Source organism: Muscardinus avellanarius (genome assembly GCF_963383645.1).
Source record: "Muscardinus avellanarius genome assembly, chromosome: 20".
In the NCBI taxonomy this organism is placed as follows: Eukaryota; Metazoa; Chordata; class Mammalia; order Rodentia; family Gliridae; genus Muscardinus; species Muscardinus avellanarius.
The window spans coordinates 19,032,072-19,176,250 of NC_137806.1; the positions used below are offsets into that span (position 1 = coordinate 19,032,072).

Consider the following 144,179-nt stretch of genomic DNA (forward strand, 5'->3'; position numbering starts at 1 on the left):
GAATAAATGAGGCACTAGTTTTACAGTTTCGCTGCCCAACATTTGTTTGATCAGTTTACCGGGTCCTTGCTGCCCTGCCTCAACTTTACATGAACTGCATAATGCTGGGTTATGCAGAAAATCTCAGCATAATTCACACCCAGAGGGAGCATCCATGACAGCAAAAGTGTCACTGAAGTAACTATTAACCACAGATAACAAATGTTAGAGAACAGATCAATCTCTCAACCCACCGCAGAACTTCTTGAGAAGCTTAAAGAAGGAAAACCTTTTCTTACGTATGTCACAGACCCAGAGAGAACATGACCGCCAGGTCACCGCCAGGTCTTTTCCTATTCTTTTATTTTCTCTTTCCCAGTCCCCTTGCTCCCTCTCATGTTCTCTTTCACACACCCTGCCATGTTTTCCATTCTACCCTACTATTCTCATCTTTGAGTGATCCTCTCTCTTCTCCTTCCCCTTCTTCTCCTCCTTCTCCTTCTCCTTCTCTTTCTCCTTCTTCTTCTCTCTCTTTTATGGTACTGGGATGGAACCCAGGGGCATTCTACTTCCAAGCGACATCCTCAGCCCTATTTTTTATTCTTTATTTTGAAACAAGGTCTCACTGAGTAGCAGAGGGCCTCACTAAGTAGCTGAGGCCGACCGCAAACCGCAATCCTCCTGTCTCAGCCTCCCAGATGCTGGGATTACAAGCATGCACCACCACGCCCATCTCTTCGCATCATCTCTTCTCTTGGGAGACTATCTCGCTGCCTTCTCTTGATCAAGAAGACTGGTCTGGACTTCGTTGAATTTCTTCCCTCTTCCACTAAATTGGTTCTATAAAACCCTAGGCCCAGGAACTCAACACCGGTAAGCAACAGAATTCTCTTCTTCAAGGCAAGAGGGCAGGGAGAAGCCGTGAATTCACACATACTGTCATGCCAACATTTTACAGATGGATTTACATTTTGTTCAGTAGTTGTAGAATGATAGGTAACCCACCTATATATCTATACAGTTGGAATATCATAAAGTGTTCTTCCAAGTGCTGGCTATAGACTCCAGAGGAGCAGTTCAGGGACCACATACACACTAATATATAATGACCACAACTTTGCTGGGGTCTGGATAAGTTGGTACTAACTAAGGGGAACTAGTCTGAGGATGAGCTGTCTCATCCCTGAAGCTACCTCCATTCCTGGGGTCTTCTCTGCATGTGTGTGAGGGAGGCTGGGCATTGAACCCAAGAGCATTCTACCTCCAAGGTATACCTCCAGCCCTATTTTTAATTTTTATTTGGAAACGGGGTCTTGCTAGGTTGATGAGAGTCTCACTAGTTGCTGGCTCTGTCCTTGAATCTTCTTGTTTCAGCTTCCCAAGTACTGGGATTACAGGCGTGTGCCACCATGCCCGGCTGGGTCTCCTTTGACCTGATATCTCAGCACCACGTTTTTAGGCCTAGACGTGAGTTTATAGCCTTGGAAATATAGAAGGGTCTTGTGGCAAGAGTCAAATATCCTCTCTTATATTTCTCTATTCTTGCCCTACCTCTCAACTCTGAGTTCTGGGTGAAGTTCTAGAAGTTAAAGGTGAGGAAGCTGCAGAAGCAGAAATTCTTCTTTATGATAGGATGGTCAAAGAAAATATAGGATTTTAAGTTAATTTTTATTTCAATAAAAAAAACAAGTCATTTCTTGGTGTAAGTATATCCCGATTTGCATGGGACACACTCATACCAAAGGGAAGGAGGGGGAAAAGGGATTCGTTCTACATACAAAATTCAAATTTAACTCGGTTTTCCTCTTGTGTTCCCCCACAAGATCTGGTAACTCTAATTTATGACAATTGACAAAAGACTATCAACCAAGACTAGGTATGCATGTAAGTATGAATGTATGCATGTATGTATGAATGTATGTATGTATGTATGCATGCATGCATGTATGTATGCATGTATGTGTGAATGTGTGTGTATATATGTATGTATGAATGTGTATGTATGTATGTATGAATGTGTGTATGTATGTATTTGTTTTTATGTGAATCATACTGAAAACGGCATACATCCAGACTGTGCTTGCTGCCCTCTCCCCTTCCTCCGCTTTCCCTTCCCCCTCCCAACAATGAGTGTTCAGGTTGGCCATGCTATATTCATATTTTTACACATATTTGGGTGTAGCTCCTCCATTAATCAACCTCAGCTTTCTTCTTCTCCTACTCTTCCCTTTCAGCATTGCTGAGGTTTCCCTTCCATTGTCTGGAGTCCCTCTGGTATTCCTAATAGTCCCTAGTTTGGGCATATTAGAGGAAACATATGTACCTTCTCTTTCTGTGCTTGGCTGATCTCACTTAACATAATGTTCTCCAGGTCTTTCCATCTTCTTGCAAATGACATGATTTTGTTCTTCTTTATTGCTGAGTAGAATTCCATTTGAAACTGAGCTCATCGGTACAAGTTCTGCTGACAAGTACATTTTCACATGTGTACTTCCCATAATTTTGCAATCCATTCATCTGTTGATGAGGACCTGGGTTGGTTCCATATTTTGGCTATTATAATTGTGCTGCTATGAACATGGGTATGCATATGTTACTGTAGTTCTCTGATTTCAACCCCTTTGGAAAGATACTCAGGAGTGGTATAGCCGGATCATATGGTGAATCCATTCCAAGTTTTCTTTTTTTTTTTTACTTTTAAAAAAATTTTTTATTTTTTATAAGTTCCAAGGAATCTCCACACTGATCTCCATAGCGGCTGAACTAGTTTGCACTCCCACCAACAGTGTAAAAGAGCTCCTCTCTCCCCACATCCTTGCCAGCATTTGTTGTTATTTATTTTCTTTATGCTTGCCACTCTGGGGTTAGAAGGAATCTCAGTGTAGTTTTGATTTGCATCTCCCTAGTGGCTAATGATGTTGAACATCTTTTCATGTATCTATTGGCCATTTGTATCTCTTTTGTGAAGTGTCTATTCAATTGCCCATTTCCTGATTAGGTTATTTGTTTTGTTAGTCTTTTGAGCACTTTTTTTTTGGGGGGGGGGGTGTCTGGGGATGGAAACCAGGGGCATTCGACCTCTGAGCTACAGTCCCTGCCCTGTTTTTTATTCTTTATTTTGAAACCGGGTCTCACTGAGTTGCAGAGGGCCTCACTAAGTAGCTGAGGTTGTCCGCAAACCATGATCCTCTGGTCTCAGCCTCCCCAGTGCTGGGATTACAAGAATGTGCCACCACGCCCAGCTTTTGAGCTCTTTGTATATTCTGGATATTAGCTCTCTATCAGACTGGTGGCTGGTAAAGATCTCCCATTCTGTAGGCTTTCTCTTTATGTTCTTAATGGTTTCCTTTGATGAGAAAAAACTTTTTAGTTTGATGCCATCCCACTTGTTAATTCTTGCTTTAATTTCCTGAGCTTTGGAGGTCTTGTTGAGAAAGTTATTGCCTGGGCCTATATGTTGTAGTGTTGAGCCTATGCCCTCCTGTAATAACTTCACAGTCTCTGGTCTAACCAAGACTAGATATTAAAAGGAAAAGTTTATCTTATAAATGTGAGTTTTTAGCTGGGCGTGGTAGTACACATGTGTAATCCCAGTACTTGTGAGGCTGAGATAGGAGGATGGCAGGTTCTCAGTCAGCCTCAGCAACTTGTGAGGCCTTCCAAAACTTAATGAAACCCTGTTTCAAAATAAATAATAAAATAGGGCTGGGAGTGTATCTCGGAGGTAGAATGCCCCTGGGTTGGATACCCAGTACAGAAAAAAAAAGTGAATTCTTAGGTATATATTTATTGTCTCAAGTTACCCACAAAAAAAGGTACCTAAAACATCAGGATTAAAAAAAAAAAAAACCTCTGAAAACAGCAGGGTCAGACAGAGGCAGTCTGGAGCAGAAAGATGCTTAAGTAGCTGAAAATGTTTTATTGGTGTGCTGTAGACAGAGACCAAGTCAGCTTGTCCTTAAAGAGTGTATGAGGCTGTAGCCATGTGAAAATGTACTTGTCAGCAGAACTTGTACCGATGAGCTCAATTTCAAAGCAAAGTACTTTTAAGAATGTTAGAAAATCTGAAGGAAATCTGCATTGCCAAATTGAGAAAACATGTAGATCAGAGATATTACAATAAAATGTAATTATACTAACCAGAAACACTTAGAGAGGTAGAAGAGGAATGACACAAGTGTTGAAAAGCTCGTGATTTTTTTCATGAAAAACATTAATACTGATTGAGTAGAAAAATGAACATCTGAAGTGATAAATATAGTCTGATTTGGTCAATTCTTACTTTATCTTCACTCTTGATCATTCTCATAAAAAAAGAAACAGGAATTTCACCCAAATCCCTAGCAGAGATGGAAGCTATAGCAGTACAATTTCATATGAGTAAATCATTATTTTATGCCAATATGGAATATATTTACATTTTATTGGTTACGTCATTATAATCAGTAGAAATTAAATAAGTAAAAAATATGGGAGGTGAGGTATATAAGAGTATCTTTATAGATAATTAAAAATAGTCAAATTATGAAGCCAGAAAGATCACTCTTGGAAGGCAGGAGCCACCTTCATCTATCTGCATTTCCTCTGGGGCTTGAAACCTAGAGAACAGACTGCTTTGCCCGTAGGTATGGGGCTTACATGAGTTAATGAATATATTCTCTAAATCGCTAACATTTTAAATCACTAATTAGCATTGTATTATTGATTTCAAAAACTGAATAAGACCAAATCATATAGAGATCAACTTGCCCTGTCAGTACTTAGACAGGCTCCTTTACAATGAGACCAGGGTACAAAGTCATGGAAGAGTATAATGGACTTCAGCTTCCTGAGTTATCAGTCTGGCACCCTTGTCCAGCATTAAATTAGTCATAAGGGGGAAAAAATGAAAGGCCTGTCAGCATATTATATACACCAGAGAAAAGAACAAAATGAAATCGTATTGACAAAATATGCCTCTCTTTCCTATAGAATCGTTCATTTGGTCTTTGTCCCAAACCTTTTTTGATACGATTAACCAAAGATTAAAAGCTGAAGATATAAGCTATAAGAAATGCGATTTGGCCGGGTGTGGTGGCACACTCTTGTAATCCCCGCGCTTGGGAGGCTGAGACAGGAGGATCGTGCAGGTTCAAAGCCAGCCTCAGCTACTTAGTGAGGCTCTCAGCAACTTAGTGAGACCCAAATAAAATATAAAACAGGTTTGTGAGTATAGCCTGGAGATAGAAAGCCTCTGGGTTCCACCCCCAGTACCACCAAAAAAAAAAAAAAAATGCGACTTGATTGTTTAGTCCAGTTTTTAGATAACATGTATAATTATGCATTCCCTACAGAAATATTTTCTAGAACTTTGTTTAATCCATTTCCAGGAGACTTACGATAAGTGCTTTGAACTCTTTTTTTCTGAGGAGCTATTTCCAGTTAGGCACATCTTAAATACCTGACAGTTTTTCTGAAACTTCTCTTCCAATTTGTCTCCTTTAAATTTTGCCCCATTACTTCTAGTTAGACCCTTTTTCCCGTCACCACCTTATAGATGGTTTTCATATCCCTTTTTAGGCATAATTTAACCACGCTTCACACATTAACTGGAGTAGACAGTATATGGTATAAATTACAGAAAACAGCGATGTGTGAAGACATTCTGTGGTGAATAAATTAAAGCATTAATTTCAGGCACATCAAACTAACACTTTTTAAATCTGTGGTTCCTCTAATTTTCAGACCTGTTTCTAAAGTCTTTGGAATGGGGGAATTAAATGGAAGTGATTAGTCTCAAACTTCTACCTTTATTTTATAGTTTGGAGATCAGCCATTCCCATGAATATTTAAAAGCAGAAAGAATTTTTAAAGCAAATTTAACATGGAGGCCCTGCACAGATTTAAGAAGATGTTGGTATTCAGACAGACAGGTGAAAAAGATTTAGTTTAGCAACTCATCAGATATAATCTCCACTAGTCTGGCAGTCGAGAGCGAATAAAGATGCCAACTGGGAGACGGCTTTATCGCCCACTGTCTATGTGCAAATAGATACACGGAATCTGAATCGACTTAAGAACCTACCATGGTCCCCATTATATGAAAGGAGGATTTTCTAAGAAAGGAGAATATGACTCAAATTTAACCAAAATATGTGCAAAGGAAATCCTTCCCCAGCACAGACTCTCCTGGGATCCTGAAATTCTGATTTCCACATCTGACCCAGAACTGCAGAATAACCATGGAACTGGCACCAACACACACACACACACACACACACACACGCACGCATGCACGCACGCACACGCACACGCACGCACACACACACACGTCTTTTTAGTGAGAGTTGAGAAATAATCAAGTCTTTGTTTCTAATTTCATGTTTCTTCGTAATATTTATCACTGATCCTAAATTTTCACTTGTTTTATTCATTTCTTAGCTCCTCAGCCCCACACCTAGAATTAAAGATACAGAAGAACAGAATTTGTTTTAATTTGTCTCATTTGCTCCTGTGTCCTCAGAGCCTACACTAGTAAGTAGTCAATACACAGTGGTGAAAAGGGTCAATTCATTGATTTGGCACTGATTTCTCTATTTAAAGAATTAAACAGACAAATGTTGTGTAGATGTATCTGCTAAAAAAGAGCGAGACAGAAAAATCATACTAGGTTACTATGGAAAGAAGTTCTTTAAACTCCTAAAGGTAGGGTTTGAGACGATGTTAACTGTTAAAATATAACTAAGAGGAATCTCAAATTGACACTTTTTTTTTTTTTTTTTTTTTGCGGGTCTGGGGATGGAACCCAGGGGCATTTGACCTCTGAGCTACACCCCCTGCCCTATTTTTTATTCTTTATTTTGAAACTGGGTCTCACTGAGTTGCAGAGGGCCTCACTAAGTAGCTGAGGCTGTCCGCGAACCGCGATCCTCCAGGTCTCAGCCTCCTGATGCTGGGATTACAAGCGTGCGCCACCACGCCCGGCTCTTGATACTATTTTTAAAGGTATTAAATACGAGGTTCGCCGGGCGTGGTGGCGCACGCTTGTAATCCCCGTACTTGGGAGGCGGAGACAGGAGGATCGCGCTGGTTCGGAGCCAGCTTCCCTGGCTTAAGAGACCCTGTTTCCAAATAAAAATATAAAAAATAGGTCTGGGAGTGTAGCCCGGAGGTAGAAGGGCTTCCAGGAACCCCAGTACCACCAATAAACAAACAAACAAATAAATAAATAAATAAATAAATAAATAAATACGAGGTTCCACGAAGGTTCTGCCTCACTGATCTTTCTGTATTAAGTTCCTAACCTGGGCCAAGGATGAGGTTAAAACAGCCCATTGGAGGGACTGACATAAACCAGCTAGCCACTTTGCTAGAGCATTCATTCATTTATTCCTCACAATAATTCTATGTGGGAAGTATGATTATTATGCTTGGTTTCTGGGCAATGAAAATAAGACATTAGACAACAAAATAGAGCAACATAATATAATGGACAGTTATCAGTCTTTTAGCTTCAAATTTCCCCTTTTTTGCCCTGGAGCTGCAGAATGCTTGGCGTTGTCAACAGAGGGCGCTAGAGGGATGCTGCAGGGCCCGGCCTCAGGAAGACCTTTCTTTCCTCAACCGGTGCTGCTCCTTCAGTGTTCTAAGGAATGTGGGAGCCCAGTGGTCTGCTTAGCAGGGTGCCAATCCAACCCTCACCTTCTAGAAAGTCTTTTCCCACCAGCAGGCCATGTGTTCCTGTGGTGGCCACGTTTCCTCCAAGAGGACTGAATCTCAGCCTTGGGGTGAGGGTGGGGACCCACCTCTTCCGTTCCTTTACTGTTCACTCTCCTTCTGCCAAAGTTGTGTGTGTGTTACTAGGGATTGAGCCCAGGGGTGTTCTACCACTGAGCTACAATCCCAGCTCTATTTACATATTTATTCATGAATTATATTGAAACAGGGTCTCACTAAAGCTGGCTTAACACCTGCAATCCTCCCATTTTAGTCTCCCAAATGCTAAGATTACCACTGCAGTCAGCAGTGGCTGCACTTTTAACTTGATACTTCTGTGCCCTTAGACATCTCTTTTACCCCTTTTGGTAGTTAATGTTTTTTTTTTTTTTTTTTTTTTTTTTTTTGGTGGTACTGGAGTTTCTGGAAGCCCTTCTACCTCCGGGCTAAACTCCAAGACCTATTTTTACATATTTATTTGGAAACAGGGTCTCCTAAGCCAGCGCGCGCAGCTGGCTTCGAACCTGCGTGATCCTCCTGTCTCTGCCTCCCAAGCGCAGGGATTACAAGCGTGCGCCACCACGCCCGGCGAGTTAACAATGTTTTACATGAAATTTTCCCTGGATAAAATACTGGTAGGGTACTATATTATGCAGACTCTGAATTGCCTGAGATTATACAACTAGGAGGTGATAGAGCTGGGTTTCTAACCCTGGATGTCTGATAGCAAAGTATACCCTCCAGATTACATTGATGCACTGCATCTGAGGTTAATATTCCCTACAGTTTGAATACCTCTAATGATGCAGAAAATCTGTATTTATCTAGGACGTTCATTCAATGGCAAAAAAAAGAGAGTTACAGTTCCAGGGTAAAGTACTTGATTTCATCTTCTCCAGTATGGAATAGGCTGATACTATCAAATCCTAAATTATCATTTCTAAAATCACTTTCAAGTGCAGGGTTTCATCTCAGACAACTTTGTCGAGTTGGTTAAGCATATGTAATTATTCCTATAAGAAAATGATGGCCCACAGACATTAAAATTTCCATAAGTAGTTGTATTCAAGTCTCCTAAATCCTAGACAGAACTCTGTCCATACATTACTGTCTGGCCTTGAGGTTAAGTTGCTCCAGAGTGAATTTGATTAGAAGGATGAAAACGTGATCCATAGAAGATCTTCACACCCTAATCCTTGGAAACAGTGAACATTGCCTTATTCAGGAAAAAAAAAAAAGATTTTAGCAGGTGTGATTAAATTAAGTACTGTGTGATTGGGAGGTTAGTCAAGTAGGCCTTAAATTTCATCAGAAGGGTCCTTAAAAGAGATAGAGAAACATCCAGAGAAGGTGGCATAAATACAGAGGCAGAGGCAATGGTGCAGCCCCAGTCCAAGGAAAGCCAGAAGTTCTGGAACTGGAAAAGGCAAGGAACAGATTTTCTGGATGGAGTGCAACCTTGTAGAAACCTTGACTTTAGCCCAGTGTTAGTGATTTCAGACCTTGGGGAACAAAATTTTTAAGCCACCAACTTTGTGGTAATTTGTTATAGCAACTTCAGGAAACTAATACATGGATAAATTCAAATTTAAAAGAAAAATTTATCTGGGCATGGTGTTGCCTGCTTATAATCCCAGTACTTGAGAAGCTGGGAGATTGTAGGTTCAAGGCCAGCCTCGGCAATTCAGCAAGACCCTTAGCAACTTAACAAGATCCTGTTTCAAAATAAAAAATAGGGGAGACTTCTGGGAAGATGGCAACAGAGAAAAGTGGGGTTTACAAGCCCCACTAACAACCAATCTCTATTACCACAAAATCAGTGCCTTTCGTAGTCAGAAAACACCATCAGCAGAGAAACAAAAAAATGCAAATACAAGGGACAGAGAAAAAAGAGGGCTGGAAAAATGAGACACCAGAAAGAAAACAGATGGCAGTGCTGCGACTGGAGCTGCAGTGTGGAGCCGTGAAGACGCCATCTTCCCTCCAAGCACCAGGCTCCAGAGAGGAGGGGGACTCAGAACGGAGCTCAGAACCAGAGAGGAGATACGCCGGCCTCAAGGCCAAGGACACGGCAGCAGCGCTTTACTGCCAGCGGCAGCAGCAAGTTCACCAGACGGCACCAGACCAATGCACTCAACAGCCCACCAGGCTCCAGAGAGGAATGGCGGACAGAGAGCCAAGGTGAGTGGCTGTGGATCAGCCGGGCGGAATTCGGCAGATTTTTCGGCACAGGGAACATCTAAAGCTCCCAGGGGCCGGGCTCTGCACACTCTGCCGGGACTCAGAGCGGAGCTCAAAAACAGAGAAGAAATATGCCAGCCTCATGGCCGAGGGCATGACAGTGGTGCCATATTGCCACCGGCGGCAGCAGCAGCGAATTCACCGAGTCCACAACAGCTCCATCAGCGCACTCAACAACAGTGAGTCAAATTGCGGCCCCTAGTGGAGAAATCCCAGTACTGCTCTCACAGGGACTTGACCCAGTGGGGGAGTGGCAGTGGCAGAGATATCACACCATAGTCTCAACTCCCCGCAGGAGAATGCCTAACCTGGCACCCCCCCCATGGTCTAAAGTAGCCTCAATTGACTCCCTGGATCTGAGGCTTTGCGATACAACCCAGTAAAGGAGTAGTGGTGACTGAGATACCACAGACTCGAGATCCAGAGCACCTTAAGTGAAGCCGTAGTGACCCAGGGAAGAACCCAGAGAAGGCACAAACTTCCGAAATCATGGGAAAGAGGAATAACACTGGAGCAATGAATGCCCACAACCCCACAACATCAGAACCCAATAAAACAGAAAATCAGAGATTTCTAGAAGATCAAATCAGGAAAATAACTGTAGAAATAATAGAGGTGTTTTGAAAAGAACTCAGAGAGAGCCAAAAAGAGATAAAGGATGCAATTAATGAAGTAAAGGCCTCGATTCAAAGTACAAACAACCGATTAGACCACATGGAGAATAGAATCTCGCTCTTAGAAGATGATCACTCCAAAAATGAACGCATAGTTTCTAATTTAGAAAAAAAAATCCGACAGCAGGAATCTGACATTGAAGAAATATGGGCCCATTTTAAGAGAGCTAACCTAAGAATAATTGGAATAGAGGAGGGAAAAGAAGGTGAAACCAAAGGGATCAACAATCTCTTCAAAGAAGTAATAGCAGAAAATTTTCCAAACATAGAGCAAGAGGTCGATACACAGGTCCAGGAAACTTATAGAATTCCCTTTAGACAGGATCGGAGAAGAGGATCCCCACGCCACATAATTGTCAAAATGACCAATGTGCAAGCCAAGCAGAGAATCTTAAAGGCAACAAAAACAAAGGGCCAAGTGACATTCAGAGGCAAACCAATTGGAATCACTCCAGACTTCCCAAACCAAGTCATGAGAGCCAGAAGGGCTTGGAGTAACATATTCCAAACTCTGAAAGAAAACAACTTCCAGCCAAAATTTCCTACCCAGCAAAACTTTCTATCAAATTAGATGGGGAAATAAGAAGCTTCCATGACAAACAGAAACTGAAGGAATTTATGTCTTCAAAACCAGCGCTAGAGAAAATACTCAAAGAGATTAACTACAAAGAAGAAATAGGTAATACACACCAGAACCAGAGAAACAAGATTTTCCATCCAATAGACAACTAAGATTGTTTATCTGTGGAGATTCATTATTTATGTTAGTCTTTTTATCTATCTCTAAATTGTATTGTTTGCTTTTATTGTTGCTAATTTTTAGGATTTCTAGTTGGAATATGAATATACCTTGAGATATAGCATTTGGAAATATTTTATCCCATTCTATCAGTAACTTTTAACTCTGTTTACATTGTCTTTGGATATACTATTTTTTTTTGGAGTTTATATACCCTTCTGTTGCCTGTGCCATTGAAATCATATCCAAGAAATCACTGCTGATTTTAATATTGTGATGTTTTATGACCCAGATTTTCTTCTAAAAGTTTATAGTCTTAAGATTTATATTTAGGTCTTCTATCTATTTTGAGTTAATATTTGTATATAGTGTTAGGTAAGGGTCCAATTTTTTTCACATAATTATTAGCTTTCAATAATATTTAGTTAAAAGATGATTATCTCCTCCACCAAAATAAACTTTGTCAAAAATAACTTGACAATATATGGAAGAATTTATCTCTAGGCTTTTATTTAACTCCAATGTTTTATATATCTGCCTTTAAAACAGTACTACACTGTTTCAATTATTATAGCTTTATAAGGTTTGAAATCAGAAAATATATATCTTCTAGCTTTGTTCTTTTTCAAGATCGTTTTGGGTATCTAGAGTCCATATTCCATATTAGGATAGATTTTTTCTGAAAAATAAATAAATAAATGTATGATAGTTTCACCTTAAAAAAAGAAAAAAATATTCTCTGGTAAGAAAGAAAGCAAAAAGGAATATTGAAATGTTATTTTTAAGTCATCAAAAGCTTGGTATCAGACAAATGAAACGGTTATGTGAGATTATCATTGTTAATTTTGGATAAATTGCTATAATACTAGATGTCAACCACTAAGCCAAGCATGGGAAGGAGGGAGGTGGGGATCAGGTAGGGGCTAACTGGGCGATGTGTGCATGTATATCTACAAAAGTTTTTTTTTTATCCCATTATGATGTATGAATACAGTGCACCAATAAAAAAAAACAAAAAATAAATAAAATAAAAAAATTAGGGCTGGGCGTGGTGGTACGCACTTCTAATACCAGCATTCAGGAGGCGGAGACCAGAGGATTGCAGTTAGCAGACAGCCTCAGCTGCTTAGGGAGGCTCTTCACAACTCAGTAAGACCCTGTTTCAAAAATAAAAAGACTAAAAACTAGGGCTAGGGGTGTAGCTTGGAGGTATAATGGCCCTGGATTCCACCCCCCCCCCATACAGCAAAAAATAAAATAAATAAAAAATAGGGCTGGGAGGTAGAAGTAGCTCAGAGGTAACATGTCCCTGGATTCAATCCTCAGTACAAAAAAAAAAAAAAAAAAAGTTATGTGGATGGAATGTTCTATTTTAATGTAACAAAAGAAGATTTATAAACTCAGCTTCATTAAAATTAAGACTGTTAAGAATGTAAGCACAAGCTGGACACAGTGGCGCATATGCGCTTGGGAGGCTGAGGTAGGAGGATCGCACAGGTTCGAAGCCAGCCTCAGCTACTTAGTGAGGCTCTTAGCAACTTAGTGTACCCTATTTCCAAATAAAGTTTAAAATAGGTCTGGGAGTATAGCCCAGAGTTAGAAGGCCCCAGGTTCCATCCCCAGTAACACACACACACACACACACACACACACACACACACGAATGAAAACACAAGCTACAGATTGAGAGAAGATTTCTTCAATATAAACGGCCTGTAAAAGACTTACATCCAGAATATAAAAAGAACTCCTTCCAACTATTAAAAGGACTAACAACCTAAAATTTTAAAGAGGCAAGACTTGAACAGGCCTGTTCAAAAGAGGGTGCCCCAATGACCAATTAGCATATGAGAATGCACGCAATATCACTGGTCAAATGGGAAGGGAAATTAAAATGAGAAAATAAAATGCCAGTTGTGCCACCACCACCACTAAATGGCTAAAATTCAAAGGACTAATAATATCAAGTGTTGGCAGGACTCTCATATACTGCTAGTTGAAGTGTTAATTAACAAGACTGCTTAGGAAAACTATTTTGACCGTAATTTACAAAATCCAAACATATGCATTACTAGAATTCAGCAATTCTACTCACATATGTATACATAAGATAAAGTATGCTGTGTGCACCAAAAGACATGAACAAAGTTGGACAAGGATATCCATGAACAGTAATGATGCATAGAACGGAAAAGCCAACTGAAGGAATTTCAAAGATACGTTAAGCAAAAGAAGCCAGACATAAAATAGTAAACAGTATATGATTCTACTTACATCAAGTTCAACAACAGATGAGCCCAAGCCATGGGGACAGAGAGAGGTCAGAGTCGTGGCTTCCTGGGGGAGGTGGGCAGGAATGTCTACTGGGAGTTGTCTCAAGGAAGCCTGCTTAGAAAAATTCTATACCTACATCTGGTGGGGGAGGGGTACGTGTATGTCTATATAAGTAACAAAATCAATTGAGGTGTCCACTTGAGATTTGTGTTACTTACGGTATATGTTAAATCAAAATACAAAGAAAGAATAGAAAAATTATTTTAGAGCCCAGCGTGGTGGTGCACACTTGTAATCTCAGTATTTGGGACGCTGAGACAGAAGGATTACAGGTTTGAGGCCAGCCTCAGCTACTTAGTGAGGCTCTCAACAGCTTAGTGAAACCCTCTTTCCAAATAAAATGTAAAAATAGGTCTGGGAGTATAGCCCGGAGGTAGAAAGCCCCTGGGTGTGGAGATGGAACCCAAGGGCATTTGACCTCCGAGCTACACCATCTGCCCTATTTTCTATTTTGAAACAGGGTCTCATTAAGTTGCAGAGGGCCTCACTAAGTAGCTGAGGCTGTCCGCGAACCACGATAATAAATAAAAAATAAATAAATTACAATCAATAAAGCAAAGAAAGCAAAAATTGTGAAAATCTGTACTAAGCCAGAAACAAGTAAGAGACAGGGGCTAAAGTAGGGTCATGTCCTTGACTGTCATAAAATTTTAAAGTTAAAGTTTATACTTATTAAATCTGATGAAGAATTCCCAGAATCTATTCAGCGACTGGATTTTCAATTCCAGAGATGTCAAAGATTTTTATAAAGCTCAGACTCAAGCTAGGTGTGGTAGCACATGCTTGTAATTCAGTACTTGGGAGGCTGAGACAGGAGGACAGCCGGTTTGCAGTTAGCCTCAGCAACTTAGTGAGACCGTTTCAAAATAAAGAATAAAACATAGGGCTGGGGGTGTTGTTTGGAGATAGAATGTCCCTGGGTTCAATCCCCAGTACTGCAAAAACAAAACAAAACAAAAAACCAACAACAAATAAATACAAATAAAAAGCTCAAACTCAGTGGTCTTATTCTGCTCATTTCCTTTATTGAGTGTTATTAATAAAAATAAATAATAATCAAGTTTTACGCCTATCTATATGCTTAGCACGGTTCAGATTATGCGGTTCCTCTAATTCTGAGCTGTCCAATGTGTTGTCAACCAACTACAGGTGGCTGTTGAGTACTTGAAATTTGGCTCGTTTGATTTGTTCTCCAAAACATAAAGTACATGCCGCATCTAGTTTTAAAACTTTGAACAAAAAGAAATATAAATTATTTCAATAATGTTCTTTTATTATATTAAAATGATATTTTACATGTACTCAGTTAAATAAGACATTAAATAATATATTTATATCTACACTTTTATGTTGCTCAAAGAAACTTTTAAAATTACATACATGGCTTTACATTATATATACTATTTATTTATTCATTTATTTATTTATTGGTGGTGGTGCTACTGAGGACTACACCCAGGGGTACTCTACTCCTGAGCAACATCCTTAGCCTTATTAGTTTATTTATTTATTTGAGACAGGTTCTTGCTAAGTTATCAAGGCTGTTCTCCAACCTGCTTCCCTCCTCCTGCCTCAGCCTCCCAGATAGCTGGGATTACAGGTGTGTACCACGATACCTGCCTTGCATTGCATTATTCTTCTATTGGTCAGCAACATTCTAAATAAAGATGGACATTTTATTTTCTTTTTTGTGTGTGTGTGGTACTGGGGTTCCTGGAAGCCCTTCTACCTCGGGGCTACACTCCCAGACCTATTTTATACTATTTATTTGGAAACAAGGTCTCTTAAGCCAGCACGGCTGGCTTCGAACCTGCGCAATCCTCCTGTCTCTGCCTCCCAGGCGCGGGGATTACAAGCGTGCGCCGCCACTCCCGGCGTAAGATGGAGATTTTCATAATGCTATTTATTTCTCTCAGGATAGTTTTCAGAAAGAGAGTTTGAAAATTATGTTATGGTTATTTAATGTCTTCCGGCCAAATTACCTGTCTTTGTCAAAAATTAAAACCTACTTTAAGTCTTTATAACCAACTGTGTTTTCGAATGGTCATATAATAAGATGTTTAGCCTGAATGATGTCATGGAAAGTCTGACCAGTTTTCCCTGAGCTCTAGTAACATGTAAACCTGTGGTTCCAAAGCTCGAGGGAGTGTTGAAATATGGAGACAAAGAAATGACCTTAGCAGTCCTCCTCCAGAATTTTTCAGTATACCCCAACACAAACACTATATTCAAACAAAAATAATGCTACGGACCGAACTGTGCACCTTAAAATCCCCATGTCGAAGCCCTAACCCTTAATTTGACAGTACTTGGAAATGGGGCCTTTAATCTGAGATAATTAAGGTTAAAAGAGGTCATAAGAGGAGGGCCCTAGTCCAACAGGACTGCAGCCTCGAGAGCAGGGGATCTCGCTTCCTGTCTGCCAGGTGAGGACACACAGAAGGCGGCCACCTGCAAACTAGGAAAAGAGCCCTCACCAGAAACAGACCCTGCTGGACCCTAATCTCAGACTTCCAGCTTCTAAGATGATGAGAAAACAAATTTCTGTTGCTTACTCTACATCTATGGTATTTTGCTAAGGCAGCCCAAGAAGACTAGTACAGATACCTACCACCTAAAGTAGTCTCATTTTAATATTATAATTAATATCAATGCTAATAATGGATATATATTATATATAATGGATATATATAATGGAGATATATAATGGAGATATATAATGGAGATATATAAGGGAGATATATAATGGAGATATATAATGGAGATATATAATGGAGATATATAAGGGAGATATATAATGGAGAATATATATATATATATTGCTAGATAAACTCATGGTGGTTTGCACATAGTGGGGAGTGGTAAATATTTGTTGATTTTTCTCTAAGAACTAATAGGACGGGCTGGCATGTGTTCCCTGGAGATCACCTTACTCAGAGGCTATCTTTGGACACCTAGGTAAAATGTTTCAAGGAAAAGTAACTATTATTTTTTAAGTATTATCTTTAAAGATTTTCTTGTTAGCTACATCAAACATATTCTCTTCAGTAAGTGGAATCCTAGTAAACTGGAAGCGCTAAGTATCTTCTCTAGGGATCTGCTTCTTGGGAATGATACTTCCAGTGATTCTGTTGCAGTTTAACACAGTAAAATCTCATCTGAAGCTTCAAGGTGAGCCAACCCAGTGTCCCTCAAGCAGTCTAGTACTCCAGGTTCAAAGGCTACGGGAAGAACATCACAGAAGGAAAATAGGTCCGAACCTGGGGAACAGAATAGTAAGCTTTTGCTTCTTTAAAAACATCCCAGCTGGGCATGGCGGCACATGCTCGTTTGGGAGGCTGAGACAGGCAGATCCTAGGTTCAAAGCCAGTCTCAGCAACCTTGGCCCTCAGCAATTTAGCAAGACCTCCTTTAAAAAAAAAAAAATAGGGTGGGGTGTACCTCAGAGGTGGAATGCCCCTGGGTTCAGTCCCGGCGCCCTCCTACACACCTCCACACGCACCCCAAACATCTTTAGGTTGTTACGCTTGGCTTTAAAGAAGAGGAAGCAGATGAGAACCATGGTCACTCCAACCCTTGATTATCACTTTAATTACTGCTATCACCTCTTAGAGGTCCAAAGGTCTAAAGAACTTCAAGAAACCCATGCAAATTTCTTTAGTCCCATACAAGTTTTTTGGGGAAAGGATCCTGAGCTTCTTACCTAAGCTCAAAGAAAACAGCGATCAAAAGGAGGAAAGGGTCTCCTGTTTAAAGATCTGCTGTCTGAACTGCCCTGGCTCTCACCTCCGGGCCAGGTGCAGCAGCCTGGCCATCTGTCGCAGCACCCAGGACCTCGGAGGTGCCCACCCTGCCGCAGCCCTGGGTTCGCCGCCCCTCGCCCTTTCTCTGGTCTTCTTTCTCGGTGTGCGTCCATTTAGTTTATTCCAACTCCCCCTTCCTTGGGATTTGCCTTCTCCGTTTGTCCCTGTCAAATAAGAGTGGCTGTCTCACTTGAGTGGGACCCGGGGTGGCACCCAACACACTTCTCAACACACCCTTCCCCTCTGCTCTTGGGGCCAGTGGCAGAGCGCCGCGGCGTGTGCGGGTGGGTGGGGAGGCGCCCACCTCTTCCTTTGTATTTTGGTCTAGAAATGATCCGGTGGGCGGCAGTACTTTCAAGCGTGTCAGATCACGTCCCCACACCGCCATTCCCAGGGGGTGCAACATTCTTTTCGATTCCCGCTCAAAAGATCCTGTGTGCGAGCCATGGTGCCTGGAGTGTGGTCTCTTCCCTCCCCAGAAAATACTACATTAAAAAAAAAAAAAAAAAAAGTAAAAGAGCTTTCTGCTTCTGTCAATGATCCCGACCTTATCTGTTAACATCCAGCGGCAGGGCGCCCTGCACCTGCCAGACCCAGCGAGCCGGAGCCGTGCAGCCCGTGCAGCCCGCGCCCTCCGCGCCCTCCGCAGCCCCGCGTCTATGGGCCGGCTTGCCTTCGGGTCCGGAGCCCAAGCCCCCGCGGCCGCGTCTCCGTGGCCCCGCTCGTCCTCGCCCGCACCTCGGCCGGGCTCTCGGGGCCGGGCGGCGGAGCGCGATGGGGGGAGTGGGCGCCCCCGTGCCTAGAACTCGCGGCGGCGGCGGGCAGGGGCTGCGCCGCGGCCTCCGCGCCTCCTGGGGCGCCGCGCCAGCCCGGCCGCTCCGCCAGCAGGTGGCCCCGGGGCCGCGGCGCCGGCCCCTCCCCCGGGGGCGGTCGGCCGGCCGGCTCGGCGGCTGCGCCCGCGGCCAAGTCGGGCGGCGGCGGCGGCGGCGGGAGCGCGGCCCGGGCCCGGACCCGCGCGGGCGGCGCCGCGGGCAAGTTGGCCCCGCGCGCTCGGCCTCCGCCGCCGCCATCCCCGCGCCATGGAGTTCTCGGAGCGGAGGAGGAGCAGGAAATCGCAGAGCTTCAAACTGGTGAGCCGAGGTAAGCGGCCCGCCGGCCGGCCGACCGCCAAAGTTGCGCGCGAGCGAGGGAGGCCGCGCCGTCCCGCGGAGCCCCCGGCCCTCCCCGCCCGGCCCGGGCCCCCCGCCCGGGGACGGGGCGCGGGAGCGCCCGGGAGCACCCGGGAGCACGGCGGCCGCCGGGAGGAGGCGTCCGAGCCCGCGGCAGGTTGTTGACATCCAGCCCCAAAGATCTCCAGCGGGCCGGCTGGGGGTGGGAAGGTGCGGACGCTGGACCACAGGCCGGTCGGCTAAGTATCGCTGCAAAATAAACCCCAGCCAGCTCCTCCTAACAGGTGTACCCCGCTCCCCGGGCTTCCCTGTGGTCAGGGGAGGGGAAAGTTCAGTGCTGGGGCTGGTCTGTGCTCGGTTACTAGTTAAGAGTGTGTCTTCCTGATTTGACTCTTTTTTTAAATTTTTTTTTTTTAATGATGAGAACTAAAGAACAGTTTGAGAATGTGTGTGTCAAAATGCCTTGTGTCACCTTAAATCGGAGGCAGGTGGCTTGCTTCTTTATTATTATTATTTTTAAATGTCCCAAGCCCTGTATTGAGTTTAGACTGCTGCCTGGATATCTTTTAAGTTTCAAACCAAGCCACAGACTGGCCTGGCCACTTTTCCTGGCTTATTTTATTTAACATTTGGCCTCGGTGGGCAGAATCACATGACTGCTTCAGCGACCTGCCCAAGTCACATATAAACGAACGGAAATTGGAGGGCAATCACAAGTAATCGAGTTTTTCAAATAAAGCCAAGCTCGCTGAGATGTGGCCTCAGTAAAGCCCACTTTTGGTTAGTCTGAAAATGGCTTAATTATAGACGTTCTGAAGACCTCTGAAGACCTCCTCTTCTCCGTTTCCCCTAATTTGGTTTGGATACTCTTTAATGAAAGAGGCCTGGAATAGTTTATGCAAAATATTTTCTTGCGTTGTAATTTTTTTTTTTTTTTTTTTTTTTTTTTTTTTTTTTTTTTTTTACTACGGGGAGTGTTAATTACTCAGTTATTTGTACTTTAAAGTCTCTCTGGGTGCCCTGTTGGTGCCTTCTGATTCATTCAGGAATGCAGGCAGCGTTCTTATTTATGACCTCAGGGAACTACTACTTTATCTTAAAAGTGAGAGTCCTTTTGCCCACATTGTCCTGCAGTACTTAAAACAAAAAACATAGCATAGTTATTAAAAATGAATCTCTATTAACATACATAGATGATTCTACCTTTAAAGCTCAGTAGTCTTTATAGAGAAGCTTGCAAAATACTATATTTTAAGCATTTCCTGATATAGCAAGTTTTTCCTTTTTTAAATTATAAGTCTGAGTCTTCTCTGCAGGTGTGTTGTTTTAGGAAATAAACTATTGCATATTAAATAAAAGAGTAGCTGAATGCAAAAGATTTCACTTGCATGAAAGATGAAAATTTTTGTTCCTTTCAAATTGTACTATATTTTAAATAAGTTAGTATTGTTCATGTAGGCGTACCTTTAAGCAGCTTAAATGCTGACACTTTTCTGGAGAAACTGAGCATGCCAGGTAACTAAAGCATAGTATTGAAATGCTTATAAAAATGGGTTGTGGCCAGGCGTGGTGACACACGCTTGTAATCCCAGCATTCAGGAGGCTGAGACCAGAGGATCGCAGTTTGCGGACAGCCTTAGCTACTTAGCAAGGGCATTCACAACTCAGTAAGACCCTGTTTCAAAAATAAAAAAGACTAAAAAATGGAGCTGGGCGTGTAGCTTGGAGGTACAGTGCCCTTGAGTACCATCCCCAGTACTGCAAAAAAAAAAAAAAAAAAAAAAAAAAAAAAAAGGTTGGGAAACCCTCCCTAGCTTTGCTTTGGCAAAGGGGTTTCTCAAAGAAAAGAAGTCTAATAATTGGCATCTGTGAGTAAAATTTACCATGAAAACCGTATGACCAAAAGTCAAAGTTGTCTGTTAAGTTTGTGTACTTCAAAGTAAGCAAAGTTTTAGAGATTGTTGTGGACTCAAAAGTGTGATTAACTGAATTCTCAAATAATACACATATAAATTATACTATAGAGAACGCGAGCTTATGCTTTCCTGCTTATTCCTGTCTTGAGGTCATAAGAATTGTAATTTTTCATTGTTTTTCTCCTGCCAGATTACCACCACGAGGGGTGTAAGATCTCAGAACTCAGCAGCGATGTCAATGGGGAGGCCGTAGAGACACAGCCCATTTTTTTAGGTAGGTTCTCCATGTCGATTAATTTCTCAGTAAAACATTGTGGCCGTCTGCGATGGGGTGGGCGGACTAGAGCAAGAACGGGAAATGTCTGCCATGGCTTAATGTATGACATTCTTTTGAAGACCTTTTATTTTACAGATCGCCAATATAGCCCTTATTAACATTGCTAAAAGTTGTAATTTCAGACATAAATGTTTATTAGTGTCTACACACAGCGCTAATTATCACCCACTCCCAGAGCCAGATGCTGACCGTGCAGTCTTGACGCTCCCTGCTCACCCCATTTACATTGCATATTTGCTGGCATGCTTCACTGGCAATAGTTTGTGTAATTGGGGTATTACATCTTTGACATCTGGATAACAGAAATTCAATTTCCAGGAAGCTGCTATTTGTTTGGTTTTGCTTCTGCCTTGGGTGGGATAGAGGATTAATGTGCTGTCTTTTTATAATGTTCCTTCACCTCTGTGGCCTGGTTGCTAATCCTGCCATGACAAAATTAAATTAAATCTACGGTCAAAAAGCGTAAGGAAAATAAAAGTGTGATTGTCTGCCTAACCACCCCTCGACGGTGCCAGTCATCACTGAACAACTCCTCCTTTTCTCGCCTGTGTCCCTTTTCACCCTCGGTGCTGGTCAGAGAGAATAGCTCTGCCTTTCTCCTGCCATCCTTGTTTCTGGCTCTCCTGAGGGACCAGCAGAGCAAACACAGAATCTCCCAGACCTTTCAACAGGTGTCGTCGCTCTCACAGGAGTAGGTAGCCAAAGAATCGCCAGACTGCGCACTTAGAGTTTTGCTGTACACAGAGGACTTTGATGTGTGGTTCTGTTACTTGCAGACTGTGAGCCCAAAGCAACACCATTTAGGATTTTGCCCCTAAAAGTCAAGTGCCCGTAAAGTCCACATAGAGAATAATTGATGGCATTTGGCTTCAACCTTGACTGTCCGGGGCACTCTGCAACCCCAGGTAGTAGGGTGAGAGCCGGGCGCTACACAGACAAGAAGCAAAAGATGAGAGTAAGTCAGGGTCAGAGCAATGGAAGGCAAGGCGGGGATCAGAATTGCCCCTGGCTGGAGACCTCAGCCAGCAGGAGTGCTCCTCACATCCAATCCAGATTTCTGTTGTGCTTTTGAGGGAGATAAAGGATGGGCTGCAGAGGGCTGGGAGGAAGCCACTTAGATACTTAAAGATCTGAAATAGGAGGGCACGTCTGCATTTCTTACACGTACCATCATTGAAGGCACATGGATTTTTCCATGAGGGAGAGAATATTACCGAGGCCATTACTACTCCCAGCATTTGTTGACTGTTAAGAGAACTGAAAACCAAAAGGCTAATAATTAAGTGAAATGCTGAGGCCCAGAAAGAGAAAATTCTTGGATTGTATTCTTTTTGGTTCCCTAACCCCGGTCAGTTAAATTCTGCTTTTAAGTACCGCTTGGTGCACACACCTGTAATCTCAGTGCTTGAGAGTCTGAGACAGGAGGATCACAGGTTCAAAGCCAGCCTCAACAACCTAGCAAGGCTCTCAGCAATTTAGTGAGACCCTATTTCCAAATAAAAAAATAAGAGTTGTAGTGTAGCTCAAAGGTAGAATGCCCCTGGGTTTAATCCTTAGGACCACCAGAAGAAGAAGGAAAGAACCATTCAAGTTAGCCATTTGAAATAAAATATTTGCCTTCTAGTAGAAAATTTACATTTGTCATATAGCTGGAACTTCAGGTCCTTGACTTAGTTCATCTCAAGCCAAGTGTTCTGCCACGCCCTCCCTACTATGTGCTTGGGATGTAGTTAGGGTGCTGAGTGGAAGTGAACCGTGAGCATGAAAGAGAGGAGGCTGCGCTGGAGCTCAGGACCTAGTAAAACGTAAATTCGAAGCGGCCGGACACTGCTGCTTTCCTTGTTCTTAGTCTGAGTCGAGGGAGTACAAAAATACTGATGAAAGACCAGGCTTGGGACCCACTTTCAAAGTGGTCGGTCAGGAAGCCCTTCGGCATCAAGAGAGAAAAGATTCAGCAGCCTGGGAAAAATTTCTCAATTTTTGCTTTTTCCGGGAAAATCAGATATGATTCTTAAAGAAATGTTTTTTGTGATCTTCAAGTCAGTTCTTAAAAATAGCAGAAATAATTAGTAAACGTGATTTCTAGAGCAACTGAAAGTAGATACTGATAACATCCGAGTTTCAGGATTTTGTGTTGACAGTGTTATAGGTTGTCGTTAGTCTTCTTGAAACAGATTTAAATCAGGCTTGTTCTGTAAATTGTTACTTTACTCATGATATTATTTACAGCGTGCAAAGCCTGTGACATTTAGGAGAGCTTGGAACCAAAATACCAGAAGAACGGTTTCCCTTTTACACAATACTAGCACATGGCCCCCATGATGAGACACAGGATTTTCTGCACTCAGATGTGTGTGTGATCTTTGACACTCTCATCTATAGGATTGAAGCTCATATCCCAGGGGGAAAGAGCATGCTCCCGAATTTGGTGGAGGTTCTCACATCAAATCTATTTCTCTGGCATATTTTTAGGCTGTTAACTAATGTAGCACTTCCAACATGGACAGTGGCTTAAGAGTGTGAATGGCTTATCTCAGTGCTTCGGGAATTACTCACATTTTTAATTTGATAAAAGGGTCAGAAGAGGTAACTGTACCCTGTGGACATTGACTTTCTCAAGCTGGTTGATTAGAACAACAGTAAAGATCTAAGTACTTTTCAGAGGAAAACAGTTCATGTGATCGATTCCACAAGTGTTTTTGTGAGAAAATACCGTGAACTCAGTACTTTTCTAGAATGGGAGTGGGTCAAAAATAAAACAGGGACCCTGCTCTCAAGGACTAAAATTTGGGAGTGGGGGAACAGGACAGATTCAGGAAGGAGTTAAGGACCGGTGTACCACAATCACCACCGTTCCTGTGTGAGCCATGTGCAGGGTGCCGACTGGGGTATTTGACCTGAATTATCTCATTTTTTCCTCATGGCAAATCTTTGAGTTGTTATCATGCTGGTTTTATAGATAAGGCTTAGAAATGTTAAGTCACCTGCCAAAGGCCTCTCATCAGAATGTGCTAGCCAAGCTCGGTGGGGCACACCTGTAATCCCAGTACTTGGGAGGCTGAGTCAGGAAGATCACAGGTTCCGCGCCAGCCTCAGCAACTTAGTGAGGCTCTCAGCAACTTAGATCCTGTTTCCAAATGAAAAATGAAATAGGGCTGGGGGTGTAACTTGGAGGTATCATGTCCCTGGGTTCAATACACACACACACACACACACACACACACACACACACACACACACAATGTGCCAATATACCATAGGGTCACAACCCCTCTGTCCCACCTCTCTGTGTGAACAGTAATTCATCAGTAGTGAGCAAACGTGAAGTCTCAAGGGTGTGGCCGAGAGCTCTGCAAAGAGCAGACAGGCTACGGGGAGAGATTTGCATCACAGAGGATTCCTGGTGGGGAGAGTGGTGTGAGCCAAGGCAGAGCGATAAACATCAGTATAATTAGGCCTTGAGCGCTTTACTTTATAGTTTAGAAAGTGCTTTCACACCTGTTATCTCTTAGGGGTTTTACGTTCTACCTGTGAGGTAGTCGGGAGGCTGTTATTATTCCCATCATAAGGGGAACCATAGCTCAGAGCCGAGTGACTTGTTCACAGGTAGCAGAACTTGGAGTAAACCCAGGTCTCCCATCCAGACTTCCCCTCCCATGTCGAGACAGGCAAATTCAAGGATCCTTGAGGACACATTGGTTGGTAGGAGGGCACTTGTTAAAAGTCTTTTAATGAGACAATTAATTTACTATTTATAATAATAACAAACATCAAATGAAGTCTGTTTTTGTACATTGGATTTTAGATCAGATTTACTTTAATAGTATATATAAATTTGAAGTGACTATTTTTTTCAGTGTTTAAGTCTCATTTATTTATTAATTCAACGAATATTTATTGAGCTTCAGTTCCGTACATGCCAAGCCTGGGCTGGATGTTCTTTTTAATATTCATCTCAGTTATGCAACTTTCCGTAGATGAGGCACATGGTGTGGTATGCAGGCCAACTGAGCAGGGTTGAGATCTCTGGATTTTTAAATCTCTTCTTAGTGGCTTTCTTGATGACAGCTTCCCCCACTAAAATCCCCAGAATCTCCCCAAGGAGGACACACTTGGAAAATCCCTAGACACCTTTACAAATAACCACAAGGTAAAGTTCTTCCACGGAGAACTGGGAAGGCCGTGTTTGGGCCAGGGACACTCTTCACCCAAGCTGGTGGTCTGGATCAAAGGACTGGAGCTGGCTGGCCTCTCCTCCCAAGAGGCATTCCGCCTGCTTGTGGCAGGGTTCCAGGAACAGGGACACAACCTTGGATAACAGGAACGATAAAGAGAAGGGAAAAGGAAGAACCCCTAACATCCCATCATTTGTAAACACACCTCGCCTCTGTTCCTCTTCCTAGAAGCTCCACCCTTGGCCCCACGGCCCCACTGCCCTGTCCTCTTGCTGCCCTGTCCTCTTGCTGCCCGGTTCTCTTCATTTTTGGTGGTGGAGTGAAGGGGAAAAGGAAACTAGGAGTGTCCCTTGGGGTTAGGAATGTGGCCAGTGCAGGTGTCATTTATCATGTGCTCGCCGCACGTCAGGCACTGTGCTAAGAGCGTTGAAAGATACTGTCATTCCCATTTTATGGATGAAGAATCTGAGAAGTTCAGAAGTCACTCGGTGGCAGAGCCAGGGTGTGAGCGAGCATCCGTCTCTTCCAAAACCAGGACTGTGACCACATGACAGGCTAAGTTCAGTGCGCTCCCACGGGGAGCCCGCATAAACCAGATGCCCGGGAAGCATTTATCTTGCTTCAGGACAGGCTGAGGAGACCCCTGTGCCTTAACACACCCCACATTCTGCCACAGGCTTCTGTAGCTTGTTGGGGTACCCTCAGTCACTGCTCTTGGTGGTCTCCAAGCTTGCATATAGACCCAAAAATGTCTTATTACACTCTATGTTCAAAAGTGGTTTAAAGAAAAAACCCAAAACCAAGGCAACAAACCAAAGCTTAGAAAACATCTACAGAGCCGGGCGTGGTGGCGCACGCTTGTAATCCCCGCGCTTGGGAGGCAGAGACAGGAGGATCGCACTGGTTTGAAGCCAGCCGCGCTGGCTTAAGAGACCCTGTTTCCACATAAAAAAGTTAAAAAATAGGTCTGAGAGTGTAGCCCGTGGGATTGTATCCCGGAGGTAGAAGGGATTCCAGGAACCCCAGTACCACCAAAAATAAAAAATAAAAATAAGCCAGGTGTGGTGGCGCACGCTTGTAATCCCCGTGCTTGGGAGACTGAGACAGGAGGATCATATGGGTTCGAAGCCAGTCTCAGCAACTTAGTGAGACCCTGTTTCCAAATAGGAGTATAGCCAGAGGTAGAAAGCCTCTGGGTTCCACCCCCAGTACCACCAAAAAAAAAAAATTTTTTTTTTTTTTGCCACATCAGAGCTGCCTCCAAGCCTTAACTTCTCTCCCATCTGCCCCGTTGGGCTGATCTTAGTCCTTTCCCTCTGGCTGCACTAGATTTTAACTTCCTTCTCCAGGGACTCAAGAATCAGGTGTGCCTCCCTTCACTGAGGGTTCAATAGCTGCAGTCTGATTCTGCCATAGACCCCCTGCCTCTGGATCCCATATCAGCTCCTCCTCTCCACTCGCCTGCCTCCCGGAAATCAGGGCTTACCCAGGTGAGAGGGGCACCTCAGGGGCGTAGAAAGCTGTGGGCAGAAGCTTCGGCCTGGGAAAGCCCAGGACCCAGCGGGGACAAAAGAGAGCGAGGCTTGCTCAGCATCGCCTATGGGCCGGGCACTTCCCACACTCAGCACACTTAACCCTAGCGTGATTAAATCATAATAGAAGGTATTGTTATTTTCATTTTTAAGATGAGAAAAACGGGAGCCAGGTCCAGTGGCGCACACTTGTACTCCCAGCACTTGGGAGGCTGAGGCAGAGGATTTCAAGTTCAAGGCCAGCGTGTAGTATAGTAACTTAGCCATACCCCATTTAAAAAAAAAAAAAAAAGGCAGAATAAGACTGGGGATAAAGCTCAGAGGTAGAATGCCTCTGCTGTAATCCCCAATACCACAAAAAGGAAAAATAATAGATGAGAAAAATGTGCCTGCAGAAACATTCATTTGCCTGAAGTCATAGAGCCAGTCAGTAGTCAAGGGCCTGGACCTGGGCACCGACCGGCTGCTCCTTCCTCTTGGCCATGCTGCCCTGGAGGAAGCGTGGCCCCGTTCGCCCCCTTTTTCCATTTGCTGTTTCTAGCTTACCTTTCCATTTTTCTCTCTCTCTTCATCTTCACTTAGAAAATGTGCTAGACAGGAGAGGAGGGTCACAGGTTCAAGGCCAGGCTCAGCAACTTAGTGAGGCTCTTAGCAACCTAGGGAGATGAGATCCTATTTCCAAATAAAAAATAGAATGGAAGTAGAATGCCCCTGGTTCAATCTCCAGCGCCCCCTCCACACACACACACAGCAAGTGCCGTGTCAAACTCATCTCCCCTCCAAAAGCACCCTCCATGCCAGCCTCTGCCTGTTCACCAGGGCTGCATCTTATGTGGTCTCCATTCTCTTTCCATTTCCATTTCTTCTTCCATTTCTAGACTCCTAGTAAAGTCCTGTCTCCCCTCACAGTGTTTAAGGTTCAGTTCCAATATTACTGCGTCTTTTAAGTCTTTTCAGTTTATATCATGGTGGAAAAAAGTCAGATTTAAAGTCGGAAAACCCTGGTTTGGCCTCAGGTTAACAATTAATAACACATTGGACAAAATTGGGAAGTCCTCTATGGTAAAACACTGCTTTAAACTGGAAAACACTGTACTTTTATTTTCATTATCCCTTCTTTCTTTTCTTTCCAAATTAGAAACGATCTTTTCTTTTGTACACTTCAGTGCTGACTAATAAGATCACCTTTTTCTTCTGGTACTTACCATGTCCTGCCTCATCTTTTTCTGCCTGGCTTTATTGTGTTCCAGGTCACCCTGCAAATCTTCCCCATTTTAACAATTGCCACGTCGAATCGTGTTTGTTTATTTGCACTGTCTCTCCTAATCTCTCCTAAGTAGATCGTCAGATCCTAGAGGGCAAGTGTGGCCTGGATTCTTTTCTGGGTCCTCAGGAACACCTAGACACAGCGCTCTGTTTATCATACTACTCAACTGATAAATACGCAAACATTTTTTATTTGAATACAAAAATATATCAGACACTCTGATATCAGACCCCAAAGATTCATACTAAAATGTACTACTCGGTTGAAACGTAGAGCCATTCAGTGAGTCCAACAAGAATATGTCTCCTTGAATTTGAAGAAGCTTTTATAATATACTAAGCCAGCATAGAAATCTGAAACTTCGAATGTCGGTTTGTGAAATACCTCTTGAAATATTTTACAAATCTAGAAAAGATTTTTAAAAAGGAGAGAAACTCACATATGAAAGCCAATGTGTTGAAAACCAAAATTCATGCATGCCTTGCTCCTTCTGTGCGCTGCACTGCAGAGGTGCCTAAGATAGTACTGACCCCCCAAAAGTGGACATTGGTTGTCTAGTTCTCAGAGTGCCCATGAAGCAAGTGTTTCAACCTTAATTTAAGAAAATAAAGCCATGCAGTAAACAGTACTAATGGACCTTCATGGCTGTCACATGTCTTAGGGACTGGGGCCCCTGCATACAGCTGCTCAAGTTGTACCTACCCACGCTTGCCCAGCGAAGGGTGAGTGGGCTGACATGCAGCCCCGCCCTCTCACGAGGGCCCTCGCAGGGGCAGCATCTTTCCTCAAGGAAGAATTGCCTTGTTCTGTTTTTCAGGAGGTCTCGATATGGTTCAGCAACTGCCCTGTGAGTAAAAAGTGCAATATATTTTGATATTTTACTTTTTCTACACTTATCGTGACTAAGTCATTTAAAAAGAAATCATCCACCAAGGGCAGGATCTAAGGAGATGTATTGACTGTTTAGCCTTTCTGGTTCCCATGGGAATATGATTTTCTTTGGAAGAAAATAATATGGCCGTCTATAAGAGAAAATAAAGATTTTTTAGAACAGTGTGTTTTGCATCTCGAAGTTAAAAATAGACCTAGGACATTGACACAGGAAGTCTGTTATTCTTATAAGAAACAGAGTATTGGAGGGAAAAACCTGAGAATGTATACGTCTTCAGCAGCAGGGGAGCTAGCTTGAGTCAACAGAGGCAGGAAAATACAGTGGTTGATCCAGGAGATGCCATTAGGGTCCTTCCCCTGTTGCACACAACTTGGGTTGCTCCTCTGCCTGGAATTCTTCCTCATTTAAAGCTTTCAGTTTAAGATCCGGACTTAGTGTGACAGCGAAGGCCCTGCAAGAACTGCCACCTGCTCTCCTTGCAGCCTCTCCTGAGACTTCCCTTCCCCCTCCTGTGCCCAGCCTCGCCAGCTCCTGCAGCACTCCTACAGTGGCTTCACCTCCTCACGGTGTGGGCGTGCCCGTTCTGACTGTAGTTACTCACATACTACCTCCCCCTACCTAGAGATCCGCCCTGGCCCCCGTCTTGTCTCTGCCTGGTCTTTCTCCTTAGGTGCCAAGCCGAGGGGCTTTCTCGGGGTGGTTTTCGCAGACTTCCTGCCCTTCCCTTCTGCATGCAGCGGGCTGTGATGTCCCTATCAAGGCAAAGGCATCCTTAGTTTACTTACACATCTCTCCCACTGGATTGTGAACCCGCTGAGGGTCATCTCTGTGTCCCCGGTGCCCTGCGTGTGCCAGTCACATAGCACACTGGTAAATGCTCAGGGCATTCAGATGAGGAGACTCATCTGAAAATTAATAATACAGAGAGTTCAGCCAATATGGAACTTTATCATTCAGCCTTTACCTCTAAGTGCCCATCCAACTCAGATGGTAGAATTTTGTACATCCTACCTGCACTCCACCTATCAGGAGTAAAATATATCAGTCTTAATAATGGAGTGTTCATTTTTTGCTGTACATGTTTTCTCTTTTATTAGGTCAGTAAGAGCCTTTAATGTCCACCTCTGAAATAGGTTGCACCACTACCGCCCTCGGTGTGCAGCCTCCACCTCCCTGCCTCCCAGGCTCATATCGTGCCGTGGGAAGGGCCCGGGACGCGGCAGTGCTGTGGCCCCGGCATATCCACTGCTGGCCCTTAGCCTCGGTCACCTCTGCCGCACCGTCCGCCTGGCCCTCCTTTGTTTATCCCTCCAGCCCTAGCTTGACTTCCCTCGGGGCAAGGCTTCTGAGTTTAAATGTTTAAATGTAAACATTTCTAGTGTATAATACTTGGCATAGTGTAGGCTCTTAATAACTGCTTTTGAATAAATGAGTAAGCACCATGTTAAAATATAATTTACACCAGCTATTAATCTGAATGTGACAGTGCCTTGAGTTGAGACACTTTTCATGTGCAGGACTGTCCCGTGACATAGTGCATAAGGTCTTCACCCTACCCTCAAAATGATGTGGATTATTATTATTATTATTAGTAGTAGTAGTAGTAGTACTAGGGGTGGAACCCAGAGGCTTTCTTCCTCCAGGCTATGCTCCCAGACCTTTTTTTTTTTAATATTTTATTTGGAAACAGGGTCTCACTAAGTTGCTGAAAGCCTCACTAAGTAGCTGAGGCTAGCTTCGAACCTGTGCGATCCTCCTCTCTCAGCCTCCCAAGCGCGGGGATTACAAGCGTGCGCCACCATACCTGGCTTAAAATGATGTGGTTTAAATATACGTAAATGTCACTAGCATCCTACCTAGACGTTATGACAGTCAAAACTGCCCCCTACATATGTGAGCCACAGTACAGTCCTTAGCAGGCCATGATCGTGAGATCAGTCATCTTAGGGGAGTTAGCTTTGAACTGAGAAAGCTACAGTTGCCTGGCATTTACCCGTGGGGACATATTGTAGGAGGTGTCATTAGGCGATTTTGTCATTGTGTGAGCCTCATAGAGTATACTTACAAACTAACTGCGTGGACATTGCTGTTCAATACTGCCTTGCGGGACCATCCTCACATATCAGTCCACCACTGCTAACAAATGTCTCGCCGTAGCACATGACTGTTGTCATCAGCTCAACACCCTTCTCGTGTTTGTGGGCTCACCACCTCCTAGTCTGTCTCACATATAAGAGGCTGTGATGAGGAGTGTGTCGCAGCCATGCCTAGGAGAGACCAAGGACTCATTCCATTGAGGTCAGGTTACTGTGCTTCCTGTCAGTACAATGGACAGCTTACTGCATGTGTACTTGATAATATATTTTAAAATCATTACAAAAGTTAGACACGTTCTCTTTTTGTATTCTAGACAATCAGTATCCTTATAAATAAGAACCCATAAAATTGTTCTCTTAGTATTAATTTTTTTTTCTAACCAGGTACAAATATACTGTGTTATTTGAGTTCCAAGGGTTTTGCAATGTTTTTTACTTGGAAATCAAATTTTATATCTGAAAGGTTAATGGAGAAAACTAATTATGCTATCTGCTAACCAAATGTGTGATGAGACATTTGTCTCTGTAATTAACAGCAAGGAACTTTTATAGTTTCATAAAATCAAATGCTACATAGAGTATTCTGTGAGCATTTGTTTGGATGAGGTGTCCAAAACAGAGATGTTTATGGATGATATAAAGTTGAACTGAAATGTAATGCAGGTGTCTGCTCATCTTACAGCATTTCTCATTGTTGAAATGGAAGCCAGAAGATTAATAACTTTACTTTGTCATGATAAAATAAGTAATGTGTTCTTGGAACAGTGGTACGGTACATAAGTTACTCAGTAATTCCAAGAATTTATTCTGTTCCAGGAATAATATCCTTAACAATTTATTTTTACAGAAAAAGTTGATGCAACATAATAGACTATGAAGTTGCTTGTATGGTTAATGGAATTATATCTCAAATATGACTTTACACCTGCATATAATGTGGAAAGAACCCCCCAAAAACGCAAGGTTAAGGTACAACTTAAAGTAAGGAGTCAGGACATGCAGAAGTTAAAGGCTCTTCTGTTAACATTAACTCATCCTTCTTGCACATATATAATTTTTTCGATTACTAGCAAGACTTTAACGGGTACCTTAATATGCATTTTATGAAATATGGCTGGAGAGTCCCCGCTGCAGGAGCGTTAGCTCTAGCGTTTCTCCACGGGTTCAGTGTTCCTTCTTTGAGCTCTCCTTTGGCAAGCCTGCCTGCCGCTGGAGCACAGTGATGTGCGGCTTAGTCCAGCCTGGCTTCCCTGATTCGCTTTGGCCACTCTGGGGAGGCAGATTCATTTCCTCATTTGTCACCTAGGAGAAATTATTCGTCATCTATCATCTTTGATGAACTAAAAAGATGCAGACGAGAGAGCTTCCTTGACAAAAGCTTTCATAAGACCCTACTGAATAGAGGCACCAAGCGTTCTCTGCTTGTCCTCCCCGCGCCCCCACACACATACGCACTCTATGGAAAAAGGAGAAGTTCCTTCAAAGATGCCACAGATTGGACTTGACTTCTTGTACTCCAGTACTGAGTGGGCTTTTATTTTCAGCTTTCCTCAATGCGCCTTTCTCATCGTATGTTATTAGAATTTATTTATTCTTGTATTTATTTTGTGTATCTCTATTGAATAGCCACTAGAACCAGGCTAGGAGGCTTTAAAACATACGAGGTTGTTGTAAGGGAAAGTGAGGATTCCATGGAAGCACAGAACACGGAGGCCGGAGGCCGCACCAGGTCTGGGAGATTAAGGCTATTCAGGCAAGTATGGGGGTGGGGCAGAGGCTCCAGGGGTAGCGCGTGTGGCGACCAGGACATGAGGGCACTTCTGAACGACTGGAAGGCCTTCATTACATCTAAAGCAGAGGGCCCTCTGGCCTTATGTGACAGTCACTAATTACATTCTGATTGAATGGTTCTGAAGGGAGGCCTGGACACTGATATTTTTTAAAAGTTGCCCTGGTGATTCTAATGTGCAGCCAGCCCTGAAAACCACTCCATAGAGTAAGGGGGGGATGTGGTCAGAACCGGGGCTGGAGAAGGGCTGGAGCAGTGAACCCTGGGCGCGGCCATCTGTCCTAAGGGGTCCGCATGCCGCAGAGGTACGTGCTGTCGTGGCCCCTGCAGTTGTGGAAGCTCGCCCTGGCGTCAGGTGGAACATCTTGGAGGGGAGCAGTGCAGAAGGCTTTGGCAGTAGCACCATCAAGTGGTAATGAGAATGGGGTGGTGGTTGAGAGAAGTGGGAGGTTCTAAAGTAATTTAAATGTGAGAGGAACAGGACTTAATGATTAGTTGGCTATAGGAGGAAGGAGAAGAGGAATAACTCAGAAGTTTGTACAGCTGTTAGTACCAGTTACTAAGGCTTGGAGTTGGGTTAGTCATACCAAAATACATTTTTAGACATGACTTTAAGGTTAAATTTCGAGATACCCAAGCGAGGCCATTTGATAGATAATTGGATAAGGTTCTAGAGTGGGGTCTGGGACAGAATCTTGCTTACGAATTCTCAGTTGAGCTAGGAGAGGGGATAAGTAGATTCAGGAAGAATGTGGCGTCAAGAAAGTGCTCAGGCCAGTGTCCTAAAAAATTAGGACATTAAAGGCAGTGCTTTGTACACCAGTGGTTGTCACTGGTGATGTGTAAATGGGCCGTGACATTAATTTAGTTGATTGTCGCCAACACTAACTATAATAAAAAACTGCAATAATAATAAAGAAATAGAATAGGAAACATCAGGATGTACTGAATGCAAGGCAGATAAGTTAGTGAAGGTTCAGTTCGTTTGTGTGCACGGTATCCACATATCTGTGTGTGTTTTTTCTTGTAAACTATGGCAAGAAAAGTTTGGAAGCCACTGATTTAAGCTACTGTTGCCTTAGCCCTAGGAGTTTCTCACTAGTCTCACTCAAGGAAGGCTGCCACCCCCCAGGTACCTTTGGACCCAAAGTTATTCCAGTTCCTTAAGATCCTTGGAAGAAAAAAGTGTTGGCAAATGCGACCCATTTTTAAATCACATGAATATTATTTACACTGAAGATGAAACTGTACAACACATGTGTATTTATTTAGCTTTCAATACTTAAAAATTTTAAATGGCTGAAGAAATTTAATACAGCCCGTGCTTAATCATGTTCATAGTTAGCTGATCTGGGATGAAGATAGGTAAATTAGCATCTCTGGAAGGAGGAGGAGAGCTTTGCAATTCTTTATCAGGGCTGTGTTAGAAGTTTTCTGTACAGCAGATCAGAGGATCAGCATTTCAAATCACATTAAAAAGGGTGTCTCTTTCCAAACAGTAAATTATGAATATTTTATCTCTTATTGAATGAAGGCGAGATGTGGGTTATATTACTATAGGAATTTAGAAGCAACTCTTAATCTGCGATCTTTTGCCATGTATGTTGCCAGCCTTTGAAGACTTTTGCTATCTATTTCATAGAATCATGAACACAAATAAATTTATATTCCAGTTTTCTCAAGTTTTTAATCTTTGGTTTTCATAGAACTAAGAGAATTTATATGAACCACATTTCCAATATCAAAGGAAATTTTTTGAGCCTTATTTTTCTTAGTTTGGAGCAATGCAGCTGATCCAGAACCCTAAGGGTGGGTTGGTCTACCCTTAAGGTCCATTTATGCTCCAAGCAGTTCGGAGGGCACCCATTTCATGTCATGGTGGCCCCATGGACACCACACAACTTGATTGCCTCATGGATGGCACACTCCTGCTCTCAGCTAGGTCCTTGAGCAGGCTGATATAGTAGGAAGGCACTTGAATCCAGGAGCCTGATGCATCTAGGTCAGGCCTTTAACATACAATCTCTTTTCTTCTAGGTAAATGTATACATCAATGCTGGAAACTCTCAGATTGTTCTCAGTATTAAATGCAGGTAGAGTATATGCCAGAGTCTCTGAAACATAGTAAGTTTCAGAAATATTTTTTAGAAAAATAAGGCTCAAAAATTTCCTTTGAAATTGGAAATGTGGTTTATATATTGTTAAACTATACCCACTTTAGCCGGGTGTGGTGGCACATGCTTGTAATCCCAGCACTTAGGAGGCTGAGACAGGAGGATCGCACAGGTTCAAAGCCAGCCTCAGCACTTAGTGAGGCTCTCAGCAACTTAGTGAGACACTGTTTCCAAATAAAAAATAAAATAGGTCTGGGAGTATATCCCGGAGGTAGAAAAGCCCCTGGGTTCTACCCCCAGTACAAAAAAAAAGACATTAAAAACAACTATAAACAGTTAACACTCTTTCCCCTGAATATATCCAAAGTATTATTATTATTATTGTTATTTTTGAGGGTCTGGGGATGAACCCAGCGGCATTTGACCTCCAAGCTACACGCCCTGCCCAATTTTTTATTCTTTATTTTGAAACAGGGTCTCACTGAGTTGCAGAGGGCCTCACTAAGTAGCTGAGGCTGTCCGCGAACCGCCATCCCTTGGTCTCAGCCTCCCCAATGCTGAGATTACAAGTGTGTGCCACCACGCCCGGCTATCCAAATTATTTTTTAAATGCACAGCTTACAATGACTTTTAAGAGAATAAGGTCTTGGGTGTGTATTCCACGGGTGGCAAAATACACCATACCCCAGGACCATCTCTTCTTAGCTTTCTCTGCTGCTCTCTCTGGCCACTAGTTAGCCATACCTGCCCAACTTTATCAAGATGTTTTTATGTCCAAATCTATCATTATCAGTTGTCTTATGCTGTAAATAATTTTCTGTCTGGGTATGGTGATATGCACCTGTAACCTCAGGTACTCAGAAGGCTGAGGCAGGAGAATCACAAGTCCAAGGCCAGTCTGAACAGCTTATCAAGACCCTGCCTTTAAATTAAGTAAAACTGGGGATGCAGTCCATCCCTGGGTTCCCAGAATGCAAACAAAAATAATATTTTTTCTAAATTTTTTTCTTTAAAAAACTAGTACATGTTATTTCAAAACCATTTTCAAAGTCAAAATCTGTAAAGTTGAAAATCTGTAAAAGTTGTAAAGTAAGAGACCCCATCCCATCCCACTCTCCATTTCTAGTGTAAGATGTGTGTGTCTATGTGCGTGACAAGGTGAGACAATGGAGTTGCACTATATGATGTACATAAACAGGTCAAAGACTATGGTTAGATAAAGAAAATAGTTTTCTTTATTTTCAATATAAAGAATATATTTATATAAAGAAAAAAAGTTGCAAGCCAGGCGCGGTGGCACACGCTTGTAATCCCAGGACTTGGGAGGCTGAGACAGGCGGATCACAGATTCGAAGCTGGCCCTGACCACTTGGCAAGGCTCTCAAGGTGAGATCGTGTTCCCAAATAAGACATAAAATTAGGCTGGAGGTGTAACTGACGGTGGAATGCCTCTGGATTTGATCCCCAGTACCAAAAAAAAAAAAAGTTGCAGCTTTTTTGCTTAACCAAATCTCTACTTATTTTACTCATATGAAGTACAAAGTTTGATCCAGACTGACTCAGGCCCAAGTTATTCAGCAGTGAATAAGATAATTATGATTTTGACTTTCCTAGATTGTATACCTCAGTGTGCGCATATTCTCGAATGACTATTTAAGACTGTGTTTCACTCTATAGATATGTGATGACATATCCTAATTTCATTCTACTGATAGACCGTCATTCATTTATCTAATGCTCTAATGGCAAATGTTTGGATGGTTTTCAATATTTCCCTAGCAAAATAGTGTCTGCCATGAATATCCTTTTTTTTTTTTTTTTTTGGTGGTGTTGGTGGTACTAAGGATTGAACCCAATCTACCTCTACCTCTAGGCACTCTACCTCTAAGCCAGAGGTATTTTTATTTTTATTTTTCATTTTGAAACTGAGTCTCACTAAGTTATGGTGTAAGTCATGGTGTGCCTTACTAAGTAGCTGAGGCCTGTGATCCCCTGACTCAGCCTCCCAAGTACTGGGATTACAAGTGTGTGCCACCTTGCCAGACACCGCCTATTTCTATAGGATAAATCCCTGTAAGTTGAATCACCAAACCCCACTCAAAAAGATTTTGCCAAATTACAAGCCTTCCAACAGTATATGACAGTGACTATAACCTTAAACCTTCATCAGAAATTTACCTTATGCATCTATACTGTTTGCCAAATGAAAGGACAAAGAATTTATTAATTTTCATTTCACTAAGAAGTAGGGAGATAGCGCCGGGCGTGGTGGCTCATGCTTGTAATCCCTGTGCTTGGGAGGCAGAGACAGGAGGATCGCTCAGGTTCGAAGCCAGCCTCACTGGCTTAAGAGACCCTGTTTCCAAATAAAATATAAAATAGGTCTGGTAGTGTAGCCTGGAGGCAGAAGGGTTCCAGCCCCAGCCCCAGTACTACCAAAAAAAAAAAAAATTAGGAAGATAAAATACTTATTGATCATTTCTTTTGATCATTTATTTTGCAGGTGAATTCCATGTTTGTACTTTGCTTAGTTTTCTCTCATTAGTATTTATCTTTATATATTTTTTCGTATGTGTTGTGTGGTACTGGAGATTGAACCCAGGGCCATTCTATGTTGGAGCTATACCCCTGCCCTATTTTATTTTTATTTGAAACAAGGTCACACTAAGTTGTTGAGAATCTCACCACTTGCTGAGTTTGTCCTCCAATCTCCGATCCTCCTGTTTCAGCCTCCCAAGTACTGGGATAATGGGTGTGCACCACAGTTCCTGGCTTTCATCTTTATATATTTACAAGACCTCTAACATGTGTTTGGGATTTTGACTCTGATTTGATTATTTTTTAACTTTTTACTGGTGCACTGTAGTCATACATCTTAATGGGATACAAGATGGTGGAGACATCCATGCACACATCACCCCGTTAGCGCTTACCCAACTCCGCCCCATTCCCTCCCTGATTTGATTATTCTTGAACATTCCTTGAAGTGATAGTTTCAGACCTCCCACTGAGCGGAGGACAGAGTCTTCATCAGAGGAGGACCGAGCAGCCATGCTGTATTTATCATAAAACAAAACTTCACTTTTCACTATATAAAAATATCTGGGGGAGACAGATGGGCAAACTCTTTGAGTTGTTTGGCGAGTTCTAATTGTGTCCCAGCACTCTCTGATGAAGGGCCTTTGTTGCTTTCCTGTCACTTTCAGAAGCCAGAGCATCAGGGTTCTGTTTTTGACCTTCACCGTTCATTGCGCTAACGCCATCTAAGTCAGCCTCCTCGCATTGCCCACTCGGTTTTTCTCTGCCCTTGAGCCCCATTCACTGCTGTTCCGCTTTTCTTCTCCCTAGTGTGTCCATTGAGACGCTAGCACCTTTTATTGGTCACGTCAGGTCTAACATCATGACACTGGCTAAAATCCTCCCAGCTTAAAACAATTTCTTTGTCTCTTAATTCTTGAAACAGTTGTCCCTTGCGTGATCTCCAAGGCGTTTATTATATATTGCCATGGTTGTGTCTGCTCAGCCTTGGACGCTGTGCACGTATTCCTAGGAAGTGCAGCTGGTGATAGTGGAAACCCTTTCTCACAAGCACCGGCCCTCACCCCGTGGTGGCCATCAACCCTCCCACCAGCCCTGTGCTTTTTCAGCCGCCAGTGTTAATTGTGGGGACCCAGGTGTGTTTCAGGGCCTGTAGGAAGCTGCTCATCTTGGTGGGTAGATACTTGTTTTAAAATTAAACAGAGTCTAGTATAATATTTTAAAGAAAAAACATAAGGACATGGAAGACAATCACTTGCTCCTTGTTGTCTTCCTAGGACTTTGCCTCAAAGATTCTCATAGATCTTTGTCCTCTTTTGTCCTGTGTTCTTTGAGGAAAACGTTTAAGAAGCAACATGAGAGCCCATGTGAGCGGCTGTTCCTTGCTTCCCTGCCAGGTATTCTTTTGTTCCTCCCAAACCTTGATGCCAGTCGCATTCCTTTTCTCTCTTTCTACTCTGAAGGCCTGTTTTCCAGGTGACACCCTTGGTCTTCTCTTGGTATCTGCCTTGGCTTCCTGTTACTTAGTCCTAACCAAAGAGAGTCCCAGCCTCTTGCCCTGGCTGCAAGTGATGCCCGCCAGCTAAGGCTGCCCAAGCGTCGGAGTGAGGCACGGAGTGCGTTCTTAGAGTCATCTGTTACTATCTTGTCTCCCATGCTAGACAAACTCTTGATGGAAGAGACTGTATCTAGACAAACTCTTGAATGGAAGAGACTATCTTATATTTCTTTTTGGGTCACATAGAATCTTATATTTAGTAGTAGTATAATAAGTATTCGTTGAATGGGTGAATAAACCTCCTGATATTATCTAAGTAGATTTGAGAGGAGCTTAATTGTTCTCTAATGTAGATGCCATTGTATACATTAGGCTGCTTAGTTATTTCTCGTCTCTAATTTTTAGTTTAGTGATGTCCCCAATTGCTGTCTAGTTACTCCTGGTCATAGCGTTCATTTCAACCAATTACATGATTCTCTGTCCACTTTTTTTTTTTTTTTGCCTCTTATTTTTCAGTGGAATTCAGACTATGTTTTGTGGAGCCTTGGAGTTCCTGAATGTACTCCAAGGACTGTCTCAGGAATCCTGGTTCCGGCACACCCTCTCCAACAGAATTTTGCTCTTCTTTATTTACTGGGCTTTCGTTTAAGATTGCATTTGAAAAAAGGGCCCCTTGGGAAGCCTTTGCTCTGTTTCATAGACTACTGCTCTTCAGACTGTGATTGCTGGGTTAGAATTGCAGTCTTGCACATCCCCCGTGAACACGGCCGTGGCTGCCAAGGGCTGCCAGGTGGGACCTCAGTGACCTCTGCATGGGTCTGGAGCGAGATATCAGCCTCAGGTCCTCCCACAGCACAGAGCCTGCTTCTAAGTCCTCTTCCTCTAACTCGCTGGTTGAGAGTGTGGTGGAGAAAGCTGTGCTGTAGGCATGAAGGGCCCTGGCTCCTCCTGCCCCTTCCTCATTGCCAGCGTTCGACAAGCTGTTTCTCTGTCTTTCCTATAGCATTGCCCCATGCCAACTGCTGTTGATTTTGGAGAGGAAATATTGTAGACCATATAGTATAATCCTAGCCGCCTTATTATTCCCTACTTATAAACTCACCTTGGTTTCTGTTTAGTTAAGCATGCCATTCCCTAAAAAATGCAGTTTTCAAAACATTCTTTAAAAATATATATATGCACAGTATTGTGCAACCACCATCACTCTCACATTCCAGAACCTTCTAATCATCCCCAACAGAGAAGCAGTCTTACTGTTACCTCTCCTGCAGACGCCTCTGTGTTCTGATGCTAGCATTTCTAAACTGAAAGGGCCAGTTCTAAAGGTCATCTGTTGCCTGCCTTCCAGCTAGAAGCTACATTTTCTATCTGTTTTTCCTTGTTGATAAAGAACAATGTTCTACTCATAAAACCTCATAGTATATTTGAAGACAATTAAATCGCCCAATAGCCATTTATTTCTTAACAGAACAACTCTAGCTATTTAACTTTTTCTTGGTTCATTTAATAGTTTTTGTTGGCTTTTTCATTTTCTCTTCAAGTTTCTTCATGGCCTCTTTAAAATAGGACAAAACTAGACACGATAGCGTAATAACAATCTGACCAGGAGTGAGTGCCATGGAAGGATTGTACCTCCCTTCTCCAGTTCCTTTGGTCCATTCTGCTACGGTAAGTCTTAGCATGGTGCCTGCTTGGTGCTTTGCCATCGGTCCAGGAGAGTAAGGAGCAGTATTTGTTACTTGACCAGGAGTTCTGGAGGGCTAGGTTTCACGCACCTTGACAGCTTGGAAGCAAATGAGGTCCTATCGCTTTTAAAATATAAGTGCACATTTGAGTTCTCTGCATGCTAGTCTCTTCCTCTAAGGTGTTTTCCAGTTGCTGAAATTGGTAGTAATCCACAGATGCTTACTCAGCCCAGAAGGGCCAGCTAACAGAGGGAGCAGCGCAGGCGTGCTGCTTGATGGTCAGCTTTGTGCAGCCCACAGCTGCAACTCCAAGTGCCGGCTTAGTATCTAAATTTTCTTTATCAGAATGATGCTCAGTATATGGGATGGTATCAAGTTAAAAACCTTCTGCACAAATGGGAGAGAATCTTTGCCAGCTACTCCTCTGATAGAGGACTAAGATATCTAAAACAAAGAACTCAACCACATATATTTTTACATGGCTATAATACCAGTGTTTGGGAGGCTGAGATGGGAGATCACAGGTCTGAAGACAGCCTCAGCAATTTGGCAAGGTTCTTGGCAACTTAAGACTCTGTTACCAAATAAAACATAAAAAGGGCTGGGAATATAACTCAGGGGTAGAATACCTCCAGGGTTCACCCGTTAATGTGTGTGCATACATGCACACAAACACACAATAAATAAAGTACTCAAAAAACAACATGAAAAAATTGGCTTGGCGTGATAGTACACACTTTTAATCCCGGTACATGGGAGGCTAAGATAGGTGGATCGTAGGTTCACGGCCAGCCTCACCGACTTGTGAGGCCCTCAGCAACTTAGTGAGACCCTGTTTCAAAATAAAAGAGCTGCGGGTATAGCTCAGAGGTAGAATGCCACTGGGTTCCATCCCCAGTTTCACACACACACACACACACACACACACACACACACACACACACACACAATCAGCAGGTAAACAATTGAACTTAATAGACACTTCCCAAAAGAAAAAATATAATTAATCAATAAATATATAAAAAAATGCCCAGGCATGGTGGTGCACACTTGTAATCCCCGCACTTGGGAGGTGGAGACAGGAGGATCGCGCAGGTTCGAAGCCAGCCGCGCTGGCTTAAGAGACCCTGTTTCTAAATAAAAATATAAAAATAGGTCCTGGAGTGTAACCTGGAGGTAGAAGGGTTTCCAGGAACCCCAGTACCACAAATATATATATACACACATACATATTTCAACATCACTAGCAATTGGGAAAATACACTAAAAACTACAGTAAGATTCCATCTAACTCCAGTCAGAATGTCAGTCTTCAGGAATATAAATAATTTATGATAGCTGGGCGTGGTGGCGCACGCCTGTAATCCCAGCATCGGGAGGCTGAGACAGGAGGATCATGGTTTGCGGACAACCTCAGCTACTTAGTGAGGCCCTCTGCAACTCAGTGAGACCCAGTTTCAAAATAAAGAATAAAAAAAAATAGGGCAGGGGGTGTATCTCGGAGGTCAAATGCCCTTGGGTTCCATCCCCAGACCCGCAAAATAAATAAATAAAATAAATAAATAAATAAATAAATAAATAATTTCTGATGTGGGGCCTGCTCCTCTAATCCTGATTCTCGAGAGGCCCAATACAGGGGGATCGCAATTCAAGGATAGCCTCAGCAAGTAGTGAAACTCTCATCAAACTAGCGAGACCCTGTTTTAAAATAAAAAGGGGCCGGGCCTGGTGGCGCACGCTTGTAATCCCCACACTTGGGAGGTGGAGACAGGAGGATCACGCAGGTTCGTAGCCAGCCTCGCTGGCTTAGGAGACCCTGTTTCCAAATTTAAAAAATATATAAAAATAGGTCTGGGAGTGTAGCCCGGAGGTAGAAGGGTTTCCAGGAACCCCAGTACCACCAAAAATAAATAAATAGATAAATAAATAAATATAAATAGATAAAAATAAAATAAAAAGGGCTAGGGGTATACCTCAGAAGTAGAATGCTCCTGGGTTCAATTCCCAGCACCCCCCTGTGCAAAAACAACATAAACCCTACAAAAAAAATAACAAATGCTGGTTAGGATGTGGGAAAATAGGGACCCTGATACAGTTTGGGATTTCTAAATTAGTGCAACCACTATGGATATCAGTGTAGATGTTCCTCTCAAAACTAGAAATGAAACTACCATACGACCCAGCTATACCACTCCTCAGTATCTTTCCAAAAGAATGAATGTCTGAATACTATATTGATACATGTCTATCCATGTTTATAATATATAATAGTACAGTTCACAATAGCCAAATTATGGAACCAGCCTAGATGTCGGTCAACAGATGAATGGATAAAGAAACTTAAAGAAACTGTGGTATATGCACACAATGAAATTTTACTCACCCATAAAGAACAAAATTATGCTTTTTGTAGGAAAATGGATAGAGCTAGAGAATATTATACCAAGTAGAATCAGCAAGTTTCAGGAAATCAAGCACTATGTGTTTTCTTTCATATGTAGAAGCTAGAAAGAAAATAGAAAGTACAACGGACTTTAAATAATGCAGAGAAGCTGGACGTGGTGGTGCTTGGGAGGCTGAGACAGGAGGCTGGCAGGTTCACTGCCAGCCTCAGCTATACTAAGCGAGGCCCTCTGTAATGTAGTGAGACCTTGTTTTTTTTTAATTTATTTTTTATTTTTATTTTTTGGTGGGTCTGCGGATGGAACCCAGGGGCCTACACCCCCTGCCCTATTTTTTATTCTTTATTTTGAAACAGGGTCTCACTAAGTTGCAGAGGGCCTCACTAAGTAGCTGAGACTGTCCGCAAACCGCCATCCCTTGATCTCAGCCTCCCCAATGCTGAGATTACAAGCGTGCGCCACCACGCCCAGCTGTGAGACCTTGTTTTAAAATAAAGAATAAAAAATAGGGCTCAAGGAGTAGCTTAGAGGTCGAATACCCTGGGATCAATCCCCAGGATCACAAGAATAAAGAAAGAGGGAGGGAGAGAGAACACGCAGGTGTGAGACAGACAGACACCCACACACCTGCAGCACAGAGAAAGGTGATTGGGGGAGGGAGTCAGAAGGGAAGGAAGAACGAAGAAGGAAGTGGTTCACACAATACTGTTCAGTAACATGTGGGAAGGGAGGGTGGGGTTGGGGGTAGATAGATAGAGGAAAATAAGCCAAGAGCTGTGTGCGTGTATGTGTTCATCATGTTGAATCTCATTATGATGTATACTTGCAAAGTACTAATAAAACACTTTATAAAAAAAGTATTCATGGGGCTGAGGTAGCTCAGTGGCAGAGTATGTGCTCGGCTTGTGCTAAGGCTCTGGATTCAATTTCCAGAGCCACAAAAAATCCCCCCAAACCAAAAATAAATGAGGCTCATATCCCCACATCTCCGCAACCTTCTTGTTCTAATTTTCTGACTGCTGTTAGTTCCTTTTGGACGCCTGGGCTGGAAGCCTTGGAGTTACCTTTCATTGATTGCTCTTCCTCACCACCAGCCTTCTAGCTGATCGCCATGTCTGTTTGATTGAACTCCTTCAGTGTCTTCTTTCCATCTTCTCTCTCTATTCCCTCCTCCCAGACCTGGTGAAGACCCTCCTTCCCACGTAGCCTTTAGCAATGATATTCTACTGGATTTCTCTCCCCACACTGCTTTTACCATAATGATTCCAGAATTGTTTCTCTAAAGGATATATCTGATTATTTCCTATCCTTATAGTAGAAAATGTAATGAATTTAAGTTGCCAGTTATAATAGCCCATTGTCTCCAGTATAAAATTTTCCCTTAACCTGACACATAGGGGTGATGACCTCACTGTTCCTTTCTGCTTTATCAGCTGCCCTGTCTCCTATGAATCTCAAACTCCCGGCATACACAGCTGCTGCTCAGAATGAAGGACAGAGGTGGCACAGCTGTGTGAGCTTCTTCCTGAGGCTGGAAGAGTGATGTTTGGGGATCCAGAAGAAAGCCAAGTTCACCCTTCCCAGCCCCTGGGAACGGGGAAATGAATAACTCATGCAGACAGGCTAAAGAGAAAGCAGGAGCCTCTGGAAGGAATCATGTTTTCAAGCTAGGAAAGAAGCAGAGGGTGTCGTCTGCCGATGGCAGGGCAGCCTGCTAGCTAAAGCATGTGGCTAAAGGAGATAGGGGTCAATAGTCTGGGGAGAACAGGGGCCGTTTTTCAGAGCAACAAATCAATAGGAAGGGATTTAGGTAAAAGATATTGAGAGATTTGGAAGGGAGTACCTTTCAATTTGTGCCTGATGATCTTTGTATCTCTGGGACCCGGGAGGTGCTCGATAAACGTTTGTTGAATAATTTATTTCTGGTGCCATTTTACTGTTTCCTATTAATATATTGTTTGTTCACTACCTTAGTGCTGCATTGAATGCTACTGGACTTCATTCTGGTTTTGATAAGCCATTCCTCTCAATTACTTAAAAATGTTTATGGAATGCCTGCTGTACATCACCACCAGGTCATGTGTAGGGCAGAGACATGGTGACCATGCCTCATGTGTCTTCAAAACATGAAGGCACAGACAGACAGACAGACAGACAGGCATGGTGTTTGTGTTCAGCCACTCTCTGTGCTAGTGTCAGTTTCTTTCATCACCCCAGGCTATGAATAACCACGTTCTGTGTAGCGTATCTTTCTCTCCTGGCCAAGTCGAGGGAGGCTCTGTCTGAGGACTTCTGTGTTGCTGCCCTATTTATCTCATAGTACAAGGCTATCATATAAATACTTTATGGAAAGGAAATTGATCTTGAATTTTGTGAAGAGTAGAAGTTGGCCTCTAGTCTTTTCTAGGCCTTGTCTAGGAGTATAGTTACTAAATTCCTAAAAGGAATTCAGTGAAGGTGATCTTACCAATAAGGTAGCCATATGACAGAGTAAGAATCAGATCTATTAGAATAAAGTTTCTGTTTGTTTTTTCTAAACAGATTTAGCTTCGTGGAGTTGAATGTAAGTGAATATGTAGATAAGCTTGGGAAAGAATCCGGAAAAGTATAGAGGTTTCTTATGGTTGCTCTAGACAGCTCTTGAGTGTCCTTTCCAGATACCTATATTTAGAGAAGACACCGACTGATTGAGATTAAAAAGCCAAATAAAAGTCAACTAGTGCTTCTCATCTTCGTCTCTTATATACTTTCTGCCATTTTTTAATTGCTTGAGCTCTTGTGATAGAATAAGCCCTTTTTTCTGAGAATATACGTTAACAGCTTGGAAATTATGAAACACCTGTAGTCGTGCTAGTTTACTTTTGTGCACCTCTCGGGTTATATGTAGCGTGGATCTGGTTCAGCCTTTGCCCTTGTGATCCAGGAAAGAAGTCCAAGAAGCCTGAGTGACTCACCTCTTAGCCAGTAGCAAGTCTGTACATTGAGAATTGGGTCCAGGTCTCAGCATACAGGGCCAGCCTTACCACAGTGCCAGATACCATTGGTTTTCTGAGCTTCTGAGGCTCAGCTTGTCTATCTGCTTTCAGCACCCACTGCCCCCATCACTCTGTTAAGGACCTAACATGTCAAGTTAAGGAAAGTTTTTATGCTGATGACAGTGAGCTTTAAATATGTAGGGTCACTCAGCTTTTTTGTGATTCTTAGGTCGCTTTTCTGACCGTCTGCCCCCTATGACCCAAATGTGCCAGGACATTTATTCTTCTTTCTTGTCACTTTTGCTTAGGGGCCTAAACCATAAGAGCACCTCCACCAGGTGACAGCGTCACGGCCTCAGCCCCCACCTCCTGCATCTTTATATAAAGGAAGTGTGATTCAGTTGGCCCTAGAGACCATTCCCAAATGCCCAGTTGTCCTCTTGGGAAGGCTAGCGGGTCTCTTCTAAGAAACTTTCCAACTTTCCCATCCAACACTTTTTCAGTCTTCCCAAAGACTCTCGACTTTCCTCCAGAAGAGACCTCTGCAGTTATTGCAGTCTTCTGTTTTCTGCCCTTTCAGTGTCCTGCAGGAAGGCAGACCTTGAGCTCTTTCCTCGTGAACTCAGTCAGATGTGCTCCTGGCCTTCTGCCACCTTCTCTCAGCCCTGCTCCTCCGCCAGTGCCCCCACCACAAGGCCTGAGTTTTTGTTTGCTTGTTTTGCCCTTAGAAGACAGGTTTCTGAACCTTGTGGGGGCAGCCTGCCGTCAGAATCGTCCCGTGTGCAGGTCACCCTCTCCTCGTCTCTACCCACAGCTTCGGATCCTGGCTGTCACTGTGAAAATAAGAGGTTATGCAAAACTCAAGTTATTAATTTCAATCTTGTAATCTTCTTGGGCTTAAGTTCTAGAACCTGAAACTAAAGTCATGACAAAGTAGATTTTCCCTTAGAAGGTTTCACCATCCTTAAGACTTTTTTTTCTCTTTTACAATGATAGCACTTTATCATAGAATTCTTTCGTCTCTTCTCCTGTGGTGGATAGGACAGCGTGGCGATGTGAGCTGGCTCCGACAGACCCCAGCCTGGGTGGCTCGCCAGGCCTCTCCCTTCAGCCTGTGCAGAGCTTGACACGCTCGCTCATGACCAGCTCAATCAGGAGGGTTGCCCAAGTTATGCTTTGAACTAGCTGGGAAAGTCGATGTCTGGAAGCTGAAATTCACACCCCTGCTTGTTGACTCTTCCACATCTCCTCTGGGAGCTTGCCCAGATGCGTCCTGCTCTGCAGACCTTGTGAGGACGGTGTAAATTTTGCTGACTCTATTATTTAAATCGTGCTTTGTCATTCATTCTCATAATATCTAGAATATGATTTGCTGTTTCTATATTGTAATTTTCATTCGTGTTTGAAGTAGATATAGTTTTATTACAAATGAAAATATTTCTCCTTTCAAGCAGATGTTAACAATATTGGAATCTTGTATTTTTTCTTTATTGATCAGTATTCAATATTAAAGACAGAATTAGTACTTTTATTGACATTTTCAAAAACTTAAGGGGCTGAGGATGCGGCTCAGTGGTACGATGTATGCCTCGTATAAGCTAGGCCCTGGGTTTGATCCCCAGCACCCTATTTCAAAATAGTGTACAAGATTTTCTTATATGGTATTTGATAGTATAACACATATTTTAATAAATATCTAACTAGATAATACAAAATACCTGTTATCATGCAATTACTGCGTAAGTGCTTAAAAACATTATATTTATAAACAAAGTTGTTTTTTCTAATACTTTCTTTTGACCTTTTCTTTTCCTCATAGTTTAAATTTCAAGCATTTATTAGAATGCGTGAATATGTATACATATCTTGGCACAAGATTTTAATTTTGGAGCTAGAGGAAAAATACATATACGTCTCTTAATCTCTGTGAGGATGCTTGTTTTTGTACAGTTTAAGAAGATAGTAGGCTGGGTGTGGTCTTGCATGCCTGTAATACCAGTACTTGGGAGGCCGAGACAGAAGGATTACAGATTCGAAGATTAGAAGACAGACTCAGCAATGTAGTGAGCCGCTCAGCAACCTAGTGAGACCCTGTTTCAAAGCAAAAACTAAAAAGGACTGGGAGTATCTCAGAGATAGAACAACCCTGGGTTCAAACCCCAGTACCACACGTACAGAGAAAAAAGATAGTATAGAGCTAGGGATGTAGCCCAGTGAGAGAGCACTTGCCTAGCATGCTGGCTTCATCCCTAGGAACACACACGCATGCGCAAACACACACACACTATGTTTGAAATAAATCCTGTAGTTAATGCTATCCCCTGGTATTATTATTGGAAAAAAATTTATATTTATATAATTTCATAGTCCTCTTTAGATAATATTTATATTTTCAATCCAGTATAAAGATACCTTAGTTTAAAAACATATCCCAATAGCTGCGCATGGTGGCACACGTTTGTAATCCCAGTGCTTGGGAGGCTGAGATAGGAGGATCGCACAGGTTCAAAGCCAGCCTTAGCTCAGCTATTTAGTGAGGCTCTCAGCAACTTAGTGAGACCCTGGTCCAATAAAGTATAAAATAGGTCTGGGAGTATAGCCCAGAGGTAGAAAAGCCCCTGGGTTCCACCCCCAGTAACACACACACACACACACACACAATATCCTAAGGGGGGAAAAATCTTTATAAAGAAGTCAATGTAAAAAAAAAGACATGGAGATTATTGATTAGACAACACTGTGAGTTACTTAATTGTACTGAACTTTATACTTAAAAATGAGTAAGATGATAAATTCCATGTTATGTGTGTTTCACCATAATTCAAAAAGAAGCCAAACCAGATGCGGTGACACGTGCCTTTAATCCCAGGATTTAGGAAGCTGAGACTGGGGGATTGCAGGTGTGAGGCCAGTGTGTGGTATCTTGTCAAGACCCTGTTTCAAAATAAAAAATAAAAAGGGCCGCAGGTATGGTTCAGAGGAAGAATACATACCCCTGGGTTCAATCCCTAATTCCAGATAAAGAAAATGAGGAAGGAAAGTAGTGAGGGGGAGAAGGAGGAGGAGAAGCCAACGCAGGTGAAGGGAGGTTTACAAACCTTCCATTGCCTTGTGTGTGAGGTTACGCAGTTGGCACTGCAGGGCTGGGGCCGGCGGTCCAGGGGTGGATTTTGCTGTAGTGGAGGCAGAGCAGGGAGGCTGCACGCTGCCCTCTGGTGCTCATGCAGCCAGTTTCCTGGCGTGGACAGGACCCTGGGATGTCCAGGCTGATGTGAGGTGAGGCAGGGCATAGGTCAGGGCCTCCTCGCTCGCCATGCCGACAGGCACTACATCTCTGTGCCGGTCATCGCCTCTGGAGGTGAAGGGGTGTTTCCACCAACAGCACATCATCCCAGGAGATGTTTGTCAGCAACGCTCCTGAGACGCCACACGGCCGTTCTCAGGAAGCTCTACAGCCCGACGAGTAGCCCTCGCCTGCCCACTGAGCCTCACACCCCGAGCAGAGCGGCTGGTCGCCGGCCTCCCTCGCTTTCCATCAGCCGGATGGCTGTGGCGAGCGCAGGACTCTCACCTTCTCAGGCCCTCCTCGCTCTTCCGCTTCAGCTAGTTTCCTTAGGACACCCTCACGCAGAAAACACTTCCAAAGAGGGATTTGAAAATTTGTCCCCAATGACTCACACTAAGGAAACCTCCCTTATCATAAGAAAGCTTGATCAGAAAGATATTATACTATGTTCAGTTTTCCTGCCTTTAATTTTTCGACTTAAGTTTATGGAATCAGTCGTCTTTCCCCCTTTCCAAAGAAGGCTTGTTCTATTTATTGGGTTTTTGATTGGGAGTTTTATTTATTTATTTTTGGCAGTGGACTGTTTCTTTCTTCGGTTAATTTACAGTGCTAACTTGGCCCTGTTTCCATTAGGAGATGAAAGCATGGAAATTAAAAAACAAATTACAGGGATGAGAAGATTACTGAATGACAGCACGGGCAGGATCTATCAGCGTGTTGGCAAAGAAGGAGAAAAACTGAAAGAAGAGCCCCAGGATTCGGATTTGGTCTGGCCTCAGCGTTTGAACTCCTCTGCTGAGGCCCCACAGAGCCTGCACCCTTCCTCACGTGGTGCGTGGGGTGAGCTCCCACCCCACAGCGGGCAGCTCTCAGGACACCATGGCACACGTTCCAGAACCTTCCCGAGTCAGCCCCACGCCTCTGGGAGTTCCAACGGTAGGATTGTCATCAGTTGTTCAGAATGCACTCGTGGGGGGTTGTCCTGGTTTTATTTTTACACCTTCAATTTGTTTTTTGAGATTAGTTTATTAAACCCTCCCTTAATCACCTACCTTCACTGAGATTTCTTTCTTTTTTTTTTTTATTTGGTGGTACTGGGGTTCCTGGAAGCCCTTCTACCTCCGGGCTATACTCCCAGACCTATTTTTACATTTTTATTTGGAAACAGGGTCTCCTAAGCCAGCGCGGCTGGCTTCGAACCTGCGCGATCCTCCTGTCTCCGCCTCCCAAGCGCGGGGATTACAAGTGTGCGCCACCACGCCCGGCCACTGAGTTATTTTTAAAGACAAGGAAGGCATAAAAGAAAAAGTTGAGGTGTGTTAAAAAAGAAAAACAGAACTAAAAATTAAGAATGATGAGAGTTTTCCTAGTAGAGGTTTCAGCCCTTTAAGAAGTTAAAGCTAAGCCCGGTCGGTGGCACATGCCTATAATCCCAGTACTTGGAGGCTGAGACAGGAGGATTGCTGGTTCAAGGACAGCCTCAGCAGTGTAGCAAAACTCAGCAACATAGTGACACCCTGTTTCAAAAAACGAAAATTAGTCAGGGCTGGGAGTATAGCTCAGAAGTAGAAAGCCTCTGGGTTAAATCTCTAGTACCATTTAAAAAATTACACAGTAACACATGCTTGTAATCCCAGTACTTGGGACCTGAGACGGGAAATCACAGGTTGGTGGCCAAATTCAGCGACTTATAAGGCCCTACACAACTTAATGAGACTGTTCAAAATAAAAAATAAAATAGGCTGAAAGTGAGCCAAGCGTGGTGGCACACACTTGTAATCCCCGCGCTTGGGAGGCTGAGACAGGAGAATCGCATGGGTTCGAAGCCAGCCTCAGCTACTTAGTGAGGCTCTCAGCAACCTAGTGAGACCCAGTTTCCAAATAAAATATAAAAAAGATCTGGGAGTATAGCTCAGAGGTAGAAAGCCTCTGGGTTCCACCCCCAGTACCACAAAAAAAAAAAAAAAAAAAAAAAATAGGCTGAAAGTGTAGCTCCGAGGTGGAATCCACAGGACAAAAAAATAAAAAAGTTAAAGCTGTCATCTGGCGATGCACAGATGTTACTGTCCAAAAGGACTGAGTATAGGGCAGAAGCAACACCTCTGTAGCACTGAAAGAAGCCTCCTGGCCCCGTGGCGTGTTATTAATACGCCTCTCCTACTGCGTCATGAGAAAGGAGGCGAGAGAAGCCGATTGCTTCCTCTGGCGTGACTCCTGCCTTAGCCCCACTCTAGTGCTGAGCCAGAGGACCTGCATTTCATACTTTGCTCATTAGCACTGAAGAGCATTCCTTGAAAATAAAATTTCCTTAAAATCCCTAATTGTCAAGAAAGCATGACAGTTTTTTCAAAGCTTAAAGAAAAAAAATTGATGCTTTTCTTGGTTGCGTGAATTTCCTGTCTAGTGACATGGAATGTTGTTTGTTTATAAATTATGCATAGATGTGTAGATCTATAGTTTTCACAAAGAAAACTAAAAAACTTCTAAGAAGGCATTTTCTCTCCTTAAAAAGTTAAGGACTTTTATTCCATTTATTTTCATTTTTTTGACATTCTTCAAGGAAAAAAGGAACTGTTTTGGGTTTTTTTTTTAACACTATTTTGAGTAACCAGTTCTGGGACATGAAAAGCCATCCAGAGACACCAGTGAGGAGGCCAGGGCCCCCAGAGATGTCGGGTACCTTCTCCTTTCAATATTACAGTCCAGGATCGAGTTCACACGCTGGCATGCTTCCAGGTTAGAGGGAGATGGCTCTTTAAGGACTCCGCCATAAAAATGAAAAGTCAGTTCTCTTTAAAATTAGAAAATGATTTATAACAAGCTAAGAAGGCTTGGTTTTGTCCTTTAAAAGTGATAAAGATAGTACTTAGAATACTGCCTAGAAATATTCTATAAAGCCCTCCTAACCACGTATGAAGTTGGTGACCCTACACTGATAATTTTTGGGTAGCAAGTGCTCTGCTTCCAATTCACAACAAGGATGGTGGATTTACTTTGGAAAATGTTATTAATATTAATAAATGTTAAAACAAATTCTTTCATATTAGTTTGAAAGTAGATCTTTTTGTGTTACTACTGGTTGCATTACACAATAAAAAATGCATTTTACGATCAACCCTTGAATAACAAGATTTGAACTGCGCACGTCCAGTTACAGGAGGATTTTTTTCTTTTTTCTTTTTTTGAAATTTACCATAATTTAGAAAACTCATAGATGAACATCATGGCCTTAATATTTTTTGTATAAAAAGAAGACTTAGGTCATGAATGCATCAAATGTCTTTTGATTATGGTCTATTTTATAATTTGGTAACAAAATATATACAAACATAAAAATTAAAAATTTTCAACATACACACCCACACAAACACTTGTAGACTGTACATGGCCCCATTTTCAGTTGAAATAAATTTAAACAAACATAAAGATGCAGCATTAAATCATAACTACATAAAATTAACTACAGTACATTTTGTACTACTAGAATAATTTTAAAATACTTTTCTTTTGCCACTGTGGGTAGTCCAAAGTTATAGCCAAAAGTTATACATGGGTTTTTAACTACATAGAGGTCAGAGCCCACAAGCCCTACATTGCTCAAGGGTCACCCACCTGTAGCTAACTACCTTGGTGTTTCATTGGAATTATTTGAAGTTATAAAATTCTAGTTTGCTACAATTTTTAATGTAAATAATTGAACTATTCTAAACATTATCTTCAAGTGTTTCGTTGTTTTGCTATGGTGAACTTTTCTATAGTACCCACAAGTAATGCATATTATAAGATTTAAATTACACCTAATATATAATAAACTATATAATTGAAACAAACCTTTAGGACTTAACCTTGCCCACATATCAGAAAATGTTAAGCATTAGCTACCTCTTAAACCATTCAGTGTTATGGTTGTGTGTTGACACTGCAAGGCACCCAGCTGTCAGAGCACTTTTCCAAATGTGCCACTTTGAGCATACTAGGAAGATATTTGTTTACATATCAGAGAAACAGAATAGGATGGTTTTAATAAAGAAATGATGTTTAAATTTAAATGAAATTAAATTTTCATTTCTATTAAATTTAAATTTAATAGAAATGAAAAGATGCTTAAATTTAAACAGTGTAAAGATATGGGGCTGAGGATATAGGTCAGTGGTAGGACATTTCCCCAGAGCAAGTGGTCGACCTGAGTTCTATCCTAGTACTACAAACATGTGAAAAGAGAAAAATGGGGTGAGGGGAATATAAGAAGTGGGGATAGATAAAAGATGTCAGAGGCTGGAGAAGGACCAACGTATCAGTGCCCTCTTACCAATCAAAAGGTGTTTTTCAAGCTGGGTGTGGTGGCTCGTGCTTTTAATCCTAGTTGGTAGGCTGAGAGAGGAAAGTAGCAAGTTCGAGGACAGCCTCAGCAAGCAGTGAGGTTCTCATCAACCTAGGGATGCCCTGTCTCAAAATAAAAATAAAACAGGACTTAGGGATGTAGCTTGGAGGTAGAATGAATGCCCAAGTTCAGTCTCCAGTAAAACACACACACACACACACACACACACACACACACACACACACACGTTCTTCCTCTCTTACCCTTCTCCCCTGCTTTGGCTCACCCTCAGCATAGAAGATTCTAGAACTTTTCATGTGTCCACAGTTCTTTATTTCTCAAATAACATGCTTACTACTAAAACTACTTTTAGTAGACTCAATTCTTAATATTAACGTCAATATCATACATAGCTACCAAACATTTTTCAAGGATGTTCTCAGAACTAGAACTCTGTGTGTGTGTGTGTGTGTGTGTGTGTGTGTGTGTGTGTGTGTGTGTGTGCGCGCGCGCGCAGACTAGCCCGAGTGTGTTTATACAGACTTGTTAGGGTATGGTTATTTGAGATGGGCCGGTCTGACAACAGGGAGCCTGCTGTGGCAGCGCATCCATTGTGTGCGTGCCGTCGTGCCGTCGGGCCGGCCCTGCCACCTGCAACACAGCACGCACCTTGCAGTAGAGAGGCCTGGATAATTGGATAAAGCCAGACCTCAAAATTTAGGTTGTGAAAATTGCCAGGTAGTTTTGTCAGGCACCGTTTCATAACAATTGCAAACACTTCAAAATCCTGTCGAGATGCCTTCTTCCCCTCCCCTCTCTTACACTTTTCGTTGCCGCTGTTGTTGAAGTACGCCATTCTTTTCTTTCATGCCCAGGAGAACTTCCAGTGCTGAATCCGTCTGTTGGACCCAACTGCTGCACTTGTAACTGCCAGTCAACGTTGCAGGCCATTCTCCAAGAACTCAAGACCATGAGGAAATTAATGCAAATTCAAGCAGGTACAAAGATCAGGCCTCTGAACGTGTCCATTCATCGCTGATGCAGATCCGCCATCTTCAGCTGGGATGTCCATTGTGCCTTTCTTACAGAGCCCTCCCCACCTTGCAGTCTTGCTGTGCCTTCTCGAGTATTCATTTTCTCTGCCTTCTCTCTAACCCTGTACTTTTTTTCTTTAGCAAATCAAACAAAACTTGTATTGCTCCCAACACTCCCTACATACTTACGTACATGTGATCAGTATGCTTCATCCCACGACCCGGCACTTCACGAATGTCAGTTAATTACATTTTAGAACATCCTGTGCAAGAGAGCCCTTTAGGAAGCGCGGGCTGCGCTGCTGAAGACGCTCAAGGAGGTGAGCGGGCGGGAAGGCTGAGCCTCGGGCTCAGCCGGCCACATTCATCCCTTCACACCCCCAGCCCCTTTCCTGCGCCTGCCGCTGGCGAGGTGGAGAACAGAGGCCAGCCGGGGGTGTATGCCCAGTTCCTCCCCTTTTGCTGTGTGACTTCTGAGCCTCTCGGCACTCCTCTGTAACTGGAGTATTTCCAACTCACAGGGTTGTTTTCACACGTGAATGAGACAGCCAGTGTCACTGAACTCTGTAAAGCATAACTCAGGCACAAGCTATCTTGTTAGTGTTTTTCAAAAGACCACACAGCATTTTGTAGAAGTCTGGACGTGAAGGTCTTGGTTTAGCAGATGATTTTCTAATCTCTGAAAGGTTTGGGAAGGGAGGAAATGAGAGGTGGGTTGAATAAAGCCTGCAGAGAGGTATCTCAAGGGAAGGTTGCAGCCCATGTCTGCTGACAGCCTAGAAGTTTATTTGAGTGGTTTAAGAGGAGATGCTACCCTGCAGGGGAGAGTGGTGGTGGCCATTGCTAGGGGGCTTTCCAAGGGGAGTTATTTGGGTTGGGTAGGCACAGTCAGGTTAAGCAGGACAATGGGGATTGTTCTGTAAGCAGAGGGATGTGATAAGCAGGGGACTCGGGCAGCCGAGGCGAGGCAATGGGCACATTTCAGTAAGCAGGGGCAAGGTGTACGGAGTAAGACTTGGGAATTTCTGGTCAGCAAAGAGACCTGCAAGGTGACACATCTTTCCAAGACAGAGCCACTCTTCTTCTAGAGTCTAGCATTCTGTAATTATGAATAAAAGCAGAATATGTGTCACAGGTACAAGAAATAAGTCATTTTCCTACGCTTTCCCTTTCACCAGTGGAGACCAGCGCTTGGGGTTGGCTGCACAGCCGTGATTGGTGCCCTCTCTTCCATCACATGGCTCTCGGGAGGGTCACCACACTGAAACGGCGCCACTGAGTGAATTCCAGTAAAACCTAGATTCAGTGATGTGAGTTGGGTATAAAAAGCTCAATTCTTAGACATAGCAGTCCCCCAAGCCCACATTCAAGTAAGGTGAGCTAAAGGCTGCCTGCAAAACAATATCTTTTTAAGCACTGAATTTGATCTTATCCCAAGGCAAAAATAAGCGTTTTGCTGAGGTCAGCAAGCATTTGACTCACCTTGTTCGACCACAATGATCTCTGTTCTTCTTAGCCTGGCAAAGGTTAACATTTCCTAGAGAAGGGCTCAGGAAGAAAGGTTACCTCATTCCTTGCAGATTCTTTTCTCAGAGGGAGAATTTGTTAGCACTTAAGAAAACATGCATGTGAAATTGTAATGATTTGGTTTGTCACTTAAGCTCCTTACTACTGAAATGGCAAACTACAAATTGCAGCCGTCTGAATCCTCGACCGAAGCCTTTTAGAATCTATTAAGTAAATGCCGCTCTGTCGCCATGAGCCTTTGCGGGCTAGGGAGGTAAATGGCTCCAAAGCTGCGGGTAGCGTGAGGGTAAACTGAACACATTGGTCCTCTTTAATTTTCTTAAACTCAAAACTTTGGGGTTGCATAGGTAGATTTATTTAAGGTTTATTGCCCACAAGAATAATATTTTGAAGGTTTCACCTTGATTTTAGGGAAAAGACAGGGATGAGATTAAGCATCTGGATACCAGAAGTATTGCTTTGACCATGTGCAAAGGCAGTAGAAAATTCAAATAGCTCCTGTGTTTTTTAAACACAAAAAAATTTTTTTTCACTTTTTTGTGGCACTAGAGATTGCACTAGGGTGTTCTATCTTTAAGGTTAACCCCCAGACCTATTTTTTTTTATGTTACTGGGGGTGGAACCTAGGGGCTTTCTACTTCTTGACTATTTTATTTGGAAATAGGGCCTCACTAAGTAGCTGAGGCTGGCTTTGAACCTGTGCCATTCTCCTGTGTGCGCCACCACACCCGGCCAGACCTATTTTATTTTATTTTTTACTTTGAAACAGGACCTCAGAAAGTGGCTGAGGCTGGCCTTGAACCTGCATTCTTCCTGTCTCAGCCTCTCAAGTACTGGGATTACAGGCATGTGCCACCAAGCTTCTTTTTTTTTTTTTCACTTAATTTGAAGGGCTCCGAGAGGGTGTGGTCTGCGTGGTCTTGATTATTGCTTTGGGGTCCATTTGACCCTGGGGACTGGCCAGACTTAGCTGGAGCAAAAATGCAGATATGAAGAGGAGTCCTCACTTCTGTCTGGATGGTAGAATCACAGGAGGAGCTTTAAAACAATCTGACAGCGCACACCTGTCATCCTAGTACTTAGGAGCTTGAGGCAGGAGCATCTCAGATTCCTGGCCAGCCCCAGCAACTCAGTACGACCCTGTTTCAAAATTAAAACAAAAACAAAATAGGGCTAGGGGTGTAGCTCAGAGATCAGATGTCCCTGGGCTCAATCCCAGTAACACACACACACACATACACACACACACACACACACACACACACACACACACACACACGCCTGGGCCCCACCCCTGGACAGTCCCATTCACCTGATCTGGGTGGGGCTGGAATTTTTCTGTTTTTGTTTTAACTCCAGAGCCACTGTAATGTGCAACTAAAATCAGAAACCTCGGAGACTAATTACTGCACAAGTGGTTAAACTTTACTGTATTAGGTAGTTTGTTTCTATTACTTACAAATGGCCTTTCAGCCTGAAGATGAAAATATAGGATCAAGTGTAAATATTCTTCATTTTCAGACTGATAGGAAATAAGAGGAAGTGATCCGTATTCAAATGCTTTCAAAGGCCGCTAGTTTTCACTTGACTTATATTTATGGGTTCTTGCTGTAAAAAAGCAGCCATATCCTGTGGTCATATTCAGAAAACCGTATTAATACATGAAGTTCTAATGCAGATTCAAGCCATAGTTTCCTATTTCGTGTTCCATCAGAGGTTTTTGTTTTGTTTTTTGTTTTTTACCTGTGTGTAGTATTGGGTCAGAGCTATATCCCCAACTCTACTTTGAAACAGGATCTCTAAGTTGTTGAGGATGGCCTTGAACCTGTGATCCTTCTGTCTCAGCCCTCCCAAGTACTGGGATTATATTCACCACCACACTCAGCTCAGAGTATTTTTAAGGTTAACAAACATTACTTCTAAGAGTGCACCTGGGGAAACCGTCTTGGATTCTCTAAGTTCATGTTCAGTATGAACGCTTGGCCTTTATACTCTGCTTTTCATCTCTGGAAGTGTTTCTAGATTTTATTGTTTTGCTTGACTTGTGTAGAACTGTGTTATTTTTCTTATCAGCTGCTGAGGTCTAGAGAAGGGGCCTGGGCTGCAATTATGTAAAGTACTGGAAATAGTTGATATGCACAGAACATTTGATCAAAAGGGAACTACCAGGCCTGATGGAGTGACTGACGGACTTTCCCCACAGGCTTAGTGGTCCATGTTACAGAATCCTTCCCAGCGGTTTCCTTTGATCAGTCTTGCCCCAGTGATCACCAGTGTTTCCCCTTTGTCCACTTGTTGCCTGTGTGTAGAGTGTTAGCAACTGATCAACTTAAGTCCAAATGACAGTGCAGATACTCCTGAAATGGGCTTACCAAAAAGCATGGATATCCACATCTGAATTCAAATTCTGAAGTTCTCATTTATTTTTAAAATGTCACATGATTTATGACGTCACACTCAGTTGTTTTCTCATAGCTCTCGGTCCTTTCCTTCCATGGAAGCTGCGGTAGCTGCATGCTGTCATGACCCGCTGTGTTTGATTCACGGGTTTCTTCTGGGCGCTTCTCTGCCCTTGGGCTTAGAGTGCCCAGAGCCTGCATTCGGTTACCTTGGGGTCCAGAGTGAGCTTTATTTTCATGTGTATCAGCCTTAAGGGAGCCTCCTTTCAGTATCAGCTTGTAAATCAGAGACAGACCAAGGTAACTTGTCCTGTTAGACACCAGTGCCTGTACCATATTTGTGTTTATTGTTCACAGTTGGAACTCAAAACAGACAACAACCCCCAATTTCCCTTATATGCTCCCAGCGAACTGCTGTCTCACGCAAGAGAAATAAAAAGAAAAAAGTGCCCCCAAAGACTATCGAACCTGTTGCTGTGAAGCAGAAGCCCGGCGTGTTAGAAACGGAGAAGAAGCCAGCAGCAGGGGCCTCGGAGCAGCCTGGTGTCCGAGCCACGCAGCACAGCTCCGCCAAGGAGAGCCACGGCCTGGGATTTGGCATTGTTCTCGAATGCCCCTCCTCAGATGTAAGTTGATGTTTTCTGGCTGCTTGTAACTCACAGCCGTCGGGATTTCATAGCACTAATACTTTCTCCTCTTGGCTTCCACATTGGTCATTTTGACAACTATGTGCCGTGGGGATCCTCTTCTCCGGTCCTGTCTATAGGGAGTTTTATACGTTTCCTGGACCTGTGTATCAACCTCTTGCTCTATGTTTGGAAAATTTTCTGCTATTACTTCCTTGAAGAGATTGTTGATCCCTTTGGTTTCACCTTCTTTTCCCACCTCTATTCCAATTATTCTTAGGTTAGCTCTCTTAAAATGGGCCCATATTTGTTTAAGTGTCAGATTCCTGCTGTCTGATTTTTTTTCTAAGTTATGAGTTATGCGTTCATTTTTGGAGTGATCATCTTCTAAACTAGTTCTGCCCAAGACAGTCAGAGAGACTTGGAGAACACAGGTGAGAAAGAGGAAAGGAAGACTGGTGATCATTTCCTTGCCCCCAATTTTCTTTTCTGAAAAACATATGCCTTATGTATTTGAACAGATTTCCATCCTTCTCTGAAAGGAAAAGGTGGTGGCGTAAATAATCTGCTCACCGATTTCTTTAACATTTTTAATTTTGAAGTGGCAGTTTTCAATTTCCTCAGTGTAGAAAACTAAAAGAACATAATTAAATCCATTGTAGATGGGCACAAATGAACAGAAGCATACAGATAAGGTCGTACCTTTCTGGAAACACAAACTAATAATAAAAAAGGAGCAGTAGTGCTAATTCTATTTTATAGATGCAAGCTACACCGCTAATTAGGTGGCAGTGCCAGGCCATTTACTTGCTCTAATGATAGGTTAGCGCTCTGCAAAGGTTCGCTATTTTAATATCATAGCTAGAATGCTATCGCAGTGCAGGACGTTGGATTACATCTGAGATATCCATCTGACTTGCTGTTTTACATTCATAGGACCATAAACGAATTTCTAGCATAATGTACTGTATTTGCAATTGCATACTCTATTTAAAATATCTTTATCTAAGTACATTTATGTTGTGAACCCGAACTTGTCGGCAGAGTTCTTAAAATAAACAAGAATGAGTGATCTATTATTATCAGATTGCATAGGATGAGGACTTTGCTGAGAACTCCCACAGGCCTATATAAGGTGAGAGGTTAGTCCTACCTTTTACAGTGTAAAAGGAAGAAACAAGTTGCTATTTTTTTTTTAAAAAAAGTATTCTCTTTAACATTGTAGGAAGACTGTATGCTACTATATCTGTCTATACTGGGTCCTTAATAAAGGAAAGTAACAAAAATAATAATCTTTTGGCATTCTTTTTTTGTCCTAGGGGTGGAATCCAGGGGCATTCCACTTCCAAGCTACACCCCCAGTCCTATTTTTTTTTTATTCTTTATTTTGAAACAAGGTCTCGCTAAGTTACAGAGGACCTCACTAAGTAGCTGAGGCTGTCCATGAACTACAATCCCCCTGTCTCAGCCTCTCAAGTACTGGGATTACAAGTGTGTGCTACCATGCCCAACTTCTTTTGGCTTTTTTGTTTTCTTTTATTTATTTATTTATTTATTTACTTATTTATTTTTTGTGGGGGTCTAGGGATGGAACCCAGGGGCATTCTAGCTCCGAGCTCCACCCCTAGCCCTATTATTTTTTTTAATTTTTCATTTTGAAACAGGGTGTCACTGAGTTGTGGAGTTCCTCACTCAGTAGCTGAGGCTGTCCGCAAACCATGATCCTCCGGTCTCAGCCTCCCAAATGCCGGGATTACAAGCGTGCGCCACCACGCCCAGCTTTGGCTTTTTGAAAGTAGAAAATCATTTGATCTTTTCTATAGTCCTTGATGTTAAAGGGGTATTTATGTTTTTAGGAAATCTATAAGTACATGTTATAATTGTTAAGATGTTCTTCTTAACTAAAAAAATAATTATTTTATTTCTTCTGGAGATTTAACCCAGCTATACTACCATCTACTAGTTTTTGTTTTGTTTTTGAAACAGGATCTCACTAAGTTGCTGAGGCTGGCCTCGATCTTACAATCTTCCTGTCTTAAACTCCCGAGTACTAGGATTATAGGCATATATCACATGCCAGGTTCTAATTTTTAGAAATCATTAGTGATGGTAATGTTCTGCCCTCACCCAATCTGCTCATCTGATGCTGTAACTAAGGCTCTGGTTCAAATCCAGGTAGATTGTGTATTTGGAAATAGACGTAAATTATTCCACAAAGTAGATGTATTCTTAAGCAGTTTTCATTATACTTTAATGTTTCTCTTAAAATTTCTAAGCATGCTTTCTCTGATAGTCATTGAGGTATTGGGAGAAATAACTTAAGGTGCATAAATTACTTTCCACACGAGTTGGTCTAATGCATAAATTCCCAAATGTGCAATACTCGCCCGCCCTCTGGGGCGCTGGGCTGATCTAGGGGCAGCAGTACCCTTGGGTGCACTGAATACAGTAAGGGCAGTGGAAGTGCCGGGGTGGGGGGCTGAGTAGTTATTTTTCTGAAAGGCGGGGAAGCCAATAACTTTGGGAACTTAAATAATCTTAATAATTGACATTTCTCCTTTTGTTATTTTTAAGCTCTAAATGTACATTAGAGATAAATTGAAGTAGATCCGATATAGGCCTTATGTACATTCATCAACTACTATAGAATTTTTTGTTATCTTTGCCAGTCATATTATAATTTCTTTTAAATATTAAATAAAATAAGTGACCTCTTATTTATGACTACTTTTGCTAATAAGGACTATTAAACGTGAGTCAGCATGTTTGGACTTGTCCATGAAAACTCAGGTGCTTATTACCTTTGAAGAGTAACATGCTTCTAGAGAAAAGCATAATATCTGTATGGCTTTTACTGTGTCCAGCCGAGACACCACTTGATTCGTCTAACAGAAACCAAAGCCACCCCTAGAGAACGTGGCCGCGAAGCCCAGCCTTGGGTGCGGAAGTGCTGTCTGCGGACAGTGCTCAGGGTATTAACGAGCTGGCCTGCTCAGTTCCTGCATCTGGGAGGGCGGGGGCTGACTCAAAGGGGTGAAGGGACTGTTGATGGGAAGGCCCCAAACTCAGATGCCTTTCTAGTCTTTTATTATTCCTTAACCCTGAGCTTTTAAAATTTGGCAGGACATAATTTCTGTGATTTTATAGGAATTATTCTATTAAAAAGGTCAAAGGAATTATGAGCAGATGGGCAGCGTGTATTTGAAGATGGGCTCTGAGAAGTGTGTGGGGTTGGGAGGATTAGGTCCCAAGTGGTAGGACTAGCCAAGATGGTGGCACACGCCTGTAAGCCTTATACTTGGGAGGCTGAGACAGGAGGATCACAAGTTCATAGCCAGGCTTAGCAACTTAGGCTTTCTGGAACTTGGTGAGACCCTGTTTCAAAATGAAAAATAAAGCAAGGTTGGGGGTATAGCTCAGAGGAAGAATACCTCTGGTGTTCAAACCCCAGCACCACAAAACAAACCCAAAGTAGTAGGACTGGGTGAGGGGGTCCTTGTTGCTAGAACAGCTGTCCTACTGGCCTTGATAGAGGAGGGCGGACGGGGTGAAAGCCCTGACTCGCATCGCATGCTGAAACCTTCCGCCTCTTCTGGGTACTAGAGAGCCACCACAAGTTTCAGTAGAGGAATAATCATACCAGTGATACCAGTGTTTAAGAAAGGTAACCAGAGGGCATTGTGGATGGTAGGTGGAGAGAGGAGACAGTGGAGTCACAGAAGATCTCCCAGTCAGAGAGGCTCGGGGCTGGGCTGGGCTGGCTCAGAGCAGCAGGCCTGAGACACACACTGAGAGCCTTGCAGGAGGGATGTGGAAGCAGAGTGGAAAGAAAGATTTCTGTCTTGGAAACTGTTGGTTATGACCTAGCACTGACAATTTGAACTGAGATAGGGAGGGCGAGAGCAGAACTTAGCTTTCCATTCTGGATGGGAAGGACAAAGAGTTTAGTGTCCTCAGAATGTGACATAGACACTTAGAACACAGGAGAAAGGTTATTTCTAGGAACAGTGACAAAGGGACATCTCACCCATCCTTAAATGCTGTGTGTGTGTGTGTGTGTGTGTGTGTGTGTGTGTGTGTGTGAATGTGTGTTACTGGGGGTGGAACCCAGGGGCTTTTCTACCTCGGGGCTATACTCCCAGACCTATTTTAAATTTTATTTGGAAACAGGGTCTCACTAAGTTGCTGAGAGCCTCACTAAGTAGCTGAGGCTGGCTTCGAACCTGTGTGATCCTCCTGTCTCAGCCTCCCAAGCGTGGGTATTATAAGCGTGCACCACCACGCCTGGCTCCTTTACTGCTTCTTACAATGTAAAAAACTTACTAGTAATTTTAAAAAATTTTATAATGCATTAAATTGCTTTGTTTCCACTGTGACTTATGGTGTCACACAGATACAAATGTGTATATCCATAGCCCAGACAAAAATGCAAGGGCCTCTGTGGGGCTGCAGATGATTGCAGGTAGTCCACGTCTGATGCCTGACAATACTCAACCACATTCATGGAGACTCCCACTAAGCTCTAAGCACAGCCAGCGGAGAGGTCAGCACCTTGGTGTGGTGAGCATTCAGTGATGCGGAGTCTATGGGGAAGTCCTGTTGTAAATGTACTCAATAAATGTTATTAATCTGGGAATGAGAAAATGACTGCATTCGTAACCAGGAAGAGCAGGACCTCCTTGCCTGGAAGGTCAAAGACAGACTCAGGGTGGACATCTTCTTGGAGGAGCAATTTTAGTGGGAATTTTAGGACAGAAGAAGCTAGGTCGCAGTGTTAAAAATTGTACGTGTTATCCACGTGGCTCAAATATCTCTAACATAAATCAAGCCCTAGTCTTCAGAGTCATTAATTTCTTTCCTCCGAAGGAATACGTCTTTAAAAGGCTTTGGAATCTCATTATGCAAGTGCATGAAGAAACTTTCAAGGGACCAAATTGTATTGTCTTTTCAAAAATTACTTAGTCCCACCAAAATTTTATCAAATAAAAATCCCTAAAGAATCAATTCTTTATGATGGCTTATGATGTTTATCCTGTTCAACGTTAACTACATACTAGCTTATATAGACTGTACTTACTTTCACTGAGCACTTTTGGCTGAACTTTTTTTACTTAACGTGGAGCTCACAGCCATACACTATTAGTCTTGATGTCACACAGCCAGCAAGCTGCTGTTCCACTGGCAGTGGGGCTCTCAGCTCAGCCACCTCCCCAGGCTGGACCTGTCCTGAGCTGCTTAACCGTAGCAGCCAGGCCAGCCAGAGCCGCTGACCTTCCGGTCTCGTTGGCCATGTTCATAGCATTTAAAAATGGCAACAGTAAGAGTACCTGGGGCAAACAGTTTTAGGTTTTCTCAAACAAAAGCAGATTATATTTATGAGCAAAATAAAATCAGTTATGGGTTTTGGGTATTTCTTTTTTTTTTAATGGTACTAGGGATTAAACCCAGGGAATTCTACCTCCAAACTACACCCCCATCCCTATTTTATTGTTTATTTTGAAATAGGGTCTTGCTAAGTTGCTGAGGCTGGCTGAAAACCTGCCATCCTCCTTTGTCAGCCTCCCAAGTACTACAGGTATGAACCACTGTACCTGGCTTTTGGTGTGTTTTTAGTTTCCTATTTATTTGCTGAAGTTCATTTTCCAAGAAATACATCTAATATATTGCTAAATAAATAGTAATTGAACATAAAGGGTCATTGTATTATGGTAATATTATGACTAGAAAGACTAAATTTACATCCTTTAAACATTTTTATCAATTCTGTGTGTGTGTGTGTGTGTGTGTGTGTGTGTGTGTGTGTGTGGCACTGGGGATGGCACTCAGGGGCAATCTACCTCTGAGCTATGCCCCCAGCCCTATTTTCTATTCTTTATTTTGAAGAGTTGCAAAGGACCTCACTAAATAGCAGCTGAGGCTGTCCACAAACCACGATCCTCCTGTCTCAGCCTCTCAAATGCTGGAATTACAAGCATGTGCCACCATGCCTGGCCTTTTTTTATCTATTGTTATACATTTTTTAATAAAAAAAATCAGTTAGCCTTATTTAGCAGAAGCCACCACTTCCTCTCGTTTTCTTCAGGTTTCAGTCCTAGGTCAGTCAGACATCGCTAGCTGGCTGGCTGGCCTCTCTGACCCCCACACCTCATGTCTCGTGAGGACAGCCTTGTGCCTGTAAATGTGGGTCTTGTACAACATAGAACTTGAAGACTTTGTGCATCATTTATTAATTTGCTATTGAAAATCTAGGTCTGATGCCCAATATGAATATTGATGTACCTTTTTTTTTTTTTTTTTTTTTTTGGTGGTACTGGGGTTCCTGGAAGCCCTCCTTCCTCCGGGCTACACTCCCAGACCTATTTTATATTTTTGAAACAGGGTCTCTTACGCCAGCACGGCTGGCTTCGAACCTGCGCGATCCTCCTGTCTCCGCCTCCCAAGCGCGGGGATTACAAGCGTGCGCCACCACGCCCGGCTTTTGATGTACCTTTTTATTACTCTTTTAACCAATGATTACATGTCGCTTTTTGTGTGTTTTACTGTAATTTGGTATTGGTACCGCCCTATATAAAATAGCTATATCGGAAATGATCCCGTGTGATTAATTTGTATGATCTCCTTAAAATTGTGTTACTTACTTTTTTATTCTTCAGATTGTACATGATATGCTCATGGGAACTTGTGGCTGGGGAATCTTTGTGTGTGTGTGTGTGTGTGTGTGTGTGTGTGTGTGTGTGTGTACATGCATGCACACGTGTGTGCTAGCAGGGATTGAATCCAGGGACATTCTACCTCTGAGCCACACCCCCAGCCCTTTTTTTTTTTTAAACGGGGTCTCACTAGGTTGACAAGTTTCACTACTTTTTGACATTGTTCCTGAAGCTGTGCTTTTCCTGGCTCAGTCTCCCAAGGTCCATGACTGCAGCTGTGCATCCCCACACCCAGCAGGAGGAATCTTTTTATCCACCTGGTTGGGAAATCCCTCTCCCAAACTGGATCTTAATCCCAACTGTTTCTAAGCAAAGGGAGACTGCAACTGAAATGCAAAGAAACAAAAGTTAATGTGGGCCGGCCTGAATCCAGTGACACTTTAAAGAACTGGCAGGCCTCTCTGCAGGCTTGACTTCCAGAGTTTGACCCCACATAAGACATAATTCCCCTGGATAAGGAAGTCAAGCGTGTGTGCATTGCCATGCTAAGTGGCCGAGTCCCTAAAATGGCCAGACATACATGAAAATCCATATTTCTAGTGGAAATTCAGGCTCTGAACCCATGAAATGATGACTGTAAGTATTGTAAATTGTGCCCCATAACTTGGGTCTCATCATTGGGACTGTATTGTTCCAGTAATCAAAAGAAACCACAAATTAGCGTATTAGCTGTCTGTCTTGGTTTGGGTATCAAATAATGAATCTATCAAGGGAAGTGTAGTTTTTAAAATGATACTCATGAACAGCATTTGTTTATATCATAACTGTCATTAGCAAGTAGCCGGATCTCATTTATATTGTGGCCAGTAAACAAAAAGATGGAGTTATAATAAGGAACTTTAACCTGTTTTTAAACATATTGCAGAGTTTTGGATCGTTATAGGGTGCTGCACTATGGTTATAACCATGAAATGGAGGAGACAAAGCAAGGGCGTGGTGGCACACATCCGTAATCCCAGTACTTGGTAGCCTGAGACAAGAGAACCACAAGTTCAAAGCCAGCCTCGGCAACTTAGGGAGGCTCTCAGCAACTTAGCGAGACCCTGTTTCCAAATAAAAAATGAAATAGAGCCGGGCGTGGTGGCGAATGCCTGTAATCCCAGCATTCGGGAGACTGAGACCGGGGTTTTGTGGTTCACAGACAGCCTCAGCTACTTTGTGAGGCCCTCTGCAATTCAGTGAGACCCGGTTTCAAAATAAAGAGTATAAAATAGGGCAGGGAGTGTAGCTCGGAGGTCAAATGCCCCTGAGTTCCATCCCCAAAACCCGCAAAAAAAAGAAGAAAAAAGAAGAAATAAGTCTGGAGGTGTATCTTAGAGGTAGAATGTCCCTGCATCCCATCCCCAGCAGCACACACACACACAAAAGGAAACAAAGAGTTTCATAATAAAAATTGAGACTAATTAACATAATATTTTCTTCATGTTTCAGAAAATAGAGATCCCCCTTTTTTATTTAAGGAATGGGTGCTTTGCGGCACCTGGTAGACCTGCTAGTGTTCAGTCACTGCTGCTAAAAGTTCAGAGCGTAGCCACCTCTGCTCCCATTGCTGCTGCTGCTGCCAGCTCCCGCCGCAGCTAGCCATCCTATTTACTCCTTAGTGCGGTGCTCGTAGGTGTGTGAGTTCATGTCCCTTTGTCTGGAGAGGACACATCAAAATAACATTATTGGTCTGGCAGTAGAAACTAGAAGAGAAAGCAATAACAGCTTCTGCCCTGGGTAGCGCCTCAGAAATCATAGTGAGATGACGATGCTATGTAGAAACCTCTCGATACTTAGATTTAGGAGTCACAGCAGATACCGTGAACAACAGATATACCACTGGCTCCCAGATCTTACCTTCAAGGCCCTGTTAAGATGCCATCCCATTCCCTTCTGAGCCCTGGAGCCCCCAGCAGCCAAATCCTGCCTAATGCTGCCAACAGTCCTTGCTGTGTACCTCTGGCTTGGACTGTTCCTCGCTTTCTACTTTGTGTGATACTTATGCATACGTCCCAGCTACAGAGCCAGCCTTGAAATCCCTACCCACAGAGGATGTGCAGCATAGATATTGAATCGGGCATGGCAGCCTTCTTCAAATAGTCTCCTCTTGGAGGCAGCGCATGAACCCATTTTAAGAAGATTTGGACCAAGCCACAGCATGACAGACTTGCGAGTCTGCTTCCTTTCTGTGGGGACAAAACGGCTAAAACCTTTGCAATCTTAATATTTCCACAGTGAATCATTTGACAGATGTTTCTGAGTTCCTGTGTGTGCCAGCCCTGTTCTAGGAATTACATATTCAGCCTCCAGCTCCTGTCAAGCTCCTCGGCAGACCTTTGACCAGCAAACAGCAAGATGCAAAAGTCAGGGGAAAACCCCGACAGCACTGTTTTGACAGTGATATTTACCAAGCATTTAGAAACCAAACGTTGAATGGCAAAGTGAGGCAGAGGAAGGAGATGACGTTGTAGGTAATCCAGACAAAATTTCATTCTGAAGAGACAGGGCCTCCGTGCCTTCCTGAATCTTCTGAATGACCTAGGCCATGCCCAAGCACCCTTCACTTGGACTGCACTGTGCTGGGCATTTGAAAGCAGTAGGACTAACAAAAATAATAATTCCTGCCAGGCATGGTGGCAAACCCTTGTAATCCCAGTACTTGGGAGGCTGAGACAGGAGGGTTATGGGTCTGCAGCCAGTCTTAGCTACTTAGTGGGGCCTTCTGTAACTTCATGAGACCCTATTTCAAAATAAAGAATAAAAATTAGGGCTGGAAGTGTAGCTCAGGTAGGATGCCTGGTTCAATTACCAGTACTAGAAAAAAATAATAATAATTCCTATGGCCCAGAAGAGAAACTAATCCTGAATCTTCACGTTTCTAATGTGATTTAGAAATTCTGAAGTTATGCCATTTTTGCAAATCAACAAATACAAGATCTAAGAATGAGCTTTGAAAGTATATGCACTCTAAAGTACATTATGATGTAGAACTACAGTGTGCACCAATAAAAATATATTTTTATTTTTTTTTATGCGTGTGTGGGTCTGGGGATGGAACCCAGGGGCATTCAACCTCCGAGCTGCACCCCCTGCCCTGTTTTTTATTCTTCATTTTGAAGCAGGGTCTCATTGAGTTGTGGAGGTCCTCACTAAGTAGCTGAGGCTGTCCACAAACACTGATCCTCTGGTCTCAGCCTCCCAAATGCTGGGATTACAAGCATGTGCCACTATATCCAGCTTAAATATATATATATATATTTTTTTTGGGGGGGGGTCTGGGGCTGGAACCCAGAGGTATTTGACCTCCAAGCTACATCCCCTGCCCTATTTTTCATTCTTTATTTTGAAACAGGGTCTCACTAAGTTGCAGAGTGCCTCACTGATAGAGGCTGTCCATGAACTGCGATCCTCCAGTCTCAGCCTCCCAAATGCTGGAATTACAAGAATGCGCCACCACGCCCAGCTAAAAGTATATTTTTAAAAAGAAAATATATAAATAAGGCATTCTTCTTTTTCCTAATAAAAATTACCAATTACATTTCTCATTTTTTTTTATTTTATGCTTTGTGTGCGGTACTGTGGATTGAACCCTGAGGCATTCTACCCCTGAGCTACATTCCCAGCCCATTTTATTCTTGTTTTGAAACAAGATCTCTTTAGGTTGGTGAGAGTCTCGCTACTTGCTGAAGCTGGCCTCTAACCTGCTATGTTCCTGCCAGCCCCCCAAGTACTGGGATCACAGGCATGCACCACCACACCTGACCCAAGTTATTACTTGAAAGCTGCCAGTAGTCTCGATTTAAAAGCTGTTCAGTAGTTCAGATTATGGCTAATGAAATCTTACGTATTCAGTAAGAACTTCCTGTGTGCCTGCTCCATGCTGGGCCCTGGGAATACAAAGTACGGTGCAATCTATACAGTCAGATGCTGTGCCAAATGCTGGTAACAAAGAGTGCATGTCTGCCTCCAAGGACAGGGAAGAGTTAGAAAAGGCTGTGGAAGAGAGTGATGTGAGCTGGCTCACAAGATGAAGAGGTGAGTTGTCAAACATGCATGGCAGGCCGATGGATGCGTTGTATGTCTAGGTCCATCATTGTACAAGAGGGTCCAAGTTGAAAGGCCTTCTGATCCTGTATCCCTGTCAGGACGCAGTGTACACTGATAGTACCTTGATTTTTCAGGGTGATCTGGGTCATAGCGTTAGCTTTTCTTCCCAGTAATAGGGGTGGGAGTGGATTTAAACTGCTTGGAAACTGATTCATTATTTTTATTTGTTTTGTGTATCAGTTCACATAAATTTCATTGGGTAAAAAATTAGTTCCACAGCTAACAGTCAACGGCGTAGTAGAAAGAGCAGTGGACTTGTAGGGTAGCACCATATTTGTGACCACAGGTGAAAGAAATTAAATTGTTTAATATGTGAGAAAGTGATCTGTAAACTGTAATACACTGAGCACATTTGAATTATTCTCAAATCGCTTTTGCCATGACCTCTTTGCACCTTAGTTCCTTTGTTTACAAATTGGGGGTGTTTCATATAAAAGGCTCAGCTCTTAGCTCCAGAAGTATATGATCTTGTGATTATCCAGCCATCTCTAACTGTTGATATGAACAGGAATGCTTTTTTAGTGTACTCCTCTCCATTGCTTTCGACAATGGAAATAGACATTTTGATATTGGAATTAGAGCATCTAATTTGTTAACTGTAACTGGTCATTGGTTCTATAAATTGCAAATCCTGGCACACAAAGCTAAGACTGTATCAGACGCATGATGTGGACAGTTGAGTATCTCCTGGTATTCTTTCTTACACTTACGCCCGAGGTCATTTGCTTGAAACCTAGCTTCTAACGAAATATTCTCTTCTTTTGGTAGCCAGAAGTACAACTTGCTGAAGGCTTTGATGTGTTTATGCCTAAATCTCAGCTGGACTCTATACTGTCAAACTACACTCGCTCAGGAAGCCTTCTGTTTAGGAAACTGGTGTGTGCGTTTTTTGATGACAAGACATTGGCTAACTCCTTACCCAATGGGAAGAGGAAACGAGGACTCAATGACAACCGGAAAGGACTAGACCAAAATATTGTGGGAGCAATAAAAGGTTGGTCTGCGTCATTTCACTTTATAGGCTCTTTGTTGAACTTTGCCATAAAAATGTAGCTGAAACATAATAAACTAACCAAAGGCTGATTTAATTTGCCATTGGCAAAGCTCTTGGCTAAGAGCTCCGTAACTCCCATCTCAAATACCACTAGAATATGGTATTTCAAGTTAATGTTGATTTATTAAAATAGTAATTTAAGAGCCAGTTGGATCTGCTGCCGAATCAGAAGGTTTTTTATTTGGCTTTTAAAATGAAAGTATTTTTCTTTACAGTAATTTCTAAGAACTTTATCAAAGTATGATTTAAACTTAAATTTTTAGGTATAAATTAGAATAAAGCTATGCTAAAAAAAATAAATAAAGGACAACAGTTCTCTCTGAGGTTCAGAGCTGAATTACCAAGTCATTGTTTCTAAAGCCATTTTAAATCTGCGTGACCCTACTGTGGAGCCACAGGCTGGGCGTCCCCACACACTCCTGGGCAGCTCTGCTCCCTCTTATCTTGTGATGCGCGTCTTGCCATCCACGTGGAGAGAGCACCTGGGCCTCTGCCTTTACCTCCTCTGAGCACGTGTCTGCACTTCATGGCACTACGACCACCACGCAGCCGCACAAAGGTGTGCGTGCCTTCGTTTCTGTCTAGTTCCGTGTCCTAGACCTAGTTCTTCAACGTGCAGTGTCCTTCCTTATTCAGGACTCTAATCAATGTAGCTTTAGGAGATAGGAGTATTTAAATGTTATTACCAAAAGAAGTGTAAACAAAGTCTCAAATCCAAACACAACTGCCACGAAAATGAAATTTGAAATTAGACCATAGTTAAAACTAGAATGGGGGAAGCTTGGCGGGTTCCGTGTGCTTGAACGTCCCAGTCACTCTGAACTACATTGTGATGTGAGACTGCAATGTACCAATAAAAGCATATAAAACTTCTGTGGGTTATAGACACATGCCTATAATCCCAGTACTTGGGAGGCTGAGACAGGAGGATCACAGATTCAAGACTAGCCTTAAGAACTTAGACTTTTAGCACCCTGGCGAGTATAGTGCAGAGTTAGAATGCCTCTAGGTTTCATCCTTACTATCAACAAAAAGCATATTAAAAAAAAAAAAACTACGCCGGGCGTGGTGGCGCAAGCTTGTAATCCCCGCGCTTGGGAGGCTGAGACAGGAGGATTGCACAGGTTCCAAGCCAGCCTCAGCTACTTAGTGAGGCTCTCAGCAACTTAGTGAGACCCTGTTTCCAAATAAAGTATAAAAAAATAGGTCTGGGAGTATAGCCCGGAGGTAGAAAGCCCCTGGGTTCCACCTCAGTACCACCAAAAAAAAAAAAAAAAAAACCTAGGATAACTGCTAAGGGTATTCTTCAGCTGCTCAGTGGGACACTCTTGGGCCTGTGGGACTGACTCAGAGAGTCTTTGTCCCCTCCTCTTCCCCATTATACTGCAAAATGAGTAAATGAATTTAATAGTGCTTAAAGGATACTTGGAAACTCACAATTAACTTTACAAAATAATTTGATTCTTAAATGGAGTTAGCAAGTACCAGACACCCTTTGTTCGTGGCAAGAAGGACATAAGCCTTCATTAACAGGAAATTTCTCATGCTCCATCAGAATTTCTTCACTTAAAGTGACAGTTGAATTAAATTAAATAAGAAAAGCTACAGAGATATCACAATCTTTGCCATTTATGAAAAGAATGATTCAGCCTGTAGTGGCACGAAAAACAAGATTACAGAATCTGAAAAACACTCAGTGACGTAACTAGGACCTGCTGAAATGAAGAAGAGGCCTTTTCCATCTAAACAGGCTGGGCCTTCTCAGAACAGGAAGGTCAAGGCTGCTGAGGCTTTTCTGAAATACAGACAGGAATTGTTTTAGTTTTCTTTTCTTTCTCTTTTTTTTTCAGGACAGTATATTAACATTTATGAAAGTGCTTGGAAATTAAGGAACTATAAATGACCACATTCTATTTTAATGACATAGAAGAGCTAGCTTAATAAATGGTAGTAAAGCCAGGTGTGGCAGCACATATCTGTAATCCCAGGACTTGGGGGGCTGAGTCAGGAGGATCCCAGGTTGAAGACAAGCCTCCACAATTTAGCAAGACTCGCAGCAACTTAGCAAAACCCTATTTCAAAACAAAGAAAGAAAAAGGACTTGGGGTATAGCTCAGAAGTAGAATGCCCTTGGGTTCCATCCCTAGCATCAAAGTAATGATAATAGTAATAATAACAATAGCAACAATAATAGGTGGTAGTAAGATAGATCATTACAAGTAGACTGGTAGAGGCTTATTTTACCATTTTCATCTAGATTGGACATCATACAAGCTTGAAAAAGTGCATTACAAACAGAAATAGAGGGTGTGTCTTAATTTCTCCACAGCCCTACTCTAGCTCAAAATAAAAATAGGTATGAGTCCCCTACTCCTAATACATCATAAAGCAGTTGATTCAAATCGAAGAACTCAAAATTTCCATATGCTGTTTTTATTGTTGAATTAAACCTATCATTAAAATTCATATAATAACTTGGAAACAGACAGAAATCCACCCATAAGCCATCAATGCCCTAAATCAACAGTTATTTATATCTACTTGTCCCCTTGCTGTGTTATTTATAGACCATATATATATATATTTTTTTCAGTACTGGGGATTAAACCCAGGGACATTCTATCTCTGAGCTACACTGCCATCCCTATTTTTAACTCTTTATTTTGAAACAGGGTTTCACTAAGTTTTGGAGGGACTCACTAAGTAGCTGAGGCTGGCTGCAAACCCACAATCCTCCTGCCTCAGCCTTCTAAGTACCGGGATTACTGATACCGCCACGCTTGGCTCATAGACATATATTTTGATTTTGATTTCTTTCCCTAATTACAAAAATAACACATTGTTGTAAAAATCCAAGTCATAAAAAAGTATAGAAAACTAGAAGGTCTCCATAGTACCACACTTGAAAGGCCATCGGGTACCTTCCTACAGCCTTTATTCAAAACGGAAGCGTGGTATCGAGTGTGTCTGCCGTGAGCAGACCTCCAGGAGGACTCGGTTGTCAGGAGTCTACTCCCTGGGAATTTCACGGGCGAGGGAACACTGACTCGGATCACAGAAGAGGGCTGCAGGTGACAGCACGCCCAGGCAGCTTTTGTCACGCCTTAGCACTTGTTCTTCCGGTCTCCTCATCGGGCCCTGAAGTGCTTTCCTCTCCCTTCTCCTCTCTCCCCTACGAAGGTATCCAAGCGTCTAAATCTCACTGGGTTTGAGGTTCACTTTTCTTTCTGTGTACACAGTGAATATGCATGCCTCTTGTCTAATCTGCCTGTTGTCAGTTTATTTCATAGACTTGGTTATTGAACTCTTATGGGGAAGAGGGAAAGTGTTCCCTCCCCTACACACCTACCAAGGGCTAGGTTTTTATAAATACCTGCTGGTGAGTGAGTAGAGGTAGGTTTTCATTTTTCATCCTGACTTTGGCCTGACTTCATTGATATAATGGATCTAGTGCTAAGTATCTTTCCTCGTGTCTTCTCATAACTAATTTGTAGTCTGGGGATGGAACCCAGGGGCATTCTACCTCCAAGCTATATCCTCAGCCCTATTTTTTTATTTTTTTATTTTGAAACAGGATCTCAGTAAGTTGCAGAGGACCTCACTAAGTTGCTGAGGCTGGCCTCCAACCTGTGATCCTTCTGTCTCCGCCTCCCAAGTACTGGGATTACAGGCATGTGCCACTACACCTAGCTCTCACAACTAATGTGTAATGATAAACATTAAGACATTGTTGTGAATTTCTGTCGCTTAAGAAGTTGCCAATGCAAGTAAAAAGTAGAAACCAAAATTGAGTATAAATTTGAACACAATTCCCCCCAACCTTTTTCCTTTGCCATTTTTCCTCTAGCGAAAGGTTTATTAACACGTATACTGAAATGTAAAATAATTTGGGGGAGTAGCTATTAATTGAAGATCTTGTAGAATAACTATACTCAGTTTTTCTTGTTATCAGTGGAGATAGAGAAATTTATTTTCCTAACTCAAGTTTTTTTTTTTTTAATCTGAGTAATCTGGAAAAGAGATAAGTGGTTTCTTTCAACATAATAGGGTCAAGGCTATTCATGTTGTTATTTCTACCTACCACATACTTGCAAAAAACTCTGTAAGTGACAAATCTTCATCCTTTCTTACTCTATCCTTTATGAGATAGTACACTAAAAGACAATTTGAAAAGTCCCTTAAACTAGGAAGAAAAGACTGGTTAATTTTATAAAATCTCACACATAAAAATAACAGTTGGGGCTTGATTTTTTTTAATTTTGGGGGGGTTGCTGGGGATTGAAACCAGGGACATCCTGCCTCTGAGCTACACACTCAGCCCCATTTTCCTTTTTATTTGGGAACAGGGTCTTGCTAAGTTGATGTGAGCCTCACTGAGTTGCTGAGGCTGGCTTTGAACCTGCGGTACCCCTGTCTCAGTCTCATAAGTGCTGGGATTACAGACATGTGCCACCAGACCCAGTTTGATTTGACTTCACACACAGATGATTAGATTAATTAAAACAAGAGTGGGAGCCAGGCATGATAGCACTTGCCTGAATTCCAGTACTTGGGAGGCTGAGACAGGAGGAAGGCAGGTTCAAGAACAGCCTCAGCAAATTGTCAAGGCTCTCAGCAACTTAGCAAGCCTCTGTTTAAAAATTTTTAAATAGGACTGGAAGTGTAGCTCAAAGGTAGAATACCCCTGGGTTCAACCCCCAGCATCACCAAAAGAAAGGAGAAGGAGGAAGAGGAGGAGGAGGAGGAGGAGGAAGAAGAAGAGGAAGAGGAGGAGGAGGAGGATCAATGAAAATCTATAAAATGCTTATAAGTAGGAATAGAAATATACTGAAAATAAAAATGTATTGGGGTATTATTAGCAAAGCTTGTTGTAGTGATAACATTCCCATGACAGTATCTTGAAAGTAAAACATAAGCCTCTTTGTAGAGATCATACTTTTCCCCATAATCTCATTGGCTGTAGAGTGAATAACACTTAATGGTAATTCATTAAAAATTCACTGATAAGTAGGAGCCAAAAGTATTACTGATGAAAGGATTCTTAATTAGAACCACTCACCTGAACACTTCGAGTTTAGCTATGGGAAGAAGCAACCTCAGGTTGCTAAGTGAAGTCTCGAGTTTAGCGCTTAGTATTCTGGATCTGATCCCAAATTTGTAGCCAGCTCCCACAGTGGAGGGTGGTACCCAGCATGTTCCCTTCCCATCATGCTCTGCCTGCCAAGGCTATACTTGGTCCTCCATCTAGCTTTGCTATGACATCCTCCGTGGACCATGCAGTTTGATTTAGAGATACCTTGATGTGAAATAGCCAGTGATTCCCTGAATGGCCTTCAAAATATAGTTGCAGTAAGCCAGACGTGGCGGTGCACACTGGTAATCCCGGTACTCGGGAGGCTGATACAGGAGCATGATGTTCGAGGACAGCCTCAGCTACTTAGTGAGGCCCTCACAACTTAGTGAGACTCTGTCACCAAATAAAGAATTAAAAAACAGAGTTAGGGGTATAGCTTGGAAGTAGAATGCCCCCTGGGTTCCATCCCCAGTACTGAATATATATATGTGTGCCTCCACTTATGATTGTGTGTGTGACTATATGTGTGTGTGTATACATATGTATGTTGCAGTAAAGCAACATTTAAAACCCCATTTATGATGTGTGGGGGTACTGGGGGTTGAACCCAGGGGTGTTCTACCTCTGAGCTATTTTTCTCTTGAAATTGGGTCTCACTAAGTCATTGAGAGCCTCACTAGATTGCTGAGGCTGACCCCAACATGCAATCCTCCAATCTCAGCCTCCACTTATGAGTGTGTGTGTGTGTGTGTGTGTGTGTGTGTGTGTGTGTGTGTGATGTTAGGGATTAAACCTAGGGCATTCTACCTCCAAGCTACATCTCCATACCTTCTCTATTTTACTTTTGGAAACAGGGTCTCACTGAGTTGCTAAGGCTGGTATCAAACCTGTTATCCTCCTGTTTCAGCCTGTTGAGTACTGAGATTGCAGGTGTGCACCAGCACGCCCACCTTCCATTTATGATTTTTTAATCCAGTCTCATAGTGCCTTCTTAAGAAAGTTTTGCCATCAGACTGGACTGGAATCTTGTATTCAAAGGAAATTAATTCCATATTCACATCAGGTAGATTGTGACTCTCCTGAGAGCTCAGCACCCATGATCTGCCTGTTCAGCCTCCAGGGATCAGAACTTCACTGGAAGCCAACACCCCTGGCTGTTAGGACTCCCAAAAGTCAAAATCGAGTGCCGGCTTACATTCAGTGTCCCTTCTCAGATGCTCTTCAGAATGACGACCAAAGCCTCTTTTTATTCTGATGACCCTAAACACATGATTTGTCATTTTATAGTGCTTCTGTTTTTTATTATACATCATCATTCATTCTCTTGGAATTTAACCAAGAGATTAAATTTGAATTAATTTGGGGGTAAGGTTTATATCTGATTTATTATTTCTTTCTTGATATTAACATATCTGTAGTCTCAGAATTCCCTTTAAGAACAAGTCTGAAGCATCAGCTTTGATTTGCAGACCTCTGCAGTACTGATGATTTTCTTTCCATCTGCAGGAAGTGGTGTGTCTATGAGAAATGAAATAAACTTACTTAACTCAGCTTGTAAGTGGTGAAAAACCAGGACTTAACCCTAGTCCTCTCTGGTTCAAAGCCATTTTCTAGCGTGCTTTATAGTTTTTTATTTTTTTATTTTTTTTCAGGTCTGGGGATGGAACCCAGGGGCATTCGACCTTTGAGCTACAGCCCCTGCCCTATTTTTTATTCTTTGTTTTGAAACCAGGTCTCACTGAGTTGCAGAGGGCCTCACTAAGTAGCGAGGCTGTCCGCAAACCGTGATCCTCTGGTCTCAGCCTCCCGAATGCTGGGATTACAAGCGTGCCCACCACGCCCGGCTATCATGCTTTATTTCTAAATGAAGTATTCAAAAACAAAAGTGCCCACCTTTAAATTTTTACGTTAAAATTTAGTATTTTGCGGTACTGGGAATGGAACCTCTGAGTTACACCCCCAGCCCTATTTTTTTTAATCCTTTTTATGTTTGAAACAGGGTCTCACTGAGTTGCAAAGGGCCTCACTAAGTAGTAGCCGAAGCTGTCCGCGGACCGGGATCTTCCCATCTCTGCCTCCCAAATGCTGGGATTACAAGTGTGCACCGCGCCTGGCAAAATTGAGCGCTTTAGATTCTTTATCAGTTCTATTAGAAAGATGGCCATACTAATGGCAACACTAACCAGTCAGTGGTTGTTTATACAAAGCATGTTCACAATGAAGTTTTGGTTAAATATTGTTACACTTCCATTTATTCACTGGCTTCCAGGGAAGGTCTTTTCTTGAAGATAGTGGGAATTGGTCCCATAATGCTAGGGAAGAAAACAGAAGTTCGATCCTTCCTCTAGCGAGAGAAACATTTCTAAGACTCTTCTTCCACGTAGGACTTCAGTAGAATTGGCCTGGAAGCTAACTGTCTTCCGAAGTTGTGTATAAATTAAGTTCTTGCTTAGGTATCTGGCGGTTGGAGCCAAATGAATACTTTGCTTCCGGAATCCTTTTGAAGATGAATCGCCTCCTGTCATCTGCTCATATCTTTACATATATCTGCTTAAAAGTGGATATAACCATACAGCTATGAAAATGCATCAAAGCATAGCCTGTCTTTCAGCTGGGCTTGTAACTATCACCTAGTTGTCGTTTGTATTTTCCCACTCTTTCTGGAGGCCTAGTGACAAATAGATCATGTTGTATCTCACCTATTTGCTGTGTGTATATAATCTGGTATTTTCAACCCATTTCAGAGTGGTTCTCACATGTTAGTGTGCATCAAAATGACTGGGGGCATTGGTTCAAAATTTAGGTTTCTAAGTTTCCTCAGACACTGATTGAGTAGGTATAGGATAGTCCCAGAAATCTCGATTTTGAACGGGCAAGCACAGGTGATTCCGATGCAGGTTTTTTAAGTCCCATCCTCTTGAAGCAGCAGCAGCTCCCAGCTCCTGATTCTGACGGTCACCACAGTTGTCTTCAGCATGCAAAAGCCCAGCTATAAGACTTAGTGTCCTTTAGCTGTTCCCTGAGAGAACCCAGTTTTCTGAAAGCTGTTCACTCTGGAACAGAAGAAAACATAGCATTGTCTCAGCAGCCTTTGTTTTGGTATTGACCATCCATACAAGATCTACATCAAAAATATGAAAAACTCAGAAATTGCCATTGCTAGTATTTCTGCCCTAAAGGTCTGTATGCAAATAATCATGGAACATTCATAGTCACATACGGACTGAGGATAAACCCACAGAAAGCAAAGAGCAAATGAAAACTCCCAATAAGAAAACCTCTTAGAATCCATTTAAATTGAATTGGAAGCTTTTATCAATTCTGGCTGCCTCTAACATGCTTTGTGTAGGAGCAGAAGGAGTTTGTGCCTGTCTCGTTAAAAGCACCTTTGGAAAACAAAGCTGTCGCCTTTTGGAATCGGTCAGGTCTTCTCCCTCTAGTCTTCTGTTACAATGACTGTTTCCAGGTTGCATTTCTTGCCTTCTGCCCTGGCTTATTTTCTGACCCTTCTCCACAGTCAGCTCACAGAATCTCTCAAAAACCTTTTTATACCCAGCCTTAACATTCTCCTGCCTCTTTGATGGGAATAAATCTTAAGTTTGTTATAAGTACCTCCCTCCTGTCTCCTGTTTATCATAACAACGTTGGTTTTTCATCAGCTTTGCCATGTATAACTAAGAGGGTACAAATGCCAATTAGAAATGTGGACAGGTCGCCGGGCATGGTGGCGCATACTTGTAATCCCCGCTCTTGGAGGCGGAGACAGGAGAATCACGCAGGTTCAAGCTAGCCTCACTGGCTTAAGAGACCCTGCTTCCAAATTTAAAAAAATATAAAAAATAGGTCTGGGAGTGTAGCCCGGAGGTAGGAGGGTTTCCAGAAACCCCAGTACCGCCAAAAGAAAGAAGAAAGAAAGAAAGAAAGAAAGAAAGAAAGAAAGAAAGAAAGAAAAGGAAGAGAGAAAGAAAGAGAGAAAAGAAAAAAAGAAAGAAATGTGGACAGAAAGTAGAAGCCAATGGGCCAGTTGACTGCAGCCTGAGCTACACAGGACACTGTTAAATCACAGGATTCTAGGCCTAGTCTGGCCTCTTTCTGAAGGGTCAAGTGTGGCCCTAACTATCCATACTGCAATCCCCTCGAAGGTGGCAGGGCTCTTTTAATTCCAGGGACCCCTCCCCCCTTGTCACTAAAGCATTCTTAGCAAAGGTATCACAGTTTTCCTCCCTTTAAGTTCAAAAACTCAGAGTCACCTTCCTTGCTTTCTTTTCTTCGTGACTAATCCTGCTTTATCACCCAGCCCTGTCCGTCCTTGTATCCCTCCTCTCATTCATTACTCTTTCCTCTCTCATTCATTACTCTTCAGCTTTTCTGACCTCATCCAGCTGTGCATCACTTTGTCTTTGAAGCTTTGCAAGAAAATTCAAAATACCCCTCTGTGCTTTTCCCCTACCGTCCTGGATGGCAGTAGCCAGCGAACACATCTGAAATCAAATTTTATGACATCCTTTTCTTCACTTCCCTCCTCCTTGCCTATTAAATCAAGTCCAACCTCTGGCCTTTCCCAACCTCCCCACGACTCAACCAGCCTCCCTCCCCCTCCCTCCCCTCCCCCTCCCTCTCCCCTCCTCTCCCCTCCCCCTCCCTCTCCCCTCCCTCCCCTCCCCCTCCCTCTCCCCTCCCTCCCCTCCCCCTCCTTTTCCCCCTCCCCTCCCTCTGGCTGTCCTCTCTTTCCTCTTCCTGTAGCCCAGTGCTTGCTACCAGGTAAACCTGCCCATCGTTGACACTCTTCCCCAAACATCACACACTCTTTAAGTTTGGACTGTGTGTCCCGTTGCTTTCTCCAGGGTTACAATCATCTCCTTCCACCCCTATTTTTAGACAAACCCAACCCTTTCTTCCTGACTCAGCCCAAGTGTCATCATCTCAAACATGGGACTCTCCAAATGGCCCCACCTGTGTACGAATCCCTCTTTACCTAAATCCCTTCAGTGCTTGCTACCTTTCTGTGATCCAGCAATAAAGCCTAACCCTTTGTTTTGCTATTAATGGCTTACGTGGAGGATGACCATGTCATCTATTGCCCAAACTGGGACACTTTTGAGAATAAAAATGGTGCTGTTGACAATTTCATGTGCAAAACAGGTGTTTTAAATGTTACTGGTCCTTAGCAAGTCAGGATCTATCGTCCTCCCGTTTATGTCTGAGCATCTTGACTTCCCAGTAAGACTACAAGTTTCTATGAGCAGAGCACATGTTTTGTATTTACTTTGAAAATTCCTTGGCACATGAAACAGTGCCACTGACATAACCAATGATCAGTAAATACAGGAAGGAAGGAAAGAGGGAGGGGGAGTGAGGGAGGAAAAGAAGCAAGTAATCCATTTGTCTTCCCAGGAAAAGGTGGGTTCTTAAGAATAAAAACACAGCCGGGCGTGGTGGCGCACGCTTGTAATCCCAGCATTTGGGAGGCTGAGAGGAGGATCGCGGTTCGCGGACAGCCTCAGCTACTTAGTGAGGCTCTCTGCAACTCAGTGAGACCCGGTTTCAAAATAAAGAATAAAAAATAGGGCAGAGGGTGTAGCTCAGAGGTCAAGTGCCTCTGGGTTCCATCCCCAGACCCACACACACACACAAAAAAGAATATAAACACAATGCCACCATATGGGTTGCATATAGGGCATGAATAACAGGATAACTATATGACTTCCCCATGATAGGTTGGAAAAGAGTCAGCTGAAATTTAAGAAGGCAGAATATAAAAGTCTAAAAATTAGAAGTAACAATAGGTCAAATGTATACTGTGATCAAGGATGGCATAAAACATGTTGATCAAAGTCATCAGCGTGATCCAGATATGGAGTCAAATTTGTATTCAGTGAGAACATGAATGATTATCGGTATCATAGGACAAGCTCCACAATGTGTAGCGTGGAAGGGTAGTCTGTCATGCTTTCCTTCATACCTGAGTACTCATCTTCAAAAGGTAAAATATAATAAACTTAACGTGGGGTTTGGGCTTAAATAAACTCATCCATGGAATCCTAGACAAGTTTACTGTGTCGTTTCCTGGCAAGCACATCTAGGAAGCAGGGTGAGAGAGGGCATCCGAGCCCTGAGGAGAGCCGCAGAACCCAAGCCGAAACTCCAGAGCATGTGCTCTTTGAGGAATAGCTTCAATGCTGGGTTGGTTCACCTGGTAGGGAGCACTGGGCAATGTTGCAAGGAGAGAGATTGATTAAGCTATGCGGAGGCCGGGAAAGGCCAGCGACTGGGCTTTATTTTTATTTTTAGACTTTTCTTGGTGCGTTACAGTCTCTCATAACGTGGTTCATAGTGACGGTGGCGTACAGCACACAGCAGCGGGTGGGCTTTGCCCCAGCTCCCTCCTCGCTCCTCCTCCCCCGCACTGTATTGAGATCTGCATTGGTATTCCCAGGTGATGATGTCACGGGAAGTGTTCCCTTCATTGGTCCTCCCTCTCTCCTGCCCCAGGACTTAATTTTATAATAAAGCCCATCCAAAGGCTTCTTGATCCATTGGTCTACACGCGTGTTTTAGCATTCATCAGCCTAGCACAGTGGTACCTCAGGGAGGGAGAATCAAATAAAACTGATAATTGCCAGCCTCAAAATATGAACCTAAAATTTTTGTAAAACTGATCTCATTTAGAAGAGGGTTGTCACAGCCTGGCGTGGTGGCGCACGTTTGTAATCCCAGTACTTGAGAGGCTGAGGCAGGAGGATCACAGGCTCAGGGCCAACCTCAACTACTTAGTGAGGCCCTCTGCAACTCAGTGAGACCCTTTTTCAAAATAAAAAATAGGGTTGGGAGCTGGGCGTGGTGGTGCACGCTTGTAATCCCAGCATTTGAGAGGCTGAGACCGGAGGATCACAGACAGCCTCAGCTACTTAGTGAGGCCCTCTGCAACTCAATGAGACCTGGTTTCAAATAAAAAGAATAAAAAAATGGGCAGGGGGAGTAGCTCGGAGGTCAACTGCTTCTGGGTTCCATCCCCAAACCTGCAAAAAAAAAAAAAAAAAATAGCGTTGGGGATGTAGCTTGGCAGTAGAATGCCCCTGGGTTCCATCTCCAAGTACCGAAAAAAAAAAAAAAAAAAAAAAAAAAAAAAAAGAGTTGTCACCATGGGGAAAAGATCAAGAATAAGAGCTTACCTCTGAGACATCAGCCACGCCTTGAGGTCCCCAGCGTCCCCACCCTCCTGTCTGCATGCAACAGACACAGGAAAGGGTGCGGGCCTGGGGCTCACCCAGGTGTGGGCAGATGTGGGCAGGACCTTCCCAGCACATGGCTCTCAGCCACTCCCGTCTTGGCACCTCTGGTTTAGGTGCCCCAGGGGTGGATGGTACTTGAACGTCCTTACTGCATCCTTACTTCTTCTGCCTACTGTAGACATTTCTTCCAGACTTACTCATGAAATCCTTTAAGAGTCCATATGCCCAGATGAGTGCGTGCACTACACCTATAATCCCAGGATGTGGGAGGCTGAGACAGGAGAATCACAGGTCAGAGGCCCTCATCAACTTATCAAGACCCTGTTCCCAAATTTAAAAAAAAAAAAAAAAAAAAAAGGAGGGGAAATACAATCCCAAGCACAAAAAGAAAAAAAAAAGAAAAGTCCACGGTAGTGCACACGCCGCTTGATGGCCACTTGCCGAGCTCCTTAATGAGTCTCTATCTTTCAATTTTCATTTTGCTTGAGCCTCAGCTTCCTGTTCTATAAAATAAATGCGCTAATGCTAAATATTTCTAAGGTACCTTCCAAGTCGAATTTCTATAAGTTTATGATTCTGAAACATTCTCTTTGCTTAAAAATGGATTAAACAGTAAATGCCACTACATCAAAGCTTGTTATCGCCCAGATATACTTAGCAGGTATAATTTATTCTCTTGAATTATACCAGACACATAAACAAAGGTGCACTGTAGCACAGCTTGCCAAGAGAAAGTGTTGACCATGTTTCCAAATAGTCGTGTTATAAATGAGCTCCACTATGAGCTTTCGTAAATGGATATAAATTAAAACTACCTTTGTTTAGTTTGAGAAGCCACTGTAGGCATTTTTTTGGCACCTCCTTCTAGGCAGAGGTACCATCGTAGCAAGATGGGGTGCGGGAGACAAGAGGTGGCTTCAAGTCCCTCATCACTATGATTAAATGAGATGGCTCGATCCTCACAGTCCCAGCAGGTTGGGGATAATGAAAGAAGCATTATGGGTGCACATCTGCTCCTCTCTGGCATTTAAGCGCTTTTTTTTTTTTTTTTTTTTTTTTTTTGGTACTGAGCATCGAACCCAGGGGCATTCTATCTCTGAACAAAATCCCCAGACCTTTTTATTTTTTATCTGTAACAGAGTCTCACTAGTTGCTGAGAATCTTGCTAAGTAGCTGAGGCTGGCCTCAAGCCTTTAAACTTCCTGGCTCAGCCTCCCAAGTACTGGGGTTACACGCATGCATCACCATGCCGAGCCAGCTTTTTTTTTTTTTTTTAAACAGTACTGGGAATTGAACCCAGGGGCAATCTACCTCTGAGCTATACCCGCAAGCCCTATTTTTTTAATTCTTTTATTTTTGAAACAGGGTTTCACTAAGTTGCAGAGGACCTCACTAAGTAGCTGAGGCTGGCCTCAAACCTACAATTCTCTCTGTCCCGGCCTCCCAAGCACTAGGATTACAAGCCTGCACCTCCACACCTGGCTCCACCAGCTAGTTCTTTTTTTTTTTTTTTTTTTTTTTTTGGTGGTACTGGGGTTCCTGGAAGCCCTTCTACCTCCGGGCTACACTCCCAGACCTATTTTTACATTTTTATTTGGAAACAGGGTCTCCTAAGCCAGCGCGCGTGGCTGGCTTCGAACCTGCGCGATCCTCCTGTCTCCGCCTCCCAAGCGCGGGGATTACAAGCGTGCGCCACCACGCCCGGCCACCAGCTAGTTCTTGAAACACTACCTTCTCCAAAAAAGATTGTGGCTTGACTAATTTCTAAGGTTTCTAGTTCAGAGCTTCTATGGTTTAGAAATGTTTAACCCAAAATTTCAGTAGTAAATCTATAGTATTAAGTAAATATGGCTGGGAATCAAATATATGGATTTTATTATGATCACAAATTGCAATAACAGTCCCAAGCAATAACCATCAGCACTAAATGTCAGGTGGTCATTGCAGTCAGCTTTCACCATACTTGCTTGCTGCGTCTGTACCAGCGGGCTGCCTGGCAGGCCCTCCCCGGCTCAGGTGACTTAATAGGTTATTCATCTTGTCCTGTTTTGCTTTTTCTTTTCTTTTATTTTCTTTACTGGGGGTGGAACTCAGGATCTACTACCTCTGAGTTACTCCTTCAGCCCCTTTTTAATTTTTTTTTTGAAACAGGATCTTGTTAAGTTGCTGGGGCTGGCCTGGAGCCTGCAATTCTCCTGTTAACAGCCTCCCAAGTACTAGAATTACAGCCATGCACCACTACACCCAGTTTATTCTTATTTCAGTAGTGTAACTCCATTATTGTTTGCAGTACTGTATTTCCCCAGCATAACTGGGGTCTGCCGGTATCAATGTGTCCATGGCTTAGAGTTAGAAACGCCCTGATTTGTTCAGAGACTGGTGAAGAGTGGTATTTGTCACCATCAGTCTTTACACAAAGAAGTGGAAATAAGTGTTTCCTCTTCCTCGTGAATGTATTCATTTTTTCCCTGCCTTACCTGAGATTTAAAACAGATGTTATATTTACCTCATATCCCCTCTTTATTTAGTTGTGCGTCCATGTGCGTGTGTGTGTGTGCATGTGTGTGTGTGGATAGTGCTGGGGATTGAACCCAGGGGCTCTCTACCACTGAGCTAGGCCCACACTAAGTTACTGAGTTGTGTCTTGAACCTGTGTTCCTCTGTCTCAGCCTCCCAAGTACTGGGATTACAGGCACGTACCACTGTGCCTGGTTTCATTCATGTTTTTGTTTTTGTTGTTGTTGCTGTTGTTTGTTTGTTTTGTTTTTACTCCTTACATGTGTATCCATAAATTACACTATTGTTTCATAAACTTACAAATCTACATACACAGCATTATACTGTACTTTTGCAACTAAGTTTTGTTTTATGTGTCCTAGTTTTTAGAGATTTATCCATCTCTTATTTCAACCACTAACCACTACAATGATAAAGCCCTCGGTTTACTCAGTCTTCTGTTTGGAAATGGTGATGTCGGTCCCCCCACCCCCACACACACACACCCGTGTTACCCATGGCAACGCGTGTGTGCGTGCGTGCGTGCATGAACTCTGTCTCCTGGAGTTCACGTCTCACTTTCTGCAGGGAACACACTGGGTAGTGCAATGGCCGCGTGAGTGGGTCCTGCATCTCCTGCTTCGTTGGCATTCCCAAGCGGTTCTCTAAAGTGATTGTGCCAGTTACACGTCCACCAGCACTGTGGGGGAAATCTTACTTTCCCTCGCTTTGCCAGTGTCTAGTGCTAGCAGACTTAATTCTCACCTGTCTGATTGGTTTCAGGTGGCACCTCGCTAGTAGAATCCTTGATTACTAATGAGGTGAGCAGATTTCAGTTTTGTCATTATTGAGTTACTCTCTCCTTCTGAATTTCCATCCTTTTCCTGTGTTTCCTCTAGATTGTCATTTTCTCACTGTCTTATCTGAGTTCATCTGTCAATTACATGTGTTGCAAACACTGCCTCTTATTTCCCAACATGTGAAAACTTGCATACGTTGTCTTTTAATCATACCAAAATTGAGTGTGTGTGTGTGTGTGTGTGTGTGTGTGTGTGTGTGTGTGTGTGTGTGTACTAGGGATGGAACCCAGGAGCATTCTACCTCTGAACTACATCCCTAGCCTTATTTTTTGAGACAGGGTATCACTAAATTGCAATCCTCCTGTCTCACCTCTCAAGCACTGGGATTTACAACACCTGGCTGACACTGGGTCTTTGCTCTACCTCTGAGCCAATGCCGCACGCATAGCTGTCCTAACTTAGGCATTGTGGTCGTCTGAATATCTCCAGATCGTGGACTCCTTTAATCTCTTCAGTTCTTTCTCTCTGTGTTCCGTTTTCTTCCTTAAGTGTAATACTTGGTAATTCTTTGAACAGGACTCTGTGTGGTCTTTTCATTCCGTCTTTGTTAAAATCTCATTATCTCAACATTACTGCCAAATGGTGTGGAGTTTAGCTGAGTATTTTATTCTAGATGGAGGATGATTGTTGTTGTTGTTGTTGTTGTTTCAGAGCAGTTGGAAGCTATTCCGTTGTCTTCTAGATTCAGTTGATATGTGTCTTCTCCTAGCCTGTTTTTTCTCAGATAATCTCTTTTTATTCTAGGTAGCTTTCAGGATCTTGCCAGGCTCAGTGGCGCACGCTTGTAATCCCCGTGCTTGGGAGGCTGAGACAGGAGGATCGTGCAGGTGCAAAGCCAACCTCAGCTGGCTTAAGAGGCCCTGTTTCCAAATAAAAATATAAAATAGGTCTGAGTGTGTAGCCCAGAGGTAGAAGGCCCCTGGGTTTCATCACCAGTACCACTAAAAAAGAAAAAAAAGATCTCTTTGCCAGCCAGGTATGGTAGTGTGTGCCTGTAGGACCAGGGTTTGGGAGGCTGAAACAGGTGGATCGAAGGTTTTTTGAGGACAACTAAGTGAGATTCTCTTTCAAAACAAAAAAATAAAAAGGGGCTGGGAGTGTAGCAAGGAGATAGAATGGCCCTGGATTCAATCCTCAGTACCATTTAAAAAAAGAACTCTGCCTTTGGCGTTCTCCATTTCTTTATTCTAGGTGTATATTTTTATTTATATTTTATTCTTTAGGCCTAGGTGTATATTTATGTGTTGACCTGCTCTGTCATTGAGAACCAAGGGTTCACAACTCACTAGTTCTGGAGGTTTTTCATGCACTGTGTCTTTATCTTACTTTGCCTTTATTCTTTCAGCTGCTCTCACACATCTGTGAGTATTTATTGTACCTTTTTATTCTGTCTTTCATAGGCCTAATTTTTCTATTATATTGCCCATCTCTTCATCTCTGTGTTGCAATCTGGAAAATTCTTCTGATCACTACCCTATTCTACTCAACAATCTTAATTTTATATTATATAAATACGTATTTTTTATTATTTTAAGCCATGCTTGGTGGTACTTGGAAGACTGCAACAGAAGGATTGCAAGTTTGAAGCCAGCCTCAGAAACTTAGACCCTGTTCCCAAGTAAAAAAATAGGGCTGGAGTGTAGCTCAGCTGTACGGTCCCCTGGGTTCATTCCTCAACACACACACACACACAAAAAAAAAAAAAAAGCCAAGCTGAAACAGGAGGATCCCAGGCTCATAGCCAGTCTCAGGAACTTAGGCCCTCCACGACATAGAATATCCATGGGTTCAGTCTCTAGTACACAAAAAATAATAAATGAATGAATGAATGAATGAATGAATGAATGAAATTATGAGTGCATTGCACTTGTGCGTCATAGTGAAGTTTGGTGTGTTAAACGTCTATTTGCACACGGCTCTTATGTATTTCCCTCCACATCCCACCTGCTTATATTGATTACCCTGTCCTTTAAGTTTGTAAATTTCAACTGCTCTATCTTTTGTTTCCACGAGGGCTGGTGGGTTCTTTTCATAACTGGCCTTGCTGCTCTCTTCATAAGCTAAGTCCGTCCTGGGCCATCCCAGCCCTCGCCTGAGTGAGGACCGAGTCCTGCTCTTCTTGGGCGTCACGCGTGCTGTGTTCCTTTGGGTGCTTCATTCTGGGCCTCCTGTTATCTTTTCTTCCCTCCTCTTCTCTCCTTCTCTCTCTCCATGGAAATCTGCTGTGGCCCAGGTTACGGAAGCCCCCTTAAGAATAAGTCTGAGCCAGGCACGGTGGCACACGCCTGAAATCCCAGTACCTGGGAGGCTGAGACAGAAGGATCACAGGTTTGAAGCCAGCTTCAGCAATTTAGCAAGACCCTGTTTCAAAATAAAAAACGAAGCAGGGCGAGGGTGTGGCTCAGAGGCAGAATGCTCTGGGTTCAGTCCTCAGTACCCCACACACATGCGGCTTTGCCTTTTGTCTGGACCTCCATCATCACTGGCAATGCTCCTGCCATTTCTACTTGTATGCAGATGAGAGAGCTTCAAATCCAAACCTCCACGGGGCTTAGAACTTTCTGTGGACATTCTTCTCCTGCAGAGCCTGCACAGAGCTTGCCTGTTGCCTCCTGCACTGGCGCACCGGCGGTGGATCCCTGCTCTCTTCACCGCTCGGTGCAGAGGCTCCAGTTCCATCTCCCTCACGCCAGCCAGCACCTCGTTTCCTATCCCTCATCCGTGTAGAACCAGCTCTGCAGTGAGCACGATCGCAGCACCCACCTCAGGACAGCTGCAGGTGTGCCTTGGGTCTGCACCTGCCCTCCCTGTGTCTGGAACATCCTCTACATGTGGAGACAGACAGACAGGAAGATCGCACATTCACAGACAGCCTCAGCTACTTAGTGAGGCCCTCCACAACTTAGTGAGACCCTGTTTTAAAATAAAGAATAAGGCTGGGGGTGTAGCAAGGAGGTAGAATGCCCCCAGGTTTAATCCTCAGTACCACCAAAAAAAAAAATTCCTAAGTGCCTTCCCCCAGGAGGGGTGAGGCCCTTTTGCGTGGCCATGGACATCACTAATGGGAAGTGTGCTTTCCTCTCTTCTTGAACCCTAATTTTCCTTTTTCCTCTACTTCACCACAAGCTGTTTGAGGACCAGGGGTCAGTTATTCACTAGCATCTAATGTAGTCCTGGCACATGGCGGGTACTGGATTAGTACTTCCTGAGTCCTGTTCTGCACAGGATTTAGAAAACATTCAGTCTCTAATTGGTCCTAATACTGATCCTTGCTGAAGCAGTCACCCTTCAGATCTTGGGTGACCACGTCTCATGGTGTGCGTCTGTCTTAGGTTTGTGGGTGCATCGAGGCTGGCGACAGAGCAGAGAGAAGACTTGAGGCTTGTCAGTACCTGCCAGGCGCTGAGGAGGTCGAGGGCATTACAGTGGTTGAGGGTAATTGGCGGTGCACTGAGGAGCGGGCTTTGCTCCAGCTTGATAACACGCTCTCTTCAAAACACATCTCCAGGTGTCATCCAGGTTCCCCTAGGAAAGCCTGCGTTCCGAGGCGCATGTGGACATGGGCGCCGAGTCTGCTCGGGCACGCCTGCACTGCCCGCACGGCGTCATCCTGTGAGCCATCCTGTCTCGGGGTCTCTGCTTCCCTTGGCAAATGTTTCTTCCTCTGCGTACCAGCTGGCTTCCTCCACCTACTCTCTGCTCCATCATAGCTCTGGTACAACGTGGCCACACACGTGGTGACGTTTCAGCTTCGCCTGCCCTTTCTAGCCCTCAGTCTCCCATTGCCTCGTGTTCCAAGACGAAGGTGGTCGAGGGCCCGGCTCGTCCTCCTGTGCGGGGGCTGGCTTCCCTGAACATCAGCAGTAGTCATCAAGTCTCAGAGTTTCACATCCCTGTACATCCATCCCCTGACGGCCCGGCTTCCACTCAGACCCTCGTGTGCTCAACTGGCTTCTCTGGGCTGGGGCTGGGGCCAGTGGGACAGGTGATCCGCCACATGCACTTGGTTCTCTCTCCCAGTCGTCTACCACGCTTCCATTGTATGTGGTTGAAAATAACACCAGCATTAAGGCCTGGCGTGGTGGCACACACTTGTATTCCCTGCACTTAGGAGGCTGAGACAGGAGAATAGCACAGGTTCGAAGCCAGCTTCAGCTACTTAGTGAGGCTCTCAGCAACTGAGACCCTGTTTCCAAATAAAGTATAAAATAGTTCTAGGAGTATAGCCCAGAGGTAGAAAAGCCCCTGGGTTCCACCCCAATACCACCAAAAAAAGAAAAGAAAAGAAGGGGAAAAAAAACACCAGCATTCTCACCTTTAACACAGAAACATTTACCTAGCTATTGTTACGCTTCCATTTAAAACTCAACCATTTTTCTTTTACAATACCCATACATTTATCTACAACTTTAAATTAAAAATAAATTGGAGCCAGAAGTGGTGGCGCACACCTGTAACCCCAGTATTTGGGAGGTCGAGGAGGATCAAAGTTTCCAGGCCAGCCTCAGCAATTTAGCAAGACTCTCAAGTACTTAGTGAAAGCTTGTTTCAAAATAAAAACAAAGTAGGACTGAGGGTGTAGCTGGGAGGGAGAGAAAGATGGGGAGGACAGAAGGAGAAAGAGAAGGTGTGCCAGAGACACCGGCTGGCTCACACCCAGGGTGAGGAGGGAGCCGCTGCCCAGTCTCCTCACACGTCCCCAGCCTCTGCTTGTCTCCTGGGCCCCTGATGCCCAGGCCGTTGCCCTAAGCCCCTCACGGGCCCTCGGAGCTCAGCAGCCTGGCTGGAGGAGGGCACAGCTTCCGGTTCCGCTTGGTGTCAGCCTTGCTTCCCACATGCCCAGTGACCACAAGTTATATCTGAGCCACCAGAGCCAGAGGTGGCCTGTCGCTGCGGCCATGGTTCCCAGGGGATTTCACAATGATCTTTTTTTTTTTTTTTTTAACTAGGAATTGAACCCAAGGACATTTTACCTCTCAGCTAGAACCCCAGCCCTATTTTACTATATTTTCATTTGGAAACAGGGTCTTGCTAAGTTGCTGAGGTTGGCCTCAACCTGAGATCCTCCTGTCTCAGCCTCCCATGTACTGGGATTACAGGCCTGCATCCCAGTGAAATCATAGTTCTGCAAAGCTGCCCCTGCTCCTTCAAGTGTCTGCATGACACAAGGACGTCCTTTAAAAGTCCACACACTGCTCTTCCAGCACAGGTAGCCAGGAAACTCCAAGTGGGAACCCTACACAGCAAGCAGTTTGGGGAACACGGCCAGTCCGCGCGGTGTCCGGGTGCGTTCAGTATGTCAGACACGCTAGCCAGAACCGCGTCTGCGGATGATTACGTTAAAACCGCACGCCTAGGGAAAGATCTGCTCAGCCACCACAGGCTTATTCATTATTTATAAACAATTAAAGGGCATGGCTCAGATGAACACAAGCATCTGGGAAGGTCGTTACTCATGTACGGAGAGACTGGAGCATTTGTCTCCCTGGCGTCTTAACACACTCCCCGTGCCTCGGGACCTCAAATTATATTAAGCGGAGTAGATGCTTAAACTCTTACTTAGTTTAATTGTTGGCCTCATTCCACTTGTTCAGATTATCTGGACTAGTTTAAAATTAGCCCTCACTCCTCCTTAATATGTTAATACAGGAAAAGAGGGAGAGTTCCTTCCAGAACCTATTGCATTCTAAGGATGAATGCAAATTCTCCTCCTGTGACGCTTAATGACCCGCCATTAGCCTGGTGGGAAGCCCAGTGCATTAATGCAACACCTCTCTCACATCATTACTCCTAATGGAACTGTTACCAGGATAATAGCTTGACCTTTAGCTATAGATTCAGATAGCGAAATAGATTCTGCTCACTCCGTACCCCTATTCACGTAGCCTATTGACTGTGTTCACATCGACACAGCGGCAGTCTTTTGCCCTCATTCTCAGGCCTCGTCTGCAGTTGTAGTGGTGAGAAGAGGGTTTCATCTTCAGCAGGTCAATTCTAGTTAAAAGTCCTTCTGAAGTTTGGATGTAATCCATGAACTGGAGCATCAATAATGTGCTGGTGGAAATACTTGGAGAGGTGTTTTCCAAGAAGCCTGGCACTTTGCTTCCAAGGTCTCAGCCACAGACCCAGGAGACAGCTGTTTTCCTGGTTTCTTTCTTTTTTATGGGTGTTTGTTTTTGTGGTACTGGGGTGAACCTAGGGATATTCCACCTCCAAGCTACACCCCTAGCCCTATTTTATTTATTTATGAGTTGTTGTTGTTGTTGTTGTTGTTGTTTTGAAACAGGATTTTGCAGGTTGCTGGAGAGTCTTGCTACTTGCCGAGGCCGATCTTGAGCCTGTGATCCTCCCGTCTCAGCCTCCCAAGTTCTGGGATTACAGCCTCCATCCCCACTCCCGGCTCCTACTTCCTGGTTTCTTACTGTTGAAACCAGATAAGTTTTTACCGAAAGAAGAGAAAATAAGCAGAAGAGGGAGTGACAGAGAACTTGAGCTGAAGGTTAAATTGGAAAGGCCTGGTCTGAAGCCTGTCACAGAATGGAAAGAAGCACTCCCCTGCCCTCCCCGGTTCTCCGCGACTTGGTTGTTTACATGTGGGGGCTGTGTTGGTGTTGGCATAGCCCAGATCTGCTTTGTTATTTTGGAACCACTACTTTTCTAATGTGTGATCATTTGGACACATGCATTTCACAGTCTAAGAAAAGAGAGGTTGCTATGGAAATTAATTGTATAAATAATATTGCAAGTGGGAAGATGTTTACCTGCTAAGACTCTATACTCAGTCGTTTTGGTAGTACAAACTTGCATATAAGCAAATAGGGTGCTAAATGCAAGTATGTTTTTCTGTTTATTAAAGCAGAACTTCAAGGACATTTTGGCAATTCTCCAGTTAACAAATGTTAATGTGGGGATTTGAGCATAATAAAACCTGTTTCTTTAAATATAGTATATTAATTAAAACTGCCTGCTAATTCAGATAGGCCATTCTCCCCCATGTAGTCTAAATTTGTGAGCTGCTGTATTTGCTTCCATTAGAAAGAAAATGGGGCTGGACATTTGACACATACCGGTAATTCTAATACTTGTGAGGCTGAGACAGGAGGATCCCAGGTTCAAGGCCAGCCTCAGCAAGTTAGGCACTCTGCAACTTGCAAGACTCTGTTTCAAAATAAAAAACAAAATAAGGCTGGGAATGTAGCTCAGAGGTGGAATGCCCCTGGGTTTACTCCATAGTACTGTGAAAGAGAAAGAAAGAGAGAAGAAAAAAAGAATAAAAAACAAAATGGGTAAATAAATGTGCTTATTTGTCACATGATTCTTGGGGTTTTGTTCATTTCAGGGCGCTATACTAGATGCTTTGAGGGAGATGAAAGGAATGAAGACCCTGACATCTTTTAAACTGGCAGAAATGTCAAAGCATGCCAAACCGGGCATGGTGGCAAATGTCTATAATCCTATTACTTTGGAGGCTGAGAGAGAAGGAGCACAGGCTCCAGGCTAGCCTTAGCAATTTAGCAAGGCCCTTAGCAACCTATTCAGACCCTGTTTTAAAATAAAAAATAAAACAGGGCTGGGGGTATAACTCAGAGGTAAAATGTCCCTGGGTTCAATCCCGAGTATAAATAAACACACAAGCAAATGCACACCAACCCCCAGGGATATGTTTTCCTCTGTCTCCCAGATGGAGGCTGCATGCTCTCCCCGGCCCCATAAGAGCATCCTGGGCTGCCTGGTTGATATTTTCCTGCCCCCCCAATCCTGTTCCCATCCTGCCTCCTCTGCTCAGGTGGGGCTTCTGCAGAACCTTCTCAGTGAGGCTTTTGGCAGAGCAGTGTTATACTCAAAGTCCGGGACCCCAGGGTGACAGAGACCACCACCACACCCAATACTGCAAAAACAGGAAGGGGTTTATTGGGGAACTAGCTCGAGCTAGGGTCCAAGTCTCATCCAACGCACTGGAATCTTGACAAGGACCCCGAGTCTTTGTTCCAAGGCACTTTTATACATTTCAGTCACTCGGGCTGTGATTTACAAAGGAGTTATCTTTAAACCAAATGGATTTTTTACTGCTGTTATCACAAGCAATGGACAGGATACTTGGTGCCTCCCATTTGGTTCGTGCCTCCTGGGGTTGGTTGGGAGTTTTTCATCCTGACCCAGGTGCCAAAACTGGCACTTAACTGTTAGTTGTATTCCTGGGAAACTGAAACTTAGGCCTAGCGTGTTTGCTGTATGGATGAAGCCTGTCATGGCCCCGCTTTGGTCCTCCAAGCAGTAGGTCTTCCTCTTGTTCTCAGGATCTGCTCCCGCCCGCGTAACTCCACAGTCCACACACAGGGCCGTCTGGCTCCCTGGCCCATGGCTCTGGACCTCGCCAGCTTCTCATTCCACGCCCGAAGCACGCTGAGCACTTCCTCACGCTGCTGGGGGCTGGCCAGCATCTCCGCGAGGCCATTCTAGATGTCTCCTGCTGCTGCTTGGCCCCCACCTGCCATCTATCAACACCCCCATCTCCTGATCATTATCCATTTCTCCAAGTTCATGGGCTCTTACCTGGCCTCAGTTTCCTCCCAGATTGAGGGAAAGAGGGTCAAGGGAGGGCTTCCGTTCCAGGCCACCTCTTCACCAGCATCTTCAAAGGCTTAATCCCCTCATCCTGCCAAGATGTTTAGCAAAGACAGGAGGATTGCAGATTAGAGACTATCCTCAGAAATGGAACGAGACTCTGAACAACCTAGTGAGATCCTACTAAAAAAAAGTAGGGATGTAGCTTGGAGGTAGAATACTCCTCTTTTGTGTGTGTGTGTGTGTGTGTGTGTGTGTGTGTGTGTGTGTGTGTGTGGTACTGGGGTTCCTGGAAGCCCTTCTACCTCTGGGGTACACTCCCACGGGCTACACTCCCAGACCTATTTTTTTACTTTTTATGTGGAAACAAGGTCTCTTAAGCCAGCGAGGCTGACTTTGAACCAGCGCGATCCTCCTGTCTCCGCCTCCCAAGCGCGGGGATTACAAGTGTGCACCACCACGGCCGGTGAATGAGCTCTTTCTATGGTGGTAGATATTGAACATTTTCGGTCATATTTAGGGGAGCTAGCTTGTGTCATCCTATTGAAATATTTACTTTTCATGCAATGGAAATTTCAGTTTTCATATAGTTGAATCTGTCAATGTTTTCCTCTCTTTTTAAAAGAAACCTTTAAAACATTGCAATTACCAATATTTCAAATACCAAGAAGGCAGTGTGACGTGACTACAGATGAGCTGCTGGCCTTACGGAGCGTGAGCTGAAAGGCGTTTGAAAGTGCTCAGGAATGGAGCGCGAGGCAGAAATGTCACCCCAGCGTCCCACGCGCTGCGGGCCTCGCCACGCACAGCTTTCCCGTGGTCACTGTCCTGCCGCCCTTTTGTCCTGCCCTGTGAGCCTCTGGAGTTCCTTCATGATTAATAAGGTCTTTGCTCGGAGCTAGTACAAAGTAGAATTGGAATTTTCTACCTAGATTATGTCTTAGAATTTTATTAAACACACTGTAGCCGGGCATGGTGATGCATGCCTGTAAGCCCAGCACTTGGAAGGCTAAGGTAGGAGTCATGGGTTCAAGACTAGCTGCAGCAACTTAGCGAGCCTCTTGGCAACCTAGCAAGATTCTGTTCCTAAACAAAAATAAAAAGGGCTGAGGGTGTAGCTCAGAGGTAGAATGCCCCTGTGTTCAATCCCCACTACTATACACTCAAAAAGAAGATGCGAGCCGGGCATGGGGCGCACACTTGTAATCCCCGCACTTGAGAGGCTGAGACAGGAGGATCACACAGGTTCAAAGCCAGCCTCAGCTACTTAGTGAGGCTCTCGGCAACTTAGTGAGACCCTGTTTCCAAATAAAGTATAAAATAGGTCTGGGAGTATAGCCCAGAGGTAGAAAGCCTCTGGTTTCCATCCCCAGTACCACAAAAAAAAAAAAAGAAGATGCTCCATGTTATTTGTTAATAAATAACATGTTACTTATTGGTGGTTAATATGTTATTTATTAATCAATACCCAAGTGGGAATCACCACAAGAAACATCATCTTTCTGTGTAATTTTGCGTGTGATTTTGAATTGACAACGAAAATGTAAATATTGGAAAAATGGGGACAAAGAGCACAGCTCCACAGCCGGAACGGATTTTATTCTGGAATAAAATCTAGAAGGAGGCAACTGACCAGGGATTGGAGCCCACGAGAGTCAGAAGCCCCCGCCTTACAGACGAGGGGCTCTTTCTGGAGGGTTGGGACGGGTGTGAGAGCAAGGCAGTCGTGCATTCCTGCAGTCAGTTGACGGTGGGCTGAACACCAGGCCAAGGCAGGTAAACTTAGGGGCGGGGGTGGTTAGAACGTTTTCTGTACTTTCCACCCCTCCTGGAGTCCTTTGTCCTCGGGCTCCTGCAGCCAGACCTCGCAGTCACCTCGCCATGATGTCTTAGTACATTTGCTAAACTTCGCCATGGAGCCAGTGGGTCCACAGGAAGTTTCTTATCATTGTTTCTGTCTATTAACCACGTATGTGTGGATGGAACAAGTAGAGGGAGCAGTGTCCATGGGAAGTTCCTGGTATTTCTAGCCAGTTTCATTGTGAAGCACCAGCCCTCGCGTGGCTGGTCAGGGCCCGCCGGATCGCCGTCTTCACTACAAGAATGTGATACAGATATGGAGCGTATGCTGTAGGACTGACATCCTTTAGAAATAGATTTTTGGATCTGAGGCTGTTATCTCAGTGGTAGAGCACATGCTTAGCATGTGCAAATCCCTGGGTTCAATCCCCAGTACCACTGAGAGAGAGAGACAGACAGACAGACAGACAGAGACTGACTTTGATTTCTTCTTGAGCTATAGTCCTATTTCAGGTCTTCACACTTTGTTACTTAACAGTATGTCTTATTTTCTTTCAGTCTTCACAGAAAAGTACTGTACTGCTAACCATGTGGACAAACTTCCCGGCCCAAGAGACTGGGTACAGATTCTACAGGACCAAATTAAACTGGCTAGAAGAAGGTTAAAACGAGGCTCAGGTATGACTAAGTAATGGAGGGGACTGTGGAAGTGCTTGGCTGAGTTCTGAGCCTGCATAAAGCACGTTGCGTTTCTCCAGGGTGGCTTTTGTCTTTGGAAGGAGAAGCTGGACTCAGTGTGCTCTGCTGGGCTATCTTAAAGTCTTATTCGAGTGAAGTTCGAAACTCACCTTAAGATTTAATAGTAAAATGATATCAGGCCATTTGCTTTGAATAGTATTAGTGAAAAAGATTGGCAATCTCGTTTATGATCCAAAGTGTCTCTTGAAGAAAACTGGGTCTCGTTTGCGATTTGCTTCTGTTTGCTTATTAATCTTGTTTGCTGGGATCCATATGCCTTTATAAAAGTCCTAGTTGCTTAGTTTTAAAAATTAGCAAAAATCATCCTACTGGTAATAATACATCAAGAAGGAAGGAATAGCCGGGCATGGTGGTGCACGCTTGTAATCCCCGCGCCTGGGAAATAGAGACAGGAGGATCACGCAGGTTCGAAGCCAGCCGCACTGGCTTAAGAGACCTTGTTTCCAAATAAAAATAATATAAAAAATAGGTCTGGGAGTGTACCCTGGAGGCAGAAGGGCTTCCAGGAACCCCAGTACCACCAAAAAAAAAAAAGAAAGAAAGAAAGAAAAGAAGGAAGGAATTTTAAGTCGTGTGTGTGTGTGTGTGTGTGTGTGTGTGTGTGTGTGTAAGTGTTTAAAAATCTGGACTTGACTATTTGGAGATTATTTGTCCAGGAACAGTGAACAACAGTTGGATTGTGACTATTTACTTTGGGTCATTTGAAGTCTCAACTTTCCCAAAATAACTCTGAGCCAATTTACCAGTGAGAAATCTTTTGGAGGTCAATTTTTCCTCATCAAACATGGGAGGAAGAGTTATCTCCACGAGGCCACAAATCTCTGTATGTTATTTTTTTAATTCTTTTGAAATTACTACATCTGTTATAGGAAACAGTACTTAAAAATGGAACTGTGATATGATCTAGCAACCCAACTACTAGGTGTATATCCAAAACCAATGAAATTAGTATGTTGACGAAATGCCTGTACTCCTGTATTTATTGGGGCATTTCCCCCAATATCTAAGATACTGATTCAATGTAAGTGTCCACCAGTGATTCGATAGACTTTTAAAAATGCGGTATAAAATGCACAGTGGGATACTACTGAGCCTTAAAAAGTAAGTCCTGTCATTTATATCAACATGGTGGACCTGAGGGTGTTATGCTAAGTAAACCAGGCACAGAAAAACACATACTACATGATCTCAATGTGGAATCTGAAAACTTAGAATTAGTCACGGGGCGACCAGAGTGGTGGTGCACTTGTAATCCCAGTATTTGGGAGGCTGAGACAGAAGAATTGAAGGTTCAAGGCCAGCCTCAGCAACTCAGCCTGTTCTGAGCCCTGTTAAGTCTGAGAACATTTCGAGAGCTCCCTGGTGTTTCTTCCCCTACAGAAGCCCGTGGCACTGCCTGAGTTCCGCCCTCAGGGGCGAGGTTCTTAGGACTCAGAGGACCCTTGTCCCTCCTTTGTGCTGTCCCTGGGTCCCTCTGCCCCGTCGCTGTGAAGTTACACTCTCTTCCCGGTTCCCCTTTACCCCCAGAGGCTCACATCATGGTAGCCTGATTTCACTTCCGGTAGACTGACAGTAAGAGCGTGTTAGCATGGCTCTGATGCCTTCCTACGCTAACACTTTCCTGCTTCTGCCTTAAGTTATTTCACAAAAGCCCCCTTTTATCACTTTACCCCCGCCCCAGGTTTCAGGGTTGGAAATAAAAGAAAAAAACCTTTCATGGCCGAAGGACAGGTGAGGAGGAGCCAGGAGGTTTACCCAGTAAGTCATCTTGGCCGGCAGCCGTGTTCTGCTGACTGCTACATCTTCTCAGTTCTTTGGCCCCCATCAGATTCAGGGATTAGCTGGGCGTGGTGTTGGATTCTGTAATCCTAGCCCTTGAGAGGCTGAGACAAGAGGATCACAGCAGCCTCTGCAACTGGGTGAGGCCCCTTGGCAACTTAGTGAGACCATGTTTCAAAATAAAAATATAAGATAAGGCAAGTGGTATAGCTCAGAGGTGGAATGCCCCTGAAAAAGTAACTTTTTTCAGGTATTACTCCTGAGTGGTGTCCCTACCAGTAAGCGTTAGGTGGGCCTGTGTTGTCTAGATTCATTGTTTGAGCTTGGCTAGTTGAGTCTGTTAGAGCTTCCATTTGCCTCTTGACTTACAGGGGGAACTGTTGATCCCTCAAATACAGAGACTAACTAAATATAATGTTAGACTTTGAGAGAAGTCTAAAATGTGTCATCATGAAGAGATCTAAATTTAGTGTCAGTAGCGCAAAGGAAAGACAAGACGCCAAGCATCCAAGAACCAGCCACCTGTGGTTCTCCCACACCGTGTTCCCAACCTGCCAACTGGAGCTAGCCCCAGCAGCCCGGCAACCCCAGAGCTCCCCGCCTACCACGGCTGGGCGGAGCAGGTGGAAAGCAAGATGCCCTGGAAGCCCCAGGAACGGGAGGGAGGCTGCCCGAGCCTGGACTCCTGAGGTTGCAGGCTGAAGTGCGCAGGGTCCGCTGGACAGGAAGGTGAGGCTTTGTGTCCCAGTCACACTCTCTCGAGGAGGAGAGGTTGACCAGAAGCCCCTAAGACACCTGCAAAGTGTACGTTTAAGAGAAACCTTCGAAGGTAGAAGCCACACAGTATAGGAAGATATTAGGAAAGGCTGTTCTCAGGGACAGAGGAGGCTTGTTGGGCCATGAATGACAGCAAGAAGTCCAGTTTCGGTTTCACTTTTCTGCCGCCTTTGCTACGCTGCAAATGTCTTATTAAACTTACTCAACCTTATACTAACAATTCACATCTCAGCCAGGCGAGATGGCGCATGCCTGCAATCCCAGTCTGAGATGTGGGAGGCTGAGACAGGAGTATCGCAGGTTTAAGACCAGCCTCGTCAATTTAGTGAGAACTTGTTTTAAATTTTTAAAAAAATAATAAAGTAGGGCTGGGGGTGGGGTATAAATCAGATGTAGAATGCCCCTGGGCTCAATCTCTAGTACCAAAATAAATAAAATAATTCCTATCTCATATGCTCACTCCCCCCCCCACACACACACATACACATGTGCCTATTTCTCCAGAAAGGGACCCCACCTAGCCTGATCCCACCTTTCCTTCCTCCTCACTTGGAAGTTCCAGAGATTGTCAGCTCCTGCTCCGTAAGCATCAGAACATTTGACTTAGGACATTTGAACTTTTGACCACCGGGTTTAGAGTTGTGATGTGGTTCCAGGAGGTTCTGTTAAAGGCAGCTGCAAGACAAAAGCATCCCTGAAAGACAGTCAAACCAGACTGAAACCCAAGAGCAGCCAGGTGAGTGCGGTAAGCCTCCTCCTGCAGCACAGGGGGTGGGGGGGGACCTGAGCCTTGAGAGCCAGAGCCATTGGGCTTCCTGTAGCACCCTCAGGTAGGTCAGTGGGGCCGCTGGCTCCCATGCCTTCTGTCTTGATTATTTTCTGTCTAAACGATACCACAAACAATGTCTCATAGATATCCCACAACCTCAACCTTATTTATCATACATGGCTCAATTCCTGGAATTAGGCAGAGTCTGACGGGGTGAGCTAATCAGCTGAGGGCTTAGGGAAGTCGGCACCACCTCAAGAAGAAAGCAGGGCCCCTCATGGCGCCGGGGTCGTTATGCAAATCCAAATAGAAATTCATTTGGGGCTCTCATCACATGTAGTCGTTTTTTTCTATAACTGGAATGATTCTTTTCCTGGTGTGGATTTTTATCATTTTCATTAGATGACTTCCTTCGAGCTGAAATTACAATTTATTATTTGTGTTAGATCCAAGAGTAAAGCTGTCACTGCTATTAAATTTTTATTGGACTTGCTCGATCTTTTCCAAATTTTACAACTTGATTGTCACCAGGGAAGAAAGATTGTGAACTTGTTGTCACAGACAGATGTTATAATTAAATTTAAATAACACAGTGGTGTCCTTCATCCATGACACAGGGCCCCTGTTCATGCAACTAGCATACACTAATTTATATATACAAATTTACATATATTTTTGCAGTATATGTTCTGAACTGACATAAACACATAATTACATTAGGCTGCTCATTAAAAGTAAGGATACCTAAATTACAAAAGGAAGATCAACTTATATCCCAAGTGTGTGTGTGTGTGTGTGTGTGTGTGTGTGTGTGTGTGCGCGCGCGCGTGTGTTACTGGGAATTGAACCCAGGCGCATTCTACCTCCAAGCTACACCCCCAGCCCTATTTTTTATTCTTTATTTTGAAACACTGAGTAGCAAAGGGCCTCACTAAGTAGCTGAGGCGGTCCACAAACCTTGATCCTCCTGTCCCAGTCTCCCAAATGCTGGGATTACATTGTATGCCAATACACCCAGCTTCCAAGTGGTTTTTTAAATAACTAAATGAAAAGCAATTATGCATATAAAGTAGAGAAAGTTACTAATATACAAAATGTAACTAAAACTTGAAGTTTAACAAAATCAGCTCATAAGGATCCATGTGATATGTTTGGCCTCTTAATAACAAAGAGATCAGGACCCCAGAGTTAACCCAGTTCAGATCCTTGGCAGTCATTCCTAGCTGTGTAACCTTGAGTAAGTTTCTTCACCTGTTTCCTGATGTGTGAAGATGGACATCACAGACCACCCTGTGGGAATTCTAGGCGTTAAATGGCACACATATGAGAGCTCAGTAAATGCACTTAACAAATGCGGGTGGCTATCGTTGCCATTTTTTAAATTTTTATTTTCAGCCAGGCGTGGTGGCGCACGCTTGTAATCCCAGCATTCAGGAGGCTGAGACCTGGAGGATCGCGGTTCGCGGACAGCCTCAGCTACTTAGTGAGGCCCTCTGCAACTCAGTGAGACCCGGTTTCAAAATAAAGAATAAAAAATAGGGCAGGGGGTGTAGCTCAGAGGTCAAATGCCCCTGTGTTCCATCCCCAGACCTGCAAAAAAAAAAAAATTATTTTGTGTGATTGGTACTGGAGATTGAATACAGGGGCATTCTATCTCTAAGCTACACCCCCCAGCCCTATTTTATTTTTTATTTTGAAACAAAGTCTCAGTAAGTACCTGAGGACTTTGTTAAGTTGCTGAAGCTGACTTGGAACCTGAAACTTTCCTGTCTCAGCCTCCTAAGTACTGGGACTGCAGGCATCGTGCTCGGTTTCATCATCATCATCATTAGTTAGAGAATTTTAAATTCAGAGCAATGAAAAAGGTATGTAGATCATCTACCTATTCAAGTTCACACAAATCAATTAGAAGAAGATGATGTCTTTTTCGTGTGTAGGGGAGGTGCTGGGGATTGAGCCAGGGGTGGTCTACCTCCAAGCTACACCTTCAGCCCTATTTTAGTTTTATTTTGAAACAGTCTCACTAGGTTGATGAGAGCCTCACTACTTGCCGAGGCTTTCCTTGAACCTATGATCTTCCTGTCTCAGTCTCTCAAGTACTGAGATTATAAGTGTGTTCCCATACCTGGCTAAAAATTGTGTCTTTTAAATATAAAAATGAGCCGGGTGCATACTTGTAATCCAAGCACTTGGGAGACTGAGACAGGAGGCTTGCAGGTTCAAGGCCAGTCTCAGCAATTTAAGGAGGCCGGCTGCAACTTAGTGAGACCTGGTTTCAAACTAAAAAATAAAATAGGGCTGAAGGTGTAGCTCAGAGGTAGAATGTTCCTGGGTTCAATTCCCGATACCACACATACAAAACAAATAAATATAAAAATGGCACGTTTATTGCTTTTAATGTATAAAATAATAAAACCCCAAAGAACCAAACTTAGAATACCTAAAAGCTTTTGTCCAGAATTTCAGAATGACTTATTTTTTTCTATAAGCCTGTTTGCAAAATCTAATTGTGCAATTCATCCTCTTATATGATTTGCGTACTTTTGTTATTAAATATGCATCTACAACATCATCTTAATGGTTTCTACTCTAATTCCAACTAACTCTCTTCTTCCCTCCTCCTCCTTTTCTTGGTGTTTTCTTTTGTTGGGAAACTAGCAGGCCCACAGACAGTGGTTCTTTTTCTAATGTTAGAGGTACCCAGCTGAGGAGATGTGAGAGAATGGGCTAGAGGAAGAAATCAGGGAATCTTTCTATCTGTATCTAAACCCTAAGTGTGTTTCAGTGAACAGCATTAAAAAATGGGAGGGTGGTATTCATTTAGCTCCCACCAGCGCAGCATTACAATGTGATGCTCATGGCAGCCCTCATGTGACTGGCCAACGGGGACCATCAGTCCTGGGAGGCAGCGGGTACCACCAAGATTATCCCAGCGGCCCCAAGGAAGTGTCAGCGGAGACGTACACACCGTTCAGTTACTGAGGCACTTGTGAGCCCCCTTCTCTCTGCTTTTAGTCAAAGGTTTTTTGTGACTGATGGATCTACCTTCACATCAGAATATATAATATATTTTATATATCAGAAGCTATGCATGGTGGCACATGTTTGTAATCCCAGTACTTGGGAGGCTAAGACAGAAGGATCACAGGTTCAAGACCAACATCAGCAACTTAGCCAGACTATGTTTCAAAATAAAATTGGGCTGGGGTATAGTTCAGAAGTAGAATGTCCCGGTTCCGTCCCGGTACTACATACACACACAATATATATATACACACACACACACACACACACACACACACACACACATATATATACACACATATATACACATATATACACATATACACACACACATATACATACACACATATATACACATATATACACATATATACACATATATACACATATATACACACACACATATATATATATATATATATATATATATATATATATATATATATATCAGAGATGAGCAAAGTTTACATTTTGGTTTTTTGGTTTTGAAGTACTGGGGATAGAACCCAGGAACATTATACCTCCAAGCTATACCTCCAGGCCTATTTTATTTTTTATTTCAAAACAAGGTCTCACTAAGTTGCAGAGGGCCTCAGTAAGCAGCCGAAGCTGGCCGCAAACCCGCAACCCTCCTGTCTCAGCTCCCAAGTACTGGGATTACAAACGTGGACCCATGCCCAGCTAGGGTTTACATTTAAAATCAGAAAGGATAAGAATGTTTGGGAAAAATATGTATTTCCCCATGTTTTTCTTCATGAATGAATGGTTACCAGAGTCAGGCTGGCAGCCCCCGATCTGAATTTGCAAGCATCTCCAAAGAAAGTTTCATTCTCAGAATTTCCTAGTCTGCCCACCAGTGGCTCTGGGGAGGACAAGTAGAGGAGTCCGGTGACCCAGATGCCTTCTGTGGCATGTTTAAGCATCCACCCCAGTGCTGGTTGGATGCTGAAGACATGTAAGTAGGTAGGAGTGGGCAGTCATGGTGGCACGTGCTTATAATTCCAGTACTTGGAAGGTTGAGACAGGAGGATCACAGGTTCAAGACCAGTCTTGTCAATTTTGTGAGACTCTTAGCAACCTAGTGAGGACCCTGTTTCTCAAAAGTAAAAAAATAAAAAGAACTAAGGGTGTAGCTGGGAAATAGAATGCTTCTGGTTTAATCCCCAGTACTACAAAAAAGTAAAAGTGTACCGAAATCACCAGTGATTAATAGAAGACAGTTCATATGATTTTTTAAATTTTAATACATGAAAGTTGATTTTATGTCATGCTCATCAAAAGATTTTTATTTCAATAATGCCGCTTGCCTCTGTAATGTGCACCAGCTGAAGCTGAAAAGGGAAAGGAAGGGGAAAGTCATTATGCATACTGGAGTTACTTTAATTGTGTTACAGTATTCAGTAAAACGAATGTGCTCCAGGAAACTAATGAGATTTGTGTTTTATGTTTGTAACCAGCAGAGGTAGCTGACGGTGATGAAGGACTGGACAGCATTTCTCTACCACCAGCAGGTAAAACACATTTCCATTTCCATCACCGCTGGAAAATACAGCACCAGAAAATATTTGCATGGAAAATGCGTTTCACGTTAGAGACGCACATGCTTGAGCAAGCTGCTCCTCTAGCAGGCCTAGTCCCCAGCATCCGGCTCCTCAAGGCCCTGGGATCGGATATATTTTTCATATCAAATATAAAAAAGCATGAAAAACTACATTTTTTACACTGTTGCACATTCAAAACTCAAAAATGCAAACCCTAAGAATATAGTATCACAACATTTTGCCTCTCCAATCTTTTGGACATTGCAAAATATTTTAACATGAAATAAGATTTCACTTTCGGATAGGAATCACTGATTTTGTAGGACCGAGTTTCTATCTATTCTGTCTTCTCCCATCTCCTCCCATAAAGCCTCAGAGAGATAATCATTGTTCTTCATATAAGGGGCACCTATGACTAGTGGGTTTTAACTGCGTGATTGGATAAGCCAGTCTACCCAGCACATCCTAGGCTCATCAGCCCACCAAACATCAGGCTGTAGCATCCGTTGCACACAGTCGTGCTGAGCCCCGTGCACGAGCCTGGCTCGGCACCGTAAACCTCTGACCCTGGCCTCCGGCCTGTGTTCAGACCTCGGTTCATCCCTGACAACAGGTGGGACAGGTGTCTGGCCCGTGATCATGTGCCAAACAGTTGTCTTGCTCACTCCGTCTCAGCACTGTTCATTGAATGTCCTCAAGAGACTACCCAAAGTTTCTGTCTACATAATCCAGATACCCCCAGAAGACCTCTAACCGAAAAGACACAACTCAGTGGTTTTTTACCTCTAGATTTGGGGTGTTCATATGTCAATTAATTCAGCAAATATCAATGGAGTGTCCATGCTGTGTGGAATTCAAGAGCGTTCCTAGTGGTCCTGGTTCAGTGGTAGCTCATATCCCAAGAGCCCCGAAGCAGAGCCCACGGGTACAGGTTGGGCGCGTGTTGGCTTCAGAACAGCAAGAAAGCCCGCCGTGTAAGTGACGCGTTGCTCGCTTTCTCTGCATTGAGTAGCTAAGCAACAGAACGATGGACAAATCCATGAAACGAGCGGCACAGCACAAAGACGAGCTGCACTCACAAGTGAAGTGCTCTCCATGTGTAGTCGCTATAGAGAAGGGATTTCTCTTCTCATTTGGCTGTGTTTCCACATTTGTGAATTAAGAGAATTGAAATACGTGATCTCGGTTGTTCCTTCCCGATCTGTCATTCTCTGACTAGCAGGACAACTCATAGCTGGCCCAATCCTATCATCCATGTCCCGTAGATGCAGGAAATACTAACCATAATCATGAAAGTGTGCACTTCAGGAGGCCCTGGGGAGGAATACCTCTCCCACCCCCAGTTACCTCCAGGGCCCTTGGGCCCTCCGTCTCTGTCACATGGCACAGTGAGCTTTTGTTTTAATAGTTGAAGACCACGCCGCTTGAAATCGTACCCTTGAGCTGTGCATGGCGATGCACGCCTGCAATCCCAGTACTTGGAGGCTGAGACAGGAAGATCACGGCTTGAAGCTAGCCTCAGCCACACAATGAGACACTATTTTGAAACTTAAAAAAAAATAAAATGGGTCTGAAGATGTAGCTCAGAGGTAGAAGTATCCCTGGGTTCAGTCCCCAGTAGCAAAGAGCAAACAAACAAAAACCAAAGAATACCTTTGCATCTAACTGTCTGAAGATAAAGGCAGATGTTTCCCACAAGAAAACTGAGCAAAGAGGACGCTGAAACAGCCTCGTGGAACTAAGAACTTCCACAGAATCTGAGAATGAGAAGGAACTTGAGATCGTCTGGTCCCGTCCCTTCTTTTTATCCAGTCTTTTTATTTTACAGGGAAAAAAGCCTGAGGCCCAGAAACATTAAATGACTTTCCCAAGGTATTAACAGTTGGTTGGTAGCCTGGCTGGAACCCAGGCCCCCGGATCCCAGCCGTTACGCCGCAGTGCTTTCTTATACTTAATCCAAGCCAGCTTGTGTCTGCATGTTTCTTAAAGATCCTAAGAGATGATGGATGTACTAATCCCTTTAGGATGGCATTTCAGTGTCTCGCAATCTTCAGTTAGGATGTCCGTGGCCAGTCTACCTGAAGTTCTCTGCAGTCAGCTCATTTATTCAAGTCCTCACTCCAGTGTTGCCCAACGTTGTGAAGTTCTAGTAAAGATGCCATAGAACACGCCCCCAGGCGTTTCCACGGGTAGATACTTGATACAAATCCTGAACAGGAGCTGAGTGTGGTGGCGCAAGTCTAGAATCCCAGCACCTGGGGGCTCACAGATGCAAGGACAGCATCAGTAACTTCGTGGGACCCCGTTTCAAAACAAAAACTAAAAAGGGCTCTGGGGGCTTAGCTCGAAGGTACTATGTCCCTGGGTTGGGTCCCCAGTATGCCCCTCAAGAAAAGTACTAAACATATGTCATTTTAGAAAAAGAGAAAAGAAGCCACAGATTGGTGCTCAGAGTTTGCAGTAATAGCATTAAATACTCTTGATAGTTCAGCAGGCCCCTCAGTTGCCCCTCTCTAGTAAAACCCCATGTTGGTGGGCTTCTGAGAATGCAGTGCAACTGCTAACACCCCTCCTTCCTTGTGCACTAAGGGCACCTTCAGCGCTGTGAAGCCTGTCCTTGAACTTGAGGCCCACTGTTCTGCACCCTGGGGCGGCCAAGGTCTCCGGTACAGCCTTTTCAGTATCTCACTAATGTGCCCTGGAAGCCTCAGGTCCCTTGAAAGATTCAACAATGCCTTTATCAATTTTTCAAGATTTTTTAAAAATTGTTTCATTGGTGCATTGTAGTCGTACATCTTAGTGGAGTACAAGATGGTGGAGGCATACACGCACACACCACCCAGTTAGCCCTCCCCCAGTTCCCACCCCCTCCCCCTCCTATTTGGCTTAGTGATTGACTGATACATCTGTTATTGTTTTCTCCTTCAAATTCTGTGTGTATCTGGGAGAGGTAAAAATCCTTTTAGTATTGCTAGGAATAGGAAGTGACCAGGACAGGGTTACAGTCAGACACCCAGAGAGTGTTTGTTTCCACTTACCTACAGCTAAGCAACCTTCCGCTTGTTTCGTTTTAACAAAAGTGGATATAGATTCTACAGTGGATAAAAAAAAGTTTTTTTTGTACTAAAGGTTGAATCCAGAGACATTATACCTCGAAGCACATCCCCAGCCCTATTTTACTTTTTATTTTGAAACAGTGTCTCACTAACTTGCTGAGGATGGTTTCCAACCTGTGATCCTCCTGTCTCAGCCTCCCAAGTACTGGGATTACAGGCGTGCACCACCACACCCAGCTGTGTTTTCTTTTTATTTTTTTTTTCCTTTTTTTCTTCTTCTTGCGGGTCTGGGGATGAAACCCAGAGGCATTTGACCTCCAAGCTACACCCCCTTGCCCAATTTTTTTTTTCTTAATTTTGAAACAGGGTCTCACTGAATTGTGAAGGACCTCACTAAGTAGTTGAGGCTGTCTGCGAACCGTGATCCTCCGGTCTCAGCCTCCCAAATGCTGGGATTTTCTTTCTCTCTTCACCCTATTCCAGGAGCCCTTTGAGCAGCTCCCAGGAACCAGCACAGTCGTGGGGCCTGGGACCCAAATGCCTGTTCCTGGGCTCCTGTGAGAAACAGAAGCAGTCACTTAAATGCAGCAGCCAGATGTAGAAAGAGTGGGCCAAGGAAGAAAAGGCTCCAGGCCTGGCCATTTAAAAAGAGTATAAAGTAAAATCAAAACAGCACTTTCTAAAATTTAAAAATGGAGCTTTTTGTGTGTGTGTGTGGTACTGGGATTCCTGGAAACCCTTCTACCTCTAGGCTATACTCCCAGACCTATTTTATATTTTTATTTGGAAATAGGGTCTCCTAAGCCAGCATGGCTGGCTTCGAACCTGCGCGATCCTCCTGTCTCTGCCTCCCATTACAAGCATGCACCACCACACCCAGCAAAAAATGGAGCTTTTAGTACGAAATATGGTTGTGTTCATCAGGGCTTAACAATTTGCATCACACATTGGCATTATTTTACATATTTTTCTTTGAAAGTGCAAGGAAATGCCGGGCATGGTGGTGCACGCTTGTAATCCCAGCATTTGGGAGGCTGATACTAGAGGATGGCCATTCATGGACAGCCTCAACTACTCAGTGAGGCCCTCTGCAACTTAGTGAGACCCTGTTTCAAAATAAAGAATAGAAAATAGGGAAGGGGGTGTAGCTTGGAGGTCAAATGCCCCTGGGTTCCATCCCCAGACCTGCCAAAAAAAAAAAAAAAAAAATGCAAGGAAGAAAATTGAAGTTTAAATTACTGGGCATCCCCCCACATTTTTCTCAAGATTTTGTACTGGAAATTAGACCCAAGGGTATTCCACCCCCGAGCTACTCCCCCAGCCCTACTGTAGTTTTTGTTTTGAAACAGGGTCTTGCTCGGTTTTTCAGGCTGTCCTTGAACCCGCCTTCCTCCTGTCTCTGCCTCCCAAATATTAAGATTACAGGCCTGTGCCACCAAGCCTGGCTGATTTTGTTTATTTCTAAAATTGAGATCAAAAACATAAAATCTTTGTTTCCTAAGTTTTGGGGTTTCACTGGAAGCATTTTGCCATTATGTTACAAATGTTTTTACACATTATCACAGGCAAGTTATATTTCACTTAGGCCATTTCTATCACCGGACAATATATGAGCATACTCTAATGATAATACAGATTCACAGGCTTTTCTATAAAATATTCCCAGCAGAGAATTCAAATTACTAAAATTACTCATTTAGCACAATTTTCAAAGCCGTGGCTAAGAACTTAGCACCTTTACAATGTAGACACCTCCAAGGATAGTCCCTGCTTTTGCCCAGCACCTGGCTCTGGCCCGTGACGTACACCTCTCCCTAGGAGCGGCCGCCCCTTCATTGTCTTGTCTCTGTTGTAGGTCACATTTATGACACCAAGAGAGAAAACACCGAGGACCCAGAACCCGGTTTTCTTGCCTAGACGTTCACGGTAGCGACCTCGGCCATTAGCAGACGTAGCTCTTCCGCGTGGGTTCCCGGGAGATCCGCGTAGCAGTTCAGGTTCCTGCAGAGTGCGAGTGCGCCGTGGACTCTTCCTGTCACGCTTGAACACTGTCATATGCTTTCTTTGTGACGGAGCCTCCAATTTGATGTAAGGTTGTTTGATCTGTTGCCCTTCACCTGGTCGGTTTCTAGTCCTTCTGAGAAGCTGCTCTCTCCTCCTGCTTGTATCCATTCATAACCTCCGTGTGAACATACAGACTTGCCAAGCGTATTCATTTTCATGTGAATGGCTTAGCTGCAACGTAAAGGAAAATGGCTCTTTCCAGAAGTGGGGGAGAGCTTGTGAAGGCTGAAGTTAACTAAACCTTCTTCAGCCTAGTTGTTGGGGAGACAGGATAGCTCTGACACGGTAGGTGGAGTTGTTTATGTCATCAGTGTCCCCCCAAAATAACCAGGGGCAATCAAATACGTGCAAGTGATCAATGAATTCTTAGGGGAGAAAACCCTTTCTCATTAGTTGAGTCAACGCAGAGATGAAAAAATTAATTCAAAAGTGAAAAACTCGAAGCCACCAGTTACCTGCTTGGTCCCTAACGACAGGTGGTCCAACCGAGTGGTCCAGGGCTGGGACACAGCGACCAGACACAAGTGCACTTGCTGATGTGCTGTAGGTCATGTGACTTCTGGTACACGTGCCATCCACTCTACATACAACCAACATAAGAAAATGTGGATTCTTGAGGCAATATCTTGCCATGTGATTGTTTTACAGAAATATTTACCTCCATATTTCTTTCTTTAATAAAAAAAAAGTGAACTAAAACTAGCACTTATTTAGAAGCATTGTATTTATACCTCATTTATTGTATAAAATAAATTGCCTTGAATTTTTGGCATCTGACCTGAAGGCCAGGAGTTGGCATGAAAGAAATTTGGCTACAGATCCTAAATAAATAATAAATAAATCCCACCAACCCCAGGGTTGGAAACCGACAGTTGTATCCCTTTCCCTAGCACGCGTTTCACAATAACAGTTGCTCTGGCAGGTCACTCAGTCCCACCCTCTGCTCTGCAGGTGAAACAGGAGCAGAGTCAGTGGTTGCTCCGGGCCAGGTCACCCTTGAATGGCTGCTGAGCAGGGAACCCGGATCTCCTAACTACCTGTCCAAGGGGCTTGTTTACTGCACTGAAAAGCTAGCCCTAGGGACAGGAGAAGCCAGAATTCCTCCAGGGGAAGCCAGAATTCCACTAGGACCTACTGAAGATGGCATATCACCTCCCTGTAATGAGACCCAAAAAATTAGTTTTAGGTGTGGCTTGAGGAATCAGTCTGCTAGAGAGTTCCACCCCATGTATCTGTGTCATTTACTTTTCTTCTTTTCAAAGCTACATTGAACTTAATGAGGCCCTCTGCAACTCAGTGAGACCCGGTTTCAAAATAAAGAATAAAAAATAGGGCAGGGGGTGTAGCTTGGAGGTCAAATACCCCTGGGTTCCATCCCCAGACCCGCAAAAAAAAAAAAAAAAAAAAAAAGCTACACGGAAGCTTCTCAGAGAAATTATTTCCATCTTACCTCTTAGCCTTTCCTAACTCCTGCCAGCAAAGTAACCCCTTTCCTGAAACCAGATCCTTTGTTCAATCACCTGGTCTGATGAACGACTGTATACCAGCCAAGGCTTTGGGTTTTTTCTGCAGCAAATGCTTAAAAACTTGTCTTCTGCCTCTCAGAATGGAAATATTCCTCAAGGGAATAGAAAGGATTAATTCGTAACCTTTCACTCTATCAAATGATGACGAATATGTGTCCAGTGAAGCTGGAAATATTTACTTGTAACCGCGGGTCTGTCCGCTCTGCACCATGGACCTTCAGAGCTACTTCCTTCCAAGGCTGGGCAGCAGCTTGGGGTTTGCAGTGCTCGTGGAAGGGGGAGTCAACGCACAGATTTGTGCAGTGGATTCACAGATCGGAAATACGTGTCAAAACTGCAACCGTAAAATCATATTTTGTAAATTAAAATTGTATTTGTGTTAATTTACTGTGACTACTGTTCAGACTCGGTTCAGAAATCCTTTTTATAGGCTTTCTTAGCAAAAACAAAACTCCATATCAATGGATAATGTCTCAATCTTCTGTATATATGTTTTATTAATATGTAAATACTTAGATTTTTAAAAATTACTATGTTCTTTTAAAAAATAATTCAATGCAAGGCTAGTTGTCAAAATGGTGTATAACTGTGTTGTGATATCAACTCCCAAGATGCTCTTTATGTCTGTTCTGGAAAAATACAATAAATTTCTTTAATTGAACGTGTATGTCTTGCCTGCGTGCCAATCTCCCTGTGTTTATGAAGTCAGTGCTATTCATTAATTAGAAGTTACTCATTAATATTATAGCGATCTTCCATAGAAGTTATACCTCGTCGTGAAATTAATTTTTAAAAATAAACTCAACTGCTACTGGAATCAGTTTCAAACGCTGCCATCGTCGGTTCAGTTTGGCAGTCTGATCAATGGCTACAGCCAGTTCCACAGAAACTCTTGGGCATTAAGTACTGAGGTGCTTGAAGCCTAATTTTAAATGAATTAGGTAGCTTTATAATCTTCACTTAAAAGGTTAAGCCCTGCTTCTATGGAAACAACACAGCAGAAGGACCGATCAGTCTTCCCGGATGTAAAGTAGGCGCTACAGTATAATCGCACGCCTCTCCTCCCTGGACCTACTGGCTTCCTCCCCAGGGCTCAGGCCCCTCCTCTGAGCATGCAACTCCCCCAAGCCGGATCTGGCTCCCTTGGGGCTTAAGCCCAGGGTCAGTTTTCTGGGGCCCTCTTGGAGGGTCCTGAGCTGGTTAGCGGTGAGGAGCAGTGGGCACTGGCTGCTGGGGAAAGCCAGGAGACAGCAAGACAGATTGCTTGCAAGAGGAAAAAGAGAGTGGGAGGCACCAAGAGCGTGCGCGTGAATGTCACTGTCAACATGATTTACATTATGATGTGAGGCTGTAATGCACCAACAGAAGCACACACAGAAAAGAAGATCTAAAGCCCAGCCCACCTGAGGCTTCATGCTCTGAAGCTGCGAACCAGCCGCATGCCTTCCGGCTTTGCGGGCTCCTTGTGACCACGAAGTTGCTCATAAGGGCCTACATCATGTTTATGGCCAGAGGCGCCTGGCCTGCCCTTGCTCCCATATTGCTGGTGAGGATGGCACCTTACAGGTATCTTGGCAAAAGGGCCCTGGTGGCCTTTTTAATCCAGCGCAGGCAGCCCCTGTTCTTCCACCAGAGGCTCTGCTGGAAGGGGACGCTCAACTCCTGCCTCAGTTGTCTTCCTCCTACAGCCCTGGCCTCATCGAGTGACGGCGGAGGCTGTAGCTCATTTCCCAGCTGCACCTGAGTTCAGCTTCACCGTCTCCCGACACCAACTGGCTCAGACCCCTCTGGTGGTGTAAGATGACCTGGTCGGGATGCCAGGGAAAGAGGCCAGAGCCAAGGCCGGGGAGGCACCGCCACCCAACTGTACCAGGCCTTGTCCCATCCCAAGAGGCTAGGACAGTGTGGGCAGCCATTGTTTTAAGCAAGTGTTCTTTCCGATTCATACCGTAGATCAGTTTGCCTGAAGTATGAGACACTCTGCTATTGGGGTAGCTGAGGATAAAGAGAGCCCAAGAGGACAAAACCCTTCATGCCCAAGCACAAGGAGAGAATCAGCAAGACTGACTAGCTTGGGCTGGAGGGTCCAAGATGCCACCAGGTTTCTGGTTGGGAGCCAGGGGCGTCGGCTGCGCTCACTGGAGTAACGCAGGGGAGGAGCACGTGGAGGATGAGGAGGGAGCTCCTGTTCATTCCTTCCAGCATGCCGGGTGCTCTGTGAGGGGCTGGGAGCTCAGCAGTAAGCAAAAACTTCACTGCTCTTTTGCAACTCAAACGGGTGACAAGGAACAGATGGCAGAACCCTAGGAAACACCCTACACAAGGTCTGTTTGCTCCTGAACAACTGAGGAGGGAGATTGAACTTGGGAGCTTTGTCCCAGGCTAGAGGCAATCAGGGTTCAAGCACTGTCTGTTCCTTAACTCGGCTCTCTACTCCTCAGCAGCAAAGAGATGGGGACTGTCCACTCACAAGTACCCACCAGCCTCCATCATTCACAGGGCTGTCTAGCTTCCTTCAGGAGTTACTTTGCTTATTTGTGTGCCTGGTTAGTCTCCACTTTCCATAGGAATCTAAGCTTCACGATGTCAGAAATCTTACGTAGGCCATTAAGATTTCAGGCCATCAGAAGGCAGGCGCACCAGCACCACACACCTCCTGAGTCATCACAGCAACTCAGGAGGCTGAGGCAGGAGAGTCACAACTTCAAGGCTCGATCTTGGTAACTTACCTTAGTCTGGGTTAACCAAGATCCTGTCTCGAAATAAAAAAATAAAACAGGCTGGGGTATAGCTTAGTGGCAGAGCAACCCTGAGGACAATCCCTAGGACCACAAAATAACAAGAGTAATAATCATCATCATCATCACCATCATCATCATCATCACCACCATCATCACCATCATCACCACCACCATCATCATCACCACCATCATCACCATCATCATCATCACCATCATCACCATCATCACCACCACCACCATCATCATCACCATCATCATCATCACCATCATCATCATCATCATTCAGGCACTGATGAAAACATTTCAAGACACTCTCCCAGCAAAAGTAGACTGGCTAAAAATTCTACAAGCATTGTAGAATTAATATACAACCTAGTTCTCCTGATGCAGCATATCATGGTCTACCTGCGGGTTACAGAGGTAACTCACCTTCCCTTGTTGACCCAGGGGACGAGCCTTTATCAGAGAATCTAGAAGAGCCAACCCAGGGGTAGCGTTAGACCAGAAGAACGGCAGTCAGGACTCTAATGCAGCCCTTTCCCTCCTCCCAGATCTTATAGTTTAACTCACAGGGACTTCCAGTTTCCCTCTGTCACCTGTCCACTGCTTTTATAAGTAGTGAGAGAAGCCAGGTGTGGTGGCACACACCTGTAATCCCTGTTGTAAGGAGGCTGAGACAGGAGGATCGTAAGTTTGAGGTCAGCTTCAGCAAGTAGTGAGACTCTCATCAACCTAATGAAATTCTGTTTCAAAATAAAATAGGGAAGCTAGGCGTGGTGGCACAGGCTTGTAATCCCAGCATTTGGGAGGCTGAGACCGGAGGATCGTGGTTCGCGGCCAGCCTCAGCTACTTAGTGAGGCCCTCCGCAACTTAGTGAGACCCTGTTTCAAAATAAAAAATTTTAAAAAATAAACAGGGGGTGTAGCTCGGAGGTCAAATGCCCCTGGGTTCCATCACCAGACCTGCAAAAATAATTTAATTAATTAATTAAATAATTAAATTAAATAATTAAATTAATTAAATAACTAACCTGCAAAAATAATTTAATTAATTAATTAAAGAGACAACTGCCTTGTTTTCTCTGACCATTTAAAATGAGGATTTTTTTTCTTTTCTCTTAATAAAACTTTTCTTCTCACTTTTTGCAAGTGCAAACCATTGAAAAAATTTGCAGCCTCCTCCATTTCTTGGTAGGAGAGATGTTCTGTTTCTGTAGGACATTTTCTGATTTGGGTGGGACTTGCCTTTTCTCCTTTGCTTATACGCATGTCTTAAGTTATACTGCAACGATGTCAAATTACTGATAACAAGTACATTTTGTAGGGGAAGATGACTTTCAAAACTAGCCGATTTACACGTGGAAAGAAGAATTTTAAAACCTTTGTCATTCGGCATTTGTATTTTCTCAGTCCCCATAATGGTTAAAAAGGAGGGAGGAGTCTCTCTACCATCATTTGATTTTCTAAAAGAAGTGCCATTTATTTATTATTTCACTTTAAAGACAAACTGCAAACCAAAGTGGCTCTGAGGTAAGTCAGATGTGGTTCTAATTTGTTTTATTATTATTATTATTATTATTATTATTATTATTATTATTTATTACTACTACTACTACTATTACTATTACTATTACTATTATTATTAGAAAACCTGTAAGAGGAAAGTGACCCTGTTACAACACTTCTAAATACTGTCGTAATTGCCAGGCGTGGTGGCGCACGCTTGTAATCCCTGCACTTGGGAGGCTGAGACAGGAGGATCACACAGGTTCGAAGCCAGCCTCAGCTACTTAGTGAGGCTCTCGGCAACTTAGTGAGACCCTGTTTCCAAATAAAGTATAAAATAGGTCTGGGAGTGTAACCTGGATGTAGAAAAGCCCCTGGGTTCCACCCCCAGCACCACACACAAAAAAGCATGATATTGATCATCCCCCCTGAATAATACATACACATATATTATATACATATGTGTGTTATAGATATATTAATTGTTAATTTCTATCTTATTATTAGTTAAAAAACAAAGAAAGATCTAGAAATGGAGCTCAGGTGGGATAATACCCAATATGTTTCAAATATATAGACCCAAATAAAGTTTGCACTTAAAAGCTTTTTATTGTGCCGGGCGTGGTGGCGCACGCTTGTAATCCCCGCGCTTGGGAGGCAGAGACAGGAGGATCGCGTAGGTTTGAAAACAGCCTCACTGGCTTAAGAGACCCTGTTTCCAAATAAAAATATTAAAATGGGTTTGGGAGTGTAGCCCTCAGGTAGAAGGGTTTCCAGGAACCCAGTACCACCACCACCAAAAAAAAAAAAAAAAAGCCTTTTATCTTAGTAGTGGGGTTGGGCCCAGGGCATCCTACCTCTCAGCTCTACCCCTAGCCATCTTTTTTTCCATTTTGTTTTGAAACAGTCTCACTAGGTTCTTAAGAGTCTCCCCGCATTGCTGAGGCTGGTCTCAAACCTGCAATCCTTCGGTCAGCCTCCCAACTCCTGAGATTACATCTATGTGCCATCATGCCTGGCTTAAAGGCCTTTTAAATTGTTCCTTTATTTTTTTTCCTTCGGTACTCGGGATGGAACCCAGGGGCATTCAACCTCCGAGCCTCACTCCCAGCCCTATGTTTTAATCTTTATTTTGAAACAGAGTCTCTCTGAGTCGCAGAGGGCCTCACTAGGTTGCTGAGGCTGGCCGTGAACCCGGATCTTCCTACCTCAGCCTCCCAAATGCTGGGATTACAAGCGTGTGCCACAATGCCCAGCCCTTTTTCTTTTTTCTTTCTTTTCTTTTCTTTTCTTTTTTTGCCATTTTGATCTGTTGACTGAAAACTGGAGGGACGTTTAAACCTACCTAAACTTTGAAGCGAATCGACTTTATTTTTTTTTATATTTATTTTTTTTTTCATATTTATTTTTAATTGGTGCACTGTATTCATACATCATAGTGGGATACATACTTTTGTAGACATACATGCACACATTGCCCAGTCAGCCCCCACCCGATCCCCACCCCATTCTCTCCCCATCCCCCCCTCCTATGCTTGGCTTAGTAGTTGACATCTAGTATTATAGCAATTTATCCAAAATTAAAAATGATAATCTCTCATAACAGTTTCATTTGTCTGATACCAAGCTTTTGATGACTTAAAGATAACATTTCAATATTTCTTTTTGCTTTCTTTCTTACCAGAGAATCTATTTTTTTCTATTTTTTAGGTGAAACTATCATATATTTATATATTTTTTTTTCAGAAAAAAAAAATCTATCCTAATATGGAATATGGACTCTAGGTACCCACATCGATCTTGAAAAAGAACAAAGCTAGAAGATATATATTTTCTGATTTCAAACCATATAAAGCTACAATAATTGAAACAGTGTAGTACTATTCTAAAGGCAGATATATAAACCATTGGAGTTAAATAAAAGCCTAGAGCTAAATTCTTCCCTATATTGTCAAGTTATTTTTGACAAGGTTTCCACGAACATTTGGTGGTAGAAATAATAATCTTTTAACTAAATATTGTTGAAACATTATAATTACATGGAAAAGAATAAAATTGGACCCTTACCTAATCCCATATACAAATATTAACTCAAAATAGATAAAAGACCTAAATATAAATCTTAAGACTATAAACTTTTAGGAGAAAATCTGGGTCATAAAACCTCACAACATTGAAATTGGCAGTGATTTCTTGGTTATGATTTCAATGGCACAGGCAACAGAAGAGTATACAAACTCCCTAAAAAATAAAAAACATATTGTATATCCAAAGACAATGTAAACAGAGTTAACAGTTACTAATAGAATGGGATAAAATATTTCCAAATGCTATATCTGAAGGTATATTAATATTCCAACTAGAAATCCTAAAAATTAACAACAATAAAGGCAAACAATACCCTTTAGAGATAGGTAACAGAATAACATAAATAATGAATCTCCACAGATAACCAATCTTAGTTGTCTGTTGGATGGAAAATCTTGTTTCTCTAGTTCTGATGTGTGTTACCTATTTCTTCTTTGTAGTTAATCTCTTTGAGTATTTTCTCTAGTGCTGGTTTTGAAGACATAAATTCCTTCAGTTTCTGTTTGTCATGGAAGCTTCTTATTTCTCCATCTAATTTGATAGAAAGTTTTGCTGGGTAGGAAATTTTTGGCTGGAAGTTGTTTTCTTTCAAAATTGGGAATATGTTACTCCAAGCCCTTCTGGCTCTCATAACTTGGTTTGGGAAGTCTGGAGTGATTCTAATTGGTTTGCCTCTGAATGTCACTTGGCCCTTTGCTTTTGTTGCCTTTAAGATTCTCTGCTTGGCTTCCACATTGGTCATTTTGACAATTATGTGGCGTGGGGATCCTCTTCTCTGATCCTGTCTAAAGGGAGTTCTATAAGTTTCCTGGACCTGCGTATCGACCTCTTGCTCTATGTCTGGAAAATTTTCTGCTATTACTTCCTTGAAGAGATTGTTGATCCCTTTAGTTTCACTTTCTTTTCCCTCCTCTATTCCAATTATTCTTAGGTTAGCTCTCTTAAAATGGGCCCATATTTCTTCAATATCAGATTCCTGCTGTCGGATATTTTTTCCTAGATTAGAAACTATGCGTTCATTTTTGGAATGATCATCTTCTAAGAGCGAGATTCTGTTCTCCATGTGGTCTAATCGGTTGTTTGTGCTTTGAATTGAGGCCTTTACTTCATTAATTGCATCCTTTATCTCTTTTTGGCTCTCTCTGAGTTCTTTTCGAAGCACCTCTATTATTTCTACAGTTATTTTCCTGATTTGATCTTCTAGAAATCTCTGATTTTCTGTTTTATCGGGTTCTGATGTTGTGGGGTTGTGAGCATTCATTGCTCCAGTATTATTCCTCTTTCTCATGATTTTGGAAGTTTGTGCCTTCTCTGGGTTCTTCCCTTGGGACGCTGCAGGGATTCAGAGTGGAAATCAAAACCAAGAAAAAAAAAAAAAAACGCCAGCCCAACAGCCGAGGGCGTAGCAGCGGCGCCATATTGCCACCAGCGGCAGCAGCACGGAACTCACTACAGCTACATCTGCGTACTCAAGAACAGTGAGTCAAATTGCGGGCCACAGCGGAGAAATCCCAGTACTGTACTCACTGGGACTTGACCCAGTGGGAGAGGGGCGGTGGCAGTGATATCACACCATAGGAGAACGTGCAACCTGGCACCCCCACGGTCTAAAGCAGCCTCTATCGACTCCCTGGGTCGGAGACTCTGTGATAAAACCCAGTAAAGGAGTAGTGGGGTCTGAGATACTACTGACTCGAGTTCCAGAGCACCTTAAGTGAAGTCATAGCGAATCGACTTTAAATCATTTTTTAAAATACTTTCTAGAACTGCAGCTGATGCCAGCCTGTTAAATGAAGGGCTGGTCAGAAATCAGCTCTGTACTTCCAGTTGTGTGCTCTCTCCAGAGGCTGGCACGGCTCCGAGGTGGAGGGCCCTCCAGGTGAACATGGAGTGCACGTCGAATTTGGAAGGAAGGTAGAGCGCCCAAGATGCTTTCAATGAAGTGGTTGGCCAGTTGCATATTTCGCTAGGAAAAAAAACCTACTTTCAGCTCTATTCTAGCAATAAAGGAAGAAAGATAATACATTATAATAAAGGACCCTTACTCTGTACATGACCAAATTAAATATCCTCCAAAAGTGATATGTTTTGTTTTGGGGAGGTTTTATTTGTTTGCAGTACTAAGGATCAAACCCAAGAACAGTCTTTCTCTGAGCTACAGCTACAGACTTTATTGGGTTTTATATTTTATTTGTTGATTTGTGTGTGTGTGTGTGTGTGTGTGTGTGTGTGTGTGGTGTTTAGAGATTGGACCCAGGGGATTTCTACTTCGGAGCCACACCCCCAGCCCTATTTTATTTTTATCTTCAAACAGGGTCTCACCAAGTAGCCTAAGTTGCTATGGCTGGCCCTGAATCTGTGATCCTCCTGTCTCAACCTCCTAAGTCCTGAGATTACAGGTGTGTGCCATCACACTCAGCTCTTTTAAAAAAAAAAAAAAAAAAACAGGATCTCACTAAGTTGCTGAACACTTTGCTAAGTTGCTGGGGCCGGCCTCAATCCTGTGATCCTCCTGTCTCAGCTTCCCAAGTCCTGGAATCACAGGTGTGTACCACCACAGTCCATAAAGTGATGTCTCTAAGGATTGGCCAGAGAGATAAAAGTGACTCAATTAACAACCCCCCTGCTAACCCCACTCCCTCGGGTGATGGACCCTGACGTGCTTCCATCTCTAGGAGGGATTTTTCACCATGTGAAACAATGCTACATCCTTCCACTCCTGCCCCTCACCTGTGCCCCCATAACATGGACCAGTGGCTGAAGGAGCTTTAGTGCTCATTAAATTTTTGTGTTTATTTCCATGATTTATGTCATGAACTGTTCAAATGTGTTTTTCCTGCCTACCCCCATTAATGCCGCTATTCCGGTGGAACTGGCCTCAACTGGCCATCCCTGTGCCTTGCCCTGGGGGAATTGGGGTGTGAACATATTTTAAATGTTGACTGACTCCTGGACATCGACTACTGGCCAGGAACCTCTGAGCACCACAGTCATGTCATCATGGCCGTCCCTTGTGATAACATACAGCTTTAGAAAATGAACAAGCTCAAAGACATTAGGGGTGGGAAGGAGGAGGCGGTAGAAGTTGCCAAAATTAGTCTGAATTCATTTGAAAAACTGAACACAGGGAAAAGCCAAAAGATGCTTTAAAAATGTGAGAGAGACTTATTCCTCTTCTGCTGCCCCCAATTAAACATTACAAAACTACAGAAGCAGAAGCTGTTGCTACAAGAATAGACAAAGACAAATAAAGAAATGCCTAATCCATATAAACATATACTAATGGTGATGTAACAATTAGCATAACGTATGCTAAGCTGCTATAACAAAAGTGCCCCAAAATAAAGCAGTTATGCTGGTAATCCCCTTATTTGAGAAGCTGAGACAGGATTGCAGGTTTGCAGCCAGCCTCAGTAATTAGTAAGGACCCCCAGAACTTAGTGAGACCCCATTTCAAAATATTTTTAAATAAAGTTAAAATTTAAAAATAAGGCTGGAGGTATAGCTCAGAGGTAGAAAATCCCCGAGTTCAATCTCCAGCACTAATAATAATCATTTTATTACTATCATAGTAATAAAATGATTATTATTATAAGGTAGCTTGGGTAAAACACAATTTTTAAACTCATAACAGCCCACAGCTGGAGGGGCGTGGTCAGCACCTGTTCCCTGGGGTTATCCCGAAGCCTCTTTGGCATCTGTTGTTCCACCACCTGGTGACACCCATGTGCACATGGTCAACACTGTCTTCCATAAGTACGCGTTGAAGCCTACGGGAAGAGGACACATTCAGTGTAGGAGAAACAATTTCTGAAAAACTTTATCTAGGGCTTGATACTTCCTTTCTGCTTACATCCCCTTGGCTAAAACTTGGTGGTTTGGCTACACAAGGAAGAGGGAACTAGATACCAAGAACACCTAGCTGTCAGTACCACAGATACCATTTTAGTTGGTGAGAGAATGGATTACTCAATAAATAGTGTGGAGGATAATTGGCTTGTTATTTATTTAAAAAAAAATAAAGTTAAACTGGGTAGTGCCGATTCTTTGCTGTTCCTGATTCTTTGGGGACATTACACCTAGTATTGTTGCATTATATGGTAACACTGAAGTTTTGAGAAACTGCCAAACTGATTTCCAAAAACCATACACCATTTTACATTCCTGTAATCCCAGTACTTGAGAGGCTGGAACAAGAGGATCACAGGTTTGAGGCCAGTGTCAGCAACTTAGAGAGACTGTCAGCAACTTGGTGAGACCTTGTATCAAAATAAAAAATAAAATAAGGTTGAGGGTGAAGCTCAGAGGTAGAATGCCACTGGGTTCAATCCCCACTATGCAGCCCCAAATTAGGCAAAAGATTTGAACAGAACTTTTCTTCAGAAAAGACATAAAATGAATAGGCCAAAAAGCACATGAAAAGATACTCACCATTATTAGTCATTAGAGAAATGCAAAGCAAAACCACAATAAGATGCCACTTCACAACCACTAGGATGGCCATTAAAAAAAAAGACAAGCCGGGCGCGGTGGCGCACACTTGTAATCCCAGCATTCGGGAGGCTGAGACCTGGAGGATCACGGTTTGTGGCCAGCCTCAGCTACTTAGTGAGGCCCTCTGCAACTCAGTGAGACCCGGTTTCAAAATAAAGAATAAAAAATAGGGCAGGGGGTGTAGCTCGGAGGTCAAATGCCCCTGGGTTCCACCCCCAGACCTGCAAAAAAAAAAAAAAAAAAAAAAAAGACAATAACCAGTGTTGGTGGTGCATGGAGAAATTAGGACCCTCCTCATATACTGCTGGTGGGCATTTGTAACATGGTGCATGGTTTTTGGAAATCAGTTTGGCAGTTTCCCGAAACTTTAAACACAGTTACCATATAATGCAACAATACTAGGTGTATGTCTCCAAAGAATCAGAAACATAGAGCCAAGCACACTCTTGTATACAATGTTCATAGTCACATTATTATTATTATTATTATTATTATTATTATTTTGCAGTATTAGGGATTGAACCTAGGGGCATTCTGCCTTTGAGCTACACCTCCAGCCCTATTTTTTAGTCTTTTTTTTTTTTTTTTGAAACAGAGTCTCAGTGCGTTGCGAAGGGCCTTGCTAAGTAGCTGAGGCTGTCTGCAAACTGTCAGTGTCCTGAATGCTGGCATTACAAGCGTGCGCCACCACGCCTGGCCTTAGTTTCATTATTCATAAAAGCCAAAACTTGGAAACAACTCAAATGCCTAGCCTTTGACGAATGAATAAACAAAATGTGGTATATATCTGCAGTGAAATATTATTTTGGACAATAAAAAGCAATGATACACACTAATGTAGATGAACCTTCAAGGAATTAATGCCAAGTGAAAGGAACCAGTTACAAAAGACCACGCACTGTATGACTGCACGTATATAAAATGTCCAGAACGGACAAGTCCGGAGAGGCAGAAAGTAATTGGTGGTTGCTTAGGCTGGGAGTGGGAGGAATGCAAGAGAAGGACTGCTAATGGGTGCGGGGTTTCTTTTGCGACAATGAAAATGTCTAAAATTAGATGATGAAATCCTATAGAGGAACAAACAAGACAACCTAAAGGAGGAGAAAGGAGGGGGGAAGAAGCAAAATCTCTAAAACACACAATGTACTTAAACATATCGAAGTCAACCACTAAGCCGAGCAAGGGAGGGAATGGGGTGGGAATTGGGTAGGGGTTAAATCAGTGATGTGTACATGTATGTACACACAAGTTTTTTACCCCAATATGATGTATGAAAATAATACATCAATAAAAAATTAAAAACTAAAATTATATGATGATGGTCACATGAGTCTGAAAATATATTTAAAACACTGAACTGTATATTTTAAAAGTGTAAGTTTGGGGGAGATTGTTTTTTTGTTTGTTTGCTTGTTTGTTTGTTTCTGGAGACTGTGAGACTGGGCATTGAACCCAGGAGCATTCTACTTCTGAACTACACCCTCAACTCTATTTTATTTTTTAGTTTGAAACAGGGTCTCACAAAGTTTTTGAGGCCACTCTCTACCTAAAAGGGTAAGTTTTATTATGTTAATTCTATCTCAATTATGCTGTTATGAAATAATAATAATACAGTTAGACCCTCCCCACTTTTTACGTGGCAATTCATTCAGATTTGAGTAAAATTTCTATGAGCTGGAAAAGAGAAAGGATTTTCTAAACATGATGCTATAGGAAGAAATTATCAAGTAAAATTTGATTTTATTCAGTAAAATTTTTAGGTTGTATTCCACAATTAAATAGCAAATGACAAAATGAGGAAAGACATTTGCAGAATAAATGCGTTGTTTTTGGAAAATGTTATTTATACATATATATCAAATAACAAATAAATATAAAATATACAACTGATTAAATTAAGAAATGTAAATTCAAATAGTAATATGCAATGTGTGGCATATCCAATTGCAAAATTAAAACAAAGACAGTGGCAGTGTTTTCTGTAGTGAAGGGCCTCGCCATTGTACCCTACTCACATGTATGTTCGCTGGCATTTTGTTTCCGAGGGCACGTTGGCAATATGAATCAAAATTGCTCAAAACCTCGAATGAGCCAGGCGTGGTGGCGCACGCTTGTAATCCCAGCATTCGGGAGGCTGAGACAGGAGGATCGCGGTTCGCGGACAGCCTCGGCTACTTAGTGAGGCCCTCTGCAACTCAGTGAGACCTGGTTTCAAAATAAAGAAGAAAAAATAGGGCAGGGGGTATAACTCGGAGGTCGAATGCCTCTGGGTTTCATCCCCAAACCCGCAAAGAAAAAAAAAAAAAAAAAAAAAAAAACTCGAATGGCCTTTGACCCAGCAATTCTACTTGAGGGAATTTACCTTAAAGGCATCAGCAAGCTGAGCATGGTGGCCCGCGCCTGTAGCCCCAGTACTTGGGTGGCTGAGACAGGAAGACTGCAGGCTTGAGGACAGCTTGAGCAACACAGTGAAGTCCTCAGCAACTTCATGAGACCCTGTTTCAAAATAAAAAGGGCTAGGGTGTATCTTGGAGGTAGAATCCCCTTTCGCTCAATCCCCAGTACTACAAATAAAGGAAGGAAAAGATGGAAGGAGGGAGGGAGAGAAGGAGGGAGGGACTCAAAGACTGGTCCACAGCTCAAGTCACAGAATGTAATCATTCATTGCAATGTACTTTTATGGGGTTTTCTTTTCTTTTTCTGGTACTGAGAATTGAACCCAGAGACTATTTTACCTCTGAACTACACCCCCAGCCCTATTTGATTCTTTTTTTATTTTGAAACAGGCTCTCATTAAGTTGCAAAGGTCCTCACTAAGTTGCTGAAGCTGATGGCTAACCTGCAATCCTCTTCTCTCAGCCTCCCAAGTACTGGGGTTACAGGATGCACCACCATACCTGGCTATAATGTAGTTTCAAAGCACAAAAAAATAAAAAAACTAAAAAAAAAATGGCCAGGCTTGTAATCCCAGTACTTATGAGGCTGAGATAGGAGAATGACAAATTCACAGCCAGCCTCAGCTACTTAGTGAGGCCCTCCACAACTTAGTGAAATCCTGTTTCAAAATAAAAGAATAAAATAGGGCTGGGGATGTAGCTCAGAGGTAGAGTTCTCTTGGGTTCAGTAACTTGGACCACACAAAAAGATTTAATAATGTAGAAGAATATTTAATGGCAGGAAGTGTTCATGATACAGTTACTGAAAGGTAGTGTGTTCAGACAGCTTAGATATTTTTAAATTTCTGAAACATCTATCTTTTTATAAAGTTAGTTATAATGGTCATTACAAATGCAGGCTAAGTATAACCTGTTCAATATATATATATACTAACAGCCACCTCTAACTTTAAGAAGTCATAGACAGTGTGTTAAGTAAACATCAGCCTGATTAAATTTGGCAAAAGAAATATTTATATGCAAGCACAGAAAAAAACAATAGGAAGTTGTTCGCAGTGATTATCTCTGGTGGTACAATTAGATGTGATTTCAAAAATTAGCTGTGTTCCACGTTTTCTAAAAGCGTATGTATCATTTTCTAAAAAGAAGTAGAAAAAAAGAGAAGGTTCAGGGGTGTATGTATCTGTGTACACATGATACCTGCTGCCTAGATAACCGTTGGGAAAGCCTGGACTATCTTGAAGTTTGTGTGACACAGCCTTCTCCAATATCAGATAAGCTTGGGGAAAACTCTAGTGTCGAGGTCCCTTGATACTCCAATAATATGTACGTCAAACCTACTTACAGGACTCTGGAGGTTAATGCTTTACTTTGAAGAAAAAAAATTATTTTGCAGCTTAACAGGAAGAGGATATCCTCTCTGTAGCTTGAAAGGAAACTGGAGACCGTGCTTTATAAAAAATGTAGTAGATGCAAAAGGAGAAGAAATCCATTGGCGGTAGAGTGCCTTTGACACCTCAGTTCAAAAAACAAGGCCTTAGGGCCTTGCAGATTTGGAGAGAAATCCGAGGACGGTAAAACACAAGGTGGCTGGGTGGAACACCGGGCTGGAGAAGCCCAAACCAATTTAGGCCCTGAGTCTGTTGTCTCTTCTGTTTCTTGTTCATCTGGGCAATGCTATGCTGACCTAACCAGTGCGTGCTTTGGGAAATCACATTTGTGGCCAAAGCCAAACATAGCGCCTTTCTGCGAATCCTGGTTGACGTGGATTGGACACGTAGCATCTGCCCGGCAGTATTCCAGTGCTTCACTCAGACAGCCTCACTCCAGGAACCCTCAAAACCTGACAAGCAGATACTGCTCCAAGCCCATTCGACAGGTGAGAAAAGGCAGGGACCCTGTTCTAACTCACGTGGCTAAGGAGTCATGATTTGAACCCAGCGAAGGTGATGCTTGCCCTGTGTTTTGCTTCTCAGAAGAGCGTGTGTGTGAGTGAGTGTGTGTGTGTGTGTGTGTGTGTGTGAGTGTGTGCGTGTGTGTGTGTGTGTGTGTGTGTGTGTGTGTACAGTATGTTACTTGGGATTGATCTCAGGGCCGTTCTACCTCAGAGCTACACCCTCAGCCCTTTTTATTTTTTTATTTTATTTATTTATTTATTTTTGGTGGTACTGGGGTACCTGGAAGCCCTTCTACCTCCGGGCTACACTCCCAGACCTATTTTTGCATTTTTATTTTGAAACAGGGCCTCACTAGTGAAAGGTTCCAGCCGCCCCAGCCTCCCAGGAGGCAGGGACGAAAGCTAGGAGGCGGAGCCCGGTGATTCCGAGAGGGGACCAGCCTCCCGCCTCCCGATCTGGGAGAAGCGAGTTCAGAGTTCAGAGAGGAGCCTGAGAGAGACAGAGAGATGGGCCCTCCCCCACCAGCCCCCCCCCCCCCCGCGGGCACGCGGGAGCTGGCAGCCGACTTACCACGAATAAAGGCATCCATATCATCTATAATGGATCTCCGCGTGTATCTGTGCACAATAGGGACTCGCAATATCTTGCTCAGAGTCTCGCTAAGTTGCAGATGCTGGACTCGAGCCTGCCATCCTTCTGTCTCAGCCTCCCAAGTGTTGCGGGTGAAATGTGTGTGGTGTGTGCGTGGGGAGAAGTAATTCCCCCACCACCACCACACAGACAAACAGAAAAACCGTGGATTCTTGTCCTAAGCTAAGAATAAATATTAATCGCTTGGACAGCTGCTGAAGATTTAAAGAAGTTTATTAAAAAGATAGAAATATAGGAATAGTTACAGCCCTGTGCCGGAGCGGGGCACAGGGGGGCAATTCGAATGAAAATGCCAAAGAACTCCAGTTTACTGAGTGTTTTATCCCGACCAAGTCTGTGTCAGGTCCTTTGATCTGGAGATAATGCTACCCCTTATCTCCAGCCCGGGCTCTGCTTCTGCTATCTCTGCAGCCGGATTTTGGGGCAGGAGGAGGGAAGCAGTCCTGTCTCCAAACACAGGCTTCTACCTTTTGTCTTATCCCCCAAAATGAGTGAAATTGTTTCTCCAGGATCTGGGATTTCCTCCCCTCTCTGGCTCCAGCCTTCTCTTTTAAAATGTAAATTACAAGTCTCCTTCCTGCTAGCTAGCCCTGGCTTTCTTTAGTATAAAAGATATATTTTTAAAATTGGACTTCTTTCCCAATATTGATACATTAATAAATTATAAAACCTCTTCCCAATACTAGTACACCAAGTATGAGGATTGCAGGCCTGCAGCAGCACACCCAGCTTCAGTGGAGCCTTATTAGTGGAGAAAAATATCCAGAATAATCCCAATGAGTGCCCCGCCTTATGATTCACCTTCACATATTAACATTCACATATTAACTGAGTGTGTCTGCTGAGCCAGGAACTGTCCTAGGTGTTTTACAGATGCCAATTTATTTCATCTCTCTTATAAGCCTGGAAGCACTGTTATTGTCGTACTCGTTTTACCGTCGAGGACACTGAATTGCAGAGAGCTTCAGTAACGGGCCGAGCCACAGAACCAGGACGCAGGCCGAGCATTCCGATGGAGACCCATGCTTCGGACTCCATGTTACCGCGCATGTCTAGCCAATGTTTGGGCGTTTGTTCTGTGCCAGGCCTTGCTGTGTGTGACTTGAATCATCTCATTTGAAATCTCCCCAACACGTTGCCAGGAAGATGCTGGGAAGTAGCTGCTGGCGGCTTTAACCTGATGATGGCTTGATGAGGATGTTTCTGAGGGAATGCAGCGGGCTGGTCGGAGTGGTGAGCAGCAGCGTGAGCAGGGTTTACTGACTCTGCCATCCGTTGGCTCTGCTGCCTTTCCCTCCGTCATTTCTTCCCACTCTCTCTTTCTCTTTTAATTATTTATTTTTTAAAATTTATTTATTTATTTATTTTTGTGATACTGGGGATGGAACCCAGGGGCTTTTCTACCTCCGGGCTATACTCCCAGACCTATTTTATACTTTATTTGGAAACAGGGTCTCACTAAGTTGCTGAGGCTGGCTTCGAACCTGTGTGATCCTCCTGTCTCACCCGGCTCCCACTCTCTATTGTACACCCACCCCCCCACAAAAGAATTAAGGAGATTGAAATGGACACAGAGGCAGGCATGGTAGTGCACAACTTTAATCTCAGTACTCAGGAGGCTCAGACAGAAGAATCACAGGTTCAAGCGTGTACCAGTATTAGGAATGGCCTAGGAAGATTTGAGAAAGCTATGATTATTAATATATTTCAAAAATTGGGTAAGGAGCAAATCTGTGCAAGGACTTGGTTTCTGCCTAAAAGCAGGCAACTATTCCAATGTAAATTAACCTAGCCAAAAGCAATTAACCAGTCAATAGGAGAGGAGAACTAGGCCTGTCTCTATCTAAAGACAGATCTTAAGAGAGGAGAACTAAGCCGGGCGTGGTGGCGCACACTTGTAATCCCAGCATTCGGGAGGCTGAGACCTGGAGGATCATGGTTCACGGATAGCCTCAGCTACTTAGTGAGGCCCTCTGCAACTCAGTGAGACCCAGTTTCAAAATAAAGAATAAAAAATAGGGCAAGGGGTATAGCTCGGAGGTAGAATGTCCCTGGGTTCCATCCCCAGACCCGCAAAAAAAAAAAAAAGAGAGGAGAACTAGTCCTTTATCTAAAGACAGAGCTACATGATGATCTAGGGAGGATGGAGCAGAGTTTGACCTTGCCCTTCATGAAAGACACCTTGCCACACCTTGCTGGGGGAGGTACCTTTCAGGGTTAAGGGGAGGTAACTTACAGGGATGTTCACTACGTCAGAGTCACGCAAACAAGATGGAGGTCATGGGTATAAAAGGCCGAGTCCATGTGTAAGCCGTTTGGTGTATTCATTTTGAGTCACCCCCCCCCATGCCATTTTGGTATGGGGCTGTATTTCTATTTTCTGTATTTCTATCTTTCTAATAAACTTCTTTAAATCTTCAGCAACTGTCCAAGCTATGCATATTTATTCTTAGCTTAGGACAAGAACCCGTGGTAATTTTCTGTTTTTGGTCGTTTTGGCTTTTGTTATGGGTTGGGGGAAAGTGTGTCCGGGACCCTCACAGGGGTCCCCGGGGAACAGTTTCCCCAAACCATATTCTCCCAATCCGTAACAAAGGACAACCTCAGAAACTTAGTGAGACTCTCTGCAACCTAGCAAGACCCTATTTGTTGTTGTTGTTGTTGTTGTTGTTGTTGTTGTTGTTGTTTGTTTTGTGTGGAGGAGTAACTGGGGATTTTATTACTTATTATTATTATTATCATTTATTTTATTTTTTTTTTTTAGAAATAAGGTCTCACTAGGCTGCTAAGAGGCTCGTTAAGTTGCTGAGGCTGTCATTGATCCTCCTGTTTCAGCTTCCCAGGTACTGGAATTATAAGCATGTGCCACCATGCCCAGCTGTGAGACCCTATTTCAAAACAAAAAATTAAAGCCGAGTGTGGTGGCGCATACTTGTAATCCCGGTACTTGGGAGGCTAAGATAGGAGAATCACAGGTTTGCAGCCAGCCTCAGCTACTGAGTGAGGCCTCTGCAACTTAGTGAGACCCTGTTTCAAAATAAAGAATAAAAAATAGAGCGAGGAAGTAGCTCGGAGGTAGAATGCCCCTGGGTTCAATCCCTAGTTCCACCCAAAAATATATATTTTTTATTATATATAACTATTATATATAATAAAAAATAAAAAGAAAGACTAAAGATATAGCTTGGAGGTAAGGTGCCAATGGGTTCAATCTCTTGAACTACAAAAAAAAAAAAAAAAAAAAAGAGGGAGGGAGGGAAGGAGGAAGGAAAGAAGAAAGGAAGGAAGAAATGAAATGAAATGAAGATGGGGAGGGGGAGGGGATGGGGTGGGAATTGGGTAGTGGTTAAATCAGTGATGTGTATATGTATGTACACACACGTTTTTTACCCCAATATGATGTATGAATATAATGTACCAATAAAAAATAAATAAATAAATAAAAATTAAAAATAAAAAAGATGAAATTCAGACTATCCCCCAACAGTGTACGCATTGAAGTTGCTGGGCGCCCACACCGAGCGGGGACACAGCTGCTGCAGGTGGCAGGGCGGGGGCGCTGGGGGAGGCGATGCCATGGACAGCGGTCCTCCACGTGCCCCAGCCCAGCAGCAACAGCACTGCCTCTCACTTGTCGGAGACGGGACACCTCCTGACTCGGGCGCTCGGGGCTGGGACTCGGTGCATTCAAACCAGCCCTCCAGGTGATCCTGGGCCCCTGAAGGTTTGGGAACCACGGCTCTAGAAGAGCTGGGAGATGTGTCAAGAGCCAACCCAGGCCATGAGAGGGCTCTAAGTAGCTGGGTGACTAAACAGCAGCGTGGGCATTCCCTCCCCTCGTGAATTAGGGCAGACTCAGTTTTCCCACTGATGGCATCACTACCCCAACTGGAGAGAGCCGGGTGGCGCTGCACAAGCATCTGGACATGCCAAGGCCACGGGTCAACGTCTGGCAGTAGGGCAGGCAATTGAGACACGAGGGTCAGGCGTCGCTACTGGGGAAAGTGAGAATAGCTGCTGCAATGGAGGCCCCAGAGGTGAGGGAGAGTGAGAGGCAGTGCCGGCACCTGGCGCCCCGAATCTCAGAGCCACAGCCTTTAGCTCCTTCCCAAGTGCTCTCCAGCCCAGCCGTGTGTCCTCTGGGACCCCGCTTCCCTCCCCAGCAAGCTTGCTCTAGCGTCTGCCACCAACTCAGCTGACCTTGACCGTTGCTCTGCCCTCAGGATGACCTTGAGTCCCATGACCCTGGTGCCCAGGAGATCGGGCAGCACCAGCTGGAGAAGAAATCAGCAACACAAGTTCACCATGCACAACTACGATCCCAGCACCTGGGAGGCTGAGACGGGAAGATCAAAGGTTCGCAGCCAGGCTCAGCAATCTAGCAAGGCTCTCAGTAACTTAGCAAAATCCTGCTTCCAAATTTTAAAAAATGTGAAGAGCCGGGCGTGGTGGTGCACGCTTGTAATCCCCACGCTTGGGAGGCGGAGACAGGAGGATGGTGCCCGTTCGAAGCCAGTCTCAGTGGCTTAAGAGACCCTGTTTCCAAATAAAAATATAAAAATAGGTCTGGTAGTGTAGCCCGGAGGTAGAAGGGCTTTCAGGAACCCCAGTACCACCCCCCCCAAAAAAATGTAAAGGGCTGTGGATACAGCTTAGTGGTAGAGCAACTCTGGGTTCAATCCCCAGTACTGACGTCCAAGAGCAAGGTACCAGCATGCCTGCGTTCTGCTGAGAGCCGCCCTCTTCCCACTTTGCAGATGGACATTTTCTCGCTGTGTCCTCCCCACGCAGAGATAAAGGCACCGATTCCATCATGAGGGCCCTACGCTCATGGCCTAACCACCTCCCCAAGACCCGCTTCCCAGTGTTATTGGGTGTTAGGATTTCAGCATGTGATTTTTTTTGGGGGGATACACACATGCAATCCACAACAATCACAACCTAACTTCAGTGTTCTGTGCTACAGTGTGACGCAGTGGCGTGGATAAAGGAGGACAATTAGCCAGGTGTGGTGGAACACACACCCGTAACCCCAGTACTTGGGAGGTTGAGATAGGAGGATCACAGGTTCAAGGCCAACCTCAGTAACTTAGCAAAACCCTGTTTTGAAGTAAAAAATAAAAAGGTATGGAGGTACAGACTGGAGGTAGACTGCCCCTGAGTTCAATCTCGAGTCCCATCTCCCTCCAAAAAGTGGACTATTATCATTATTAATTATTATTATGTTATACATTATTAGTATTTAATTTGAAAGAACTGAGCAATGGTAATCCAATTCAGGTGCGTCTGCTAATATTGAAATTCATAAGATATCAAGCTGAATAGTGAAATTCACGGGGGAGGCGGAGAAAGCTAAACCTCTGCTTGGTTTCACCATCCTTCCCAACTAGCCTAACTCCCTCCCCCCATTGCATGCTGGGTACAGGGGGATGGGCAGCATCCCTTCTTAAAAGTGATAGAGAGCATGTGCTAAGGAGACCTGAGAGTTCTTCTTTTTTTTCCCCCAACAAATCTAATTCTTTTTTCTCAGATGAAATATAAGCATGCAAAGATTCTTTGTAATGATGATATAAAGGCTGACATTTATTGGATTTTAACCCTGGGAGGGCTCCTGCAGAATTCTCTGCATGCATTATCCCATTTAATATTTACAGAAAACCCCGAGTTTGGAATCTATGTCAGACATGGAGAAAATGAAGATCAGAGGCAAATCACTTGGTGAGCAATGTAAAATCACCCCGAGGCCAAGATCCTTCACCATCAATTCTGACTTAGACAAACCCAGCCTCTCCTTTCTCCCGTATACCTGAGGATCCGTCTCAATAACCCCCGCCAGATTTAATCTACATAATTTCCCACTGAGAAAAAAAGATCTTAAGATGATTTGCACAAATAACTCAGGTACAATTTATCATACTCTAATGCTAACAAATTCTGGAAATGCAAAACCTATAGTGTATGTATAAGTAATTTGACTCAGCCATGTAAATGTTGATTCAGTGTCTTTGTAGAAAAATGAACAACTCACCACGTGTGGTGGTACACACTTGTAATCCCAGTACACGTGTGGTGGTACACACTTGTAATCCCAGTACTTCGGAGGCTAAGACAGGAGGATTGTAGGTTCAAGGACAGGCTCAGCAATTTAGCAAGACCATTTGAAAATTAAAAAAATATTTAATTGGCTTACTGGTGCTAATAAGAGCCAGTTCGTGTGTGTGTGTGTGTGTGTGTGTGTGTGTGTGTGTGTGTGTGTGTGTCTGTGTGTGTGTGTGTGTGTGTGTTACTGAAGATTAAACTCATGGTTATTCTACCTTTGAGCTACACTCCCAGCCCTATTTTATCTTTTTATTTGGAAACAGGATCTCACTTAGTAAGAGACTTGCTGAGGCTGTACGCAAACCTATAATCCTCCTGTCTCAGCCTACCAAGTACCAGGATTACAGGAATGCGCCACCACACCTGGCTCCTAATAGAAGCCAGTTCAGAAACCGGTTATCCCCAAGAAGAACTCTAATCTGCAGTTAGGGTTAGGTGTGCTTTATTTTTGGTGGTACACGAAGATCTGAATAAAGCGTATTATTAGATCTCAGAGAGAATCGATAGATTCTAACACGGTTTCCTTTGCTTTGCTTCAACAGAGCAATTCAGTGATGAAGCTCGGCCGCCCCATCCTCTCTTGCTGGCAGGTTTGCAGGCAGGTTTTCTGTTGCTCCTGACTTGCCTCTGGGCCTTCTGTCCTAAGGACTAATTTGCTTGGTTTTTGCAATGCATCATTGCTGCAACCATAGCTCAAAGCTTGGAACACCTAGGGAGATAAATAGATATTATTTTTATTATCTGTACTTGATAAATAAATTTTAACCTGGAAAGATCACACAGCCCACATTTGCAGCATTTGGAAGGCCAGGCACAGTCCCAAGACAAGCTTTACTAATGCTTAAGACACAAGAGAACCTGAGGGCTTCCAGGCTCACCCCCCCCCCACACACACACACACCCTTTTTGGTACTGGGATAGAAGCCAGGGGCATTCTATCACTGAGCTACACCCCCAACCCTATTTTCATTTTTGTTTTGAAGCAAAATCTCACTAGGTTGTTGAGAGTCTTGCTACATTGCTGAGGCTGGCCTTGAGCCTGCAATCCTCCTGTCTCAGCCTCCCAAGTAGTGAGTACTGGAGCGTGCCACCACACCCAGCTCACCCCTTATTTTACTGCTGAAGAAACAATCAAAAAGGGTTAGGGACTGTTCTGGAAAGAATTGTGGTATCTGCAACCCCCCAGGATTTGCATGTTTACAACCTAATCCCCCAGTGATCTGTTGGAAGATAGGGTATTTGTAAAAATTATTAAGTTAAGAAATCATTAGGACAGGCCCAAATACTATCCTTAGGAGAAAAGGAAGATGTCGGACATAAATACATACCAAGGCTAGCCAGGCTTGATGGTGCATGCTTGTAATCCCAGTACTTGGGAGGCCAAGAAAGGAGGATGACAAGTTTGTGGCCAGCCTTAGCAATTTAGCAAGACCCTCCGCAACTTAGTGGAGCCTTGTTTCAAAATAAAAAATAAAATAGGGGTAGAGGTGCAGCTTAGAGGTAGAATGCCCCTAGGTTCAATCCCCAGGAAAACACACACACACACACACACACACACACACACACACACACACAATAAAAATTAAAAACAAAATAGAATCGGGGGTGTAGCTCAGAGGTAGAACGCCCCAGGGTTCAGTACCCAGCACTGTGCGCACACAAGTGCTTATTGAGGGAAGAGTAGAGGGAGAAGAGAGCCTTTAGCAGCCAAAGAGGGGAGCTTTGGATCCTTCCCACGCAGCCCTCAGAAGGAACCCTGAACTTTGAGCCCCTGGAACTGTGGGGAAAATACATTTCTGCTGTTTTAATCCTCCTGGTCTGTGGTACGATGTTGCTATCGCCTAATAGAGCAGACTAAAGCAGGCGCCTTTGCCGCCGCCACCCCAGGAATTCAGAGGGGCGAGACGAGGGCCGCAGACATCCAGCTCCCTGGGTCAAGGCTGGGCCTCCAGTGCTACTCGGGGAGATCCCAGAAGCCAGACGTGCCCATTTGTTTGGCATTTGCATGCCCCCGTCCATCTTAGAGGTCACTGAGGGACAGAGTGAGCCCAGACCTTCAGTCCCCTCCTTGGACAGGGCTTCTTCTTACAGCAGACCTCTTGGTGGTGGTACTGGGGACTGACCCCAGGGTGGTTCTACCTCTGAGTACACCCCAGTCTTATTTTGTATATGTACGTGTGTATCTGTGTGTGTGTGTGTGTGTGTGTGTGTGTGTGTGTGTGTGTGTCTGTCTGTCTGTCTGTCTGTCTGTGTGTTACTGGATATTGAACCCAGGGGCATTTTACCTCTGAGCTACACTCCCAGACCAATTTTATTTTTTACTTTGAAACAGGGTCTCACTCTGTTGCTGAGGGAGGGGCAGAGGCCTCCTTTCCACCTAGACAGTGGATGAGAGCAGGGTTGTCTGGTCTCAAGGGTAGGACTGTCCACTGAGAGGTTTACAGGGACACAGCTTTGTTCGGGTTGGCTTTGGGTTAGTGGGCACAAAGACTTGGGTCTGGTGCCACTCCAGGTGTTTCATGGGCTGAGGGCAGTGATATGAATTAAGCATTGTATACTGGGCAAGTCGGGCCTGCTTAAGGCAGAAGATCTGTTCAAAACGCCAGTGGAGCCCCCTGAGGACACACTGAGCTGTTTGTCACCTTGACACTGGCCCAGAGGACACACTGCGCTTCTGGGGCCCAGCGCCTGCTTTCAGGCGGCCCGAGGAGCAAGGCTTTGGAAACATGTGACCAGGGCTCCCTGTGCTGGGGACTTTTAATCTCCTTAATTGAAATTGATTGGCCTCTGGGGAGGCAGCTCTGCACTGGCCCTGAGCTTCAGCATGCAATCAACTTTTGCTTCTTCCTTTTAAAGACCAGTCGACACACACAGCATCCACAGCAAATCTTCTCCCTGAATTCTGGGCCCTTTTCCCAACCAGGAGCGAAATCAGAAACACACACACTTACAGCCAACGACTTGGGAAATAAAAGCGCCTGATAAAAATAAGGGGAGAATATTCTTGTCCCATTGTGGCTTAGCTTTATACAAAAGGCCAGTCAAAACCCCATTAGCAAGGGAAGATGTAATCAAACAAGGAAGGAGCGCAGGAGGGGCCGGGAAGAGTCAGCCTTCTCCAGCTCCCAAGATAAGTAGGCTGGCCTGAGCGTATCTAAGACCCAGCTGCAAAAGAAGATAAAAAGGGAAGAAAAGCGAAAGACCTTCTCAAGTTCAAAGGAAACCAAACATAAGAGAATTGTTTGAGCGTCCAGATTTGCGCTCATCTAGGAAGGCAGCCGTCACCCTGAAGTGGCTGGAGTTGGCTTACAAACCGGTTTGGCAGGTCAGATTCCCTGGCAAAGCCTCCGTTGGGGCCCCTCACTCATCAGACTGATCACATATCTGGAAATAGCCTTCGGGGAGCACTCCTGCACCCTGCCGGCTGAGACCCAGCCAGGCACTGGGCTGGGGAAAAGCTGAGCTGGCAGGCGCAGGCCACCTTGTGGCTTCCAAGCCCCAGGCTTGTCCCTGCACCAGCTGCGCAGGGTGACACCAGGATACAAGAAGCAAGCAGAAGCATCTTAGAGGCAAGCTAGCCCAGCACCGACTGGTCAGCTGAGCATCGTTATAAATGACAAACTCACTGTAAGAGCCACTTGCTGCCTGGATGGGAGGTCAAGTCCAGAGATCCAGATATGTATAAATATATTTATACTGGGGACTGAACCCAGGGGCTACACCTCTGAGCTACACCCTCAGCCCTATTTTATTTATTATTTAGAAACAAGGTCTCACTAAATTGCTAAGGCTGACCTGGAACCTGCAACCCTCCTGTCTTGACCTGCCAAGTACTAGAAATACAGGTGTAGGCCACTTCATTTATTTAGTTAGTTATTCATTCATTTACTTCATTTATTGATTGATTGATTGATTTACTTACTTATTTTGGTACTGGAGATTGAGTCTAAGTTGCTGAGGCTGGCCCTGAACCTGTGGTCCTCCTGTCTCAGCTTCCAAAGGATCACAGGTATAAGCCAAGCCCAACTGAGACCCAACATTTTTCTTTTCTTTTCTTTATTATTATTATTATTATTATTATTATTATTATTACTATTATTATTATTGTGGCACTGGGGATGGAACCCTTCTTCCTCCGGACTACACTCCCAGACCTATTTTGTATTATATTTGGAAACAGGATCTCTTGAGCCAGCGAGAGGCTTCAAAACTGCGCGATCCTCCTGTCTCTGCCTCCCAAGCACAGGGATTACAAGCGTGCGCCACCACACCTGGCAGACCCCACATTTTTAGGAGTAGATAGATCTAGCTGGGTATGTGGTACACACTTGTAACCCCTGTACTTGGAAGGCTGAGACAGGAGGATCACAGGTTCGTGGCCAGCCTCAGCTCCTTAATGAGGCCCTTCCCAACTTAGTGATACTTTGCTACCCCCCCCCAAAAAAAATAGGGCTGGGGTTATAGGTAGGTCAGAGGTAGAATTCCCCTGGGTTCAACCCCCAGTAACACACATACACACACACCATACACACACACACACACACACACACACACACACACACACACACACACACACATAAACAGATCTAACTTGTTTGCTGTTGGAAAATCAATTTTCCAAACAATTCAAAGAAAAAGTGGTTCTTTTTTTTTTTTAATGTGTGGTACTAGAGATTGAACCCAGTGGCATTCTCCCTCTGAGCTGTCCCCCCAGCCCTATTTTATATTTTACTTTTAAATGGGGTCTCACTAGGTTGAGGAGGGACTCACCAGGTTGCTGAGGATGGCTTCCAAACTGGACTCCTTCTGTCTCAGTCTCCCAAGTACTGGAATTACAAGCGCGTGCCACCACACCCTGCTGAAAAAGTGGTTCTTAGTTCTCACATTCTTTAGCTCCCTTGGTAGAGAAAGAAAAACTTCTCCTCTTTCCTCTTATATTCAATTACTGGGCTATGATTTTTTTTTTTTTTTTTTTGGTGGTACTGGGGGTGGAACCCAGGGGCTTTCTACCTCCGGGCTATATTCCCAGACCTATTTTTATACTTTATTTGGAAACAGGGTCTCACTAAGTTGCTGAAAGCCTCACTCAGTAGCTGAGGCTGGCTTTGAATCTGCGCGATCCTCCTGTCTCAGCCTCCCAAGCCCAGGGATTACAAGCGTGCGCCACCACGCCCAGCCTGGGCTATGATTTAAAATGACAAACCTGAGAGTAACAAACAGGAGAAAAACCATAAAACTGCTATTTGATGCTAATATTTTTACTTGCATGGGTGAGGGGTAGCTTCACTTTAAAAAGGAGATTCAGGCTAGGTGTGGTTGCACATGCTTGTAATCCCCGCTCTTGGGAGGCTGAGACAGGAGGATCGCACTGGTTCAAAGCCAGCCTCAGCTACTGAGTGAGGCTCTCAGCAACTTAGTGAGACCCTGTTTCCAAATAAAATATAAAATAGGGCTGGGAGTATAGCCCGGAGGTAGAAAAGCCCCTGGATTCCGGTCCCAGTACCTAAATAAATAAATAAATAAATAAGAATATAAAAATAAAAAGCTGGGCGTCATAATGGTGCACGCTTGTAATCCCAGTACTTGGGAGGATCGCAGGTTTGAAGTTAGCCTCAGCAACTTAGCGATGCCCTATACAACTTAGTGAGACTCTGTTTCCAAATAAGAAATAAAATTGGGATGGGGGTATAACTTGAAGGTAGAATGTCTCTGGGTTCAATTCCCAGTACCAATAAATAAATATATGTATATATATACATATATATATATATACATATATATACATATATATATAATAAAATGAAGACTCCGACGAAATGGTCAGATTTGGGGGCTTATATACCATTTTAACAAAGGGCAATAAATTATGAAATGATGAGGTAAAGGAAAGGGGATGGTCTAACATGGAAACTGTGGGAAGAAAATGGATGGTAGGTTAAGGTTTCTTAAGAGTTATCTCTAGTGATTAAGAGTTGTCCTCTGGTAGTCGGGCGTGGTGGCCCATGCTTGTAATCCCAGCATTCCAGAGGCTGAGACAGGAGAATTGAAGGTTCTCAAACAGCCTCAGCTATTTAGTGAGGCCCTTTGCAACTCAGTGAGACCCTGTTTCAAAATAAAGCATAAAAATAGGACTGGGGGTGTAGCTCAGAGGTAGAATGCCCCTGGGTTCTATCCGTAGTAACACACACACACACACACACACACACACACACACACACACACACAGAGTTGTTCTCTGGTATAGGAGAGAGGAACATCTTTATAAATAGAAAATTTTGTCACCTTTTCAAAGGGAAATTTATGCCTTGTTTTTGTGGAAAAGGGGAAGGACAGACATCTTTTCCTATGTCATATTTTTCTTAAAATAATCCTCATATTCTGGGCATTATGTTGAATTCTTGTAATCCCAGTACTTGGAAGGCTGAGACAGGAGGATCACAGGTTCGCAGCCAACCTCAGCTACTTAGTAAAGTCCTCTGCAACTTAGTGAGACCCTGTTTCCAAATAAAGAATAAAAAATAGGGCTGGAGGTACAGCTCAGATGTAGAATGCCCCTGGGTTCCATCCAAGTACCATAAAAAAATAATAATTCTCATACCCAAGCGACATATTTTGAGGTGGCATATTCTGAACCCCTTCACCTAGCAAAGAAACATAACCTTAGGCAAAAGGGTGACGTCTATGAAAACAATGGCTGTCTCGATGATATATATTCTTACTGATATAATCTAAGACACCTACTCACGTAACTTAGAGGAAAGAAGATTTATTTGTTCACAGTTTTTTGGAGTTCTTGGAGTTTCAGTCCATGTCAGGCTGAGCTGCATCTGTGGAGCTCAGAGCATGATGGCACAAAGCAGAGAGAAGGAGAGAGCAAAGCTCTGCTCTCCATCATGGAGACTGGAAGCAAGAAAAAAGAAACAAGGAGATTCAAAGACACAACCAGAGTCCCCAAGGCCACACCCCCAGGGAGCCATGTCCCCTAGCACACCTCGTCTGCCTAGGTTACCGTCCAGTTAACGCATCACAATGGATTTATACACTGATGAGATTACAACCCTCGTGACTTAATTACATCAACCCTGAACATTAATACATGAGGACATGCTACATCTAACTATAGCAATGGCCATGTCTTCCAGTCATCACCAAACCAGAGTCTGAGGAGGATGCCTAACACAAACAAGCACGCAATAAGCAATGTGTTGGATGAGTGCGTAAATCAGTGGATGGATGGATGGACGGATGGATGGATAAGTGGATGGATGGATGGACGGATGGATGGATAAGTGGATGGATGGATGGATGGATAGATGGATGGATGGATGGATGGATGGATGGATGGATGGATAAATGGATGGATGGATGGATGGATGGATGGATGGATGGATGGATGGATAAATGGATGGATGGATGGATGGATAAGTGGATGGATGGATGGATAAGTGGATGGATGGATGGACAGATGGATGGATAAGTGGATGGATGGATGGATGGATGGATGGATGGATGGATGGATGGATAAATGGATGGATGGATGGATGGATGGATGGATGGATGGATGGATAAATGGATAAATGGATGGATGGATGGATAAGTGGATGGATAGATGGATGGATACCTGGATGGATACATGGATGGATAGATGGACATGAAATGAAATGGGATTGGAGCGAGTGCATAGTGTAGAAGGGACTACTAGAGCTTACTGAATGCCACCTGCTCCCTCTTCAGCTTTCAAAGGGTCAAGTCCAGAGATGCAATTCAAAGGCCAAAAGACTTCAACATGTTGGCCCAGAGGTAACTATGTTTATAGCATGGTTTTCTTTCCATCAGTTATTGTTTACAGAGCAGACATAGTTAGCCAGAGCCACAGAAGAGAGCAGAGGTCTCCACTCAGTACCCCAGCTGGTAATCAGGGGAGCAGCCAGGGCCCTGGGTCCCACCTGAGCACACCGCTTCCCATATCTCTTGGGGTTTCCTTAATGCAAACCCCACATCCTTTGCTTCTCTGGGTCTTCCTTGTATTCCCTGGTGTGCACGGCAGCTCGTCATCTGGGGCAGAAGAGAGTGCTCAAGAGAGCACTACAGGGATAGAGATGTCGAAGGAGAAGCTGCCAGGAGTAACTTTGGAAGCCCAACAGTGTGGCCAGGAAGGCTTCCTGGACTGGTTCAATTCAGTTAGAGTCTGCAAATACTATATGTTAGGTAGCAATCTGAGGCAGGAGGAAAATAAAAAGGCAAGCTAGGCAAGGCTCTTCCCTGAGAGACCTGGTGACATCAGATTGCTTGCTTCCTTGACCACACGGATCTTAGACCCAGGCCCTTGACTCGGACTCTAGTGAACAGAAACAGCGCTCTTCGTGCAAGCCAAAGCAAACACCAGTGCCCTCAGGCTGAGCTTGTGGAGCTGAGGCTACCTCTTGTTTGCAGGGAAATGCACCTGCTCACTAGTGGCCTTCTGCCCTCCCACCTCTGGGTGGCTGCTCAGCTGGCAGCGAGACTCCACTTGCTGGCAGAGAACAGACCTCAGACAAGAGAGTTCACAGTGAAATTATAAGGAGCAGTTCTCTGGCTCTGATGCTGCCCCACTGCAGGATTCTCCAGCCATTGCCTCCTTTTCTGGGACATCTCGTGGGTACCTGTGCCCTCTCGACAGCCATGCACATCCACTACTTTGCCCAACTCTAACTGTACAAGGATAGGTGTGGCCTCAACCTTCAAAAGCCAGAAAGGTGCCACACGCCCTTTCTGCCTCCTCCTCCTGTGCTTGGGGTCAGGACAGCAAGGTCAGCAGGATGACCTGCTCTGTGCTCCCCTTAAAGGAGCAGAAGCCCAAGTCACCATCACCACTTCCACATTGGGTCACTGTAAGTTCTTGAGTGCTCCTGGACATGGAATGTGCAGTAGAGGGCTTGCTGCACCAAAAGGTGCCTTTCAGGGTTGGTAGCAGGCCTCAGATCTGCCCCATGAGCCCTCCAGGCAAACCCAGATGAGCTTGAGTCCCGGCCATTTCCGTTTGGTTGGCAATTCCTGGCATACCGGAAGTGTAAGGTCTAAGAATTTACCTCAGGAAAATATTTGTGCATCTATATATAAAGATATATATATTTTGTACTGGGGATCAAACCCAAGGACATTCTATCTCTGAGCTACACCTTCAGCCCTTTACATTTTTTAGTTTATGTGTGTTCCTCTGTAAGCTTTGTATATCATAAATCATAGGGAATGGGAGAGATTGTGGTTTTTTATTGGCTGGCAGGAAATCTTGAGACCTGTGCAACCACTACAGTCAGGAGAGGTAGCTGTCAGCTTCTGGGCATGGCCTCATGACGCTGCCTGGGTCGCTGGGGAGAGCTCAGTTGTACAGTGCTTAGCACATACGAGGCCCTAGGTTCAAACTCCAGGACCACAAACGAAGGAGAAGGAGGAGGAGAAAGTGGAGAAGGAAGAGCATCTGCCACCTAGGATTCTACCATCCGGTGGGCAGGTTGGGGTGACCCTTTACTAAGAGCCTCCCCTCTGTACATGCTTTGTCAGTGGCCTACTGATGGTAGGTCAGAGAACAAGGGGGATCATGGCCAAGTCTGGAACAAGCATACTGGGATGGGGGACTTAACCCTACTTAGGAAGATGGAAAGCTTAGACATCAAATAAATTAGGTAGGATGATTTTTTTTTTTTTTTTTTTGGTACTGGGGACTGAGCCCGGGCATTCTACCTCTGAACTACTATCCCAGCCCTATGTTTTATTTTGAGACAGGGTCCCACTCAGCTGTGGAAAGCCTCTCTAAGTTGCTGAGGCTGGCCATGAACCTGTGATTCTTCTGTCTCAGCCTCCCAAGTACTGGGATTACAGGTATGCAGCACCGTGCCTGGCAGGTTTGTTTTTTGAAACAGAATTTCCCAAGTGATGGATAAATGCCAAAGAAGAGACACATAACTCTGGAAATACCCAGCCTGCCTACGCCAGAGTAGCAAGCAGGGACTTCTGAGCAGAAGCGCTGCCACTCAGTGCCCTGCCACAGAACTATGGGCGCTGCCAAAAAAAGCACTTATCAAGGGCGGGATTCGCTGGAACACACTTGG

At 43.7% G+C, this 144,179-nt stretch overlaps 1 protein-coding gene across 1 annotated transcript; it reads left to right on the plus strand.

The window, feature by feature from the left end:
- Positions 1-18,544: 18,544 nt before the first annotated feature.
- BEND7 (BEN domain containing 7) lies at positions 18,545-106,787 on the plus strand (the record flags this gene model as incomplete). The annotated part of the gene is made up of 9 exons (XM_080717215.1): positions 18,545-18,605; positions 20,741-20,824; positions 49,770-50,072; positions 54,333-54,455; positions 58,775-59,043; positions 70,611-70,836; positions 97,482-97,601; positions 105,489-105,542; positions 106,585-106,787. 9 exons carry the CDS (start codon positions 18,545-18,547, stop codon positions 106,785-106,787), a joined length of 1,443 nt encoding a protein of 480 aa, XP_080573341.1.
- Positions 106,788-144,179: the final 37,392 nt, after the last annotated feature.